At 32.0% G+C, this 139,791-nt stretch overlaps 2 protein-coding genes and 2 long non-coding RNA genes across 11 annotated transcripts; 3 read left to right on the forward strand and 1 right to left on the reverse strand.

Moving 5' to 3' along the window:
* Positions 1-12,119: 12,119 nt before the first annotated feature.
* LOC143065153 (uncharacterized) lies at positions 12,120-43,777 on the forward strand. Of its 2 annotated transcripts, XM_076238542.1 has the most exons (6): positions 12,120-12,277; positions 29,680-29,785; positions 32,269-32,352; positions 39,444-39,612; positions 41,194-41,221; positions 42,516-43,777. In XM_076238542.1, exons 2-5 carry the CDS (start codon positions 29,681-29,683, stop codon positions 41,199-41,201), a joined length of 366 nt encoding a protein of 121 aa, XP_076094657.1. In that variant the 5' UTR covers positions 12,120-12,277; position 29,680; the 3' UTR covers positions 41,202-41,221; positions 42,516-43,777. The 2 variants fall into 2 exon arrangements, with proteins under 2 accessions (XP_076094657.1, XP_076094658.1); XM_076238543.1 differs by lacking the exon at positions 41,194-41,221.
* Positions 43,778-51,791: 8,014 nt separating this feature from the next.
* LOC143062477 (uncharacterized) lies at positions 51,792-54,765 on the forward strand. The gene is made up of 3 exons (XR_012974773.1): positions 51,792-52,002; positions 52,807-52,835; positions 54,394-54,765. It is a non-coding gene; the product is annotated as an uncharacterized LOC143062477 (long non-coding RNA).
* Positions 54,766-60,449: 5,684 nt separating this feature from the next.
* On the forward strand, positions 60,450-93,711 carry LOC143065155 (uncharacterized). 7 transcript variants are annotated; one of them, XM_076238546.1, is made up of 6 exons: positions 60,450-60,526; positions 71,510-72,066; positions 72,615-72,752; positions 80,272-80,410; positions 82,346-82,606; positions 93,495-93,711. In XM_076238546.1, exons 2-6 carry the CDS (start codon positions 71,561-71,563, stop codon positions 93,666-93,668), a joined length of 1,218 nt encoding a protein of 405 aa, XP_076094661.1. In that variant the 5' UTR covers positions 60,450-60,526; positions 71,510-71,560; the 3' UTR covers positions 93,669-93,711. The 7 variants fall into 7 exon arrangements, with proteins under 7 accessions (XP_076094661.1, XP_076094666.1, XP_076094667.1 ...); XM_076238551.1 differs by having other exon boundaries at positions 71,510-71,895; XM_076238547.1 differs by having other exon boundaries at positions 60,504-60,623.
* Positions 93,712-99,519: 5,808 nt separating this feature from the next.
* Positions 99,520-101,035, reverse strand: LOC143062478 (uncharacterized). The gene is made up of 2 exons (XR_012974774.1): positions 100,858-101,035; positions 99,520-99,656 (listed from the first exon to the last, which is right to left on the reverse strand). It is a non-coding gene; the product is annotated as an uncharacterized LOC143062478 (long non-coding RNA).
* Positions 101,036-139,791: the final 38,756 nt, after the last annotated feature.

Here is a 139,791-nt window from a genome sequence, read left to right on the forward strand (position 1 = left end):
AAGGAGGCAATAAAAAAAACATATGGTTATTTCATTCAAAACAATGGTTTCATTATGACTTTATTCCCACTGTTAAACATGATCTGACTAATTATTCATAATTCAATTTCACGTAGTACATCTAATTTACCCCCAACACTCCAAAAGTATGAAATTTTAATAACTGAACGTGTTTTGTAAACAATAAATCTTAATTACCACCGTAGATAGTAGTGAAATGATCTAGTAAATCATTGAATGTTATACAGTTCAGCGTTACCTTATCGACGTTTAGATGTTTTTGAATTGTTTATATGCAATGATCAGTTGTATGTCAATTTTAAACGTCATGAATTAATAAATACAATTTTGAAAATAAGATAATCAGTACATTGTATTTATAAAAAAAACCAACAAAAACGTATCACTATTAATGAATCGGATGCGCATTTCGATAATAAATGTCTCTTCATTTATGCTCGAAGCCAACATATCTGATATCCCAAACCTAATACAAATTTGAAAGTATTTGATTTTTTTTACAAAGAATAACAATGTCTTCTTAAATAATGATTAAATTAAGTAATTCCCAGGAGACGAATTAAACATAAAGATTATATCATTGGTTTTCCTGTTTGAATTGCTTTACACTAGTCTTTGTGTGGCTCTTATATCATGCTGTCTGCTGTGTGCCAATGCTCCGTGCTGAGGGTCTTACTTTGACGTATAATTGTTTACGTTTTGCACAGTGTGACTTCGATGGAGAGTTGTCTCATTGGCACTCATACCACCTCTTTTTATTTCTAAAATCTAAAATCTCAATTGAAGAACACTTTGGAACGATGGTCTGATTTTTGTCAGTTTTTGACTTAATGTGTCGTTTAGGTACTAGTAACCATAACATGGATGACCTTCAGATATATTGATATTATTGCCTACCTTCTGACATCCAGAGTAAACTTTATAATGTCATTCTAAAACACCGACGTGTAGTAGTAAGATAAGACCACTTTCAAATAGCTGACTGATTTGTCTGTTAATACGATCACAAAACAGATATCTAGTACTTATAGTCAGGAATTTACCTTTTATCCAAGAAATGAAGGTATTATTAACCTTCAAATACATTTCTCGATTATGTTCAAAATGTAACATGCAAATATATGCAAAATGCATACATTTATTGAATTACGAGTAAAGTGTGTTTTTAACACATTTATTCTTTTTACATGAATTTTAGAAACGAATGAAAGAATATCTTCAATTATTTGACAAAAAAATGTAATCTATTCGATGCACATTTTGCAACATTTCCAGACTTCCGTGTAACTAGAATATTTTACCATTAAATAGTTCTTTGTACAGTTGCAATTATTATACTCCAGTCTAAGTATTGATGTTTATATTGCGTGCTACAAAAGGTAAAACTCATCGTGAGATAGACAAAATGTGATTTTAGGTAAAATCTTAAAGAAGATATTCAATTAATTAATAATCTGGAATCAGAAATTCAATGAACCTTTTCTTTGCTTTCATTTGTTCGATCCTTTTGACTATTTTGTTATTGATTGTATTTCTAACAGTATAAACGCTACATATGATTGTTTCAATGTTTGTATGCAGATTCACGCATTCTCAATGCATACAAAATTTCATCAAAGAACGAAATATCATCCAATAATTAAAAGACTGCCTTTAAGCGACATGTCAGATTTTTAAGTCAACTTTTCAGATACTTATAAAAGTAGACACATCACGACCGGTGACATGTCGCATATCTAGGACAATAATAATCATAATAAATATTTGGTAATGCTACTACAATATTAATAGGACAAAGCGAACCCACATATTTATAGAAACAAATTATCACATAAAGGTGTGAAAAGCAATGGATTTCAAATGTAGGTGATGTGGCTAAGGCCGTGTTCACATTGACCTAAACTCGGTGTTGTGTAAGTGTAACTCACCCGTTAACTAAACAAAATTACGTTCCCATTGATAAAAGTCAATGTTTACATGTAGTGTAAATCATGTTTTGTCTACATGCAGTCTATACTCGATGTAGGCCTTGTGTAGATTAAGTGTACACAAAACTAGGTATTTAAAACATTAGTTTCACCGTGCATATTTAAGGAAGAAACGATTTTTTAAAATAAAATTGATATTTATAGCAATTATTTATGAAGTTCTTTACAGAAATATTTGTCTCAACTTGATATATTTACTTGTTTTGTTTAGAAATAAAACTTAACGTAGCTTTATTAAGCCCTTATCAAGATTCAAATCAACATCATTGCCAAACAAATAATTCATTTGAAAATTAAGGTCTTTCCGAATCGACTTGACTTACACAGAAATATTTGCCACTGGTCTTTACTCAAACAACGATTCACTCATAAATGCATTACTTAAAAAGTGTGAGGTAAATGTATTGTTTGTCTAGTATCTCGGATCCGTGAAATTACACTTAAAAAGTAATAAAAAACATTACCCCCTTCCTTTGCCAAATACTTCTTGGAGAAGAAATACCATTTGAACAAGCAGAAAAGATAGAAATATGGTGATACCTAATATATCAATCCTTCTTCTTCGTTTGTAAGCACTCTGTTCAGCCTACGTTTTCTAATGCTTAATCGAGACATCTTTAGTATCTTTAAACTACTGCAAATCATCAAAATGGCTTTCATAAAGAAGCAACCACTTAACTTAAAAAAAGGGGGGTATTTTTTTTATTTATCTGAGTCAGAATTTTGCCGCGCAAACGTTTTATTCCGTTTTTTTTTCGATGCTGGTAATCAATTGTTTTCTTCTTCAACATTTAACACTATAATGTATGGGGAAACTCAAACTGGGGTGATCTGGTAGGGGTGATCCGGCTCAGATCACCCCTGTTAGAACAAAAGAGCTGGGGTGTAAAGATGTGAACAAATTTAATGTGAAACCAATGTCCAGTTCATTAAACTAATTGTAAACAAGTTTACTGTACATGGAATTTGGTGTGAACACGGCCTAAGATTAACATAGAAACTATATTTTTTTGTTTTTCGTGTAATTTTGATTGTGACACGGTTTATTCCTTGAATGACAACATCCTGTGAACTACCTACAATTTACCTGTAAAATTATGTTGGCATTCGAGGAACAGGTGCAAAAAGTTATCACAACAAAAGTGCATGCTTTTCAAAACAATCAGTCTAATTAAACAGAAAAAGTATATTCCAGGTAGCTAAATCACATTCATGTTTGTAAAGTTGTGGAAATTCATTTTTTTGGTGTAACATCTTGAACCAATATGTTCTTCTCTAAAATAAAACTTTGGAATTCTTGCATCACTAAGTCTTAGGATTTTGATGCTTTTTCAATAATTCTATAGTTTTGTGTGCTGTAATATCCTCCTATTTTACTTGATGGAATTTCTCGAAACTTTGTATATTCTCATACTTTTGTCATAGCATAAAAAGAAGAAAATTGCCAATAATATATTATTTGTTTGCAGACAGAGAACACAGAAAACAATACACATAACATAAGTCAACATATAAGCAGATTGATAAAAAGCACTATAAATCTTTATATGTCTCGGAATATTGTTGAATTATTTTCTTATCAAAAAGGGATAAAATGTTGCAATTTTATCCAGTTCTCTAATTAATTTTTACATTTAAATACTCATAAAATCATTGCAATAGTTATAAAAACACCTATTGTTCTTATAAACACATCTATTGAAATATTTGATTGGCATTCAAGGAATAGGTAACATATAAAATGTTGGCATTCGAGGAAGACATACTGAAGAGAAGTTAATTAAGTCAGACCAATAGTACTGGTCAATATTAAAATTTGGCCCACTGAATGCTTTCTATTCTCCAAACATTTTCTATTCTCCTCATGGTATTCCACTATAGTTTACTTGTATAATTTGGAGAAAAAAACTATGTATACATAAAGCAATATGTGTTCTCGTTTAAGTTTCTTCGTCACGATGAATTTACCTTTGACAGTCACACCGCTAACGTTACATTTAAATGCGCGATTTTACGTCAGAGTTAATGTTAATCTAAACATATGTCTGTCAGAGATTCGGTCCCAATACTTAAAATCTTTCAATCCTTAATATTTAAGATTTAAGATTTTATATAGATAGATAACATCGGATAATAAAACAGCAACATGATGTTGTTTAATTCGATGTAGGCCTTGTTGTGCCTCTTTGTTACGTTTGTTTGTTGTTATAGTGATTAAGATGATCACACAATGTTGACTGCTGTACCTCTATTTTTGACAGTTTTACCTATTGAAGGACAATCCACCGTTTTCTACAAAAAAATAATTTGCCCCGGAGTTCGATATTTTTGTGATTTTTACTTTTTAAAAGTATATTGTTAACAAAAATTTCGTTACTTCTCCCATTATGAGGTCACATCTCCCAACACAGACTGCCTGAAGAAAGTTTGCACTGAAATATTAAATATTTATAGAGTAAGAGCAACTATTGGTCTCCCCAGAGTCCGAATAATATGTCCGGGTAAGGTGAAATGTCGTCCGAAGATTTGTCACCCTGTAAACTTTCACTATGCTTCTGTGTCTTTAACAAAGCATGGTAAACATTCATATTACATTAACATTTTCTAGTCATGAATATGCATTTAATTTGTCGTTGGAGGTTAAGCAGCCATCCATCATCATTATATCTAAATGGTGTATGTGTCGTTGAGCTAGCACTACTGTCTCATTGACGCACATCCCCTTATATTCATGTCCTACTTAAATTGTACCGTTCAATCAGACTATTACCATGCATATGTTATGATAAAGTCAAAGGCTTTTAAGGTACATAATGTGAATGAGTCTACATAGGACAGCTAAATAGGAAAATTAATAAATTTTCATCAATATCGCAAGCATATAGTAATATTACATGATTAAAATGAAACAACAAACACACCCGCGAAAAGGGTTTGAATGGTACAAAACGGATATACATATAATGGTATAGAAAACAAATAATGACTACTGTGCGTGTTGCAGCAAAAAAACCAAACCCATATGGAAAATGATAAAGTAACACGACTCAAATGAATCAAACTATATGCATTACTATTCACATTTATCATGTCCACACTTGTATATAATGAAGAAATATGTTATCTATATTACACATCTAGTTCAAATTTGGATTATTTATTACCTCGGTATCAATTGATGAAAGTAAAAAACAACAACCTGTTCAGTAGCTGGATAATTGGTTTAAGGAATGTCTTAATGGACCTTTTGATTTTGTTGTCGTTTTCTATCAAACTATCAAAATGCATTTTCAATGGTTAATTCAAGAATGATGTCGTGCCGAATCTTTTACTTTTTCAAGTTTTGCTCGTACAAACGTGATATTTACAATTAGTTATAGTCAATAAAAATAACGAATCTCTTTGATCTATTGGAGACTTGATTGAAATTAATGGAAACACTAATTAATGGTTATTTATCTATTCGATCTAATTGAGACGGAAAACAAGCGGCGTGTACTGGAAACCAAAGTAAGAGGAGAAATGTCAAACAATTAACTTTAAATTTTGTTATTCAATGCTTTACATGTATATCGTTTTTGTACCATTTAATCTTTTTAAAGTGTGTGTTTGTTGTTTCTTTTAAATAAGTTATAGGCTTGTGAATTTGAAAAAAATAATCATTTTTTCCTGTTTAGCTGTCATATGTAGACCCAATCAAATAATGGATTTTAAAAGTCTTTGACTTAATCATTTTGAAAAAAAAAGTCACATATATATGTGAATACATGGCTTTGATAATCTAGGAACATCTTAGTTTCTTTCGTGCAAGGTTTTTTTTAAATGTTGGGAGACTGGTTTTGAGAAAAAGCTATATATTTGTATTTATCAAAGGGTTCTACGTTTAACTTTGATCCTTGGTGCCAACCTTATTTGATTTGGATGGCACAAAAACTTCAATCAAAATCTTAATTCATAATTCTTAGCGATTCATCCGAAAATGTTAACTATATTGGAGTTAATTTTAAACACGAGTTACTTCTGTATCTTATAAACTCACTGGTGAACATTAAATTAATTTTGTTATTGGTTTAGATAGTTTTAGTATTATTATCCACTGAGAAAACCCGGATGAAGCGTATAATTGAAACTCTTTTGTGTAAGACATAATGCTAATTTCTCCTTGTATTGTTGTAGTGTGATTGAAATACCTCACTCCTTGACTTTTGAAAACGATTCATGAAATACACAAACACATAAAAAAACAAACACAAACACATACCACTACGATATATTTATGAGTGATGTATACTTGTTAGTATAGGTGTTCCGGACCATATGAGTATTTGGACCATACGCGTATGGTCATGACCATATGCGTATACTGATATGGTCCGACCATACGCGTATGGTCTGACCATATGAGTATAATACTCGTTTGGTTCTTAACGGGCCGGACCTTATGAGTATTTGGACCATATAGGTATATTTTTTTTTAAATTACATTATAAAAGTTTCAATAATACAAAAACCTTATCTAAAACAAAATGATGGTAACATGATAATGTAATATTTTTATAATACAAATTAATACTACGTAAAAATTAAACATTGATGCCATAGTTAGTTTTCATCGTTAATTACATTCTTACATGTAGGCTTGGGTGACATTCACTTCAATACGGTATCCGATGAAAGTTTTTTTTTTTGCAATTGCAAGTCTTGGTTGTGCACGATCCTTTTCATTTACACTTTTTATTTGCGAGTGAAAAACTAGCCTTTTTGTAGCTCTGCGTACAGTGACACCGAGGTCTTGGGCCGTTCCAATATGTCTACGGTGTTTTTTCAAAAGAAGCTCTAGATCTCAAATATCATAACATGACTGCAATACATCATATTCACAAACCACTTAAATAAACTATGTTACTTTCCAGTTACTTCATAATTGTGTAATGTTATTTAGTTGATTAAGACAGTTTTAAAAGTTATTTTTAAGTCGAAATATTGCCATTCACTCGTAATAACAAATCGATATTGACCATCGGTAATGACCATCGGTAATGACCATAAGTATAAAGTGTGTTTATTATAGTTTGGACAAGTAAGTAAAATTTACTAGATGAAACTTCTAATTTTTACTTAGCTTATCTTTTTATTATAATATGATAATAAAATTACCTATATGATAGCGTCTTTTTGATATGAAGAGTTTAGAAGTATTAAAAGTAAACTGTAACAGAGTGTTAATTACCCCGACCATATGAGTATATACCCATATGGTCATACGCGTATGGTCCAAATACTCATATGATCCGGGACATAGGCATTAGTGTTTCTTTTAATGACTGACTGAAAGAAGTATACTGCTACGTTAATTCATTTTGATCTTCTTTTAGAGTATTTCCCTATAATTACGTTAGTTGCACCTTTGAGAATAAACTAATTCATCAAAAGTTCGAGTTTGTAATCAAATTCATTGACTTCATCTAAACATCTCGAATATTAATACCAAAATAAGTTCTTTCGGTTTTTATTATTGTCACGTCTATACATATTTGTTTTCCTTCTTTATTGTGTGTTAGTCCACTAGGCGTACAATTTGGTATACGATTTTCCCCAAGTTTTAGCGAAAAATGTGGATTCTCGACAAAACCAATTTTGCATTTGCAATTCTGCACTCAAACTCTTGGGAGAGAGAAACAGTACTACATATTTAACAACAAATTTTATGACTTTATGGAATTGGGAAATGATGTAATATATCATTAGATCAAGACTTAATAACTATTTGACAAAACGTTAATACAAACATTGTTACTTGTTGAGTTTATGCATCGTTTTATACTGCAATTAACTTTGAAGACTGTTTAAATATTGACTATATAGTACAGCAAACAGATAATATTTTAATACATTCAGGTAATGGAATCTTAAATTCCCCGTAGAAATAGAATGGTCCTCTGGAATAAAAGATTTAGAAGAATGTTCCATTTTTTTAATTGGCAATGGATGAATTTTATATATGTAATCCATTTCCGTATGCAGAAATAAAAATGTGTTTCAACAAGAAATGTCTTGTTTCTCGAAAATACCGCTGGGTTATTTTATCTGCTAATGATATTTTCTTTTGACCTCCAGAAAATCGGCATGCAATTTCTCATTACCGTATGAATTTCATACAATTACAAGGCATACTTTTAAATATAATCGAGTTTTTTAACTATTGATACCACCCTGTCAACTCATAATGTGAACCTTTTAAGTAAGTGAGCGTAGTGAACGAGCTAAAAAGTCTATATTGTGTCGAGCAGCTGATATCTTATAATATTACATTTGATGAAGATCTGGCAATCAATTTATCGGTTCGTATTTGTGTGTCTTTCGTGACAGAAACAATAGTTTCCATTAAATAAAACTGCTAATACAGCTGTATTTTTATGCTAAGGGCATTATGATTTTCAGTTTGTGCATCTGTTCATCCATCTGTCCGTCCGTCTGTTCGCCGTCAGTCCAGCTTCGGGTTAAAGGTTTTTGGTCAATGTAGGTTTTGATGAAGATGAAGTGCAATCAACTTGAAGCTTAGTACACATGTTTCCTATGACACGATCTTTCGAATTTAAATGCCAAATTAGAGTTATGAACCCATTTGCAAGTTTACTGAATATAGAAAAAGATAGTGCGGGGTAGCATCTGTGTACTATAGAAACATTCTTGTTTTACTACTTTGCAGTGTCACAGACATATTAAATGATGTGGATTTTTATTATGTTAAAAAAAACACGCTATAACCTTCATGAGTTCGGAGCACTTTTCTGAGAATGATAACACATTCCTGTTTTTTAGATATCTTTTGTTTATTCATGCCACGCATTTTTAATGTTTCTAGCTCACTTCAGTTGATAAGGTGTCTGATTCTAGGATGTCGTCAATAGTGTTGTAAAGACCATATGTGTTGTGAAAAACTATAGACCTTTATAAGTTAAGAATAACCTTTGCCACTAGTACTACCGCATCACGTGCATATGGTGCAGGTCTATAATATGTATAAATGAAATGCAAGACATTCCACCCTGTCAAACGAGTGCACCATTTAAAAAAAGATACTAAGTGTACTGTTTCGTTTTTTTCCTGACATTATAAATCTGCTTATTACAAAACAACAGCTTCGTATATGGACATGTCATTGCATGTGAAATAACAGTTAACCTCAGAGTATATGCCCTTTGTTTAACCAATGAATCGGAATTCACGTAATATTTCCTTTCAAATTTAATTTACTTTCTATAATATATGTATGTTCTGATTGCATATCTGGCTTTTTTTATGCTTACTTAATTTAATGTATTACGATTGTTTAAGTTCACATTCAATATTCGCATTTTCAAAGAGAATCAAATGACATAAATGTGTCGAATTTCTGCGGTAAATACTGGCGTTAATATTCATTGTGGTGTTTGCATTTTGTTAATTGGAAATCGATTTAATTTCATGCATATTTTAAACCTTTTATAATGGCATTTTTTTTTTAAATTAAACATCAAAGATCGTGACAAACTGATGAATTAACTGATTGCATGTATCTATGATACTATACGCTGCAAAAGAATATGAAACGCATAACGAATATTAAATAATTTTAGTACATGTATTTTGAACAAGCATTTTACTGGCATTACAAATATTCAATATTCACAACAAATGTCTTTTCATTAAAATATAGCAGTCAATTCCTTGGTGTTTGACGAATCAAAGTCAGTAGTTTTGCCCATTTCGGAATAGTTCTGGCCATATTAATATAAGTACCGTGTTTGACCAATCCGCGCTACCGACGTTCCTTTTCATCTCCTTGGCATTGAGTTTATCAATGTTCTTGGGTAAAATTGCACACCATTCCTGTTGCAATAGCTGTCGCAGATGGTTGAGGGTCTGAAGCGGATCTTTTCGCTGGTATTCACGTTTATACCGTTGGTCCTATAGGAGATCAATCAGTTTCAAGACCGGTGACTTAGAAGGCCATGCCGGTTAGCAAATTGATACACTAATATTCGGTATAAACGAATTCTTCCATCAAAATACTGCATCGAAAATAAACTCATCATAGATAAACGGGACTCCATTTCTGTATGATCCTGACCCACTTGATATAACTGTGTAAGACCTTGTGTAGATTTTTACTCGTATGATGTACATGATCTCGCTAACATGTTTAACCCCGCCACATTCTGTATGTTTGTACCTGTCCTAAGTCAGGAGCCTGTAATTCAGTGGTTGTCGTTTGTTGCTGTGTAATATGTTTGTTTTTCGTTCTTTTTTTATACAAAAATTATAATCTTAGTTTTAGATTTTCTTTTGGATTGTTTACATTTGTCATTTTGAGGGCTTTCAAAGCTGACTATGCGGCATTGAATTTACTCATTGTTGAAGGCCGTATTTTGACCTATAATCGTTCAATTTCAGTGTCATTTGGTCTCCTGAAAATAGATGTCTCATAGACAAACATACCTCATCTTCTGTGTTATATGTACATATTTTAAGAATATCACTTTATTTCAAAACAATTAAACACTTATTTTCTTTATTTCATAGCAATACACTAACTTTAGCAAGATTACAAACTTATTCAATACAAAACCTTTAAAAAGGGTACAAACAGATCCAGTGTGTGAACGAGGAAGGAAGCCAATGTGAGTTTTGGCTAACAGACCCACATTCCTTCATTAATATCATTTGAACGCCACCGGGTGCGAAATTGTGTAGCTCTGTTTAAGACCCATTAGTGACCCTCGTTTTTTTTTAACTCTTTGGTCGGATTGTTATCTCTTTGGCTCATTCCTCGTTTCTAGACTCAGTTTTATTGAACAATTCCCAGTGCAAGATAGTGGTGTTTTTAAAAAAAATGCTGTGCAGTGGATATCTTAAAAGATATTCAATTTTGGAAACAACATTTACCTTTCATTTTACAATACATTCCACTAAGATACCGACAGATAACAGACTATTTCATTGATTCATAGGAATGATTATTGGTACAATTCACGAAAGGTATCTTTGTTTGATTCTAGGTAACACAATCATGCAAAGAATTTCAAAAGAGTTTTGTGAAATATCTTACTCATAAAGTTTGACTCAACTTAGTCTTTTTGTCTTCCTGTAGTTGTTTGGTTTTATTCACTTAAAAGGAAAAACGTATACATCTTTATTCTGTATCAGCAATATTTATTACTGCATGATATCGATCGTGCATGTCCGTTCAATGTTATTTCAAATGTCTAATATTTCAATCATCAGAATATACTATTGAAAATACTACTAGTTTTAGTGAGATTTGATGTGCTTTGAATAAGTACAGAATAATTATTCTTCAACTTTTTCTTTGCATTAAAATAAAGGCGTTGGACCGTTGTTACAAACAAATAAAATGAATGAAAAGAACAACCACAATTTGCCAGTAAAATTTAATTTAGCAAATGACATCGATTTACTAACAATTAGCTATTAATTTCTGCAATTATCACAGCCAAGTAAATTGATTTGACAATTGTTGCTCTCAGTTCAGCACATTAGTGGCAGTAAATAATTAATACAAAAAAATATGTAGCCGTTACAATTTGCTGTTTGATTTTTATAACAGTTTTGAGGGTTGTCAAACACAGAAGCTTATTGTTTCCGACATGTACATCTCAAGGGAGTTGTATGCCTGCAAAACTTACCGTCAATATATTAATGTTTTTACTCTCAGTGTTTGTTTCATGAATGACTTTCAGTTTTTCAAATTTTCATTGGCTAACCAAACAACTATTTTCATATCGATTCATTCTTTTTTGCAAGGTTCTGAAGGGTTGAGATGAATATTTGTAGCCCATCATCAGTATACCTTTTATACTTGAGAACTCTTTAATTGCGTAAGCCTTGATCGTTTTAAACATACATTTTATCTAATAAGACAAATGTTTGCGAAAAAAAAAGAATCAAAATTAATCCTTCATAAAATATCAACTATAACTTTGCATATTGAAATTTACCTTTTTCATCAGTGAAATTAACATAATAGTGATGACGGATTTTATCTTACCAATAGCGAGCCTAATGAATATTAACAATCGTTAATGTTACAATACATTTTCATTTGAAGTCCTGAATAATTAATGTCCCAACAAGCCTATACAAAACTCAGGAGACTACAGTAATCTTCCATTTTATCACAACTCCACAGAAACAGGCACCGGAGACGAAGAAACTTTGAATTTTCTATCTGTGAAAAATTAATTTTGACAAACAGCTAAACTGAGGTAAGGTATTTTTTTTAAATTAATAAATTGAATTTGTTTTATTAGATTGCTGTTGCTTATTGATATTTAATTATGGCTATGTTGATGTAAATTGGAGGTTAATTAAACTTGCATTAAATACCTTAAAGGAACCTGCTCTAATATCCTTCGAGATATATTTAATTGTTTAGATTGTCATTTGAAAACAATAAAATGAAGGTTGTCTGGAAAAAGATCATTTCAACAAAGGAAGAATCGTTTTTCTTCGCTATCGACGACTGTTTTTCAATAGGAAATTAATAGAATTGCATTCTTTTGCATTATGTGTTTCTTGCTCCATCCGTCAGTGGAGTTTACGACAATTGCAAGATTTAAAATTATTCAATATGCAGTTTCAAAATTTGCATGAAATGAATATACAGAAGAGTTATAATGTGGTAAAAAAGACACTATTTTCGTACCAGATAGTTAAATTCGAATAGTATGTATTGAAAAAGTGGTCGGATTGTTTGCGAAAGTGATTTCGTCTTTACACATGCATTTTGTTTTATACATTATGTTCATAGAAGATATTTTATTTTTCATACTGATATCGGATTTATTTGATCATATTGGCGCTGGGAATTTATAATAGTAAAGATAATGACGAAGAAGAGATAAACGCCGCATACATTCTCACGTATGCTTTTATTCAAAGTTTAAACAATTCAAAGTAGTAAAATATTCAAGACTAAAGTCTAGTTTCAAAACCAGTATTTAATTATAAGACACATTGCATCAATTAGTGTCGTTTTTATATGTTGTTTTTTTCCATAGCGAATGGGATGGGATTCCGGGGAAAACCCTTTATACAACATCCGTTTGAAAAGTAAAATCACCAAAATACTGAACTCCATGGAAAATTCAAAACGGAAAATCCCTAATCAAATGGCAAAATCAAATGCACAAACTCATCAAATAAATGGACAACCACTGTCACAATTCTGACTTGGCACAGCAGGCATCTTCTTATGTAGAAAATGATGGACCAAACCCAGAACCATAGCTAGCCACACCTCGTATTTATTAAAAAAAAGTTTTTGAGACTGAAGAACTTTCATGAAAATGTATTATTAACAAGAGATCTAGAAAGTTTTGGGGAACGATGAACGTATTAATTGTTTATAGATATAGGAAGTGTGGTGTGAGTGCCAATGAGACAACTCGCCATCCAAATAACAATTTATAAAAGTAAACCATTATAGGTCAATGTACGTTATCGAAAAATTTTATATTATCAAAACGGGCTGTTGAACAAGTTCCGATCAAACATGTTTGATACATGAAACAAACATGACAAAATTCAAGTTTATTTTCCATATATAAATAAACTCATCATAAACATCAGGATCAGAATTTTGTAATTTAGACGTGCGTTTCGTCCAACTGCACATACACTTTCCCTTGGTTTTTTATGATTAAACTTTGTAAAAGTTGTACATGTGTCTGATCCTTTTTATCTCTTTGCTTTAACTTCGGTAAGTTAACTGTTGATGAAATACTTAATTATATGAAACATCAAGGTTTTTTCTAACTAATAACAAAGAAGATATACCTTTAGTTGGGACAGACTTTCGGAATTTTGGTTTTCAATACTCGTGAATTTCCATCTAACTGGTGAATATGATGTTAACAAAACGCGCAACTGTCGTACCAGTTAATTAACCTGGTATCTTTCATAATTTTCAGCAGCAAACAAAATAGTGATTAAGTTAATCTATTTGTCTATTCATAATATAAGTAAGTGATATCATAACACCAATGAATTCTATAGGTAAGTCTCTGATCTGAATTTTACCCTTTCACTGCTAAAAAAGGCTCTTCCTTTCTTACTACCAAAAATACTCTGAATGTGGGTATTACCATTTTTCTGCCAAAAACTACTCTGACATTCTGTGTTGCTCTTACTATCTTACACAAATCAATTGCTTAAAATACCCTGAATGTTAGTCTTAGTATTTGTCTCATTGGCACTTATACCACATCTTTTACTTATTACTATCTTGCAGCAAAATGTGATTCTGAATGTGGGTCTTACTATCATACTGCCAAAAAGACTATACATATTGCTCTTACTTTACATCTTACTACCCAAAGCGACATTGAAGGTGGGTCTTGCTATTTTACAGCCAAAAACGATTGTAAAAGGAGGTCTTACAGTCCATTCTTTTGATGAGTTTTAGTTTTGATTTTTGTCATTTGCTAAGGGTCTTTCCGATTTTAATTATCCTTGATGTTCGATATTTTAAAAAAAACCCAACTTTTTATTAGTTTCTATTGTTCCGTAGTTTTCCTATTATAGGTGATATAGATCCCTCGGTTTCAGTTTTTCACCTGCTTTGTTTAAGTTAAATCGATTAATGGCTATAAAACAGCGGTATACTACTGTTGTCTTTACCTAGTGCTGAAACGATCTTAAATTAGGGATACTATCTTACTTACAAAAAGACTCCAAATGTTAGTTTTACTATATTACTGCACAGATGGTCTTTCCTGCTTTGCTACCAAAAAGACTCTAACAGTGAATTCCAGTGTTACTGGTAAAACAATGTTGAAAGAGGAAGCTAGTCTACTTGTTAAAGATATGTGTTGCAGTCTTACCGAAAGACACTACAAAGATAGGTGTCACTATTGTTTTGGTAAAACAATCTTAAGATAACTACCTTACTTGTAAATAGACTCGAAAATATGTGAAATTTTCTGTATAACAGTCTAAAGATAGGAGTTATTATCTTTAAAGTCATTACAGTCTTACTCGATTACAGCTGAAAGACTGTAAATATAGGTCCTACTATCTAATTGATGTTAACCTGGGATAACTTCCTCCTTATATCGCCGTTTGAAATAAATAAGAAAGCTTAAGGAAAAATCTAGCTTAATATCAAGAATATCACGTTTTTCATAAGTTTTGTATAACATTTTCATTAAAAAGGAATGAAAGTAATAAACGAACCTAATGTGTCAAATTTAATCTCATTCGTGCTATATGATTGTTCATGATATTAGATTCTACCGGAACACCCTTAGGCAAAGATTTCTGTCAAGGAATGATTACTAAAGTTTGGTGCTTTGACGTCAAGTAGTCAACATTTCCAAGTAAGACTGTAAATGCACAGAAATATATGAATCTTTTGTCATGTTTATCTGTCTTTTTCGGGGGAAGAAATAGATGATTGTCTGTTAATTCACGATTGAAGTATCTGGTAATTGGTAAGTTTAGTAGGATAATGAATTTCAAACCCAAACCAAGTTTTTTTGACTTGCAAGCAGTGTTTACTGTTGTAACTACTTCAATGCCAAGAAAACATTCAAGTTTTGATTTTGTTTCCAATTACTGAATGGAAAGTAATGTATATGATATTGCAATTCACACACACAGTAAACCCCCCAAAAAATATGCTGGTGGAGTTTTAATTCCCCGAGCGTATCACCAGCCCATTCGTCAGCACTTCTGCGCTGACATGAATTATCATTGATATGGTCATATTTATAAATTAACTGTTTACAAAACTTTTAATTTTTTGAAATACTAAGGCTTTTTTTACATAAGAAGTAGATTACCTTAACTGTAGTTTACAAAACTTTTAGGAATTTTGGTTCTCAAAATACTCTTCAACTTCGTACTGTATTTGGTCTTTTTAACTTTTTTGGATTCGAGCGTCATTGATAAGTCTTTTGTAGACGAAACGGGCGTCTGTCGTAAATACAAAATTTAATCCTGGTATATATGATGAGTTAAATGTCTATGATTATTTATATACATGTGCTGTAACAAATGTTGTGTAAGTTGCCAGTATTAAAGTAAACAACGATGGTAGACATAATTATAGGAAGTTGATGCAGGATAAAAAATCTTTCTAAAGGTAAACACATTTTCTGAACTAATCGTGGGCATCTTTTCCTTTTAACACATCTGACCCTTGGTATTCGCATGTATAACTTACGTTCTTGTATTTCGATTTTCTTCGTTATACCTTCTTTTTATTATCGTATAGAATAATGTTATATAGAGTTAATTAAACTTTTGAACCTTGTTACTGCAGAAGGCTTTACTGTGTTTGTTATGTCCTACCTTCCATACATTATTTAAACATATCCTACAATTTTATGTGCGATGATAACCTGATGTGTAGACCCCGATCGATTGTTCTTTCGAGGAGCCAACATCATATGCATCGTCTAGAAGAATTGAAACAAAAAAGGACATATTATGTTGGTGAATTATTTAATGAGATCTATTTTGAAATCTTTGAATGTCATTCAAATTGTGTAACAGTGCAGCAGAAAGTGTAAAATCTTTAAATTGCATTTTGCCACTTTATTCCTGCAGCATGAATTGGTTGTTGCAAAGTTACGTGTGTAAAATATTGATCACGTGAATAGTTGAAAAGATTTTCTTGTCACATAGCAAAAGTGTTGTGAGGAATTGTATGCGTATTTTTTTGTTAACAAAACAATTAATTAATGATTTTCATTCGCGATTCTGCGTTAGAGCCATGTTGATCTGGCCTTTCGATCTTAGTGCGTAAAGATTTCCATAGTTTATGATTGGATTTAACATACATAAATGAAATTCAAAAATAAGAAAGCAATAAATGAGGTTGTTAAGTTTTATATATGCCTTTTTGTGCTTCTTTTTTAAATATTCGTTTGTATTTTAATGTTATTAGGATACTTGTAGTACTTTGTCTATATACCTTTTTATGTTTCTTTTTTTCTTATATGACGTGGCTCTGTACTTATACATCTCGTCATTGTGTTATTATACTATGGTAAATTTGTAAAATTGAGGACGGAAATGGGGAATGTGCAAAAGAGACAACAACCCGACCATAGAGCAGACAACAGCAGAAGGTCACCAACAGGTCTTCAATGCAACGAGAAATTCTCGCACCCGGAGGCGTCCTTCAGAAAGTGTATTATTGTTTTTAATTATTGCTAATATGCTTGGTCTATATGCCATTTTGTGCTTCTTTGTTACATATTTGGATGTTTTTTCAGTGATTAAGATTATAACACGATGTTGACTGCTTTTTTCGACATTTTGACAAATTATGTCTGTTTGCCTTTTTTGCGCATCATTGTCAATATAATGGAATTTGATGCAACTGTCATACAAGTGAGAGATTTATCTAGCTATAAAACCAGGAACAATCCAACATTTCTTACATAAGAAAATGCCTGTACCAAAACAGGAATATGACAGTTCTTATCCATTCGTTTGATGTGTTTCAGCTTTTGATTTTGCTATTTGATAAGGGATTTTTAATTTTGAATTTTTCTCAGAGTTCAGTTTTTTTGTGATTTTACTTTTATTCAGCCATTTGATCAATTCAAAAACAATAAAAAATTTAAACCGAAATCCTTGCCAGTTCTGTAACCATCAAATTCAAAATAAAATCCTATTGCATTTCAAAATAATAAAAGTCTTCTTGATATCGAGACTTCTTTACTCTGCTTATATAACGCTTTGGTTTATTTCCTTTGTAAATTATTTACAGATTAACTATGGTAAAAACATCCGATTTCTACATCCTTTCTGGATCGCGTCACCTGATGCTGATGCTTGATTGTCGACCTGATTGTCTTTAATAATCAACAGAGACTTTATAGTCCTAGTTCACACTAATGCATGGGAGAGTCAATAAAACATATTTGTTTTAATTCCACATTAGGAAATTGATGATTAAATCTCAATTGAACATGCTGATTCTTTATGCTTCACATGGATATCAAGATAACATTGTTATGCTTGTTGTTTTAATGCAGTATTTTATTTTGTTCTGAAGCCTCTGTATAATTATATCCCGTAGTTTGTCTTCTGGGGAAAGCTTTGGAATTTTGAGCTTTTTGTGCATCTTGATTATATTTTGGCAAGTTTTAAACGATGCTCAATTATTTAAAACGAGTAAGTAAAATAGGAAATGAATAAGTAAATGATAATGTACCTGAACACCACTTTAAAAAAAAAACGATGATGGTTGCAATGCATTTAGACACTTATCTATCGATTACAAGTTTTATATTGATCTGGATTATTTCAGGTTTATTGTGTTGACGGGAAACTCTCCCAATATCATAAAGGACGCATATATGCAAATAGTTTTTAATCAAAATATTTTTGCAGATGATTCATTATGTAAACATCATGAAATTTTAATGAATTTTTTAAAAGGCCAGAAATTTATATGTAGTTGTTTGCTTTAAATTCGATGCAGTTAAGCGAAGTATTATAGTATAGAATATTTAAGTTGATTCGTTTTCTGTGTATCTACTGAGTTAATGTAAACATCATGACAGTTTGTATAATGCATGATTGGATCCTTTTGTAGTCGTTATCATCAAACTGAAGCGGATTTCAGGATAATGTCATTGTATTCTGCACAAACCATTGAGTATTGCAACGCGACATATCGAACATGTCTATTTTAAACATTAAAATATCCTCTCATTACAGCTAGCATGATAAAAACATACAATGTCAATAAAGAACACTTCAAATAAATTCATCATAGATACCAGGATTGAAATTTTGTATTTGCGCAAGACGCGCGTTTCCTCTACAATAGACTAATCCAAGACGCTCGAATAACAAAAAAGTTAAAAAGGCAAAAAAAAAGTACGAAGTTGAAGAGAACTGGGGACCAAAATGTTCTAAAATTTTGGCTAAATACAGCTTAAGTAATATATTCTTTAGGTAGAAAATCCGTATCATTTAGCAAGTTTTGTAAACAGATAAATAAAAAGATACCTTAAAATGACGACTTTTTTGTTCAAACACATGTTTAAAGACGTTATTTGTTTGATTTGTGAGGAGCAAATGTTGGTTGTAGATTTTTTTATTGTCATTATACTAGTATGTAAAATATTTATATAAACGGTGATGATGTAAGCCTGTTGTGAATTAAACATTATTGTAAAAGATTGTATAGTGATAGATAGAGATGGTTGTCTATCAATGCATATGTATAAGTACGAAATTAATCTTAAAAAAGAAACGATTCGCTGTAAGGAAGAAAGTAAAATCACAAAAATACTGATTTCCGAGGGAAATTCAAAACAGAAAGTTCCTAATCAAATGGCAGAAATCAAAACCTCAAACACGAATGTATAACAAATGTCACATTCCTTACTTGGTTCAGGCTTTTTCTGATGTCAATAACGGTGGATTAAACCTTGCTTTACAGCTTGCTAAATCTCTCACTTGTTTGACAGTCGCATTAAATTCCATTATACTGACAATAATGCGAGAACAAAACAAACAGACATAAAAGGTAAAACTGTCAAAAAGGGGTTCAACAGTCCACATTTTATTATAATTGTTATCGCTATAAAAACAAACAAACTAATACGTAACATGCAGTACATGGTCGTTTATAGTCATATTCATTATATCTAAAAACAATTTCAAGTTGCACTGTCCCATTTCAGGAACCCCGAACTCTCTTATTGCTTTTCGTTGTTCAGAAAATAAGGTTTCAATACAGTTATGTGATTGGTTCAGGTAAATGTATTCACTTATTTTATAGACAAGGGATGATTAAGAGCTTGGCTTTTTGTATAGACACATGTCTAGTTCTACTCAGACTTATTTTCTTTATTGTCCCTTGGAATCTTCTTTTTAAGTTCGTGCAGTTTTTTTTTATCTACGTATATATCATTTTATCTAGCTTATTCATATCCTGCTCTGTCAGGTTAAAATCATTCTAACATTTGCAGAGAAAAGTCGCTTTATCCATACCATATAATGCCAATCAATTATTTCAATAAATCACACCACTCTAAAACTAACCCAAAAAGTAATTAGGTATTCCCGTAAAGTGATTACCAAGAATCGCAATCAGCCAAAGATGCAATATTCCATTGTGTAATATTAATCTAAGAAAAACTGGGATGGGGTTGTCATTAGGTGTCAGTGGTTCAATCTTTCATCATAAGGAAGTAAAAGCATATCATGGAGTGTTGGGTAAAAGCTTTTAATATAATTAAGTAATCATATAATCTTCATCTTATGTCGTAAACGTCGGGATAAATAAGCATAAAAGTATGAAGATCAATCCCAACACATATGCAAATCGATCTTTATAATATATATTTCTATCGCCTATTTTATACGGGTATCTGTCGACATATTGAACACATTGTTTTTTAAAAGCACCTCAAATATTATGATGCAATGCAACATACAACAGCGCTTGACAGAGAAAAAACAAATGAAAAGTATCAAACATGACAAAATTTCCAATTCTAAATGAAAAGAGTAGAATATCTATTTTGAACAATTGATAATCTTCAATTTCATTAATCGATACCTAAGCAGAAAGGCTTTATGTTTTTTAGAAGGAATATTTTTGGTCATTTGTATTATGCAGATTCGGCTTTATTCATTTTGTGACACCGTTATTTGATGTTGTTTGCTTGTATAGTTTTACGTTCTTGAACTCAGAATACTATATTATTTCTCAAATTCATGCATTCGTTAAATTTAAAAATCAACTATTGGTTATGTCTGCTATCAATGCACCAGCAGTTTGGTTGTACTCACTACGTATATGTGTTTTTTTCTCAGTTTAATGCCTCGTGCATTGCATCTTCACTTAACGATTTGACGCATTTGGTTTGCATTACACAACATTAACAGTTTGTGATTGAAAATGTAGATTAATAGAGTTCAATTTGTGTAAACAATAATGCGTTCCGGTATTGTGAAACATCATATGCCATTATTTCGTTGATGCGTGTACTTGTTACTACTTTTATAGGTTTAAAAAAATTGTCATATAGATACCATAATCAATAATTGTAAACAATATTAACGACAGCTAATATACGAAGTAAATTATTCAAATGAATTTCAAAAATAATTTAATAGTTCCCATGACTGTTTGTGACAAAGAAGCTAATGTGAAAACAAGAAAGTCCGTTTATGTATAGTGTTTTTTTTAAACAGAAAAAGATGTAAATATTTATGAGTCTAACGTAACGAAGCTGATAGAATTACTAGAAAACACTAAATTCATAACAAGTCAATTGAAATATAGCAAATAATTCCATGGAAAATGTAGTTATGACGTGTCATTTTAAACATAAATTAAAATTTGTAGATCATGGAGCTGTTTTTTTTTTTTGGTAAAGATTAATTCTGAAAAAAAAATGAAACGTGTTTAAAAACATTGAATACTTTTATAAAATAGAAAAAAAATGGGAAAGTCGTATTTGTTTGCTTGAAAATAACAATAGAAGAACATATTGTTAATCATTTGTAAAAACTGAATTATCGGAGTATTTACATTAACCCTTAAAACAAACTTTTTCTGGCTTTGTTAAAAAGTAATATACTGAAATAAAATAATTTCGATTTTTTCTTAAATTGAAAGACCTATAAATAATTGAAAAATGCATCACAACTTGCCTATTATATAAACAAAATCCGGAATAATCGTTTGTCATCATTTTTTTTATCTACATGACGAAAAACGAACGTATATTTGTTACATATCATATCATATCATTGCTATTAATAAAATGAGAGACGATACCGACAAACTCATTAATCGACATACCATTCAACCAATCCCTAAAACGACAAAAAAAAAAAACCAATGATAACAAAACACTTATCAGAATACCAAAGATTTAGCATCACAAACCGCATCAACTAAATACTTGAAGTGTACTATGGTACTCTGGATGTGTAAAAAGTTCCTTCAATACAAGTGACATAAGCCAGTCGTGTTATTTGTAGAGAGTAACACTACTCTGATAAGTTGCAATCGGTTACTTCACAAACTTGAAAATCAAGATTGTTGTTACGACAAGAGAAGATTACTGTGGTCAGTTGTGAAACTAATATGCCATAGCGGTGAACCAAGTCATTGCGTCTGCGTACATAAGAAGATATTTATTACAATTTTACAATTTGAAATAGAATTGAGAATGTAAAAGCCAATGGAGGATATGTCAAAAGAGACAAAACATCCGATGTAATAATCCTGATACAGTAACTACCTTTTGTGTCAGAAGTCGGAAATGCCAACTTACAAGTGAGAAATATCAAGTTGTAACTGAGACATGTCAAGTTGGAAGTGAGAAATGTCAAGTTGGAACTAAGATATGTCAAGTTGGAACTGAGATATGTCAACTTAGGAGTGCGAAATTTCATGTCGGAACTGAGATATGTCAGGTTGGAATGGAATCATGTTTAGTCGAAACTAAGAAATATCAAGTTGGATCGAAACAATAACGTAAAATTGAAAATGATAAAAAGTCTGAACTAAGAAAAATAATGATGAAACTCAGGAATTGCAACAAAAGTAAAAATGACACAACAGAGTGTTAATACTGATCGTTCATAGAAAAACCATAGCATCGTATTAGATAGTCCCATCCACTATAATTTTCTCTCTCTCGTGTGTACAACAATACAAGTGATTAGATGTATTATGCAGTCACGGTATAGGTGTTTATTTGTGTCTTTGTTGGCGCTGCTGTTATTTCTTTAAATGAATTGTATATTACACTTATTATGGAGTTTCAGTAAATTGGATTTCTTCTGGTCTCATAATGAAAATATTTGTTGTATTACCATCGTAGAACAGAAAAATATAGGACAGACTGATTGGAGTTGGGTCTAAACATGAAAAAAGTATCACGTGAACATTTATAAAAATATAAAGGAAAAACAAAAGTCAAAAGGAACTGATAACATATATAAAAGATGCAAAGATGCTATTACATGCTAGACAGTTTAATTTATCCGACAAATATACGATTTAAAATATTTATATGATGCTGTGGTATAATATGTTTATTTCATTAAAATCTATATCTGAAATGATATCATGGTTTGAAAACATTTGTCAGGGATTATATAATATGTACTGTACTGGGTATATAGTAATAGAGAATAAATGAGCTTCATGTAGATATCAAACACTGGGATGCCGAATGATTTATGTTAACACTTTCCATCAGATTAATATTTATTCTTTATAATAAAAACAGGAATTCAATATTATGATTGCATTTAAAATCTTACTATTTAAGAACAACAAAAGTGGCCAAGTTTTTTTTCAAATTGGTAACTGAGAAAATGGTCTTTCCCTAAATTAGTTTTGTGAATTAAATACCATTATTAGTTACTTTATATTGAAAACAATAAACAAGTTTTATATACCTAGCAGATTATGTGAACATTTCATACAAACAACTCCTTGCTTACTTAAAAAGGTATATCCCGCAGAAGATTCTGTATCAAAAGCCGACTAGAATGCTTAACACGTTTATACAGGATAATTAAAGTTTCATTCCAAATGGAAGCAGATAATTCATTATATACAAACAATCAGCAAGGCATATAATCGATGATATTTAGTCTTCAACTCGTCAACTAGTTGCAATGTGAGAATTTTTCAGGATTAATTGACCATAAATAAGTTACAATCTAAAACTAATGGTGGGATATTTGAATTTCTTGTGCAATTTATTTATATTCTAATGCATTATGCGATGTTGAGTATTACCATTTACACAACATTCACTATTGTCTGAATTTGACTTACTTGCTTTGCAAATACTAGTAGGCCAATCGCTGGTCTATAAAAACATGAAAACAATTTTTAGTAACAATAAACCAACTTCTCTTGTATACGGGCTTTCCATTTCCAAACTCATTACAAATGTAGGTATTCAAGAGCTTGCTGCTGCTACTCAGAGGTTGTAAAATATCACCAGTGTTTGAGCAGAAAATTGATCAACTAGGGTTATGTCAGAGAACACCTTTTCTTAAAAAAAGTTTTCTTGGAAGATAGAAAAACCTTGTTGATATATATTCCGTATCGACTTCAAAAACAATACACTATGGTCTTAAATGATAAATTTAAGTTAAGCTGGGGTCACAAATTCCCAATTTTTACTACCGTCCTTGACAGGACCATTCCCGATTAAAATTTATTTAAAGTCTGATCAAGATCCTATGAATCTTGGATGGAAATTCAAACGTTAATTAAAATTTGTAAAAAAACATTTAATCACAACAACAATCAGATATTGTTCAGGAAGCGTCGATATTCCACCGTTTCCAAGCGAATTTATCCCGATAATCCCATTCTAAATCCGCTTCTAATCCGATTTGCATCTTTCGCCAGGTAAAATTCGACCGAGTCTGTCACGACTGCGTCCCGATTCTACCGAATGTAATCCGACAGAGATCAGATAGTGACAAGACAGTGAACCGACGCTGACGGAAGTTATCCGTTCGAAAACTGTCGGCATACTCGGGATGATCAGGTACTGTCGGAACGTAATCCTATCACGGTCCGCTCTATCGCATTGCAAACGGCTTTTTCTTGTCTCAGTCGTATTGTATTCTGTAATTGTCGGGAATCTGACGTAGGTATCATTAAAAACGGGACTGTTTCGGAACGGTTTCGGCAAAACCGGTTCGCAATCGACAAGATCTGGATGCAATCTGGACTCAATCGGCAGAAAAACAGCAATGAAAAATTTCTCCAGATCATTCCCGTTCCACAGGAAACCGTCCCGAATACACAGAACATTGTTAGGAATTCGATCCGATACAGCAGAATCTGTCACGACATAGGCACGATTGTAAACCGACTAGACAAAATCGGCTGAGTTTCCCCGAATGTTACCGGACGCACCTAACTGTCGGGGTTCTTTGCTGAACTATTCGGACCCTTCTCGACCAGTAGGAATCTGAACTAAAACGACTACGTTCAGACAATAATATGACATTCCAGATAATTGAGGATACTAATCCGACTTTTTCACTTTTCGTGTCATATCGTTGTCTGATCTCAAACGGGAGCAATAATCGGCAATGTGTGAACCTCGCATTACTGACGTTGGTTTTCATCATAGTTATGTGTTATTGTGTTCTTTATTTGTCTTTATAAATTATTACTTTTACTGTCTTTTTTGGTTATATCCATTTGACGTGGCTAGGTACTGATACAATTGCGCTACGTCTATTTTATTTTATTAACTTTTTTTTTAAATATATACTTGTTTATTCCAAAAAATTCCTAATTTTTGTATTGTTGTCATGATCTGTCTATAAGCCATTTTGTTTTTTCTTTGTTGACATTTTTGTTTGCTTATATATATATATACTGATTAAGATATAATAACACAAAGTTGACTGTTGTATACCTATTTTGAAATGTTTACCTATTATGTATGTTTATTTTATTTTTTTCAAACGTTGTTGTTAATATAATGAAATTGTATACGACTGTCATAGAAGTGAGAGGTTAAGTTAGCTATAAATTCAGGTGTAATTCACCCTTATCTACAAAAGAAAATACCTGTACCAAGTCAGGAATATGACAGTTGCTTTCAATTCGTTTGATTTTATTGAGCTTTTGAATTTGTTTTTTAAATAGGGACTTTCTGTTTTAAATTTTCTCAGAGTTTGGTACTTTTGTGGTTTTACTTTTATACAGAAAAAGTGCGCATATTTATTTTATTTAAAGGGACACTAGCTGTTGAATGCATAAGTGGATGTATGCAATTCGCGTATATGAAAATTAAAGTAAAGTTCGGAGTAATTCAAGGTCTCGAGATTCATGACTTAATATTGTGTTTATTGCAACTAAAACGTTACTACAGCCACAGTCTGAGGCGAATGAGATTGGATAAACAAATACCGTTGTTTGTGTAAACACTTGCACTTGCTTTAAAAAATTCTTTGGAAGCGAAAACTTTATTTCTATTGATGTTCGAATACTGCATAAAGTTGTTAGATTTCCTGTTTAATTAAAGATATAGTCCCTGAACAAATTAAAGCTCCAGTACTTTATGTTAATATAAGTTTTTAAAAGTAGAAATATATTGACGGAAGTATGCTCACAATTAATCCTTTCACAGTCGTTTCCATTATAATAGTACTTGTAATTGAAAAGACAAGTATCTTAACTATTTGGTATATACATTTGTATTAACAGTTAGCAATTAAAATATTTTGTCCACGAGTTCAGTGCATTTTAATCGTCATTACTTACAACACAATTGATTCCAACAAACCTTTAAATAAAGTAACAGGTTGAATAACTTCAAAAATACTAGTCACCCTAATATAGTTTGACACGTAAATGCAATCTTCCTGTTGGATCATTTATCATGCTTGAATTTTGATGATCCCCTCTGTGATAATTAACTTTAATTTCCAAAGCAATAAGCAGAACCAGGCTTTAAATGGTGCATCACAGATGTGTTGTGTCAACGTGGTTATTAGATTAAAATTGGTTATGAAATACTTCACCATGAGGAAGGTACACATTGAAAACTGAAAATGCTGCAAGGTTAATTTGAGTAATTTTCTTAAGAAATAGTTAATCAAATTACTTTAGTTCGCTTATGGGAAAACAAAATAGTTGATTTACTTTGCAGAATTGAGCACAGCAAAAGCAATTTCAGTATAAACACAACACGTTAAGTGAATTGATCCGTTTATATTCATACATCACCGGATTTTATTAGCAAAGATTTTACCAACGCTTCCAAACATGGAATGTTCAATGTTAAACGATGAAATCTTATACCAAAAATTATACGGAAAACTTTATGCTTGCAAGAATTCGCATATTTTGTAACTTCATTTCCATACTACGTAAAGTTTTGTCTTTTATGAACTTTCTTTAGAAAACATTGTTTTCTTCTCATCATATCATTGGCTTATAATGAAGTTGTTTGAAGGCTTCATGTATCATAAAATTGAAGATAAATTTAGGGTCACCAAAAATCTCAAGATGAAGAACCTTCTGAATTTGGGGTATAATTCGAGAGCTCTCGCATGAAATACGGTCTCTAGTTCATAAGTAATACTCGTCTTTATTCTTGAAAAGAAAAAAATCTAAAGATAGTTCATACTCGCTTATACATGTCAAAAAGTTTCACACAATATCCACTCACAGGTAGAGGCAATATATAAAATAATTTGTGAGTCATTTTTTTAAGATTTGACTAGGTCCACCTATTGAAGCAATGTAGGATTGCGACAATTCTATTCATCATGTATGGAATTGTATGTGTATGATATATGGCTATTGCATGAATATTGGGGAATATTGTCCCGAGTAGAATGTTATATTGCACGAGATTGCGAGTGCAATATATGTTCTATTCATGCAATGACCCTTCTATTGTATAGCAATATAATATTTGAAAGTAAAAATTGGTTTAAACTAAAAAAATCGTTGATGACGTTATGAATTTTGAAGATTTATTGCACTAGTGCAATATTGGAATTTATTGCACGCTAACTTTTGGTTACTTCCTGTGGGAAATATTATATTGCTATACAATAATGACAAATACTGAAACAGACATACCAATATTCTACATACGTAATTATTCAGAATATTACAATCATGACAGAAACATTCAAGAGTAAAATTGACTGCTCTTTGTTTATCTAGTATTGAATTGTTTATCTTTCATAAATATTCAATGCGAAATCATTATTATGAGATTTAAAAGCACAACTGGAAGCAATGACTACCACATGAAACAAAAATATTGAAAAATCTTGTTAAAAAGGGGAAACACATGACATATCCTTTTCAACTATCAGACCAAGAGTTGAACTTAATAATTGTGTCAATTTCGAAACATATAATTGTGTACATTATAAGTCTACCTTTACATCATAAAGGATACATCTTTATAGTTGTATCAACTAAGTAAAGCTAAATGGTTTGAAGAAGACTACATAGTCATAAATGTTTGTACTCCATTTTGTATCCCTAGATATTGTTAATTTGAGTTGTTTGTAAGGTTTCTTTTAATTCTAAAACTTCACTGAAATAAAGTCTAACACCTGAATCTTATCGAGAACTCCTTAATTATTCAGGGTTTTTTCTCTATTCTTCAAAGAGATCGAAACATATTTCAATCTTCTACTACTTAATCAGTGCTTAATTGTATTGTCTTACACTTAAATGATATAATTTGATTTGTTCTTTAACAAAATTTATCAGCACCAACCATACCAACTAACTTCGGCTAGACATGTAATAAAAGAGATCATTTCTTATTAATAAACGCAATTCAGAATAGACGCAATCAGAATTAATTTTGAGTATTATAACTTCTTAATCTTTCTGCTCACAAATAAGTATTTTATTTATATTTGTAAAAGTATTTTTGATAAAATTGTCTTTGAACAGTTGTTTCTTTGATTAACGTCAAATAACCGATTTTGATGGCACATTAAGGACGGAACAAATAAATGAGGAGTCAAATCTATAAATATGTAGACTTACGAAATAGAAGGATCAGTTTGACAATTTTAGAAGACATTATACTGACGCATTAAGGTTCACGGTTCTATAATCAGAAAGAACTTTAGGTCGCAATGTCGACTTACGTAGAAGATCTACAAAATGTAGATATCTAAAGGTTCCGAGAGAGGTTATATTTTGTACCCAATAGTTGGATACTTCTGAAGACCCTGTTATGGCATTGAACACAATACAAATGCGAGTCTGCCAAACCCGGTATTTATTTTGCATACAGCTTCAGTTTTATACTGCTACAGGTTTATCTCATTAGTAGAAATTCTGTCTGCATGTCACGTGAAGATGAAAACATATGAACTACAAAATACAAACCAACGCAAACACCCTTAAGTTACTTCTTTTGTTTTGTTTTATTAAAATGCACACTCCTTTATCTTGGGAATTCATATTACTAATCTATACTAAAATTTCAAAGGATAAATTGTAAAAGGAAAAAAAGACTGTGAAGTGTTCATTTGTAGAGTTTGATTTTGTAACCTGAAGGCGTAAAGACCACTTTAATCTTCACCGAGAACTTTAATTAACGTACATTACATGATTGTTGATCTCCAGGTTTGTCATCATCATGCTAATTTTGTGATTTGCGTTTATAGCACGCGTTAAATTTTAATTGTACCAGGAACTTCACAGAAATTGTCTACTTGATGGTCCTTCTATTTTGTACTTTCGGAAACGGACAAGTTTTTATTATAATAAAGGAACTAGAGCAATTTTGAAGCATTGAAATATGAAGGGTCGGTAACGACTTGTTCGACTATAATATGTGAATAAAATATTCCAATCCTTATGATTTCGTGTTTTAATTTCTAACAAAAAGCTGAAATTTGAGAGTTACATGAATCCAGACAATAGCAGATGTTCATGTAAAACCATTTCAAATTCATCCATTTGTTCTCTATCAATCATTGGTCGAGAATTTACTTCAATATTTACCTGATTAATGAAGCAAATATTTCCCTCTTAAATCACAAATTCAGCATGTGTTTATTTACAAACTGATATAGTGTAAAGAGAAAAGGAAGGCGGTATAAAAATAACAATATGATATTTCCCTTATTGTAGAATGGAGATCAACATGATGACTGTTACATACTGTTTGTTGGCCTTTGTAACACTTATATCAACAGTTTGTTCAATACCCATCGACACACAGGAAGCTACCGATATGGTAAGTCACAGGCTTTCATTTTCTTATCTAACAAGACTTTTGGTCTTTTGTGGATAGTTGTCTCATTGGCAATCATACCACATCTTCTTTTTTATATATACTAATATGGTATGTCTCATGCTTTCGTCTTCCTATCTTACACACAGAAAGCTACTGATATGGTAAGGCACATGCTTTCATCTTCATATCTGACACACAGAAAGCTATTGATATGGTAAGTCACAGGCTTTTGTCTTTGTATCTGATACACTGAAAGCTACCGATATGGTAAGGCACATGCTTTCATCTTCATATCTGACACACAGAAAGCTATTGATATGGTAAGTCACAGGCTTTTGTCTTTGTATCTGATACACTGAAAGCTACCGATATGGTAAGGCACATGCTTTCATCCTCATATTTGACACACAGAAAGCTACTGATATGGTAAGTCTCATGCATGTGTCTTCGACTCTGACACACAGAAAGCTACTGATATGGTAAGTCACAGGCTTTCATCTTCCTATCTGACACACAGAAAGCTACTGATATGGTAAGACACAGGCTTTTGTCTTCTTGTCTGACACACAGTAAGATACTGATATGGTAAGTCTCATGCTTTTGTCCTCCTTTCTGATACTCAGTAAGCTACTTATATGGTAAGTGACAGGCTTTCATCTTCCTATCTGACATACAGTAAGATATTGATATGGTAAGTCACAGACTTTTGTCTTTATATCTGACACACAGAAAGCTACTGATATGGTAAGTCACAGACTTTTGTCTTCGTGTCTGACACACAGAAAGCTACTGATATGGTAAGTCACAAGCTTCAATCTTCCTATCGGACACACAGGAAGCTACTATTTGTAAAGTCACAGGCTTTCGTCTTCGTATCTGACACCGAGAGCGCTACTGATATGGTAAGTCTCAGGCTTTAGTCTTTGTATCTGTGTCACAAGACACAGAGGAACCTTCTGATTTGGTTATTTACAGGCTTTCATCTTAGTTTCTGTTTACAGGACACAGGAATCTTCTAATTTGATTGGTCTCAGGCTTTAGTCTTTGTATTTGTTTCACATGACACAGGAACCTTCTGATTTGGTTAATCACAAGCTTTCATTGTCGAATCTGTTTTACTGGACAGAGAAACCTTTTGATTTGGTTAGTTACAGGCCTTTGTCTTCCTACAGAATCTGTGACGTTGTGTGTAAACCTGTTTTGTCCTTATTTAAGAAAAGATCCAACATGTATAAACCTACGAGAATGAATTTTGCTTTTTTTTTAATTTTTAAGAAATCGGATTGCTCAAATTAAAAGACATATAATTTAGATTGTGGGTGTTGATCTTTAGTTTGGAGGTTTTCTCTTAGAGGTTAAAAAAAAACCCGAAACAACATGTTCGTACGTGTCTTTTGATTTCTTGTATAGAGTTGTTTAATTGGCAATCATATCACATCTCCTTTTTTTATATTTAAGAGATAACTGTATTTTATTTGAAGCTTTAAGGACGTCCATGGGTAGTTTTATTGTCGCAAATTTATTTTACCTGGCGTAGCGGAGGCAGGTAAACGGGTATTTTGCGACAGTAAAACTACCGATGGACATCTGCAAAGCTTCAAATCCAATACAGTTTAATATCTCTATTCTAGTGCAAAACAAGTTCATAATTAAATTGCAATCATTATTTCAGTGTTAAAGCTTCATTAAAGTAAATTCCGCGAAAAGATGTTATCTTCTTTGGTCCATACACTAGGTGACGTCATATGTATGCTGCCGGCGTCAAACATAAACACCGGGCGTTTACTGGCTTCTGTGTCGCTTCAGAATGTTATAAAATTTGATAAAAAGAAGATTTTTAGGTGCAACATGTGAGTTTTTTCGCTTAGTATATTAGAAATTACATGTCAATACATTCAGCAATTCAAGATGTCGGCTTCCTTAGTTACAGACAAGGAGATAGAGAATTTTACGCTAACTGTCATCCAATCAGAACCATTGATACAAAATAATTGCATTAGAATTTTGTGTTTATTTGCAAATACATGGTCGTTTTGTCGTAATTTCCATTTGCCGGATTCGTGATGAGTATTCAGATGCAATTGTACTTGCAAGGTGTAACAGCGTTACATATTGATTAACAAGTGGAGTAAAAGAATACCTCCATCATACTTAATATTAAAGAGCGATTTCAGTTTTTTTTTTTGGCAAAATTAAAGCATTGTATATAGCGTAAAGTTTCATTAATAAGTAAGATTATGTTGAATGTATTATTATCATAGAACTCCAGAATAAAGTCTGTTCTTTTCGCCTCAAGAGATGTCTTTCCACTTTTCTTTTTCGTGATGTGTTTGTTTACCTTTTTAGAACATATGATAATTTATAGATGTGTATTTTTATTGAGTGGTGCTGATTGATTAGTTTATCTCAGTCATAGTTATCTTAGAATAAAAATTTAAACGATAAATACATTAGAATTGGAATAACGTGCTTTCATTTTTTAGCATCTAGAAGAAAAAAGGCCGAAATACATGGATACAAGAGATCTTGACTTCTTCAAAGAATTGGTATACGTATCTTTACAAAAAGTGAGTTGATTAAAATCTCTTGAAAATACAGATGTTTGGCTTATACCCTTAAATTGTCTAAGTCTCTGAGTTGCCAAAATCTGAAAAAATTTGACAAACTGAATTTTAAGATTCCGATGGCGTTGTCAATATATTTTTCGATTATGAGTTTGAATGTCCCTCTGGTATCTTTAACCCTTTTTTATCGTAAATAGCCCAAAAACGGTTGATTGTGGTTCTGCTACACGAACGTGGTTGTGTAATAAGACATCCAACACAAACAAACAGTGCATTAGCAAGGGCTTTTTTATTCAGACGAGTCTGGTTTCCCACGCATTTACAATTTACTCCGAATCAGTCAGACGGGACTGTATATTTATACATTCTGCATAGTATACGAGGTTTAATTGAAAATGAGATTATATCCCTTGTCAAAAACCCGTAACTCATTACTAGCCTCTACTGCTATAACAGTTGCTGATCAAAAATAGTTTAGTTAGCTCAGTACAGTGACAACAGTATAATACAAATCATAATCAATCAGCAGAACGGTGAGCTATTCCAGTTCCCTGGATGAACTAGTGCAAATGCAATTAATTCGACGGTATTGTTTTCCCTTGTGCAATAGATATTTATTTAACATATATGTTATTTTATAGACTTACAATAAAGATGTGGTGACACATCTGATAATGCCCATTTACAGATTTGATCGCTTTTTAAAAGTATTTTCAGTTTATTTTTCATATATATCAAAAGAACGTGCTAATTAACAAGCTACTATGCAGTCCTGATGAAGACTCGTTATCCTTTCCGAACAAATTAGTCTCACTATGAATCGACTAGTACTTATCTGCTCTTACTCACAAGTTCCGCGGAGAAGTAGCAATTACAATTTTTAAGTTTACGGTAAAAACCAACTGGTATTCGACCCTAGTAAGACCTCCGACACTCTAATATCTTGCATAAGTGAATCTATACGCTAAGAAACCCAACATTTTTAATTTGATAAATCTAGTTCCTACGAGAAAAAAGTATGATATATATATATATATATATAGGCATTTTATTTGCATGTACTTTATACAAAATTATGGCTACATGAAAATATTGGCAGTGTAATGGAATGAACTCTTATGTGATCCTCTATGGAAAAGTATATAAAAGATCAGATAATTCTTTCAAAGACTATTACCGATGATCAAAATATAAATTTGTTACTTCTGATACCGTTCGAACACCAACTTCAACTATTTGAGTGTCACATGACAATTAATTCAATATTGATTAGAGGAGATGACAGTATGGAAATGTCTTAATGTTTTAGTTTGTGTTTGATTAAATAGTGATATTAATTACATACTTTCGTATTTTTCTTCGTTGTCCCTTGATAACGTTATAGATTGAACTTTACCGAGTAATATCATTGACTAAGAATAAAAACTCATTAATATAATCCCAGATGATAGTAAAGATGACTCGTTTACATGTTTTCAAAACAAAAGAAGAAAATTGATAAAATATTAATTACAATATTTCATTTTATCATGCTAAATGCAGAAATTTGCGGTGCTTTGTTTTTACACTTAATTAAAGTCTACAGGTACGTTAATGGACGAGTCTATAGAAAATTAAACGGACATATACCGCATGGACATGCCTAAGAAGAAGATTGACCAAAAAATAGTTCTTAATTTCTATACTTTTCCAAACATAAGACATTAAATTATTCGGTGAACATAGAAGTTCGAATATATTTAAATGAAATGAACGTCAGATTTCACGTTATCCATGAGATGGCTATCGTACCTGATAATGTAATTCACTTAGTTGTTAATTTTCTAAAACATCCTATAGTCATGATATTTATACTATACAAGCATATATGAAGAACAAAAGATGCCAAATAGTTAGTTCTAGGGATACATTTCATATAGTAATATAATAAAGCCTTACATTTTGATTAATTCTTTGTACAAGTCCCAATGGTAAATATTTCTTTCATTCCTTACTCGTTAAAATTAATGCATAAATAAAAATCAGATTTGGAAATGTGTTACCTGTGTGACGTCAAACGCGAGATTCTACGTCAGAGTTAAAGTTAATTTAACCATGTGTCTTTCAGGGTAAGGATTCTGTCCCAGTTCTTAAAATCTTTCAATCCTTTATGATTGGATTTTACGTAGATAAATATAATCGTATAATAAAAAAGCAAAATCAGGTTGTTTAATTTGATGCATGCCTTTTTGTGCTTCTTTGTTATATTTGTTAGTTTTCATAGTGATAAAGATGATGACACAATGATGACTGCTGTGCCCCTAATTTTTATATTTCTAACTATTGTGTCGGTTTTGTTTATGCATCGTTGTCAATATAAACGAATTTGATGCAACTGTCATACAAGTGAGAAGTTTACCTAGTTATAAAACCAGGTTGAATCCACGATTTTCTACATAAAAAAATGCATGTACCAAGTCAGGAATATGACAGTTGTTATCCGTTCGTTTGATATGTTTGAGTTTTTGATAATGCCATTTGATTAGAGGCTTTCCTTTGTTAATTCTCCTTGGAGTTCAGTAATGTTGTGATTTTACTTTTCATGTACCTAAATTATATGTATATGTATATTGAAATGCTATTTTTTTTATATTTCTATTGTAAACGTTGAACCGTTGGTAACAATTCTGTAAATAAATATTTGATTAGAAATCTATAAAATACCCGTTATCGGATGTTAAACCATATATGATGCACGACTTATTATACATCCCACTTTTGAGATGTTTGTCATCGCCTTCCTCTTTAACTTATTTATATTAAACTTTTACTTAAACAATAGATGCGGAATTCAATTAGAGATGATTAATATGTCGTTTTAGACGTCAATTCGCAAGTCTATTGCTTGTCTTGAAAAAACACATTTGACATTCTTAAGACATTAGATATGACAAAATCGATTGACAAAATATCTTAGCTTTTCTGGTCACGATATTCTAAACATGATTTAATTTGTTTGATTCATGTAAACGGATATGACATTGTCCCTAGAGGTGAAGAAAACATGAGTTGGCGCCGTTCAATAATTTTTACATAAACTAGACATGATTTATCTGTTCCATAATTTGTTTTAGTTTTTTTTTAATGGAGATTTAAAATGTTTTTTTTAATTTATTTTTCGTCGTAAATACATGTAATAGTTCTACCAACTAAAATAAGTCAAATCAGAAAGGCACAAAACTAAAGGGCGTATAAGACCTTTAGGAGAAACGTCTTTTTAAAGGTTTTTGCAACAAAAGCAAATTTACATACGTATTTGAAAATTATCTACTAGTATTCAAAAAAGGGTTTGGTTTATGTTAAATGATATAGATTACAAACAAAAACATTTTGATAAAACAGAATTACAAGTTCAGCAAAAGAAACGAATTGTGTCTACGTGAAATCAGCCAATGCTTTTCCTTTGCTGGAAATATTATTCTTGAGGAATAAGTTTCCTTTTTAAACTTTAAATATGATACTAGTTTTTATTTATTTATTTTGTGTTGGATCGAAGGACGCAATTTACGTTGATTTTGCCCCTTCACTAAATAGGGTCACCAACATACTATGCAGACATTTTTTTATACTAGTTAACTCCATCATAAAACACACACAATACACAACATTCCAAATACAGTTATGAACAGTGTGATCTCTAACATTTATATTAATGATAATATTTTAGCATACATTTCTTATAAGATTAAGATCATTTCGTGAAAAATGATATCAGTTACCTGATTGTTTAAAATAAAATAACTTTCATAGTTTGTGTAAATTACTTTATGTGAGAAAAATCTGTAAATATTCCCGCTGCTGAAATACAGTTTCACAGTGTTGATTATATAAAGTTCGACCGTTTTCCTCTCAATAATTCTGTTAAGTTTAAACAAAGGTGTATCATTTGCATTTTAAAGTAAATAAAATACTGAATATTTTACTTTGAACTTTGAACGAATTAATGATAATAACTATAAAAGTTGATTGATACATGAATGATCAACCTTTTGGAATTAAAGTTATTAATATAATCTAAAAATATGCAAATAATTACAGAATGGAAAACAAAAACCTGCATAAAGCCGTTACAATGGCGTTCTTTATCATTGAAATTGTTTCCTTTTTCGACCTTCGGTATTTTTTTAAACGTTTTAATGAAATTATTGCAACATAATTGATAAAATGGTATTATAAATTTCAACAAATCGGTTGCATAATTTTTCTTTTTAAATAAAAAGCTTTTTTGAATAAATAGATCGTCAATAGATTGTTTTGAAAACGTTTTACTCATAAAATTCAGTTTAAGTCCAATCAAGAGTTATCCACTTCTGAAAATGTAGCAGAATACCTGGTACGCAAATGTATATATCTTTCATATTACACGTTTAATAGCTTTAAAATACTCACCGTAATCCAAATTTCTTACAATTTCGAAGGATCCGTTTTGCTATAAATGTTACAATTAAAACTACAGTTACTGTAGCGCTGATGTAAATTGGTAAGCTAGAGTGTATAAAAGAGACACAATATAAAAGTTAGGGTAAAGCACCTTGGTGATATTCAGCTATCATGGTATTTCAACATTAAGCTTTGCATTAGAATATTTCCATCAGACTGAATGTTTGTGTTAACGTTAGATTGATTGTTGTTTATGTAAAGTCTTTTTTACTGATATAATACAGACATTTTAGAAATCGTTCAACATAAAGCTATTCCGCTTTCTTAGAAATCGCAATTAGGCCAAACCAGCTTAATTTATAGTTCTAAAATTCCATCATTATTTTACCTTGCAGTATTTCTGTCATTCCTTTCGTGTTACTTTAAAAAAAAAAGACTCTAGAAGGCGAAATACATGCATTACTTTTCTACATTGGTTAGAGGTATAGGGGGAGGGTTGAGATCTCACAAACATGTTTAACCCCGCCGCATTTTTGCGCCTGTCCCAAGTCAGGAGCCTCTGGCCTTTGTTAGTCTTGTATTATTTTAATTTTAGTTTCTTGTGTACAATTTGGAAATTAGTATGGCGTTCATTATCACTGAGCTAGTATATATTTGTTTAGGGGCCAGCTGAAGGACGCCTCCGGGTGCGGGAATTTCTCGCTACATTGAAGACCTGTTGGTGACCTTCTGTTGTTGTTTTTTTATTTGGTCGGGTTGTTGTCTCTTTGACACATTCCCCATTTCCATTCTCAATTTTATTAAAAGAGGGGGGACAAGGGGGTCCCAATAACAGCAAAACAGCAAATTGATTTGGCTCATAACAGATAACAAGGAATTAAAATGGACAAAAACAGATAACAGTAAATGAAATATTAAAATAATTCGGTCTTTGACAAATCAGTATTTCTTATTACGGATATAATCCTTTGTAATGCATTCCATTTTTTATGACTATGTTTTTAGTATTAATTTATGTATCTAGAATGTGTTTAAATTACTACTCAATATATTATAAGATTTTTTATACGCTCGTTTACGGAACGTATTATGGTATACTGTTGTCCGTCTGTTGTCAACATGTCGGACATTAACTCAAAAACTCTTTAACCATTTGTATTAAACTTTGGGAAATTGTTTATATCTATTGACGTTCTGTTGTCAACATGTCGGACATTAACTCAAAAACTCTTTAACCATTTGTATTAAACTTTGGGAAATTGTTTATATCTATTGACGTGAGCTCCCTTTTTGGTTTTTTTTTATATAAATTTTAGATGTTAAGTTTCTGGGTAATGGGTTTTTATTCAATAAAATTGGTGTTTTTTTTCAGTTTTCTGATAATATCTCAAAAATGCTTTCACAAAGCAAGGAATTTTGGTGAATTGTTTAAATCTATTAACATGAGGTAACTTTCAATTTTTATAAGTTTTAGATTGTACGTTTCCGAGTTAACGGGTTTTATTAATTAAAAAGGGGTGATTTTCCAGTTTTCAGACATTAACACAAAAATGTTTTTAGCAGTTCTCATGAAACGTTGGTGTATTGTTTATATATATTGACTGAAGCTCCCTTTGTTGCTAATAAAAAAAGTGACCTAAAAGAGTTTGAATATTCTGACTTTTTCTAAATGACCATTTAATGAGTTGTGTGAATTTTTCTTAATAAAACTATGAGGCAAAGTGGTATATAGGGTAGAAAAATCAAAAGCACCAATTATAAGCATGCAATTTATCAAGTACTTCGAACGAATTTTGACACTCTAAAAGCAATTTATTCCACTATTTTCAAAGGCTTATTTGAACAATTTTTTATCAGCTGAGGTTTTTGATTGTACCAAGTGTACTAGTAAGTAGAATACATAGTTTAGTAGGGAAACAATGGCTTGAAACGAAATAAATCTGTGTTTGTAATGAGTTATGTGCAGCTTCGGACCAAGTACATGGTTGGAACTTTCATTGTACAATGCATTTGGTTCTGCTTTGAAAAGAATTACAGAGCTGAGTCTATGTACCATATTATATAAAATGTTAAGTGGTTGTTGGAACCTAGTCCTTAATTGAGATCCTTGTCAGATATTCCTGGCCATATGTTTTCTTTTTTGTCATATTAAGAATTGTTTTAATTTAATATGTTCGTACGAAAAACAAGGAACATTATTCTCATACAAAAAATTAAGATAATTCTAAATACACATTCATAAAAAAATGGAATTTATTACAAAGGATAATCATAAGATATACTTGAATTGTCCTGGACCTCACTTCTGCGATGGGTACATGTTAATGGAATCCTTCTCTGAATACGGGACAAACATATTAGTAGTGGTAGACCCCAATGACCAAAGATCTTCAATTTATACCGAATATTGACTGTCAAAAAAAATGCTAACATTCCAATTTTCAATAACAGTTAACAGCAAATACATTATCACAATAACAGATAACAAAAAAAAAAACTAAAAGCCCAATAACAGCTAACAAAGAATAAGACAATAACAGCTAACAGCAAATATATTCTCAAAATAACAGATAACAAAGAATTAAATTGCCCCATAACAGCATAACAGTTAAACCCCTTGCCCCCCTTAAAAGTGTACTCCTTAAAGAATTTATTTATGTCATTTCTAATTTCAGTTGGAAAAGGAAGGCAAAATCAACAAATACGTGCTAGAGAAGGAATCGATTGAAGACGAAACAGACAACGAAGAGAACACCGGAACTGTTGACAAGAGAAACCGACATTTGCGATTGTGTCTTCGACGAAACGGAAGCAGTTACATTCCATACCCATGCTGGAGACGAGGTATATAAATATGGTCTTTACTTAAACTAAATGCAGTTTATGCTACTTTCATCAATTTTCTGTTAAATGTGACCGAAAAATGATCTCTATGCTCTCAATTCTCAATATGCTTTTTCATTTTAATTAGTATGTTTGAAAGGATTGATTATAAAATATACTTTTATATATTTTTGGTAGCACAATTTTTACCTTAATTGACAAGTTGATATAATAAAAGATAATGTTTACAATACGCATTTTTACCATTCATAAAAACAGTGAAATTCTTCATAGTTTTTAATCTGATGAAAGCGAAACATACTGAGGAAAGTACAGATGCACCAGGATGCTGTTAATTAGTTTTGTTATTGAAGTGGACTAAAATTCTCTCATGTGTGTATCAAATTAAATGATAAAAAATATTGATTACCGCATACTATCACAGTTTAATCACAGTAATAGTAAAAAAAGTACATTTAGATTTTCCTCTCCGGTCATGTTTGTTTGACGTCATTTTATTTATACCTTAGATTTTTAATCAACTAAAAGCTTACTCCATGAAATAAGTCCAACCGAGAGATAATTGTCGAAATTCATCCCGATCTGATACAATCAATACAAGTACATATAAAATACATATAGATGCAATAACAATGATTCTTATCTTAACATCATCTCAATCTACTTATGTCTCCATGAATCCAAATAATTCATTTATCATACGGAGAGGGTACTTTAATAGCATTTTACACTACTCATTCTATTTTGTAAAATATGATATCAAATCAATGGATCAATGGACGTCATACCGGCTTAATTTTCATCATACACGATTACAATTCATCACAATGCTAAAATGAAAAACTCACATTGTTGGACGACTTCCTCATAGTATTGGAATATTCTGCGAATGAAAGGAGATGTAGTCCATTAGTCATAAACCTAAAAACTAAACTTCACATTAAAAGGTCAATTTTAGGTCATAAATCATATGGCAAGTGACTTAGTAATGTATCAAGACGGGCAAATATGCCACCTCAATATACCTCTGGCACTGTATCAAAGCTAGTCTCAAAAAATAAAATCACAAAATTACTGAACTTTGAGGAAACCCTGATCATATGGCAAAATCTAAAATTGAAACACATCAATCGAATGGACAACAACTGTCATATTCCTGACTTGGTACAGGCATTTCCTTATGTAGACAATGATGGATTAAACCTGGTTTTATAGCTAGCTAAACCTTTCTTTTGTATAACAGTTTTATAAAATTCCATTATATTGACAATGATGTGTGAACAAAAGAAACAGACATAATAAGTAAAAACGTCCAAAAAAAAGGGGTACATCAGTCAATGTTATATTATAATATTAATCACTATAAAGACAAACAACCATTTACTATTCTTATCAATGATAAATCAAAACAATAAGAAACGAAACAAAGTATTGATAAAAAAAAATATTTGATGTTGTAAATGATGCAATTTTGTTTTACTAAAAGTGAAAAAAAAACCAATGGAGGAATCGGTCATAGGTCAGAGAGAATACGATCTATATACGACCTACTTTTTACTTATTCATTTTCTTCTAACATAGGTCAATAAGACCTCTACGGATTATTAAGGTAGATATTTGAAAAGAGTAGATTTCCATCATAATGTACATGTCAACTGATAAAGGCTGCTTTCATTGGGAAAATATATGGATGAAAATGTTTTCGTTTAGACTGCAACAAAATTAACTAAGATAAATATTAAAAAACACTTTTAAAAAAGAGCATATGTTGAAATGGTTGTGAGATGCAAATCTACTTTTAATCCCTCTCCACACGTCAGCACAAGTAGACAGAATAATACCATGATCGTTCCTTACTAACAGCTAATAGCACTTAGTAATATCACATTTGTTTATAGTCTTTAGTCTTTCAACTCCTTTTTGCACATTTTGATAAACCCCTAATTGTATGCACTGATAACTTTTATCATTTATATTTGTGTTTAACAAATATATGATACTTTGATCTTAAAGAGATTCAATTGATAAGAGTGTGTACAGGTGTATACATTTGAAAACGTCGATTTTGATTATTGTTGAATGCCACCGGGGATCTATTAGTTGCTAACATTTTCGTCATTTGATGTCAGATAGATTTTTTTTTATCTTATTAGCAATCATATCGTATCCTTTAATTTGTTTATATACTTAATTTTGCGGTGAAATGAAAATCAATTCATTATTCGTTTCTTGGAAAAATGAATAGTAATATTGGCATATTATTCTGATAATTATGTTATAGTCTCATCATGATTAAAGGAGTACATTTGATATTTTAATTGACCTTAATTGGTCGTGTTGACAACTTTATGGCAAGTGTCACTGCATTCAATTGATTTGTAAAGCGATATTAAAAAGATATTTACATGATTTACGTGTGCTTAACACGTGTTTGCCTCATAAATCAGGTACTCTAGGGACCGAAAATCTTTGACGATATAAATATTAAACGTTGAAGAGTATCGGTTGTTGGTTTAAACCGCAGTTTAAGTTAAAGTTTTGGAAGTGTTCGTCTTGTTTGTGGATATTTGTGGATATTTGTCTATCTAATTGTCATAAAAACACTATGATTTCATAATAGCTTATTCTGTTATCCAGCGGTAGACGATGGCTGTTGTCTGCTTTATTTGTTATCGTTTATTCTTGTAGTATATATACTGGTGTAAACTATCGAACGATGACCTGTTTTACCAATTGTTCACATCTCTTTCCTTTTTCTAGATCTCTGGAAAAGCTGTCTTATTGGCAATCATTCTACGTCTGCTTATTTTAATGTAAAAATACATTTGTTATTTTTCTTTTGAAAAAATAAATTTTTTACCATTATAATATCTGATAAATAAAAAAATATTTTATTTTCACAGGTTAAAGTTCACTTGGACTACAGATACTCACGTTCTACATATCGGAGTAATATACAATAGGGAGAAATAGTTTTCTTATTACATTGGATCAGGAATATACATGATAGATTTTTATTTTTAAAGGAACAAATGTTGTTTTACAATTATTTTGTTTTTGCAATTATTTTTAACAATTTTTCTACATGTACATAGTATAATACACACATGATCACCTACAGTGTAAGACACAACAAGGAATTAAATCAGGGTTGTTTGTTTCTGAAATATTTTTATATCGTTCATGAATGAACACTTTAAATAATTGTGAAGGGACAATGCATATTCTAAATTACTTATGTGAAACATATTCCTGTATTTCAACTAAAAGTTTAATTCTAATTTCATAATATTTTAAGCATAAATGTGTGAATAATAATTTTGGTTTTTTATCAGATTTTCTTCATTATCCAAAAAAATCTAAAACAATTAATGTTGTATACATATTTTTGTTTTAGACTCTTAACCTCACTTTCTATAGCGATGTCACTACAGAAAGTAATTAACATTTAAAAACCGTAATTATTATTGTCTATATACGCTTTCATCAGGATTATTCTTGTCTTAAAACAAATGATTGCAGTAAATTGAGTTTTATATGTCAATAAATGACAAATTAATTCTTTGATATGAATTTCATTAGAATTTCATGCTTTATATAATCTTATAACTATTTCTAAATGATACAACCTAAACGCAATAAGTTTTATTGCACGTCGACCAACTAAAATTAATCAATTAAAAAGAGCTAAACGAGTCATTCCATATTGAAAAAAAAAAACATGCATTCACTAATGTGTATTGAAACATATTGTGATGAGTAATATAGTTTTTATATAGAATGTGATGATAAAAGTTATGAAAAAACATATGAATATTTAATAATTGCTATGAATTTATTGACGTGCAATGTAACTTTATGCCAGTTGAGTTTTGCGTAGGACTAAGCATTATATGTTACGCTCGATTACATGATTTGAATCTTGTATATTCTGGTTGTTACGTCATTATAGGTAAAAAAAATATATAAAGAAAACAATCTAATATAAAGAAATTATTAATAGAGGTTAAAATCAATGGTCGTTTCTCTTGCATAAACATATCAGCTTAATACTTTGAAATGTCTGTTTTTTCTGCGGTTTTTACGACAATGTATCTATTTTCATCATCACTAAATGTAAAATTTGTTTGGAAATAAAATCTCTCACATAAAATTCATTCTTTGGTTCATTTGTTGTGTCATTTGTTCGTATCTTTGGGATTTATTGCTGAAGGACATCACTTTGTTGACCAATATAAGTATCAAATTCAGAGATTGAGAATTTTCTACATTTTAGACATTCAATAAACACATTGAAAAAGTTGGTTCTGCTTTGTTTCACATAATTATACAAATTGCCATTGTAGATACAAGTATCTTGTCTTACGGATAGATAAATTGTATCTTCTAAAAATCAATTCTGTTTCAAACAAAACATTCTTTGAAACTTACATTATCAAGATGATTTCTTTCTTCGTTGACAACATACTTGTTATGTTTTGAGGACTTGTTTTCAACAAACAATCGTCATTTTCACTGGAATCAACTGTGCTTCTATTCTTTTCAAGCCGAAAACAGATACTTTTTTTCGAATAAAGAAAAGAATTTAGCAGTATGCTTTGACTTCACTTTGCGCTATATAGATGATGTTCTCTCACCAATTTTTTCAAACATGATGAATATGTTAAAAGCATCTTTCTATCAAACTTGAGATAAAGGATACAGCAAATACAGTGAAGTCTGTATCCTATCTTGACTTACATCTATAAATTGACAATGGGTGTCAGTGGAGAACAAAACTTTACGAAGAAAAGGATGATTTCAGCGTCTAAATATAAACTTTATATTTCTTTGTAGCAGTATTCCAGCAGCGCAGGAATAAAGAGTATATATCTCATATTTGATACAATATTCCAAAAACAAGGTATATAAAAAAGGACATCAACATCAAGTTTTAGAAAATCTGTATTTCTCCTTACCGCTTTATTTCATGATGTAAGTGCGAATTATTTTTTTTATTTTATGTTACTATCATTTATTTCTTCTAAGTTGATTTTCTTTCTTCGTATTCAACCAAAAATATTTGCATTATACAGTAACTTACCTTATAAAATAAATAGCAAACACTTGATAGTATGGCTGAAGCTTTTCATATAATGTAAACATGAAAACTAAGCTTTATCCATGCAGGCATGGACTAAGGCAACTAATGTTGATTTCCATTTTTATTTAATAACTTGTTGTTCATAGTATTTCCTAACATGCTTCCCTCTACAGACGCTATTTCGAGTTTGTAAACCGTTATGAAAAAAGAAAAATCACAAAAACACTGAATCTGAACGAAAATTCAAAACGGAAAGTCTCCAATCAAAGGTTAAAATAAAAATATAAAACACATCAAACGAATGTAACGGAACTGTCATAGTCCTGACTTGGTACAAGCATTTTGAAATAGAATATCTCTTTCACCATTGTTCACAGGTGACAACGGTTTTATGTACTGTTTGTCTGTTGACGTTGTCGGTTCATTTCCCAAATATGAGTGTGAATGTCCTTTTTGTATCTTTTGCATCTTTTTTTTTATGGTTTACTTATATATACTCTACATAGAAGGTCGATTTGGGTATGGGTGAAGGACTTTGTCTGTCAATGAAACATGAGTGTATGTTAAATAGCAGTAAACTTTTTGCCTGAACAAGCCACATACGGCAGATTTTCTTTTATGTACTAAGATCGTATTACTATCTATTTGAGAGTCATCCCAATATATCTAAATAGGCGACTAAGTGTTCATGTAGCGGTGATTTATCGTTCGTTCTTGCCAGGGAAGGAGTTCTCACAAAATCCCAGTACGTCTTTTGAATGTTATTCAGAACAATGTAAGCGACCGTTATGGAAAACTAACAACTACAAAATCCTAATCATAACTAATGTGAGGGTTTTTTTTATCTGCTACACGAATCGTGGTAGAAGTCCTTTCATTTGTAGCATTTAAGTAGCACATATGTAATTGTATGTTTCTTTATATTATGCTTTATTTTTATTAGTTTATCACAGATGACACAATGGAGAACAACCATATGAAACGATTCTATAACAATTTTATGCTACCTATCAGTTAATGATTTACATTTCATTTAGAGCTGTCGTTTGTCTTTTTATTTTGTTTCATTTTCCTTTTCATATTTTTACTGTGTGTTTTTTTTATTATTATTAATAATAATTTTTCTATATACCTATGTATAGATATTTCATTGTAACACAGTCAACCCTGTTCGTCATAGTTTCATATAATTACTAGTCCAAATGTATTACAACGAAACCTTGATGGTTACATTTTGTATACCCACTTCAACCATTGATGTAATGCATATTCAATTTGAGGACAAGTAAAGCCAATTATAGATTAATGAGATAGGACATACAGTTTGGAATTCTAGCGAACAAAAATGTTATTTCGGATAGGAAAAGTAATTTTGTATAGATGCGAGTTAGCCATGGACCCCATAATTCTTGTAGTGATGACCTTTCTTGCCATGCTCGTGTCTATTAAACAAAACATCTCAACTCCAAGTGGACATCTAACACATCTAAACTATTAGTCCTCAGCATGGGGTCTACAACATGAGATGTTTTGATGTCTTTTTTTTATCATTGGGATCAACAAATACTATAAGATATAAAACACCAATTCGTTCTTTGGTGACTCTTCTAGCGACCACCCAGAAAAAGGTTGCAAAATTCAATTAAAATAAAGAAATTAATTAATTTCAATGAACCATGTATGGCACTAATTTCAAATGTTTACATTGAAATAATTTTGCACATATTTAACTACTTCACTGCAAAATACTTTCATAAACTATAAGAACAATTTCATTTCAATGAAATGATAAATGGTACATTTATGACCGGACAATTTGAACAGTGCAATGAAATAAGTTTTTGAACAACATTGTAGTTATTCAATTGATTTAATGTATATTTAGGTTTTGCATTTATTTTATTATTCTAGACTATGTCGTAAATTTAGGCATAAGTGTTTTACACGGATTATGTGTCATAATCTTGAACAAAGGTCTTAAATGCATTTACTCTATTTATTTCGTTATTTGTTCTCTGTGACAGTTTGGACTATAATTTACAAATACGTGTCGGACACTAATTACTCTTTTAATCTATTGTAATTTCTAATTTGTCATCTGTTAATCTGCTTAATCCTTTAATTGATTGTGCTTATATATATATTGTTATTGTTTGTATGCTACTTTACATTTAGTTTGGAGTTTGTTGTTCGGTCTTACCGGACTGCTGAAATAAAAGTTTAAGGAGCGAAATCTTCCTTCTTGATTTACATTTAGCCGGTATACTCTTTACTTAATTTTTTTGCGACAATTCTCTACTTATAAAGATATTTTTCGCTGGAATCTGCTGATAATCAAAGTCCTGTGTCTGTGATTCGCTATGGTGGAGTTGACCAGTGCATAGAAAAAACGTCGCTCAGTCATTTTAATATTCAAATTACAGTATCACATTGCGTCAGCTGAGAATGACAATCATGACACCTTCAAAGCGACAAAGGATTGAGCAAGAACGTATTGACTTCTATTTCAGTATTCCACCAAACAGAAAGTAATACTCTATATATATTGACTATTACACTCTCATGACAAAAAAGTTCCACAGCAATATTAAACATCTACGAAAACATGCTTAACCCCAAACGCCCCAGCCTATTCTTAAAATAACATAGCTGAATAATGATCCCCAGTCAGTATAAGCTCTCTATATATTTAAAGTCTAATGTACGAACAATTTGATTTGAGGAGACAGTCTTAGATATTTGAAAAAAAATTACTCTGATTTTTGCCTTAAACAAAAATTCTGGTCGTGTCTGGATTAAAAACAATAATCTTGTCCACTTTTTTGCTATTAAAAACGAAAATTTCCAACAGAATTATTAAGCATTCAATGAACATGATGAATAAAAACGGGCATATTTTCTGGCAGGAGTTTGCATGTCTGACCGGAATGTCTGTTTCGCCGAACTGATATATTGAATACTTTATTCAAGACTAGACTGCAACCTGCCTGCTTGGTGTGGCCATTATGTCTCCATGTGTCGGCCGTCAATCATAAATTCGTTGTCATTTCAGAATCATTATTAGCCTTTGGTTGATTTGAAACCCCTCACTTCTCTTAATTTTGTTGGGTGAAATATATCCACCAAACATTTGGATAAAAATTGCTTGTTTGTCTTTTTTAACTCGTGACTGTCGTATTTTAAATCTAATCAAAAAGCCCGGCGTATATCTTGTTTACAACAGGTTATGATAAACTTATAACTTACAACTAACCGGCGAGAATTTTCCATGTCTATTTTTAACTGATAAGTCCAATGCACATCAAATTTATTAGAACATACTTTGGATCCATACTGATAGTATCATTTTATGAAAGACAATTAATAGGGAGAATACAGCATCGAAAATATCCAACCCTTACACTTTACAGCAACTTCAAAACATACATGCCCCACGCCAGGAACCGTTTAAAAAGTGCATACTACACTTTATATTTCATGTTTTAGCCCCAAAAAGGTTAAAAAAAAAAAGTTAAAAACTTCGCCCCCCTTTTTCAAAATCCTGGATCTGCCCCTGATTCAACACAAGTTTTAGTACTTAAAGAATTTCTAAATACCGTGAAACAAGTTATTGTTTGCAGAATAACGTATGGACATATTTCAATAGCTTCAGGAAAGTATACTCGAGAAAATTACTTACTTTTTTTGCGATTAAAGTCCAATTTCGATAGACTACTTTCATAAATATTTGTTTAAAGGTTTCATAAATACACTAAGATTATGACACTCTTCCGACATGATGCAAGGTAAGCTGCCTTTCAATCTTGATGTTGCAATAGTCAATCCAGTGTTATGTAATTTTAACATCATAAAAAGTAGACAAGTTTTCACTTTATTTGCATTAACCGATTCATTCCCAGTTGTTGACAAAAGTATACCATTTATACCTAAACAGACAATACTAAGATGGGCATTTGTATTCAGATATAGGAAGATGTGGTATGAGACAACTTTCCATCCAGGTCACAATTTATAAAAGTAAACCAATATAGATCAAGGTGTATTATACATGTATTATAACACCTGTTGCTAAAATTGGTTGATTGGTTCTTTATATGTGATGCATCATTTCAGAAGAGTGCCATAATCTTAATGTATTTATAAAACCCTTCAACAAATATTTAATGACAGTCATGAAAGTAATCTTTTGCAAATTGGACTTTAATCGCCAAATAAATAGGTAATTTCTCTCGAGTATGCTTTCCTGAAGCTATTGGAATCTGTCCATACGGTAATCTGCAAACAATGAATTGTCTCACATTTAAAAAAAAAAAGATGTATATTCTATGTGTAAACAGGCATATCATGAGGTATGATCGCAGCTATTACTGGAAACATGGATAAAAATAGTATTTACAATTAAAAATTAATGATTAATAAGTCTAAGTAAACTCACGAGAAAAAAAATAAATCCATATATATTTTCAATAAATACAATTTATTTGCTTTGGGAATATTTTACTTAGTTGGTCATGCATTTTATAAATATTTAATTACAATGTTGTTCAAATGTGTCAATTACAAATAAATGCGAATGTTTATGAGAAAAATCGAATTGACGGAATATTGTCCTTTCAGTTTTATAGCAAATATGAAATAGTTACAAAATCAATAAAACAAATGTTATGATTAAAATGGTTTACAGAGGAGCAAATTCCATAACACATTACAGTCAATGAAGTACATCGATCACTTTTGTCAAACTAATTTTTGTAAATGAAACTATTGTTTAGTAAAACCGGAATATATTTTGAGGAGAGTTTTACTTTAGTATCATTTTAACTTATAAGATGTTATTGCTCATTCGTATCAGTGAATTGTGAAAATCAAAACCCTACAAGACGGTCTAATCCTTTCTTGTGACCTGAATAGCTTTTATTTTATTTGAGAAATCACCAATTCAAATTGACTATTTGAACTCTTAAAGTACAATGGTTATTATTTCACGCATTTTCAGTGCAACACACACACACACACACACACACACACACACACACACAAATTAATTGAACAATTGTTTTGGTGAGGTTCTTGTTGCTCAGTCTAAGTTTTCTTATGGTTTTGTACTTTTGTTTGACTGTTTGTCTTTTTTTGACCATGGCGTTGTAGGTTTATTTTTGACTTTTTTTGTTATCTTTCGTCATGTTCGTTTCATCTTTGGACCAGCAACGTGAGTCGACCATGATGAATAGAGTGGATTCCAGATTCCAGATTGCAGCTAGTGGATATGTTAGATATCAATAGTTTTTTAGCGTTGCAGAGCCTACACGAGACATTGGCGTCAATCTGACCACCGTATTTATACATCCTGCACAGCCAAATGGAGGCTTGTTTAACATGGGTTTTTATGAAGGATGGGAGAAGTCCAGGTGACAAAATTTCAAAACTCTAGTTAATCCCTTGTGTTTCAGTTATTACAAATAAGTTAATTCTTTAAGCATATCTCAGTTACGGGCTTTTTATACTTTATCTATACATTGTAATGAAATCCAAACTCTATCTCCGATTAACTGTATGAAGAAAGACAACCTAATTTCCTTATAAATACATAATATTCATCCCTCTGTTAATTCTTAAAAGCGTAACGATATTTATCTTTTTGCTCCCTTCAATATGAGAATAGAAATGTTTTTTTTTAAACTATCTAGACTTTCTGGTGAAGGTTATTCCCACAACAAAGTCATACATACTGAAATCGAGATCGTACGGGTTTTATTTTACTTTAAAGATGAGAATGAATGTGGTTATCTGCACTTGTTTTCCATAAAATCAGTATGAAAACAGTACTGAATTTATAGAATTAGTTATTGGAAAGTTTTTGTTTTATGATAAACAGTACTGAAATATTAGAAAGTAAAACATTTACCAAACAAATGGGTAAATTCGGGATATTCCGCACTCCGGCACAGGAAGAAAAAGAAGAAGAAGCTACCCAATATCCTGGATATACCTTAACCATCAGCATATGGTTTACATTGTACATTTCACTTACTTACTGATTTGTATTTCCCCTATCCTAATACTGGTAACCCAGAGGACATTAAACCAATGGATCTAAAATAGTAAAGCTGAAGTCATCGAACTAGAACTTTTCATGGACATCATCATAATTTGGTTAACCGTTATCGAATAACTGAGCCACAAATGACCATTGATATATGCCTCTTGAAGTAATGTCTACCTTAACTTGGTTTTTACATTTTAAAATTTGACTTGTTTCGTTGCTTTCTTCTTTATCATTGTTGTGTTTCTCTGGGTTTCAATTTGTTGGATTTGCTTTTGCTTAATCGAATTATGACTATTTAACAGCGGTAAACTATTGTTGCCTTTGTTTATCTCAACAGTTTTACCTGCAAGGGCCTAACGATGGGTGTCATTAGTGAAACAGGAACTGCTTAATTTTTACCGTATTTGATAGGGTATTCCTACCGTTTCGATAAGAGGGACAATGACGACGTTCTGAAACGAACTGGTGTGGTTATTTGGATAAATGTGTACCTTTCCGGGATTGCTATCTGGGGTTTGTGCTGCTCGTTGTTTAGTTTTTTGTGTAGTGTTGTGTTGACTGTTCGTCGCTTTGTAGCTTTTTTCAAACTGACCCGAATATTGTCTACATAATTAACTATAAGTATCTGAACATTCATGGATTAGTATATCGCCATTATATGGAACAAGAACTACCGATTATCAATATTATCAATAATGATGTCCAGTTTCTATTTAAGATCGTAATGTAAAACAATCGAACTCTAACTGGCTTGGCATCTGCAAATATTATAATAATTTATTTAATCCCAGAACTCATTTCTTAATCTTTTCTTTATAAACTATATTGGTTGTTTCAAGAACTTTCATTTTGTTTTATTTGAAAAGGGTAATCGTCTTAAAAATTCAAATGATCGGTCGCTGAAATATACTATTTTTTTGATCGGTCTTTTATTGTACAATGTTTAAACACAATTTAAACAAAAGTATTTGTTCGATAATGTGCACTTACGTATTTGTTCTTTAGCGCAAGTTTGTGTTTGCCAACAATAATTAATCAATTAACAAATACAAAAATACTTTGGTAAAGTCTATAGTCAATTGAACTCAATTTCTATATAATTGATTACAATTAAAATGTTCAATAATACCAAAGTTCTTTAAACGGTATTACTTTCGACTTGAATAGCATGCATTTTCCTTATTCTATGTTGATATTTTATAAAAGATGTCTAGGATACACTGTGTTATAGTTTTCCTTGTGATTTATGCTACGCGTGCAGGTATGTTAAACTAAATTTCAATAAAACCTATTATGTACAATAAACTTATCATAGATACTCGTGATGAACTACTAAAAAAAGTTAAAACGGCTAAAAAAAAGTTAAAAGTTGAAGAGCATTGACGATTCAAAATTCTGAAAGATCATGAGGGAGAAATCTTCAGTGTTTTAAAATATTCAAATTTAAATAAACAGTTCATTTATAATTTTAACCATATCAAAGATCATTCATAATTGTCAACACAGAAGTGTTGACTGCTGGGCATATGATACCTTCGGAGAGGATCTCCATCATCAAAGGTTTCAAACCAATGGGTGTAAATAAACTCTGCATAGAAATCAGGCTTAAAATTGTGTTCGGAAAACACATTTTTGTCTTAAAAATACCAATCAATGACGCTCGAGGCAAACAAGTTTTAAAAATGCTCAATGAAAGTTCGAGTTTCGAAAGGTTTTGCCAAATACAGAAAAAGTAATCAATTCCTGTGGTAGAAATCTTTAGTATTTTGAAAAAAAATAAATTTCTATAGATATGTGTTTCAATGATTATGACGTTATCCATTATAATTCATGTCAACACAAAAGTATTGGCTCTAGGGTTGGTCATACCCTCGGGGAGGAAATCTCTTCTAGCATAAAAATGGTATAACATTATCATATTAATAATAATGATAATAACAACAATATATCAATAACAACAATAGTTATTGATTAACAATGAGCATACGCACACACAGAGAAAAAAATAGTTTAAAAACATAATTTTAAATAAAACGTGATATTACAAATATACGATTTATTGCAGCTTCAATTTCGACGTCGGCACCTGAAAGAGTAAGTTAACATTTAGAAATACTTTAAAGAATATTTATACGATGAATAAAAATTTTGTTTAAAAAAAGAGATGTTAATTTGTAAAATGTGGTGCAGGTATGATTGTCCATGAGATAACTCTCCACCAGAGACCAAAATGACATCTATGGGTTATCATATGGCCTTCAACACTGACCATAACTCAAATATCGTACAGCAAGCAATACAAGGCACCGATATGACAAATGTAAACCATTCAAACACTAAAATTAGTGTATGTACAAAATAATACAAAATAAATTGGTAAACAACAACAAAAACCAACCATTGAAAAACAGGCAAAAAGACACATGCAGCGTGTACGGGGCGCCGAACGGGACACTTGCGGTTTTGTACTCGAAATTCAATTTTGTACGGACAAAAGTGAGTTTTGTTCAACAAAAATGAGTTCAGTTTATCAAAATTTGTAGTATACTACAAATTTTGATTTTGTATGATCTTTCAATTCATTTTTGTATCACAGACTTGACTTGTTAATTACCTAATTTGAAAATTGGGCGACAAAAGTCAATTTTTTATGCATATTAGTTTAGTTTGGATTCTGGGAACTAATTTGCATACAAAATCGACCTTTGTGACACAAAATTGACTTTTATGAGACAAAATACAAAATTGAATTCGTCACAAAATTGAATTTTATCGTCACACAATTGATGTTTCAAATTGTGTTAGTTTCCATATCAGGTAACAAAAGTCAATTTTGCATTCAAATAAGTTAATATTGGCATACCTTTTTGACAAAATTGACTTTTGTCATGACAAAAATGAATTTTGTCTACAAAAAAGAATTTTGTCATTACAAAACTGAAGTTCTCATAAAACAAGTCTGTATCACATAGTTTTGTAACACAAAAATGATTTTGTCATGACAGAATTAAATTTTGTATACACAAAATTGATTTTGATTACAAAAAGTGCAAGTCCCATTCGGCGCCCCGTAGCGTGTATCGTAATCATACAAGGCACCAAAATGAAAATAAAATGCAAAACAATTCAAACAAGAAAATTAACCACCTTATATATCATCGACACAAACAAATACTTGTTTGATTATCCCTTAGGTATCTTTCGCCTCTTTTTTTCTAATTTTCATATATCAATTATATTTCATGTCAGCATAAAAAAAAACCTGACTACATAGTTGGTGATAGATATCACCTGTGACGAAAAATTCACCAAGCAATGGCATTGCCACAGTGCCTATAATAATTCATATAAGTTGGCGCAATAAGGCTTAGTCGATTACGGAGTTTTAGAGCATTAAAGCTCTAATTTTTTTTCGAAAAATATAACAAAATTTTGTTACATGTGGATTATTTGTAATTCAGTTACGCTCACATTCAGTTCATTACAACAACATAGTACATGTGTCGTTGGATTTCTCGTACAAAACTCAATTTTTTTTTCACATACGTATCCTTTAAATCGAACCTGCATTCGTAACCATTTATTTTATACAACAATCACAAGTTCATTGATTTGGTAATTTTATAATATGATTGATAATATTGCGTTGCAGAAATTTGAGGGAACTATATTTGTATCAAGTGCCTCAATAGGAATTTTAATCGGACTACTTTCTGTAACAAGTGTAATTGTCCTGTTTTGTGTAGTATGTCGGCTATGTAACGGATCAACTAAAGAAAAGGAACCAGTGAAAGAAGTGTTTAAACCTGTACCAGAATGCAATGTTCAAATCAAGGAACCAAAACGATTGAAACAGCTAAAGTGGGAAAAGCCTGAATACATTCCATGATATGAATTGTTTAAAGCATAATGCTTTGGATACTATTGTGTACTAGTATACGATTTATACATTTTATTTTTATTTTTTAGTATTTTTGTTGTAGCTGTAAATACTCCCGTTTTGAAGTTTACAGATAAATAAAATGATATGGAAATATGTACATGTTAGTTTTTTTTTTATAATTGTATTTAGTTATCTAATATGTTTTTTTCTTACTGTTCTTTCTAATTTTAAATGCTTTCAACTTTAGTTTGAAAAGACCACTGCAATAACAATAATATGCTTAATATGCATTTTTCATTAATCATGGGAGAATAAATATAATATACATATTGTTTCAACAAATAAGAGTTCAATGAATTTTTTTTTGTAATATTTTCTCACTCTTACATTTTTTAATTTTGGTGAAAAATGTGTGTTTGGAGAATATACGAACAAATTGGTTGTACTCATTCTGACAAGTGAAAATATTATAGACCATGCGTCAGTGATATTTTCCGCATCGGTTTTATTATGGAGGTTCTATTCTAAAAAGGGAAATCACAAAAATAATTAACTCTGAGGAAAATTTAAAGAGGAAATTAAGTCCCTAATTAAATGGCGAAATCAAATTATGCTCAAACACGTCAAACGAATGGATAACAACTGTCATAATTCTGACTTGGTACAGGCATTTTCTTATACATGTAGGAAATGGTGGATTAAAACCTGGTTGTATAGGTAGCGTTACCTCGCAATTGTATATACCTCCTTCATTCTGTTAACCTTCCGACCTCATGTCCGGAGATTAATAAGAAAGACATTGTATTTAGTTTACACAGAAAAAAAAAAACACTGTAGTATCATCAGAAGTAATCACATCTTATAAAAAAAAAAGAGCAGGACGCACATCTTTCTGCAGAAAAGAAATATTACCTAACGGGTATTTTCATTTCATTGGCTTTTCGTGAGATATCAAATACTGCTCATTTAAAAATGTCTTTTGTATGGTTTAACCTGAAACGATAGCCGACGAATGATAAATAAGGGCAACAGTGGTAATTGTTCTGTACCAAGTCAGGAATATAGCAGATGTTATCAAAAAGTTCGTTTCTATGTGTGTTCGCAGTTTTCTGTGTTGCACTTCGGTGTTCCTGTTGTTCCTTTAAATTCAACTTATACTTCTTCTCTTATATGTGATTTATTTCCATCTCAATCAATTTACGACTTTTGAACACCGGTATACTAAATTAAGTTGCCTTTATGTATATACCGCTGTTCAATAGTCACCAATCGATCAAGCAAAAATCGTTCCGGTTCACAAACCAAAACCGAGGGAACACATCAATTATAATAGAAAAACAACGGAACCAAGGAAACATCAAACATTTATTGAGTCAAAATTCAGTATTTTTTCTGAAAATAAATTTCAAACATCTTCATTTACAGTAGCATTTTTGGATAAAGTTTTTTTTTATGTCCCTTTGGTTATACAGGTCTTTCGATGTACATCCTTGCTTTCAAAGATCTGGCTGGAATCGTTCATGATGACTAGCGTAAATCCAGAAAAGCACTTTGGATGCATTAAAATTATCATGTGTTATGCTTTAATTTTTTATGGTAGTATATATGATTAATTCAAAATAAATTGAGCTACAAGTATTTCAGTTTAAAATTGCCATAAAAGTGCGAGATTTGGCTAGCCGCAAACCCAGGTTCAACCCACCATTTTTTCTTAAAATGTCCCTTTCCAAGTCAGGAAAATGGTAGTTGTTATCTTATAGTTCGTTTCTGTGAGTATTGCATTGTCGTTTGTTTTTGTTGCACTTTGAACAGTGTTTCTGTTGTTTCGTTGTTTTTCCTCTTATATGTGATGTGTTCCCTAGGTTTTAGTTTGTAGCCCGGATTTGTTTTCTCACAATCTCGATTCATAGATGTAGGAAGATGTGGTGTTAGTGCCAATGAGACAAGTCTCCATCCAAATAACAATTTATAAAAGTAAACCATTATAGGTCAATATACGGCCTTCAACACGGAGACTTTGCTTACACCGAAAAACAAGCTATAAAGGGCCCCAAAATTACTAGTGTGAAACCATTTAAACGGGAAAACCAACGGTCTAATCTATATATAAAACGAGAAACGAGAAACACGTATAAATTACATAAACAAACGACAACTACTGTACATCAACTTCCTTACTTTGGACAGGTGCAAACATTTGCAGCGGGATTACATGACTTGCGAACAGGATATACTACTGTTGCCTTTATTTATTGTATACAATTTACATATCATCCGCTGAATGTTAAAAGCTAAATGTATAATCAGTAAAACCATAATGCATTTAAGGGTCACTAGCTGTTAAATTGATATTCATCAATGTTAAAAGATAAATATATAATCAGTAAAACCATAATTCATGTAAGGGACACTATTTGTTAAATTGATATTCATCAATTTGCCTAGAATTCTCTTTTTATGAAAGACTTATGAGACTTATGACATACTAAAACGTATATCCAAATAGAAAAAGGACTCTTCTTCTTCTTCTTCTTCTTCCGAAAACGGGAGTAGACTCCTAGGTAGGAGTGTAAAACTTCCCGGAACTTGTGTGCTATGTACGCATGGACTTAATTTAAAATATATGACAAAGAAAAATCGGTAACAATAACATATATACATTATGTACAGTGGCTTTGTAGTTTAATAAGTTGTTGTGGATCCTTCAAATGTTAGAGTGGATATGCCACTTTTGAAGGATTCCAGGGCGTCAGACATACCTATTGCTTCAGGTAGTGAGTTCCAGTCCGAAATAGTGCGAGAATAAAATGAAAATTTATAGAAATCTTTATTTGTTGATATTTGGCTAAATTTATGTTTCCCCCTAGTACGTCTATTAGATATTGTTAAATTGTCCTTAGGAACTTCAACTAACCCCAATTTATTTTATCTAGCTTTTTTTCCTTCCTATTTCTAAATTTTTCCATTCCAATGATTTAATTAAATTTGAAACTGCTCCAGGTGATCTGTCTTTATAATCATTGAAGACAAACCTGGCTGCCTTACGCTGTACCTGCTCAACCTGCATGAGTGATGTGTTGTTTTTTATACGGATCCCAGACAGGGGAAGAGTATTCGACAACTGGACGGACAAGTGATGTGTACGTAAGGTTTTTAACCTTACGTGTGCAGTTTTTCAAGTTCCTACGAAGAAAACCTAAGGTTTTATTTGCCTTACAGGTAATATTGTTTATATGTGTTCCCCAATCAAGATCATGGCTTATAGTTACTCCTACATATTTACTGTCTTTTACTGCTTCTAAAACATGATTGTGCAATATATAATCAAAAGTGGAAGGTTTACTTTTTTTAGAAATATGAATTACATAACACTTCTCAGGATTAAAATTCATTTGCCAGTCCTCTTCCCATTTTACTTAACTAGATAAATCTTTTTGAAGTAATTGTGCATCAGAACTATTATTTACATTTCTATACAATAAACAGTCATCTGCAAAAAGTCTTGCATTGCAAGTTACATGTTCGGGTAGGTCATTAATAAAGAGTAAAAATAATGTTGGGCCTAAAACTGTTCCCTGAGGCACACCAGAGTCAACAGCTAATTTTGAAGATTTAACGCCATTTAATAGTACTTGCTGTTGCCTGTCAGCTAAAAAGTCATTTATCCAATTTAAATTTTGATTTCTAATACCATAAAATTCTAATTTCTGGGCTAATCTTTGATGGGGGACTTTATCGAAAGCTTTCGAAAAATCTAAAAGTATGACATCTATTTGGTTACCATATCCCAATGATTTTGCAATATCTTGTATGCTGATGATAAGTTGGGTCTCACAAGACCTTTTACTTCTAAACCCATGTTGACTATCATTTAATATGTTATTAATTATAAGATGTTTCCTTATGTTGCTTGTTAAAATGTGTTCTAGAATTTTGCAACATATTGCAGTTAATGAAACTGGTCTATAATTAATAGCGTTATGCTTATCACCTTTTTTAAATATTGGTACAACATTAGCCTGCTTCCAATCATTTGAGATTTTACCAGTATCAATAGATTTTTGGAAAAAGAATGTCAAAAATTATGTAAAAAATATGCTAGCAGATTATCAGGGCCAGTGGCTTTGTGTGGATTTAAGTTTTTAAGTAACTTTAATAAGCCATTATTACTAATAAATATGTCTGGCATTGTGGGGTGAGGACTTGTACCTTTATTTGGCATAGAGGAGGTATCTTCGGTAGTAAAAGCCTTTTTAAATTGTTCATTTAGGATGTTAGCTTGTGTATTCGGCTCACTATATAATAAACCATCCTTTCCTCTTAATGATGACACTCCAGATGTTTCTGTTTTTTTGCTTTTTATAAATTGCCAGAAAGATTTAGGTTTTTCTTCTAACTGGGGGCTAATTATTTCTTGCATGTACGTGCTCTGGGCTCTTCTTACTTCTCTTTGAGCAGTAGCTTTTAACTTTTTATATTTATCTTTATGTTCTTGTTTACCAGTCTTTTTAGCTTTGTTGTAAGCTTTACGTTGTTTTTTTTTACATAAATGGTCTATATCCCTATTTGCCCAAGGGTTGGTGTACTTAGATTTAGTTATTTTGCTTGGTACATTATCATCTATTATTTTATTACTACCTTCTTTGAATTTATTATTTATATTTTAGACTTAAATAATAAATGATAATGTATAAACTCAAAACTATATATCAGCATTACGTATGTATTTTAAGTCTAGACGCCATCTGATTAACCATCGATATGACATTCCGAAGACAAATTTATAAATAGATATGGCGAACTCGTGCAATTGGATTTGTCTCGGTCTGTTTCATTTTTTATATCATAAGTTAAATCAATATCCAAATACTCGTTTTTAACTGTGTAAGAATGAGTTTTTATAGATCGCATAAGACAACCAAATAATTACTCTGGTTTCACTTTCAATGTTGACATTATTTTCCCTTTACTAGCTGAAGAGGCCCGGGCCCGTTTATGAATAACCCATCTCTAGCTAACAGTTCTAATAGACGTTTGATGAATACGGACTTAATGAGGTCTAACTTAGTTTTGCAAAATGTTAGAAATTACATTATGATAATTTCGCAAAAATTGAAACGAAAGTGTCTACAAATTTTATTTCAAAAATGTTAATTAATTCGTTGAAAGCCCGGGTTACTCCTTCCGCATGTTCCACTAGCAAATATGTTTGTGAGTTTTCAGGACGAAAACAAAGTAACAATTACTGTATACGTAAAAGGTAGATTTTTCAAAATAAGTCCAATTTGGTTGCTACTGAAACTGTTGATACTTGAGATAAGGGTAGAAGTTTTGTATCATCGAACCAACAAAGAGTTATTGCAATGAGTCTGCAATGATTCGTTAGTATGCATAGCTCATTCTCTGTTTACCCGGTATCTGAAGCACAGTCTTAATCGGACATGGCATGATTGCGTTTTTATAAACACTACACAGCCTAACGGATGCACAACTGGAGCTACGGCTTACAGACGACCGAGAGAAGTATCATAGCTGATTATGACATTTGATTTTAACAACATGAAAAATGGCGCATTTGTCTCCAGTTCCCAATTAAATGTTTTCGATTATTTTGCCATTAATTGTTAACTTACTTACTAACTAACTCATTTTATTCAGTATAAAATCCAATATAAAAGAATCATCGCTGAAATACTTGGTTGTATATTGTTTTGATTTTTTTTACATAAAAGTCTATACCTTTACAGCTTATGTGACTGTAGGCGACCTCGTGTACATATCAAAACGCACCTACTTACTTTTTATTCGGATGTGCTCGGGTCTTTCTCTTGGCTTATGTATACAGTACAGAAAAATCCGAACAAAGAACCCGCCACTTTCTGAAATTTAACTTCTCATCTCTGTAAGTTTCAACTACCGACCTTGATGATCATCCTGTTATAATTGTTTCATCATCTACTAATCAAACTGACAAAAGACAACATATTCATTAAAAAGAGGTAAACGATTAGCAAATGAACGGAAAGCATGTCATAGGAAACGATCGATGTCAACTACCTTTGCCTATTCGGCCCCGATTTTCAGATTATTTTTGTTAATTTTTGTCGAGCATTCGACTTTTGTCGGAAAAGAGACATAGCGATCTTGCATTCCGTCGTTGTCGTCGTCGTCGGCGGCGGCGTCCACAAATACTTCTGCTTCTGCCTGATAATGGCCACAATCAACGAGCTGATTATTATGACATGACTTAGTAGTCCAAATAATTATGACATCTTGAAAGGCTATTATAATTTTTTTCTTTGACACCTTACTTCGCGTCGAAGAAAAAAAATATAATAGCCTTTCAAGACGTCATAATTATTTGGACTAATGACTTAGGTGCGCATACAGACCCTCTCCCCTAGTCCAAATAATTATGACGTCTTGAAAGGCTTATTATTCAGTTAAGCTGCATTATGCGAGCACCCTAGATTTGTGTTCTACCCAATAAATCCTGAAATACTTGCCATTGTTATTATCTAGCCTGCTACTATGTTATATAACTAATTGAACACTTTAATACTTTTTATTCTGGATTACAAAAAAAATGACCAGAAAAACCTTAAATGATCGTCGATTTATCCAAAAGTATTAAAGTTACACATAGGAAGTAGTGCTTATTAAGAATCCTTGTGTAGTTCATTATGACTTGTGCTTTTAGCTAAGATGTCAAAGAACAATTGTTTGAAATTTTTAATCGCCGAAAATCTCTTAAGACAAGTAGTTTAGATTTTCCAAATGACAAAAGTCGTAGGAATATTGTTTGTCATCAATACGTAGTACAACTACGTCAGTAGTCTATTATATAATAAGTTCAACTGTTCATGCTGTTGGCGGCAATTTCAAATTAGAAAAAGAAATTTTTGTAGCTTTTCAATTTGGAGGCAGGTGTGCAATTAGCGGTGGTCCGAGGTCCGTGACCTTCCACTTTTGCAAGCGGAATTTCGACTAGGATAGTTGGTTTCTAGCTACGCCCGACGTAGTCACCTTACATTTGAAAGAAAATAAGAAATTACTTTGCAAACCTTTTCACCATGTTCACCAAAGTCTCCAATTAAACGAGCTAAAAACTTATTTTTATCATTATTATTCATGACGGCGATGTTCATTTTGTTCAACCGCTAGCTTTAAACAGAAAATCGCCGACAAATATTGTATAAATTTGAGTAAAATCGTATCTGATTGACAAAAACAACATTGTAAACACATAACAATTGCGGCCGTGAAGACAAAATTTTACAAAATCGGATCCGATTCCCGAAGCAGATAAGGGTAATTCCGGGTTTGGCGATCATTTACAAAATAAATCCAAGCAGGTGAAAAAATACATCTGTGCATGGTAAATGAATATAAACACTATTATTGTACACCGAAAGATATATGTACAAGAAAGAAATAGCAGAAAAATATTTTATTCAGAAACTCAAAATTACTTTTTGACAAATTTTAATTTAAAAATCCAATACAACGTGACAGCTGGGAACAGTATATCTAACAATATACATGTTCATGGTCACAGTCTAAATTTTCTTTATAAATGATAAATGATGATAATGCATGTGAGATGCTTTTAAAGTGTAAACATATTACTGCAATTTCAAGGAGTTATTTGTTTTTTCTCAATTTTGAAGGGTCAATTAAAGTAGCTGAAAGTTTCATTCTTTATTTTCACAAATAATGCAACTATATTATATATAGTAAATCATATGATATATAGGTGGCATTCTTTGGGCCACTTTACCCACTCCTGTTTGATAACTTGGAAACGGTCGAGCTCCCCACCCCTAAACCATATGAGGGACATATCCAGGATTTTAGGTTAGGAGGGGCGCAAACTTAAATTTTCGCCGAGCAGAGCGAGGCTAAAAAAAAAAATTGAGGGAAAATTATCGGAATATTCTTTATTAAGCTGAGAACAACCCATACTTTGCAAATTTAAGGGGGGTGCAAGCCCGCAACCCTCCCCCGTCTGAATCCGCCCCTGCAATATTCAAGTATAGGACAATATGATAAATAAAAAATGAAATATAGGGGGAGTCCCTGGAGTTACCCCACCCCTTCCTGTTTGAGAACTTGGAAACGGTCGAGATCCACACCCCTTAACCATATATATTCATGTTTGTGACAATATGAAAAATCAAATGAAATATAGGAAGAGTCGCTAGGGGTCACCCAACCCTCCTGTTTTAGAATTTAAAAATGGTCGAGATCCCCATCCCTAAACCATATATATTCATGTATGGGACAATATAACAAATCAGATGAAAGATAGGGGGAGTCCCTGGCCTGAGGTCACTGTTCATCCTCCTGTTTGAGAACTTGGAAATGGTCAAGATCCTTACCCCTAAACCATATATACTCATGTATGGGACAATATAACAAATTAAATGAAATATAGGGAAGTCCCTGTGGTCATCCCAACCCTCCTGTTTGAGAACTTGGAAACGGTCGAGATCCCCACACCAAAACAATATATATTCATATATGAATCAATATAACTAATTAAATGAAATATAGGGGGAGTCCCTTGGGTCACCCTACCCCTCCTGTTTGAGAACTTGGAAACCAATGAGGTCCCCACCCCTAAACCATATATATTCATGTATGGGACAATATAACAAATAAAATGAAATGTAGGGGAAGTCCCTAGGGTCACCCACCCCCAGTGGCGGATCCAGAAATTTTCATAAGTGGGGCCCACTGACTGACCTAAGAGGGGCCCGCTCCAGTCACGCTTCAGTGATTCCCTATATAAGCAACCAATTTTTTCCCAAAAAGGGGGGGGGGCGGGCCCCCTGCCCCCTAAATCCTCTGCCTACCCCTACCTGTTTGAGAACTTGAAAACCGTTGAGATCCCCACCCCTAAATTATATATATTCATATGTATGGGACAAAATAACAAATCATTTACATTTACTATGGGCAAGTCAGTCAGACCTCACCTTTGATCCCTGTTGTAGTGAACATTTGTCTGATTCGTGTCTCATAACTTTTGTACTATAGAACACAAACTCAGTTTTCTTTCCAGGGAAACCAGTCCATTCATACTATTGCATGTTCATACTAAGTCAAATTGAACTTCTAGCAGTCAAATAAAACCAAGGTTAACTACCAAGTAGAACAACTGCAATCATTGGGAACTTGTACCACTGCAGACTCACCATAAAAAATATACATTGATATATGCATTGCTTTTGAAACCTTGATAACATATAAATCATTTGCCTTATTAAATAAATCATTAGATAAACATGAATGTACTATATATGAATGTTTAATGTTGAGGCAACATTGCAACAGTTTTCATAATTACGGTTGCCTTGGTTTTTGGTTAACTGTCTTCAGCGCTTACAGCGCTTTGATATTTTTTTTCTTTGACGCCTTACTTCGATGCCTTTCAAGGCGTCATAATTATTTGGACTACCCCTCCCCCACTCTGTGGTTATAGACTTTAACCACAGAGTGAATATTCACTCTTCACTCTGTGGTTAAAGTTTTACAAATCATCATAACAAATAGACAAATATGGCTGTATTTACATGTCAAAAACTACTCTGAGTACAGGCTTACCTGTCCAGTAGGAAAAGTTTTATTGCCTGGCATCCACTAGATATTTTAAAGTTAAATGCATTTTGTGTTTCAGAAAGATACAATCTCTTTTGGATTTTGATGGGCATTTTTGTTCCTTAATGCATAAGGTGTGAAAATTAACTAAGTTGTGGATTAACTTTGAGATGCTCCCTCATGTAAAAACTGGTTGTTGACTGTCCTTAATTGACATGAACAATAGGTATCTTCACAACTATAGGTGTGTTAAAGAGTTTATCTGAGTCAATGAGTGGACAGTATCAAAGTAATGCAGGTGTTTGTTTATTTTTACACCGTCTGCAGAAAGGAAAATAAAGTGCCCATCCAAAACCAAGAAAGATTTTAAAAATCTTACACACAAAATGCATTTAACCTTTATATATCTAGTGGATGCTAGGCCTTAAAACTTTCCAAACAGTACAGGTAAGTCTGTACACAGAGTAGTTTTTGAGGTGAATAAATGGCCATATTTGTCCATTTGTTATGATGAACCTTAAACTGTCCTGGATTTCTACTAGTCCGAGATTACTCTGACGTCCAACAGTTGTTTTGCTTGACAAGCTGGGGCCCTGGGACGTCATAGCTTGTCCCATATCAAAAAGTGGATATTTGCTCATCCAAGATAGATGCGCTACTAAGTTCCTTTCTTCTAGGGCCAACTGACGGCCTTTGAATTAAATAAATCTTTTATTCACCATATATATGTGGTTTTTGGCTTGATTCTGACCAATGCTTATATTCTAACTATATGTACATGTATATGCCGCTATTATTGTTGTTGTTACCAATTATCAATGATTATGTAAATCAATTGTATCTGATTTTATGCCTTTTATGGGCCCTGTAATTTGGGAAATAAAAATATTCTATTCTATATTCTATTCTATATAAATCGGGCATCAATCTTTTAGTTTTTCATTTATCTCTTCATTTATGTAAGTTTCACCTACCTGCCAACCTTTATTTTTCCATATTTAAACAGTTTTCACATTGAACCCTCAATTTCTGCATTTCAACTTTCATTTTCAAAGATTCTCACGTGACCACGAGAAAAATGTGATGATTTATGCAAATGACCCTAGGTCAATATAAAATACATAATCTAACACCTTCTTCATTTACGATACAAGTAATCTAAATGTCTGAGAGCTTCTGACTGTTATCATGGTTGTCTACTAAATGCTTAATCCGATCTCCTTTAAAAGAGGTGAAAAATCGTGGTTGGCTGCTACAATGTAAATGTTAAACACTGATCTCCTCTAAAGGAGGTGATAATTGCATAAATATTTACATATTTGCGTGTCGAGGTCACTAAGTTTCGTAACTTGACGTCCATTTGAAAATAAAAGTAAAAATGTCTGAAACAATGGGTCACTGTGAAAACTGTTTAAATATGGAAAAATAAAGATTGGCAGGTAGGTGTAACTTACATAAATGAAGAGATAAATGAAAAACTAACAGATTGATGCCCGATTTATATAATTTCATGGCCTCAGTCAGCCCTTGAATCAACATAGCGCATCTATTTTGGACGGGCAAATATCCGCTTTTAGATGTCCCACAGCCCGAGCTTGTCTGGCAAAACAGCCGTTGGACATCAGAGTAATCTCAGACTAGATTTCTACCAAACTTGGACAAGCTGTTTTATGATCATAGATAATATCATGAATATTAATATCCAGAAGTAAATTTTATAAAAATTCAATCCTGTTTTTCCTTATTTTACTAATAAATGGACCGTATTTCTGCCAGGAAAAATTGCATTCACTCTGTGGTTAAAGTCTGGCAGAACCAGAACTTTTCATAAGGGGGGGGGGGGGGAAGGGCGCTGACTGACCTAAGGGGGAAGGCTCCAGTCATGTTTCATTGATTCCCTATATAAACAACCAAATTTTTCCCACGAAGCTTGTTTATGATCAAAAGCTAGTATCCTAAATAAAATTATGTAAAAATTTGTTCCTGTTTTGCCATATTGTACTTATTAATGGACTTAGTTTTTAAAGCAATTGCTTTTATGCCGTCGCGTATGGCCATCTTTGTGACCCAGATCAGAGACTCCGCCCAGATCAAGCCATAGTATTTTGTTAAACAGGCTCCTGGTCAGTCATTCTTTAACACCTATGTATGTTTTCTAATGCAATACATAGCTTGAAACTTTAAAAAAAAGTTAGTGGATTTATGAAGTTTCAGAATATGTTCTTGTAGATGTATTTTTGTATTTAAAGGGTCAACCGTTTGACTATCAAATAACATAGAAGTCCGAGTGAAAAAAAGTACATTTTTATAAATGCGATTCCGTTTTCCGCCGTTCGTACGATGTTTCAACAAAATATGGATTCATTTCAGTTGTTGATTTAGTATTGAAAATTTAACTGAATTATCTCCTAATAAATACGGTTTTTTATGTTTAATTTGTGTTTCTTTAAGAGGTCAGGTGCTCTTGTTCATTCATAAAATTATCGTTCATTCATACATTTATCGTAAAATCAAAATCACTACACAGGTTAATGCGTAGTGTCAAATTATTACCTGTAATCTAAAAATAGACAAACTTTATTTGCGCAAATAATTTAGCGGAACGAAACCCTTGTTGAAAACACATAACAATAAGTTCGTTTTCCTTTTCTGTCAAAACTCCGTAATATTTATCGATCACCTTACTAATGAAATGGACCCGTCCAAACGTAGGAGATGCCAAGTCGGTCCAGATGAAGAGATATTTACAATTTGGAATTTTCTAGTTTATTTATACATAGATTGAAAAAAAGTACGTCTTTTTAAATATCATGATCAAAACTGGGTTTGCATAACAAATGTCAGATGAAACCATTATCCTCGTCTTTTCAGTGAACAAGTCTACTACGTTTGTTGACACTCGACGTTCCACCGTGTTAGCAATTTTATTTCACATGTTTTCGAAATATTGAAGATCATTTTTCGCAATGTTTCCTGAAAATTGATAAATATCAAAGCAACGTAGAGCTGTTTGTTCTTGTTCGTATAATAAAATTGAGAATGGAAATGGGGAATTTGTCAAAGAGACAACAACCCGACCATAGAACATGTAGAAAAACATACAACAGCAGAATTAAGGTCACCAACGGGTCTTCAATGCAGCGAAAAATTTCCGCACCCGGAGGCGTCCTTCAGCTGGCCCCTATACAATATATATACTAGTTCAGTGATAACGATTTAATGTCATGTTTGTCTGTGATGACCCCCCTTTTCGGGATTGCATGAGAATTGTAGTTATCTCGTACCCACATGCACTTGTTTCTATCCATTGGAAGGTCGACTATCCATATAAAACTATTTATATGGATAATCGACCTTCCTATGGATAGAAACAAGTGCCTGTGCTCGTACCGCATCAGAAGGACACATATCAACTGAGCAATAATGTTTGGAACTTAGTTATAAAAATGATGACAAAGTAACATTATGAAAATATTTTTATTAAGCTGAAATATACATTTATTCTTTACATGTTTATGTCTTGTAAGATATTTTATTTCTTTCCCGTTTTTATACGACCGCAAAAATTTTAATTTTTTGGTCGTATATTGCTATCACGTTGGCGTCGTCGTCCGAATACTTTTAGTTTTCGCACTCTAACTTTAGTAAAAGTGAATAGAAATCAATGAAATTTTAACACAAGGTTTATGACCACAAAAGGAAGGTTTGGATTGATTTTGGGAGTTTTGGTCCCAACATTTTAGGAATTAGGGGCCAAAAAGGGCACAAATAAGCATTTTCTTGGTTTTCGCACTATAACTTTAGTTTAAGTGAATTGAAATCTATGAAAATTTGACACAAGGTTTATGACCACAAAAGAAAGGTTGGGATTGATTTTGGGAGTTTTGGTTCCAACAGTTTAGGAATTAAGGGCCAAAAAAGGGCCCAAATAAGCATTATTCTTGGTTTTCGCACCATAACTTTAGTATAAGTAAATAGAAATCTATGAAATTTAAACACAAGGTTTATGACCTTAAAAGGAAGGTTGGGTTTGATTTTGGGAGTTTTGGTCCTAACAGTTTAGGAATAAGGGGCCCAAAGGGTCCAAAATTGAACTTTGTGTGATTTCATCAAAAATTGAATAATTGGGGTTCTTTGATATGCCGGATCTAACTATGTATGTAGATTCTTAATTTTTGGTCCCGTTTTCAAATTGGTCTAAATTAAGGTCCAAAGGGTCCAAAATTAAACTTAGTTTGATTTTAACAAAAATTGAATCCTTGGGGTTCTTTGATATGCTGAATTTAAAAATGTACTTAGATTTTTAATTATTGGCCTAGTTTTCAAGTTGGTCCAAATGGGGGTTCAAAATTAAACTTTGTTTGATTTCATCAAAAAATGAATAAATGGGTTCTTTGATATGCCAAATCTAACTGTATATGTAGATTCTTAATTTTTGGTCCAGTTTTCAAATTGGTCTACATTAAGGTCCAAAGGGTCCAAAATTAAACTAAGTTTGATTTTAACAAAAATTAAATTCTTGGGCTTATTTGATATGCTTTATCTAAATATGTACTTTGATTTTTGATTATGGGCCCAGTTTTCAAGTTGGTCCAAATCAGGATTCCATATCAAGTATTGTGCAATAGCAAGAAATTTTCAATTGCACAGTATTGCACAATAGCAAGAAATATCTAATTGCACAATATTGTGCAATAGCAATTAATTTTCAATTGGAGTTATCTTTCTTTGTATAGAATAGTAGTTGATAATATATGTTGGAAATTTGCCAGACATGACTATGGTGTCATTTTCTATTTTTATTTGCCAATAACTTTATGTAAATAACTTCATTGGAAATTTGCCAATATAAAATGTTGCTGATGAAGCTTTTTTTCCTTATCTTATCTAAAATGTTTTTAGATAATGTATGTTGGACATTTGCCAGACATGACTATTATGTCATTTTCTATTTTTATTTGCCAATAACTTTATGTAAATAACTTCATTGGAAATTTGCCAATATAAAATGTTGCTGATGAAGTTTTTTTTATTGTTTTATACAATAAACAATGTATATTCACTTTTACTACCAACCAATCTTTACCACTCAGTGATAACAAGCACTTTATTTTACATTTTAATATTTTATGATGTATTTAAAAGAGTAGTTATTGTTGCAAACTCCATTAGAAATTTGAATTGACATCAGGTTTGGAAAAAGGGAAACGGGGATGTGAAAAAAGGGGGGGGGTAAATTTTTCTCATTTCAGATTTAATAAATAAAAAGAAAATTTCTTCAAACATTTTTTTGAGAGGATTAATATTCAACAGCATAGTGAATTGCTCAAAGGCAAAAAAAAACTTTTAAGTTCATTAGACCACATTCATTCTGTGTCAGAAACCTATGCTGTGTCAACTATTTAATTTTAGATTTAAAAAGTTTGAAGAAGAAATCTTTAATTGATTTGTAAAATCTTGACATTTGTTTTGTGTAAAAAAAAAACCATGTAATGTCAAAAATTTGATCACAATCCAAATTCAGAGCTGTATCACGCTTGAATGTTTTGTCCATACTTGCCCCAACTGTTCAGGGTTCGACCTCTGCAGTCGTATAAAGCTGCACCCTGCGGAGCACCTGGTTTAACATTTGCTTCTGGAAAGTTGAAATGTTTTAACTTAATCATTTGTGTTAATGGTTAAATATAAATTAATAATGAAAATTGTTAAAATTAAATCAATAAAGGAAATTATTGCCAAGGAAGTTACAAACACTACCAGAGGATAATCCATGATGATTTCTTTTTGAGTTATATGTTTCAGCACATGAATATTTGACCCCAACTTTAGCCTGGTAAACGTGTTGTCTCCTTGTGAAATATAAAACATATTAAAAATGACTTTCTGCTAAAGTCTTTTATTTATATAAAGTTAAAACCTTCTTACTTTTAACTAGACAACACTCATGTCAGGTTTAATTCTTGTATATATGTGGATGAAAAATAAAAGTCCCCAAACATTAACATGGCAGCAATTGCTTTTACAGCCTTTAAGGCTTTGATTCTTTCAGTTTACATTGCATAGAGTCTGCAGTTCCAGGTTTTAAAACGGTTATTAGATTCATAAACTATCCTGGATTTTTACCAAACTTGGACAGAAGCTTCTTACAATCAAAAGATATTATCAAGAGGAATCTTTCTCTAGATTTTTTTCCTCATTTTTGTTGAGCCTGAGATTAACAGTAAAATTAGGCAAGACACAGGGTTCCGCGGAACCCTTACAAATTTTAATATAAATATGCAATCTCAGAAGTTATTATTTTTTTTATCCCCCCAAAACAGTCAGGGGACTTACTGAAATAAGTGATTTTTAAATCACTTATTTGAGGAGCAAATTCGAGGTTTTGTCACAAATTGGAATTTTGTAGTTTTTTCAAAATTTTAAACACATAGGTTTAAATAATAGTAAAATTTAAAAAAAATAAACTTTTTGCTTCTTTTACATGTTTTAAGTACATGTAGCAAGGTTTATGACTTTGATGCTGAAAATTCTATTTTAGTTGAAAAAATGCTATAATAATGGCTTTACATAATGAACAGATACTTTTTTAAAAGATTTTTCCCAGCAGTGGGGGTATTTTTCCTGTGAAGTTCAAGGTTTCATCTTTCAGATTATGTAATAAAATTCTACTGTTCGCGATACAAATTTCACTGTTTGGGGGTGTTGAAATTAGTGGGGGTTATTAAAAGAATGATACTTAAAGAAGTGATTTTTGGGAAGGAAATTGAGGTCTGATACTTAAACAAGTGATTTTTATGTCATTATCCTAGATTCAGTGCAAGGTCATCACCTGAAATGACCTGGTCATCCTAGACAACACAGATGTTGGTTCTGATAAGTTTAGAAACATAATTAGTCCCTGGGTCATTAGTATTCTATATTTAAAGCTAAAATAAAATTAAATAACTTCTTCAAGTAATTAATTTGTACTACTTAAATAGGTGATTATTAAAGAAAGACAACTCTAACTTCCAACCTTTATGGAAATAATGTTACTTGAATCAGTGATTTAGAAAATCACTTATTTGGTAAGTCCCCTGACTGCAAAAGAATATGTGGATTTCTAATAAGCATTTTAAAATATATTATATCTACTAATTTGCAATCCTAAGTGGTAAATAGACCTATAATTTACAAACTGATTAGATAATTTTGTGTTAATAAAGAACTGTTAGATGTGTAAATTAAAAAAAGATATATCTACAATGTATACATTTTAAAGTAATTTATGGTTAATTTACAGGGTTTTAAGTTAAAACTGTCTTATGGATGGACTTAGCTAAAATAAAAGATTATGGAATACAGTGAAAAAACGTCCAGTAGTCAAGATACCTATAGTGATGAAGGCAACATACCTCCACAGAAACGAAAAAGAAGGAAAGCTGAAACTGGTAGTAGAGTTAAAAGGAAAAGAAGAGCTGTTAGACATGATATTGATACTCCCTTTATTACAACCTCACCTGGCCAAGCTGATTTTTTGATACCATGCTCAACTTCAGATTGGAATAGTTGCCATCTTGAATCATTGAGAATATATTTTGAAAATGCACCTAAACCAATTTCAGTACTTTTAGATAAAGTATACCAGAATACAGGAATGTTTGGTCCTCTGAATGAAGAACAATCGAGGTGTGTAAAAAAACAACAGGATAGTATGTTATTTTCCACCAGTCTATCTGATGTGATGACTTATGCTTCTGAGTATTATCATTATTCAAATAAACATTGTGATTCTAGAAGTTATGAAGAAATCATTACAGAACTTGATAGAGTTAGTCTTCTCCAAAAACAAGGTCAAAGGTATATATATATATATATCTGTATATAGTCATTTCTTTAAGGTATAGTATTAATTTTATTGTGTTAAAATGGTATCAGGTCTCGAAACTTGAAATTTGGAAAATTCCTGATTATTTATCATTTTTGAAACAACTTGTCCATAAAGGCGAAGACTAATTTATAATGTTTGGGCTAATTGAAATTTTTTGACATCAAATAAGAAATAGTAATAAGTGATGTTATATCTATTTATAACAAGTTTTCACCAACATTACAAAATTCATGATAATTTCAATGTCACTGTAGAAATGGGGGAAAATACAAAAAGATTCTACAACTGCATCGAGTGTGATATGATGTTTCTCCACTCAAGAATCATCAAACTAAGAAATAGAGAAATACATATAAACAGAACTCAACTGCATAATCATGATAATGACCATGATCATGATGATTATGATATTGTTTTATATTCCACTTTTACTTTAAATATCATACATGTATACAATTAAGAAATTTTGGTAAATATATATATGAAATATTGATTGCTTATTTTTTACTCTTTTCAGTCTTGATCAAGTAGTATACTTGTTAAATCATATAATGATGATGATACAAAAAATGAGATCATCATTAAAGACATTGCCCAAATCTGGTTTTAAGGACTTGTTTAAGATATTTATTCAGTTAAGTGGTCTGTTTGCAAGGTATGTATAATTAAGTGTAGACTGATTCATCTGTCATCTGTCAAAAAAGATTTCAAGGAGTCACATCTTAATCATAATTATTCATTAAAAAAAGACAAGTAGTCAGAAATCTTAGAATAAAGATTCAGTTCTACAGAATATTTTTTTATTCCAACTAAAGACATATAAATTTCAGACATGGTACAGTACACACAGAAAGGATGTAATCTCATACTCCCTACACTGTGTAAAAACTTGGTGTCACACCAGGAAATTCCAGCAACACTCTCCAAATCTTGGGAGGATATTGGGAGAAACTTGGAGTAAACAACTCCTTAATTGTTTATTACCTTTGTGTGGTTTCTCCAAACACCATGATTTTTATTGCTATGTTTACCTTTGAAGTGTGCCAGTAGTTGATGACTACAATAAACATTTCTTGTGTTTCCTGTCATTAAATGACAGTCACAAAAATGATGAAAAGTATGAGATTTGTTAAATTTAATCAGAGATATATTATAATCTGATTTTATTAAAGAATCCGGCACAATTTTATTTATTAAAAATATATTCAGCATTTGTTCTGACAGTGTTGGTTTTTCATACCTAAGAAACATTCACTATTAAAACAAACAAAACATCACCTGTAAGTGGAGTATACTTTGATAATAGAAAATAAAGACATAATTATATTTTAATTGAATTTATTCATTTTTTTTTATATAAATTTAAATAATAAATGAAGATTATTTAAATATAATATGTATGGAATTTATCTAAATTATTTTATTTTATTCATTTTTAGCTCACCTGGTCCGTCGTCGTTAACTTTTACAAAAATCTTCTCCTCTGAAACTAATGGGCCAAATTAAACCAAACTTGGCCACAATCATCATTGGGGTATCTAGTTTAAAAAATGTGTGGCGTGACCTGGCCAACCAACCAAGATGGCCGCCATGGCTAAAAATAGAACCTAGGGGTAAAATGCAGTTTTTGGCTTATAACTCAAAAACCAAAGCATTTAGAGCAAATCTGACAGGGGTAAAATTGTTTATCAGGTCAAGATCTATCTGCCCTCAAATTTTCAGATGAATCCGACAACCTGTTATTGGGTTGCTGCCCCTGAACTGGTAATTTTAGGTAATTTTTATGCAGTTAAGCTGCATTATGCGAGCACTCTAGATTTGTGTTCTACCCAATAAATCCTGAAATACTTGCCATTGTTATTATCTAGCTTGTTACTATATTATATATAACTAATTGAACACTTTTTTAATACTTTTTATTCTGGATTACAAAAAAAATGACCAGAAAAACCTTAAATGATCGTCGATTTATCCAAAAGTTTTAAAGTTACACATAGGAAGTAGTGCTTATTAAAAATCCTTGTGTAGTTCATTATGACTTGTGCTTTTAGCTAAGATGTCAAAGAACAATTGTATGAAATATTTAATCGCCGAAAATCTCTGAAGACAAGCAGTTTAGATTTCCTAAATGACAAAAGTCGTAGGAATATTGTTTGTCATCAATACGTAGTACAATTACGTCAGTAGTCTTATATAATTTAACTGTTCATGCTGTTGGCGGCAATTTCAAATTAGAAAAAGAAATTTTCGTAGCTTTTCAATTTGGAGGCAGGTGTACAAATTAGCAGTGATCGAGACCTTCCACTTTTGCAAGCGGAATTTCGACTAGGATAGTTGGTTTCTAGCTACGCCCGACGTAGTCGCCTTACATTTGAAAGAAAATAAGAAATTACTTTGCAAACCTTTTCACCATGTTCACCAAAGTCTCCAATTAAACGAGCTAAAAACTTATTTTTATCATTATTATTCATGACGGCGATGTTCATTTTGTTCAACCACTAGCTTTATACAGAAAATCGCCGACAAATATTGTATAAATTCGAGTAAAATCGTATCTGGTTGACAAAAACAACATTGTAAACACATAACAATGGCGGCCGTGAAGACAAAATTTTACTAAATCGGATCCGATTCCGGAAGCGGATAAGGGTAATTCCGGGTTTGACGATCATTTACAAAATAAATCCAAGCAGGTGAAAAAATACATCTATGCATGGTAAATGAATATAAACACTAGTATTGTAAACCAAAAGATATATGTAAAAGAAAGAAAAAGCAAAATATTTTATTCAGAAACTAAAAATTACTTTTTGATAAATTTTAATTTAAAAATCCAATACAACGTGACAGCTGGGAACAGTATATCTAACAATATACATGTTCATGGTCACAGTCTAAATTTTCTTTATAAATGATAAATGATGATAATGCATGTGAGATGCTTTTAAAGTGTAAACATATTACTGCAATTTCGAGGGGTTATTTGTTTTTTCTCAATTTTGAAGGGTCAATTAAAGTAGCTGAAAGTTTCATTCTTTATTTTCACAAATAATGCAACTATATTATATATACCTTAATGTAAGTAAATCATATGATATATAGGTGGCATTCTTTGGGCCACTCTACCCCCTCCTGTTTGGTAACTTGGAAACGGTCGAGCTCCCCACCCCGAAACCATATGAGGGGCAGATCCAGGATTTTAGGTTAGGAGGGGCGCAAACTTAAATTTTCGCCGAGCAGAGCGAGGCTAAAAAAAAATTGAGGTAAAATTATGGGAATTTTCTTTATTAAGCTGAGAACAACCCATGCTTTGCAAATTTAAGGGGGTGCAAGCCCGCAACCCTCCCCGTCTGAATCCGCCCCTGCATATATTCAAGTATAGGACAATATAATAAAGAAAAAAAATAAAATATAGGGGAGTCCCTGGAGTTACCCCACCCCTTCCTGTTTGAGAACTTGGAAACGGTCGAGATCCACACCCCTTAACCATATATATTCATGTTTGTGACAATATGAAAAATCAAATGAAATATAGGAAGAGTCGCTAGGGGTCACCCCACCCCTCCTGTTTTAGAATTTAAATGGTTGAGATCCCCATCCCTAAACCATATATATTCATGTATGGGACAATATAACAAATCAGATGAAAGATAGGGGAGTCCCTGAGGTCACTGTTCACCCTCCTGTTTGAGAACTTGGAAATGGTCAAGATCCTTACCCCTAAACCATATATACTCGTGTATGGGACAATATAACAAATCAAATGAAATATAAGGGAAGTCCCTGTGGTCATCCCAACCCTCCTGTTTGAGAACTTGGAAACGGTCGAGATCCCCACACCAAAACAATATATATTCATGTATGGATCAATATAACTAATTAAATGAAATATAGGGGGAGTCCCTTGGGTCACCCTACCCTTCCTGTTTGAGAACTTGGAAACCAATGAGATCCCCCACCCTAAACCATATATATTCATGTATGGGACAATATAACAAATAAAATGAAATGTAGAGGAAGTCCCTAGGGTCACCTTACCCCCAGTGGCGGATCCAGAAATTTTCATAAGTGGGGCCCACTGACTGACCTAAGAGGGGCCCGCTCCAGTGATTCCCTATATAAGCAACCAAATTTTTTCTCAAAAAGGGGGGGGGCCGGGCCCCCTGCCCCCTAAATCCTCTGTCTACCCCTACCTGTTTGAGAACTTGAAAACCGTTGAGATCCCCACCCCTAAATTATATATATTCATATGTATGGGACAAAATAACAAATCATTTACATTTACTACATGTACTATGGGCAAGTCAGTCAGACCTCATCTTGGATCCCTGTTGTAGTGAACATTTGTCTGATTCGTGTCTTATAACTTTTGTACTATAGAAAACAAACTCAGTTTTCTTTCCAGGGAAACCAGTCCATTCATACTATAACATATTCATACTACGTCAAATTGAACTTCTAGCAGTCAAATAAAACCAAGGTTAACTACCAAGTAGAACAACTGCAATCATTGGGAACTTGTACCACTGCAGACTCACCATAAAAAATATAAATTGATATATGCATTGCTTTTGAAACCTTGATAACATATAAATTATTTGCCTTAATAAATAAATCATTAGATAAACATGAATGTACTATATATGAATGTTTAATGTTGAGGCAACATTGCCACAGTTTTCATAATTACGGTTGCCTTGGTTTTTGGTTAACTGCCTTCAGCGCTTACAGCGCTTTGATTGCTGTTTTTGGCTATTATCTTGAATATTATTATAGATAGAGATAAACTGTAAACAGCAATAATGTTCAGCAAAGTAAGATTTACAAATAAGTCAACATGACCAAAATGGTCAGTTGACCCTTTAGGAGTTATTGACCTTTATAGTCAATTTTTAACCATTTTTCGTAAATCTTAGTAATCTTTTACAAAAATCTTCTCCTCTGAAACTACTGGGCCAAATTAATCCAAACTTGGCCACAATCATCTTTGGGATATCTTTTTTAAAAAATGTGTGGCGTGACCCGGCCAACCAACCAAGATGGCCGCCATGGCTAAAAATAGAACGTAGGGGTAAAATGCAGTTTTTGGCTTATAACTCAAAAACCAAAGCATTTAGAGCAAATCTGACATGCGATAAAAGTGTTTATCAGGTCAAGATCTATCTGTTCTGAAATTTTCAGATGAATCGAACAACCTGTTGTTGGGTTGCTGCCCCTGAATTGGTAATTTTAAGGAAATTTTGCTGTTTTTGGTTATTATCTTGAATATTATTATAGATAGAGATAAACTGTAACAGCAATAATGTTCAGCAAAGTAAGATTTACAAATAAGTCGGCATGACCAAAATGGTCAGTTGACCCCTGAAGAAGTTATTGCCCTTTATAGTCAGTTCTTAACCATTTTTTCGTAAATCTTAGTAATCTTTTACAAAAATCTTCTTCTCTGAAACTACTGGGCCAAATTAAACTAAACTTGGCCACAGTCATCATTGGGGTAACTTGTTTAAAAAATGTGTGGCGTGACCTGGCCAATCAACCAAAATGGCTGCCACGGCTAATAATAGAACATAGGGGTAAAATGCAGTTTTTGGCTTATAACTCAAAAACCGAAACATAAAGAGAAAATCTGACAGGGTTTAATTGTTTATCAGGTCAAGATCTATCTGCCCTGATGTTTTCACATGGATCGGACAACCCGTTGTTTGGTTACTGTCCTGAATTGGTAATTTTAAGGAAATTTTGCCGTTTTTTGTTATTATCTTGAATATTATTATAGATAGAGATAAACTGTATACAGCAATAACGTTCAGCAAAATAAGATCTACAAATAAGTTTACATGACCAAAATAGTCAATTGACCCCTTAAGGAGTTATTGCCCTTTATAGTTAATTTTTAACATTTTTCATAAATTTTTGTTAATTTTTAGAAAATATTTTCCACTGTAATTACTGGGCCAAGTTCATTATAGATAGAGATAATTGTAGCAACAAGAATGTTCAGTAAAGTAAGATCTACAAACACATCACTCTCACCAAAACACAATTATGTCATGAATTTATCTGTGTCCATTGTTTAATATGCACAAGACCAAGGTGAGCGACACAGGCTCTTTAGAGCCTCTAGTTTTTGTATCATTACTATTATTTTTTAAACCATGTATATATATTAATATCTAATAATATTTTTAAATTTGCAAACTACATTTCACATCAAATAATAACAGTTCGTTAAAATATTAATATCTATATGTTTAAACTGACTATAAATACAACTTATTGTAAATATCAAGTTGCCATTCTTAATTATGAGATTATGAAAGAATGTAAATAATTTTCCCATCTAAAAATACTTTTTGTATATAATTTTTAAAAATAATTTTATTAACCTTTTTTATAGCTTTCAGAAATAGAAACTAAAAAGGAAATGATTGAAATTCAATAGTTTATTAAATTAATTCTAATTATATGTCACTGTCAGACCATTCAGTCGTGCTTTGTTGATTTTTAATACTTTTACCTGCAATCAACAGGTCATAAAACCTCCCAGATGGGAGTAATGACTTGGTGTTTTTTTGGGAGGGAAATCTGTGTTTCACAGTGTGACACTGTGTTACACCAGAATCAGTGTTGGGAGTATGAGATTACATCCTCTCTGTGTGTACTGTATGTGTATCAGTCTCAGATTATGATAAGAGTTTTCATCCATCCATTTGGAACTTTGTATATACTCTCTCTCCAACAAACTTTAACATTGGTATTGGTACACTAACAGCATTCAGGATTTATTAATAGATTTACTACTCAAGAGTAGGAATATTGTGTTTGTCCAGGGTGACATGTTTGCCTTAGAATGGAACTGTGATAGCAAAAAATTAAAAAAACTGACCATGCAGCCAACCAATCAATTTGACCTTTGTTAATAACTTACCTTCTCGTCTTACATTTTTGATACATATATATATATATATATATAATCTGAGACATATATATATATATAATTTAATTTTGGATGTAACACGTCTTCTGATTGGCTGACGTTATTTTGTTATGAGCCCATAGACATAATTTAGTCATGTGACCGTGACGTCATCAACGTTTTTTCATGGTTTTTTACGGTTTAAAATGGAATTTAGAAGTAAATTATAAGAAATGACTGTAATATTTTTTCTGTCTATTCGAAAGAACATAAAAAATGTGGTGCACACTTAAATAACCCGCTACGCGCGTTATTCAGTGTGCACCAAATTTTTTATGTTATTTCTTCATAGACAGAAAAAATATTACAGTCATTCCTTAAATATATATACAAACCAAGCCTAATCAGATAAGACGTTACTTTTGTAAGGGTTACGTCCCTTTAATGCATTGTTACAGACTTATTATCGTGACATTACGTTACCGTTAGTTACATTCATCCATGATCATCACAAAGATGTGAAACAGGTTGGAGAAAAATATAGAGAATAAAAGGACTTCAAGCGCATTTTGAAATTTAATTTTATATATATATATATATATATATATATATATATATATAGTGTTTTTCCAACAAACAAGGTACATAATTTATTTGTTTCATTATGAATCACATTTTTAAACTTTAAAATGATATAATAATTTTACCCTAACATACCTAAAAATGTGAACAAAAAATGCATAATTTTAGAGAACAATTGTCACTTATAGGTCTAGTTGTAACATGTACATGTTCCTTTGAAGTTTCAACCAAAGAGGAAGATTTCTTAGATTGGTTATTGTTTACAACTTTACAAGGCAGACTTCTTACATGGGCTCAGAAAAAAAGAATGAATAAATTATAGACTATTATTCATTTACATATACATGTTTATAGTGTCACTGAATATTTAAAAGTTTGTAATACTGTGAACTTCGTCTCTTTTCATTTGGCCATGATGTTATTTGTACTTCTCTGTCCAATGATTGCCATTTGCCACTGTCATGACTGTACATAAAGTAAGTAATAATAATCTATCAAGTAATCGTATGATTGCCAAAACATTTTACATAGACTATGTACTAAGATTAAAAGACCATTTCAAATATGCTTGTGGGAAAACTTTCATTGTTTAAGAAATAGGAGTATGTTTTTTTCTACCATGTATCCATTCATGTGGAATTATAATTTTTTGAAGTTTGATTATTCATTTTTTCAGTGATGGCAAACTTTGGACAGCAGACAGAATAATTCTGAGAGATCATGAAGTGATATCAGAAGCAGATGTTGCAATAACTTCAGTGGGAACAGATCAAGAGGAATTTGATGATATAAGTGCACTTGTTTCTATTGTTGAGGTAATTAGGTCATGTAGGTGTTTTTAAAGGGGTATTAGCTACTAGAAATGAAAAAAAAATATAATATGATTTTTATTTTTGTTACTGTCATACTGTAATCGTAGTAATCATTAATGAATGTGGAATAGTGAAGCAATCATTCCTTTTAAATCTATTTGGTTTTATTTTGTAAAAATAAGCTAAGAAAATAATCACTGATGATATGTACACTTGCAAGTGAATCATTCGACCTTCATTGAATTCTTACCACTCAGGTGAAATTTAATTTAACCCCTTATCTTGAGATGAGTTAAACATGTGTTCAGATATTGAAAGGAAAAGAAAGTCAACATTGAAAGTGAAAAAAGGATGAATTCTTAATTGATGGATGATTTTAATCATTTGGTATTTATTTTAAACTTCTTTTGTACATTTGTGAATTGATATTTGCTAAAGAGCACGTTGTTTATTTACAACATGCTATTTTGGGAAATTTTGTATGATTTTAGATAATTATGATCAGGGCTAGGGCTTATGTTTGGCCCTTAAGGTGGCTCGTGGGTACAAAAATTTCAGCAAAAAATTGAACCTTTATTTTTTCATTACAAATTTTATTTATTACACTATTAGTTATTACTTTATGATATGGTAAAAAATCAACTCAAAAAATCGATTCGGTTTGGCCCCAGATGACTTTAAAAATGTTTATATCATTGAAAAAGCTCCAAATTATCTCCCATTGGTGCAAAAATGCCATTTTTAACCGGATTTTTGTGTCAAAAATGTCGGTTATTGATTTGGGGATGTACGGCGGGCGGCAACCAAATGTTGTCCGTGCATTTACTCATGAAGCTTTCAACCAAACCTTTTAAAATTTTAATATGTTGTTACTGACAACAAAATGGAGGTCAAGTTCAATAATGATGATTTTGACTTTTACCGTTCAGGAGTTACGGTTCTTGAAAGTTTAAAAAATGTTGTGTCCGTGCATTTACTCATGAACCGTTCAACCAAACCTTTTAAAATTTTAATATGTTGTTACTGACAACATAACGGAGGTCAAGTTCAATAATGACGATTTTTACTTTTACCGTTCAGGAGTTACGGTTCTTGAAAGTTTAAAAAATGTCGTGTCCGTGCATTTACTCATGAACCAGTCAACCAAACCTTTTAAAATTTTAATATGTTGTTACTGACAACAAAATGGAGGTCAAGTTTAATAATGACGATTTTGACTTTTACCGTTTAGGAGTTACGGTTCTTGAAAGTTTAAAAAATGTTGTGTCCGTGCATTTACTCATGAACCGTTCAACCAAACCTTTTAAAATTTTAATTAATATGTTGATACTGATGACAAAATGGAGGTCAAATTTGATATTGACGATTTTCACTTACTTCGTTCATCAGTTATGGTTCTTGTGATATTGCCAGGACACAAATAAATGTTAATAAATCCGGTTTGCTGTCGTTGTGACAGCCTCTTGTTTGGCATTAAATTTGAAATATCTTTTTTAAATCATCGGTGACCTATATTTTTTATTATTGTTTTCATATAAGCTGTACATAAACTAAATAATTGTAAAATTTAAGCGATTTCTGTAATTAGGTTTTTTTTTTATTTCGATATCACCCCTATTTCCCCTATTAGTTCAACAGAAAAAAAGGACATTAACAAAAATGTATGCTTCTTCCGGAGGCAGATTGTGAGCTTAAATGAACAGTGACCCCATTTTTTTATTTCATTTTTCTTTTAAGTATATGATAAAGTTCATTTATAAAAAAATATAGCGAAATCCTATATTAGAAAAAAAAAATGATTTATACCAAGGAGCCCCCTTAATTGTGTAACAGGTTCGTTTTAGAGTTTCAAACAGTATATTTGTGGGAAATAAAAGACCATTTTTGAAATCATCTTTATGATAATAACAATAACTGAAATATGTTTTATAATTGCAGATAGACAACCATGACAACTTAATTTCCATAAACATTAAACAACAAGAAATAAAATCACTGTCTAAGTTAGCTTCAGATTCTTCTGACAGTCTCGTTAGTGAAGGACCTGTTCTAGATATGCCACCAATCTGTAATTGGATCAGCAGTAATGTTCTTGGTCAGCATGGGGGAGAGTTATTAATCCATTTTGATAAGTTTGCAGGGATTTTAACACAGAAAGAATTTTTCTACCGCCCTGGCATGATTTTATTTGGAACAAAGGTAAATGATGTAGTAATAATTTTAGATAAATGGATAGAATGTTCTTCTTCATGCAAATTAGGTGAAAACAGTGTTCCAGCTAGGCCGTTTTCAGAGGGCGCGGCGCCCGCCCTTTTCCGAGTGGCGCCCTGTGCCCTTTTTACAGTTTCCAGGGCGCCCTGCCTTTTTAACCGGATTTTTGTGACAAAAATGTCGGTTATTGATTTGGGGATGCTCGGCGGGCGGCCGGGCGGTCGGGCGGTCGGGCAGTCGGGCAGTCGGGCGGCCGGGTGGTCGGGCGGGCGGCAATCAAATGTTGTCCGTGCATTAACTCATGAACCGTTCAGCCAAAGCTTTTAAAATTTTAATATGTTGTTACTGACATCTAAATGAAGGTCAAGTTCAATAATGGCGATTTTGACTTTTACGGTTCAGGAGTTATGGTTCTTGAAAGATTGAAAAATGGAGTTTTCAGTCCTGTCCGTGTATTTACGCATGAACTGTTCTACCAAAGCTTCCCAAATTTTAATATGTTGTTACTGATGACAAAATGGAGGTCAAGTTAAATAATGACGATTTTGACTTTTACCGTTCAGGAGTTATGGTTCTTGAAAGATTGAAAAATGGAGTTTCCATTTGTGTCCGTGCATTTATGCATGAACTGTTCTACCAAAGCTTCCCAAATTTTAATATGTTGTAACTGATGACAAAATAGAAGTCAAGTTAAATAATGACGATTTTGACCTTTACCGTTCAGGAGTTATGGTTCTTGAAAGATTGAAAAATGGTGTTTCCAGTTGTGTCCGTGCATTTTCTCATGAACCATTCAACCAAAGCTTTTGAAATTTTTATATGTTGTTACTGATGACAAAATAGAGGTCAAGTTCAATAATGACGATTCTGACTTTTACCGTTCAGGCGTTATGGTTCTTGAAAGATTGTAAAATGGCGTTTCCATTCACGTTGTTGCATTTACTCATGAACCATTCAATCTAAGCTTTTCAAATTTTAATATGTTGATACTGATGACAAAATGGAGGTCAAATTTGATATTGACGATTTTCACTTTCACCACTCATCAGTAATGGTTCTTGTGATATTGCCAGGACACAAATAAATATTAATAAATCCGGTTTGCTGTCGTTGTGACAGCCTCTTGTTTGAAGATCGATTGCATATTAATTTGCGTATTGATATGATACGCTAATTACTAAATTTTACCTGGGGAAAAGATTATGACTTTGTTTACCACCCCAAGCTAATCAATGGTTACAACTGGTGTCATAATCTGTTGTTATAGGTAATCCGTTTATCGGATGGGTCATTAATGATCATCAACATTAATTCGTTCAAATAGAATCGGTCAGTCGGCAATTATCTTTGAAGAAATGTGCATACAACAACTTGGGCACAATTTGCGATGTTTACCGTAGTTTCATGGAAGAAACGTAATGACAGAAAGTTGGAAAACCATTATAAACTTGTTGAAGACATTGTTTTACTTGTTTTCTGTAAAATAGACAGAAAATTCAGACGTATTTGTCATTGACTGCCTTCATTTTTGATACGAAAATAACAAAATCGGCCGCCATATTGTGATCATATTTACATCATATTTACGTACTGTTTATAATCCTCCAAAGAAGGAGCACACCCGAATAAAGAAAGATAACTCAATCTGATTTTTTTCCTAGCATTGAGTTACCCATTTACATATTCTAAAATGTGTCTCCATACTTCTTGCTTAAGAATATATATGTTTAGGTATTTATTTTGAGTTATGGGAAAAGTTAAAGAGGGTCTTAGTAGCAGTGTTGGTAGGGTGCCTTGGTCATCTTTTTCTGTATTCTTTATTTTTGATACTATTTTTCACTGTTGCTTTATATCCTAAAATTGTGAATTTACTGAGCACAGCTGTTTTGTGCTGTATTGCCATCAAGCACAGCAGGGGTAGAAAGGTGAAACTGGTAAAATGTGGTAGACCATAGAAACAGTATGAAACAGATCTCCTTTCAAAACATACTGCATATAAAGTTCAACTGTGCCAAGCAATGATAAAAAAACTTGTGTGACAAGCTGCTTGACAAGTTTTTCAGCCTTAAAAGTAGAAAGATAGAGTTCTATATGGGCTAAAGATGTTGTTCTTGTATAACCTGTGATTCAACGAATAAACACAAATGTTTGATTAACATCTTTTATTAAAATATGCCCTTTTCATATTATCATATCGCGCGTTAAATGCCCTTTTTCAGGATTGGCACCCTGCCCTTTTGAAAACCTAGCTGGAACACTGGAAAACAATACTCATGTATATGATTTCTGTATCTGTAAATCTATAAAGGGATGCATATGTCCTCAATTGTAGTTTCAAAATGAAATTTCAAGTAATGCTTGACCTTATCTGTTGATGTTTATACACCATATATTTATCATGGATCATAGATCACAGGTTTAGTTCAATATTTGTACCACATCAGGATAACAAGCTGGCTGACATAGATGTATGGAGTAAACAATTTATAGAAAGGCTTTGGAGGTAGAAGACCTGGAAGTTTCAGTCTGTCATATGTCCATGGTTTAGTGATTCTTTTAAAAACTGTATATTGTTAAAAGGGTCAGTGTGAACTTTTTTCATAAGGTCATCAGTTAACAGGGACTAAACTTAACACTTGCCCAGCCGCCCAAGGCGACCAGATTTTCCATTTCTACCCTTTCCCTGCGATATCAACGAAAACTGTTCCCTAAAGGAAACTAAAGCGTGATAGAGAGGATTTCTAAAAACCAGTAGGTTCATTTTAATAACCCAAACCAAGTCGGACAACTATGTTATCAATACGAAGTCACGATATGGCATATACCTCCTTCTCTCAGCACATTATCTTAACTCCTGTTAAATCATTTACGATTATTTCATTATTGTTTAGTGTTTTCTTCCAAACTGTTCAATAAGTATCGCAATAGGGATGCCTTCCAGTTAACCTGGGAGTTATTAGAAGCCTGTATTAGACAGCAACTTGTCCCTGAATCGCTATTTACAAAATATTTAATGAAAAAATGAAACACAAAATCTAGTAAATAGATATCCCGATATCTAGTTTGATATCCAATCTTTAATAAAAACTTATTTAATAATATATTTTGATTAACACTATTAGAGGATGGCTTGGATTTGAAAGAGCATTTAATGATCAAAGAAACAGCCATATTGTCTAAAGGTCAACAGGAAGTTGAAATTGAACTTAATGAACATGATGGAGACAATTTTGGTAGGAAATAACCTAAAATAGGTATTGTCAAATCTTAGGATATATTTCTGGTGGCAATAATTCAAATACTATAAAAGTACCACACACAACTTTTTCAAGACTCAAAACCTACAAGTAGGATTACACAAAATGGCTTTATTAGTATATAGAATGTACACTTAAGTTTTATTTTATTAGTATAACAATTGGTTGGGCTCCTAAAATTTCAACTGGGCCCTGAAAAAAATATTTTAGGGGCCCAGGTGGCCCCCAGAGGAAAACAGTTAAGTTTAGTCCCTGAGTTAACTTTTACAATATTTTTTCTCTAAAACTAATGATCCAAATTTAACCAGATTTGACCACAATCATTATTGTGATATATGTTGTTTATTATAATATGTTAGATAAAGAACCAGACAACCAACATGATTAAAATAGAACATATGGTTAAAATGCAAGTGGTGTCCATTATCTAGATAAAAATTGTAGACAGACAAAATCTATTAGAGGCGAAGCCATGTGTTGAGAAATATGAAATATACCTTTTGTCTTATAAAATCAAAACTCTCAGACAACTTCTTAGTGAAGTTTTTTACTATTATTATACCTCCACTTTAAAAAAGGGTGGGTACACTGTTTTACCTCTGTCTGTCTGTCCGTCAGTCAGTTAATCCATCAGTACGTCAGTCTGCCTGTCCCATGAATATTTTTCGTCACATTTTTCTCAGGAACTACAATACACTGATTTCTTAAATTTGGTTTCAAGGTTTATACAAGTCAGCTATACCGTGTGATGTGTTTTCAGGTTCATCACTTGACAACTTCCTGTTTACCAATTTTTTTGCAAACACTTGTATGATTTTACGTTTGATAGCCAAGTTGAAAATTTTCGTCACATTTTTCTCAGGAACTACAATACAAGGATTTCTGAAATTTAGTTTCAGAGTTTATATCAGTCAGCTTTACCCTGTGATGTGTTTTCAGATTCATCACTCAACAACTTCCTGTTTACCGAACACTTGCATATTTTTACACTATTGAAATTATCCACTTGCGGCGGGGATATCATCAGTGAGCAGTAGCTCTCAGTTTCACTTGTTTTTTTTTTTGTTGGAAAGTTTTCTATAGCTTGCTATAGCTACTTTCCATAGGCGTCGGCCTTAACTTCTGATGAGACAGACTATCGCAATGTTTTGCTCCACGATAATGTAGTACTAGTGTTCGAATTCTGATTCTTGGATATTTTGAGTTGCTAATCTTTTGAAAAGATTACAGCTTGAAAAAAAAAGGAATAAATGTTCACCGACAATTCAGATGAGTTAACATCATTTTGAAAATAAATATCACAAACACTACTTTGCGGATCGGCTGAAGAGAAAATCAAAAGAAATCTACGCGAGACGGCGTTTCATTCATGAATATTTCATGAATGAACATTTTCCTGCACTATTTTTTACTATGTGCGATATTTACAACTGTTTATTATTGAATAAGTAAAAGCCCGAGTGTATCGAAAGATTCCGGTATGCGACAACAAGTAGATATTTGACCAAGTTGTCAGATAATTGACAAGTGATAATGGTTTGATTTTTTTAACAATACACAGGTGATAGAATATAAAATAATCGATAATTATATGGCTTGTGTCTCACGCCAAGGACGAGTAAAGGTAAATACTGGCTTTAATAGAAAAGTACAATGTTTTTGTCAAACTGACATCGATCTGAAAGTTTTGATGCCAAAAATCATTTGAAAACTTTATTGCGTTATTTAAATATCTAGCTGTTTCACATTCTAATGTGGATATAAGGACCTTCACTCGTTCAGCATGCTCAAGTGGATCAAACTGACAACAGAAAAACATTGTCTTAATGACAATTATCATAGCATCCGTATAATTTAAAAACAACCGAGTCATCATCTACTTCTAAACTTAGAATATTATAGTTCAGTGTATCAAGACCGAGGTCAAGCTAAAGACAAGTGCTGTAGAAATTATTAAAATGATCTAATAACATTTGTCCATGTACTAGCACAATGACTTTCTTAGTACTTAACAATGCAGTGGCAGATCCAGAACTTTTTATCCTCACACTTTATTCCTTTTTTTTTTTTTTTTTCAATAGTCAGGCTTTTACAATCCCTTTACATCACCACCTGACTATGGTGTTAAGGGGTTTCATATATACAACAAAAAAATGACTACATTTTTTTTTCTTCTACTGTGAATATATATTATTTGAATATCAACATTATAATAAAAAGGGGAAAAGAAACACACACACACACTCTCGCAATTGCATTAACAAAACATATATATCAACTTGTGTATTGCAAAGAAAAATGTTATCCTTGTAAAGATCTGCTCTTTATAAATTAAGTTTCATTTTTTTTTTATTTTATATGATTTGAATCAAAAGTAATTATTACTAATCAGTAAAAATGTAATCTACTGGGGGCCAGAATGTTTTAAAATAAGGTGTGGTACCATTTTTCTTTGCTATATAATGTTTATTTTCCTGATATTTTCTTATTTTTGCTAATAGTTCTATAATACTTGGTTTCTTTTCATACAACTTACATTTGTATATATAATTCTTTGCAATAATAATGATCAAATTCAACAGTAAACTCTCATTTTGAAGACCAAGAAAAATGTGCTTCTTAGATAATGTAAAGTTCACAAAATATCTTTTCAATTTTTGTGAAAAAGATTGCCATATAAAATGTGTTATTGGACATTCATAGAATAAATGCTCCATGGTTTCATCAGAAATCTTACAAAAAGTACAAAGCTTTGAATCTTTAAGTTTAACTTTATACAAGAATGTATTTGTTGCAATTATTCTGTGTTAAAATTTGTATTGAAAAGTCCCTAAATAAGTGTCTTTACATGATTTTCTTAAAATAATATAATATTCTGACCAATCTGCAATTTCATTACCTAGTAATTGCTCCCATTGTAAGAACTTTTCTGTTGGCAGTTGCACATTTCTGTCAACAAGATCTTTGTTTACAAACTTTGCCTTTTTGTTACACAATAATCTTTCCAAAAAATTATCAATACAGTTAAAAGTTTCAAAATTTACATGAGCAATGTTTTCTTTAATATGTTCTCTCATATACTTTGGAATCTTTGCAATGAGACCATAATACTTTAAAAAATTATTTGTTTGAAGTCTTGGTCCTATCTGATCAAAATTGCAAAAGTCCTTAGTCTCTAAGTTAAGGTCAAACAAAGACTGCACTCCCCTTCTCTGCCACTGAATAAAGTACGGAAAATCTACTAGAGGTGCAAAATTTAGAATATCTAATGACAAAATATCTTGAACAGAGATATTGGTAGTAGGCCTTGCTACATGAAAGCTAAAAAATACATCCTTCCAAAAAGGATTACTAAGACTATCAGAGATTTCTCTGAGTTTCTCCTTTTCAAAATGCAATACTCTTTCTCCACCATACTGTTCAAGGCTTTTTAATAACAATGATTGCCAACTACCATACAATTTGGATGAAAACCTCTTTATCCAGCCAATCTTAAGGTATATATTAAAATAATGGATATTAATCATATTTAAACCTCCTTGTAGAATATCTCCAATTAAAGTACTTCGTCTAATTGATCAGGTTTTCCATTCCATATGAATTGAAAGAATAAAGTATTCAATTCATTTAATTTTGACTCTGGCAAGTTGGGTAGTGCAGTCAACAGGTGGATTAATTTTGGAAGTGCCAAAATCTTAATAACAGTAATCTTTCCCATTAGGGTTAATTTTCTATGATGCCAACTCTTAAGAATGCCTGACACTTCCTTTATCTTTTTGGAGAAATTAATTTCTGGCATACTGTCAAGATCTCAAGAGAATTCAATTCCCAAAAGCTTAAAATTTGAAGAGCACCACTGAAGTTTTAAATCAGGACAGAGAATCAGATCTGAATACTTTTTATTCCCAACCCACACAGCTTTAGTTTTAGAAGAACTAATTTTTAACCCAGATACTTTTTGGAAAGAAGTCAAAACAATTTAAAGTCTCTCTCAAAGAGGTTTCAGTTCCATCTAAAACAAGGAAAATGTCATCAGCATATTGACTCAAAAGGGATTCATTTTCATGAACAAAAGTTCCCTTTATTTTGGGGTTTGACCTTATTTTCATAGAAAGTAACTCAACGCCTATAATAAAAAGGTAAGGGGAGAGGGGGTCACCTTGTCTACAGCTTCTCTCCAAATTAAAGAAGCTTGAAAGATGGCCATTATTTATAACACAACTTGATGCTTTCAAATAAAATACTTCAAACCATCTGCATATAGATGGTCCAAAATTGAAACTCTTCAATACTTTTTTCAAAAAAGACCATTCAATAGAGTCAAAAGCCTTTTCAAAATCTACTAGTAGTAAAAGACCAGTTTTGTTATGTTTTTCTAAATAGTGCATCAAATCATACAATAAATGCGTATTCTCACCCATAAATCTGTCCTTTATAAAGCCTTTCTGACAGTCACTGATAATAGATGGTAAAACAGGTTTTATTCTATTAGCAATCACAGCAGAAGCAATCTTGGTGTCAGTATTCATAAGGCTAATTGGGCGCCAATTAGCTAAATAACGTCTATCTTTATCTTCTTTTGGAATACATGTAATGACACTTTGATACTGAAATTTAGAAAATTTCCCATTTTCATAGCCAAAATATAACGATCTAAAAAGAAAAGGTTCAATATCTCGCCAAAAGACTTTGTAAAATTCTACAGTATACCCATCTGAGCCTGGACTCTTTCCATTTGACATACATTTTAGTGATTCTGCACATTTTTTAAAAGAAATATTACCCTCACACTTTATTCCTGGGGCAGTATGATTCTTTAAGATTGACCTATAATTAACAATGTGTCGTAACACAGAGGCAATGATTACTAGTATATCAAATGAATGGCTTAAAACAAAAATCTCAAATGTCATTGCTTCAATGGTAATTACACAGCAGCAACTAAAATGTGTTACAGGGTTATAAGCACCTCAGATCAACATTGTATGAATCTAGTGTGTATAAACGTTTTATTCCTGAGGTCATACTCTATTTTTATGCCACCACCGTATTGAGTTTTATCCTTGTTTTTTTCTGTAAGTATGTACGTCCCTTACTTGTACGTATGTCCATGCATCCCAAAATTGATTTCTGTTCTCTTACTTTAGTTTGCATGAACCAAATTTTATGAAACTTATACGCAATTCTTATATTAAACACAAAACACAAGTCAAGTTTGAATTTTGTTGGCGTCACTTTTACCATTCTAGATGTAATGGGGTGAAATTTTCAGTATACCCTATCAAGTATATTTACCCTTATATATAAGTTTGACTTGTAGCTTTCTTCGGTTATACATTTATCAGGTGAACATAAAAACGGTCTTTAGATTTAGAAGTATAGATATGTATATACAAATGTATATAAAACAGGAATGTGTCCATAGTACACAAGTGAGTACAAAAGTTCAGGGTCGGATCCGATACCAATACCAATAGTACATGTATATTCACCTATTACCTATTACCTTATCTGTACATTTCTCATCTGACAGGTGCACCACCAAACGGTGTATTTCGAATTTTGCTATATATACACGGGTCATAATTGCTGGGTTGACATAATGAATAAATTCAATCATTGTCAAATTGTTCCCTATGGTAGTATTTTAATCAGTAAGACTTTCTAAGATGACAATACGAATACTAAAATTTTTAAAATAAGGCGTATAGGTACAGTTTTCAATTTGTTAGCGGGCATGACATATAACAGCGAATCAAAGAATTCAACTTTATTTATAACTAAATGAATAAATATAGGACAATGCTGCATGTTGATTAAAAAATTAAAAAAATACTTCAGGGCCTTTTGTTTTCCAAATAATTAATATGACCAATAATTGATAAGTTCCAGGTCGACAGGTTCAAACAGAAAGATTTTGAAAGCAGAGGAAACTGCATCTTATAATGGGCATGACTTTATCATATGACAATCCCAATACTAAAATAAGGCTTACGCATAGTTATATACATTAGTTCAGTCACGGACCCCCAATATCAGGGGTGTGTTCTAAGTTTCAAATTGATTGGACTTCAACTTCATCAAAAACTATATCGACCAAAAACTGAAGGGGACAGACAGATGAACTGATGGACGGATGAACGGACGCACAGACCAGAAAACATAATGCCCATAAATGGGGCATAAAAAGTGATTTTTGGAAATTGCTGCGAGACAATGGTTTAGTTTGAAAAATCAAAACTGTGATTAGATACATATTTGAAATAATACACGTTTATAACCTATTTGAAATAATGCACATTTACAGTTGCAAACTTTCCAGAGGTGCTATCCAGCACTTTGATTTTTTTTTATTGTCTAGAAAAGTATAAGTGATAGATAGAAAGTGTAAAATTGCTGAAAATGTTGGTTAACTTTTTATAATCCTTCATAGGAACTAGTTAGTGCCCATAATGACAATTTTTATGGCCCCCCAACAAAGTTTTTTGCGCCATATAGTTTTACTTTTGTCTGAAGTTCCGTAATACCGAAATTCCATAATTCCCTCATTCCGCAAAAAACCATTATATGAAGTTTTTTTCTAAACGCCTTCAGATATTGGGCTGATTTTTGGTATGTGAGTTAACCATGATGAGTTACAGATCAAGTTTTAAGTTTTGTTCCGCTCTGCTAATTTTTGCCGAAATCACAGGCTTTGGACTTTAATAAACTGATGAAAATCACAGTTATACAGATTATTTTTCTAAACTCTTTCAGATATGAGGCTGATGTTTGCTATGTGAGTTAACCATGATGAGTTACAGATCAAGTTTAAGTTTCGTTCCGCTCCCCTAATTTTTTATGAAATTACGGGATTGGACTTTGATAAATTGTTGAAAATCACAGTTATACAGACTTTTTTTCTAAACTCTTTCAGATATTGGGCTAATTTTTGGTATGTGAGTTACTCATGATGAGTTACAGATCAAGTATAGGATTTGTTTCGCTCCACTAATTTTTGCCAAAATTAAGGGTTTACAACTTTGAAAATTGTTGAAAATCACAGTTATACAGACTTTTTTTACACCTCCAGATTTTGAGCTGATTTTCGAAATGTGAGACTACCATCATGTTTGTGTCCACATGTGTTATTGAAATTGCAGATTGTTCAACTTTTTGAGACGGGGCCATTCGTGTCGCTTTGACACATCTAGTTACTAATTATTTTACTATTTTGACTTTAATATTTTAAACTATAAAAGATAGATAGAAACTTAAAAAGCAAACTTAGTCAGCAAGACAGTTTCTACAAGTAAGTCTAAAGAGCTGAAATTATAGACTGTTCACTTACATGAGTCATTGCCCTTGAATTATCCTTTTTACTAAAACAAATATCAGTACTGTGGATTCATTATTATTCGTTTGATACCAATTTTCGTGAATTTCGTGGGTACCGGGAAACCACTTATTTAAATATTCAACGAATTGCAAATTTTCTAAAGGAATATATGCATACTTTGTCAAAACCACGAATTTAAATACCACGATATGCAAGTAATATCTAAATTATTACTATTTTATTATTAATTTTTTTAAAGTAATATTTACCTTATGTCTATTTTATCATTACTTTTTTGCAGGTAGTATTTACTTTACTAGTTTGCAGTAAAAAGCATTGGATGGAAATTACAGATACAGATTCTGTTAAAAAGGGGACAAGTTTCATTTCCTATTCAGAGCCAAAAGATTTGTTAATTAAGAAAGACCGTGATGAATTGGTGGAATCTATTGCTAGATTGAACAATATTTGTTAATTTTTTTCATATTTATATATTATATAAAGAATTTATGCAAGTTTGTTAATTTTTATATCACTTGATCATAGGTAATGCAATCTTTTGCAATACCTTACCATAAGTATTCCATTGGGCCAGAGTTTTTGGGATACGATTGCTTTCAAGCAATCTGTAGACTTATACCAGTGGCTCAGAGCATTGCCCTCACGTCAATCGTTTTGTTCTAAACATTAAGGAGCATCTCAGATTCTTATGATTGTCTTGCTTTAAGAGGTAAAAACAAACAAAGGGATTGAACTTAAACAACTTTACTGTAATGTTTTTTTTCATAATCTTCATGTTTAATATCTCTCTTGACTTATATGCGTGTTTTTAACAACACGGAAAATCAGAATTAAGCAGTATTTATATTTAGTGTTTTTATAAATTTAGAAACACGTCAGAGGGAATTCCCCAGTTTTAATAAAAATGCGAGAGTTCTCTGAATTCCAATAAATCTATTTCTGTCATATAAGAACTGAAGTGGAGTTTCTCTTATATGTCACCATTATAAAACTGATATTTGATATTGTGATTCCATAAAGAATTAGAGAACCATCTTGGTCGTTTAATTAATATTTAATATACGTTCTTACTCCAGGGTTTGTTTAGGTAATTAATGTGCATGGCTTCAAGGGGTATTAGATTGAATATTTTATAGAGGTAAACTGTAAACAGCAATAATGTTTGGCAAAGTAAGTCAACATGAATAAAATGGTCAATTGACCCCTTAGGAGTTATTATCCTTTATAGTAAATGTTTAACATTTTTTTGTAATCTGACATAAATCTTCTTCTCTGAAACTACTTAGACAAATTTAAGCAAACTTGGTCACAATCATTATTAGGGTATCAATTTTAACAAATGTGTCCAATGACCCTGCCTGCCAACCAACATGCCCAACATAGCTAAAGAAAGGAACATAGGAGTAAAATGCAGTTTTTGGCTTATATCTTTGAATTTAAAGTATTTATAGCATTTTTATAACTGGGTAATTGTTCTTAATTCTGCTGAAACAACTGAGACAAATTTAACTAATTTAGCCACAATAAGGATTAGGTATCGATTTTTAAAAATGTGTCCAATGACCCTGCCTGCAAACCAACATGGCAGACGGTTTAAAATAGAATGTAGGTGAAAAATGCAGTTTTTGGTGGAAGAAAACTTCGTCTTCTGAAGGCCAATGGTGCCGACTTAAAAATCATTAATTCTCCGTATGCCGCATTCGTTTCTGTGTATTACAATTTCTTAACAACTTTAAGCATCTGAATCATTTAATTTGTAAATTAGGATTGAAAGACAATTACTATATCGTAAATATGTACCCTTTTATTTATGTAAATTAGATTTCATCTCATCTACATGAACGTATTTGTTTACTTGTAACCGGATGTTTTTATTGTAGATATTTGTGGTACGCATGCGTGAATTGGGTATCGGGACAACTCGCCCTGTTTACATGTTCGCACTTGGTCTGTTCGTCCTGAGTTCTTTCGCCCGTATAACCCTGTGTTCATTCTCTTTACTCTTATCAAGGACGTTTTATGAATTTGTTGCATTTATTAAAAATTTTAATATTAAGGGTATTGTTAAAAAAAAACTCTAAAAAAAGAGACCCCCCCCCCCCCCATTATGAGTGGTGTTCTTTAAATGAAGGACTGTCCCTAAAACAAGGTGTCATTTTACTGTTGAAAAATAAGAAAGAACATTTTTAAGATTTTTAACTCAAAAGTGGGAAAATTCATTATATTTGGAACAACTTTTCTAAATGAGGGTTCAAATTAATAAAGAAGATATAAGTTAAGAAATATCACAAACTTCTTTTGACATGTTTTGGCCATTTAATACTTGATAAATGCATAGTTCTTGGGGAAAAGTTTCATCAAATAATATGAATATAAAGGTGCTCATTTTTTACAGTGGATTGTAATGTTGTTCCCAACCTTGTTTAAGGTCTATCTTTGTTCATAATTCAAAATTGGAAATTTCAACAAGCATCTAATATTCTTACACAAGAAAATAAACCCTGGTCTGCTAGCTACATGTTCATCTTTTCTACCGATTTAATAACTAGAATCATGCAAACAGACTTAAGAAAATGGCATGTAAGTTCATCATACAAATTTGGCACTTTTTTCTAGACAATCCAGATCATGCACTTAGCTAAAAATTGTAACCTTTAAAATTGTTGCGCACTAAAAAAAACCCACTTTCTAAAGTTGGCAGGTATGTAACAAGTCTTAGTATTTTTATGCCCCATTTATGGGCATTATGTTTTCTTGTCTGTCCGTCTGTCCTGCTTCCGGTTAAAGTTTATTGCCGAGGTAGTTTTTGATGAAGTTGAAATCCAATCAACTTGAAACGTGGTACACATGTGTTCCTTATGATATGATCTCTCCAATTTTGCTGCCAAATTAAAGATTTCACTTTATTTTCACAATCGGTCTGCTAGCTACATATTCATCTTTTCTACCGATTTAATAACTAGAATCATGCAAACAGACTTAAGAAAATGGCATGTAAGTTCATCATACAAATTTGGCACTTTTTTCTAGACAATCCAGATCATGCACTTAGCTAAAAATTGTAACCTTTAAAATTGTTGCGCACTAAAAAAAACCCACTTTCTAAAGTTGGCAGGTATGTAACAAGTCTTAGTATTTTTATGCCCCATTTATGGGCATTATGTTTTCTTGTCTGTCCGTCTGTCCTGCTTCCGGTTAAAGTTTATTGCCGAGGTAGTTTTTGATGAAGTTGAAATCCAATCAACTTGAAACGTGGTACACATGTGTTCCTTATGATATGATCTCTCCAATTTTGCTGCCAAATTAAAGATTTCACTTTATTTTCACAATCGGTCTGCTAGCTACATATTCATCTTTTCTACCGATTTAATAACTAGAATCATGCAAACAGACTTAAGAAAATGGCATGTAAGTTCATCATACAAATTTGGCACTATTAATAGACAATCCAGATCATGCACTTAGCTAAAAATTGTAACCTTTAAAATTGTTGTCGCGCACTAAAAAAAAACCCACTTTCAAAGGTTGGCAGGTATGTAACAAGTCTTAGTATTTTTATGTCCCATTTATGGGCATTATGTTTTCTTGTCTGTCCGTCTGTCCTGCTTCCGGTTAAAGTTTATTGCCGAGGTAGTTTTTGATGAAGTTGAAATCCAATCAACTTGAAACTTAGTACACATGTGTTCCTCATGATATGATCTCTCTAATTTTGCTGCCAAATTAAAGATTTTACCTAATTTTCACAGTCAACTGAACATAGAAAATGATTGTACGGATGGGAAATCCATGTGCTTATGACACATTCTTGTTTGAAGAAAAAAACATACGTCATAATAATAATGAAACAAAGCAGGCTGGGTTATTGGGGCTGCTTTTATGGTAATTCAAGTTACCTTATATTTACCTTCTTCCACCTCAGAGCTATCAGCTCTTTGATTGATTAATATTTCTGTAACTAAAGCAAAATTAAAACGGTTGCATTATTTCATGCATCAATTTTATTTTTATGCGACTGCAAACAAAAAATTTGGGATCATATAGTATAATTCGTCTTCCTCTCTGAAATTGTACTACAAGGTTCCATACAACAAAGGTAAGGATGGTATTGAGTGTTCAGGTAATTGTTCCAAGGAGAGGGGGTATCCATTTTTTTTTAAAGCATAACATTTGTTAGATCTTTGACCACATTTATTTTGTATCAGAAACCTATTTTGTCAAAAATTTGATCACACTAAAAATTATGATAGTATCAAGCTTCACTATTGTATCCAAATTTGCCCCATCTGTTTAGGGTTCAACTTCTGCTGTCGTATCAGGCTGCGGTCAGCGATGCATTTTATTTAGACAATAACTTAGATACTCTAATCAGTGTTCATGAAACTTTTGTGACTGGTTTTATTTATATCTATAAAATAAGCTCCCTTGTGTTTTGTTTTTTTTTATATAAATTTCAGAAATGACGTTGAGGAGTTGTGGAACTTTGTTTGTTAAAAAATTAAAGGGTGTAGCTGCTCTTTATTGGGAAATGTTTGTTTTATAGTCGTTGTTCATGTTTTACATTGGTGTTAGTTTGTCGTCCCCTCCCTATGAGTTAGATTATCCCTTTGGTATATTCCTCCTGGTGTTAGTTTGTCGTCCCCTCCCTATGAGTTAGATTATCCCTTTGGTATATTCCTCCTGGTGTTAGTTTGTCGTCCCCTCCCTATGAGTTAGATTATCCCTTTGGTATATTCCTCCTGGTGTTAGTTTGTCGTCCCCTCCCTATGAGTTAGATTATCCCTTTGACCAGTATATTCCTCCTGGTGTTAGTTTGTCGTCCCCTCCCTATGAGTTATCCCTTTGGTATATTCCTCCTGTTTTTCGTTAGAATTTTAATCAGCTTTCTTTTCTTATTTGAAGGTAAATTCGTGAAAAAGATACTGTTCTCTTGTATTTTAAGACACAGCAGATTGATTAGAATATAGGAATATAATTATATCTTTTTTTGTCTTTGGACTGGCATTAGAATTCTCCCCAACGTGGTGTGCCTGTTTATGTTGCTGTATAGAAATGAAGCCACATTTTGTTGGAATGAGACGTTTAAATGTAAAACAAAAAGTGCAATGCCTCTCTGCACAATAATGAACATTTATACTACCTCTACATGGTGGTCTTTCGCAAGGCAACATTTCTGTCACTAGCCAGTATGCCCTCATTTTTCAGGGAAGTCATCTGGAAGCTTTACATATTAATAACTGATTGAATGTTCCAACCTAGAAGTGCATTAAATATTTGCCACTAAATGTTAAGCGAGCAGGGATCAAGCATACATTCTGTTTTAGACTAAAATAAGCATAATTGATCAGCAAGACAAAAACTTCATTTAAGACTAAAGAAAGAAATTGACTGACGACTCCTTATTGCAATTGTTTATGGCCGATTTTCCATTTTCTATTGACTTTTACCTCAGAAATTCTGACACTACTCGGCAAAATTTAACCACACTTGGTCACAATCATAATTGGATTATCTACTCTAAAAAATGGAACCACTGACTCCTCTTGCCTACTAAGATGGCTAACATGAAAAAAGAACAGGAGAAAATCTGACCGGGGGGGGGGGGGGCAATGTCGAAGTGGCCGTTGTGGATTATGCACTAAGACCGGGGGCGAGCGGCACATGTTATTTAGAGGCTTAAGTTATTTTGACCGGTTTTTATTATTGAAGAATAAAGGCAACAGTAGTTTACCGCTGTTCAAAAGTAATACATCGAATAAGCTAGAACAAATATCGGTCAGAAACCATAACCAAGGGAAACACATCAATTATCATAGGAAAACAATGGAATAACAGAAACACAACTGCTACAAAACAAACGCCAACATTCATAGAAACGGACTGTTTGAAAACAACTGCCGTACTTCTGAACAGAACACGTTAAGAAATAATTCGGGAGGTGATCCTAGTGTTATGGCTAGCCATATTTTCCGCTTATATGGCAATGTTGTGAATACCGCTAAGATGACAACATTACGTGGCAGAAATACTGTAAAAAAAAACGAAAGAGCACTCATGACAGATATACACGAATAATTGATATACCTTACAGTATATTATAAGATGTAAACCGGCACAGAATAACAACGGACACCTTCCACACACTGTACATCACAATAAAACTATGCATCATACGAATGTATGAATACCGAGACACGTCTGATTGCAATGTGAAGCCACACTCGCCAAAGCAGTCATAATCGGGAATAGGTCACGTTCGGTACTAAGCAGACTAGACGACGGAGATGAATGAAGTTTAAATAAAAATCTTTTATATAGCAAACACAATTTTATTTACAATATAGTTCCCAATAAGGACAAATTATCGACCATACACCGTAGTTGTTTAGACGTCAGGATGTTGTAGATGACATCATTGTAGTAGTAGTTGTAGTGGTAGTCACTTCTACAAGAAAATATGTTATTAATTTTATGTTGTTTTTTTTAATTAATTCTCTTTCTTATTGTAACGGTGATTATAATACATCTGTACATTTTCCATTACGTTTTTTCTGTAGTGAACGTTTGTATTTATAATTGCACTAAAACGTAAAGAGTGCAATATGTTTCATTTCTGTAAGTATTAAACTCATCAAAGATACCATGATTGAAATTTTGTATTTGCGCCCTATGCTCGTTTTGTCTGTTTCTGGAGTAAAACTGTAAAGGACAATAAATACCATTGGCTTTGATGTTTTAACCATACTGGCAAAGGTTTAAGGGTTTTTACAGGGGATGTTCGAATATCGTTTTGAAGGTTGGTTCCCTGCAAACCTTGCACAACCTACCACTTTTAATCCAAAATGTATATACCAAGTCAGAACTATGATAGTTGGTTAATAATTGGTTCTCAAGGATCATTGGAAAGTGTTTTCTACAGAATCAAGTCAAATCATGATAAAAGGCATTGAATGCAGTGACGTTAAGTACATACTTTGTGAATGTTCATCCTTGTTATTCGTAGCCTATGTATGATTTCGTTGTTGTTTTACATTTTGAACACCGTGATTTTTTCCCACTTTTAATAAAAAGCATATGAATCGAATTGCATCAAGATTTTCCTAGAAAACAATGTTGAATAGATACTTTCCTTCTTCAGGCTGTGAATAAGGCTTTTCTACCTCAGGCATAGATTACCTTAGCTGAATTTGGCAAAACTTTTAGGAATTTTGGTGCTCAATGCTCTTCAACTTCGTACTTTATTTGGCCTTTTTAACTTTTTTGTATTCGAGCGTCACTGATGAGTCTTTTGTAGACGTAACGCACGTCTGGCGTATATACAAAATTTAGTCCTGGTATCTATGACGAGTTTATTTACATTCTTTAAAAAAAGAAGTTTATAGCTCGTATGAAAAAGCTTATATATTTTCAAATAAAAAACACTGCAGAAAATTTGATTTTGCTTTCTAACCCTGCCAGAGTTGTGTCCATGCCGATGGAAATTCCAAAAGAGGTTTTAACGTTAAACGTTAGATAATTTTACTCTCCAATTATTGACTAAATCGTATCAAAAACATACATGAACTACATAGTGTAATTGAACCGCTTCCAAATGATTTTGCGTCGACAACTACTTAAATGTCATCTGCCGTGTTAGTTATATTCACCATAAGAGAAATATCAACACGGCCAAATGGTTATCAAAGTATCACAAATGTTAAGCAGATAATTTTTTTGACGATCTTCCACATGATTCCGTAGGAAGTTCATGCCAATCATCGACCGTGTGTGTATTCGACTGATGGCTACTTGACGAAACAACTTTTCTCTTTCGAAGCAAGAACATTTAATGCATATCCCTCATAAACACTGGTATTAATGGGGACCCGTAGTTTGCAAAGGATTCGTTTAAATTTGTCAGCGATTGTGTAAATATTACTTCCATGGTCATTTAAAACATGTAATTAGACATTTACAAACGTGTTACTAGTATTAGATTACTTATAATAATTATTAATCATTACTTGGACATCGAGAACACATGCATTTCCACCCTTTACATCGTCCTCTTTTACAGCCTGTGGCATAGCAACAGCCATTGCAACCACAATTATTCTTCCATCTCCTAGCACACATAGGTTTACTGCAAGTTTTCATTTCTTTCTGGGGAGTTGAAACTTGAATGCCTGTGTCATCGGTCAAATACACATTTATAGCAGTTTGATGCAAAATGGTGATAATAATGTTAATTCCGGAAATTATTGAATCAATGAATGCATGTATATGAATATTGGATAAAAATCTGAACTTTTAATTGACTGACAACAATCAAGCAACATTTGAAAATTTAGATTTTAAATTCTAATAAATGTTATATCTCAAAAAGTTATGCCTCCATGACATTGCATTTTATTCATCAAATTTATAGATTAACTTGCACATGTGACAATAGTTCGATTAGATTTTTGAAGAATTCTGTATTTTCATTCTTTTTTCATCATTTGCAACACATTTACAAATATACTTACAAAGGAAAAAAACAAAAAACAAAACCAATAAAATACTTTTCCGCATGTCTTTCAATTCTACTCAATATCTTCTTAAAATAACACCAGGAGTTCTATCTAAAATGAACCATTCAAAATAATTTTTTAGTTAAAAGGTTTGTATTAATATGATGTATGGAACAGTTTTATTTATAAAATTCTGATTGCTTGATATTAATGAATGTGACCACAAATTTTTATTAAATTTTAGCAATCTACATGTTCCCTTCTAAATATCCAATATTTAAAATCCAGGAGATATCAATTTTTGTGTAACTTGAGCATTATTAACCTCTATAATAATTTAAAGAGAAATGAAAAATAGCAAAAAGTACAATCACAAAAATACTGAACTCCGAGGAAAATTCAAAATGGAAAGTCCCTAATCAAATTGCAAAATCAAAAGATAAAACACATCAAACAAATGGACTACAACTGTCATATTTCTGACTTGGTACAGGCATTTTCTTATGTAAAAAAATGGTGGATTGAACCTGGTTTGATAGCGCTAAACCTCTCACTTGTATGACATGTAGTCGCATCAAATTCCATTATATTGACAACGATGGGCGATCAAAACACCTACGCTCCATGTTGAAGACCGTACCTTGACCTATAATTATTTCTTTTAATAAATTGTGACTTGCATGGGAGTTGTCTCATTGGCACTCATACACATTTTCCTGTATCTATTAATAGGTAAAATTGTCAAAATAGGGGTACAGCAGTCACAATCTCAATCAGAATGAAAACAAACAAATATTTGATAAAAAGGCATATATCGAATTTAGCAACTACGTTCATTGCTTACTTATTTTTGTATTTTATTTATGTATGTTAAAATCAACCCATAAGGGAGTAAAATATTTTAAGTCCTTTTACCGAACGGCCAGATTAGCATCAGCTGTTGTGTAAAATCGCGCGTTTGATTTCAGAATTTAAACGTCACATAGGTAGAGATATACAATAATTTTTCGTTCAAATTTGGTATGCAAAAATTGAAAAAGAACAACAATATCATGGTGGGATTTTTAAAGTACAGAGCCACGTCATATGTATCAAAGAAACACAAAACGTCACACGCACAAAACACACTAGCAAAAATGACATTAAATTTGACGGGATGCAAAAGTACCGATCCATGTCAAATGGATATCGACAAATACAGACCAAACAGTACAAGTTATATTAATAAAGACAAATACAAGAACAATATAACATGATATTAAGATTATAAACAACTTCCCTACGCATTATCTATACACCAAGACCTTCATGTATTATTTGTAGCAAACGGATATTTAAAATGACAGGTAAAAGATTAATTGACTACACAAAGAAAAAAAAAACCAAAAGACCAACTACAAAAAAAAACATAGAAAACTAAAGACCTAGACCCCTTAGAAACTATGGTTTGACCTCCAGTACTCCGGAAGAACAAACAGATCCTTCTAAAAATTCGGCATCCGTCATGTTGGTCATGTGTACATAAACACAATACCTGTGGCAAGTCAAATTCAGTAAGTCACATTTGGGGGAAGAGAAGACCGGTTTATGGTTAATACTTTGGAACATATCCGTCGTCATCTATGAAACAAATATTCAATAACGGTTAACCAACTCGTGATGGTGGCCGCAAAATTTTAAAAAGGATGATTTAAACTGTACTACGTGAAACTCTTGTTTTACTAGTTCCATTGTAAGCAACAACCCTCTACCAAGAAAAAACCATATAGGAAATACCGGCCTTGGAATAAGGAAGCAACTGTGAGTTGTATACCTTATATTCAGGAGGGCCTTTTCAATAGCTACTGAAATGTTGCTAGAAATGAAAAGTTCACAATTTGGAAGCTGACATTATCTCTTTTGTTTTTGTTCTTAAACGAACCTTATTGTCAATTTCTACATGTAAATCAAGATATGAGGCAGACTTAAATGTATCTGATATGTCCTTTATTTCAAGTTCGTTGGGATAGATGCGATAAAGATTATCACCAATCTTGGAATTATTTAGTAAAAAGGCATCATCTGTATAGCGGAACATGAAGTTGCGGTTCATCTAGGTTCAGCTATGCTCTAAAAAAATGTTGATGCTAACTTATTTTCATTCTTCCTAAGAAGCTCTTATATTGAATCAGCCTCATTCAAATAAAGTAACGAGTCGGCAAGGACAGTAGCACAACTGTTTACCATTGGAGTAACGATTGCTGGTTGAAAAAGAATTCTTGACAATAAAAAAACCAAGCATTTGAGTTGGTTTTTTTTTTTTTTTTTTTTTTATTTAATAAGAGTGATATTTTACAAAGAAAGATGTATTCCTTCTTTTGACAAGTTATTTGTATAAACATTTGCACGTTGACCATCTTATTGTATAAAACAAAGCAGAACCAACTCGTTTAATTTGATGTTAAGTTTGGAATGGGAAATACGTGTATAACGCAAAGACATGTCAATTTATTTAATACTATTGCAAGAGGAAAGAGTATTAAACGGTTTGTAACAGATCTTAGAATTGTTTAGTACTAACCTTTGAATTATATAGTTTAACAATTACTTTGAAGCCCGGCGTATAACATTGAAGTCAACGATTAAAAAAGATGTCTCGTGGAGCACGTGGAAGACTCCTCTTCATACCGTTGTTTGTAAGGTCACTTACATATAAAATTATGTAATACATGTATCCAATACAGCGGGGAAAGGCTAAGATCTTCATATTTTATTGAAATTCCAAACGAATATAGAACAGACCTATGACTATACAGGTTTTTTTTTCTTGGTAAGAGTCCTAGGTGTATATACTAAGTTTCTAAGTTTAAAATGATTAACACTTTAGATAGCATTTGCATACCTTTAAGATTTTTTGGTGAGGAAAACTAGCCGGGTCCGAAAAAATAAATGTAACCTGTAATATATAATAATGGTGTAAATTGAACATTAAATTTTCTATCTCTCGTTGTATGCAATGTTTAATATAACGTTCTACAGTAAACTTTATAGAAAAATTACTTTCGTGGCCTGAATTGAATGGCCACTGATGTCGATATCCTATAACAATCGCGTTCCTAATTCTAGGTCTGTTTGATTTAATAATTTAGGTTAAAAAAATAGTGAATCATCGTTTTTATCTGTTTTTAGTGGATTCAATCGGCATAATAAACATAATGGTTCACCTTTGTTTCACTTGCATTGTTAACGTTATTTTCATTTTAATAACTGAACACGAATAATAATGCATAAAAAATTTCTAGCTTGAGTTTAATTGAATGTCACATATAAATATGGAATCAATGAGGTCAAGTTGTTCACTTGGAAGTTCAAAAATTATCAGCGATGATTCTTAGATTATTTTGACAAAATTGAACTAAACTGGCTGCTTATGTTTTCCTACAATGATGGAATATTTTATATATCAACAAAATATAATTCAGGTAAACCACATTCGAAAATGTGAATATGGAAATTTAATTGCGATTCGATATTTTCAAAGTATTACTCATGCTCATAGGGTTATAAGACGCCGTATTAATAAAATTGAATTATCATTCAAAAGTGTGTGCAGGATCTAGGAATTGACTATTTTCAAATAAATTGTTTTATGTTTCCTAATGTTTATAAATATTTATATGCAACTATTGTTTTTGTGAGACCAAATTTCAATAAAAGTTTGGCAAACATTGCTACTTCTTGAAGTAGATAATAGCTGCTCTTAAAAACGTGTATTCATCATTAAATAATTTTCCGGTTTGTGGAAGTAATTTTATGAATTGTTTACTGTGATAGCATTCTCAGGGTTATTAGTTTTGTTTTCATTTGTAATGCTTTTCTGTTGTTTTTTTTTTGTTCTTATTTTTTCTTCGGTGTTTCCACAGATTTAACCCTGATAGTCGTTGTTTAAAAAGTAGACGCTTAAACCATTTGTTCTGATTTCAAAAATAAAATGCTTCGTGTGTTTTCTGTTAAATTATATTTGTCTTACCAGTCAAGAGATTCAAATCCACGCAATAAATTTGACAGAAACACATATTTTATACAGATTTATTTCTTAAAAAAAGTGGAGTATTTCATTAAATATCAATTTGAAACAGATGTTGCTTCTAAAAATAACTGAAGCATAATTTAAAACATATTCTTTATTTTATTTTATTTAACACATAAACTTAAATCCTCATTATTTAAGCAAGTCCATGTTCTTTTTCCGTGCGAATAAATGCACAAGAATTGTCATTATGCAAAGTAAATTTAATATTAATGTTAAACAGGAAACCCTTCAAATTACTACTGGCTATTTATAATATTGTTAAAGTAAACATATAACAAATTAATTTTGATTCAATGATGACTTAAATGCCCTCTGGTATTTTACAACAAGAAAATCCTCCTTAAGTAAGCAGTTGTGGTGAAATCCGAATTCAAATAAGTTAAACATGTTAAATGATAGCTTGGTAAAGGATATATAATGATTTACGTCAGAGGTATTTTTCGTTTCTTCCCCAAGAGTACTTATATCCCAGAAGCCTACACTCATATGTTTGCCTGCAATTTTATTGAAACCGTCATTTTCTGTGAATTTACGGTTTGTCAAATGTTTAAACAAATCGAAAAAAAAAGGATTTCTATGTACCCCAAACATAATATATGTTCTTAAATTGTTAACATTCTATTTTTGTGAATTATACTCAAACCACATCTTCAAATTCATAAGCATGATTTGGCACAACTTTTTTAATGAGTAGTTTCCAATGCTACTCAATTAAGTTATTTATATGGCTGTTCAATCGTCATGATACATGTACGAGCATCACAAATAAGTCAGCAGTCGAAACATGGATTTTACATACTTGATTAACAAGATAAGAATCGTCAAACTCAATGTGATATTGGTTTCATTGGGTACCATAGTTTATTAATTCAATTTTAACACTTTTACACATTTTTAAAACCACACCATATCCCTATATTTGATGCGTAATACTGATTTGTAAAGAGTAGGAGGAAATGAGGTTATTATATTAATAGTACCTGAGATTTTATAACGATTTCTCTTAAACTATATTCTAGATAATGTGGTAAGGTTGGTCTGACTTCGCTTGATCTGACTGAGGTTGAGCAAATAAATTGAAATGTCATCAAAATCCCTTTAGAACCTTCAGTAATATCCGCGTATGCGAGCTTCAGAAAAAGAAAAACAACGTTCAAGGATCATTTTGACTTGTTTCGTAACGGCTACGAATACATCTTTTTTTTTGAAAAAGAAAAGATCATATGTTGAATGTTTCACGCACCTGATAGAGATACTTAGAAATGCTTAGCGTTTAAATTCTGGATTGTTATCAAGTAAGGAAAATCAATCCTTGCTCCTTGAAAACAGAGCATAAACATGAGCATTTTTCATTGTAACTTTGCGAAATAAAAATCGAACATAAGAGAGCGGTTCGTTTGATTTGATTTGAATTACAATGTACTAATGTGTGTTTATATAGTAATTATATGTTATAAGATAGTACAAGCTTTTTCTCCTAATTCATAATACTTTGATAGTACTATTTGCCAGCGTAATTTAACCTCAACTCTAGCAACAACATATAACGAGTACAACAATCTTGTTGTTTGATACCTTATGATCTAAACATATTTTTATAAATAGTTACAAATCTGCCCTCTTATATTTTAAAAATAACATTATATTTCTATTTCAACATAATCATAGTAAAATCAATCCTATCATAAAATATTCATTGCATAGATGTTTTAAATCATTTCGTCATGCCTCTTCCTGTAAAAATATGCGTGTTTATATATTTTATATTCTAATGCATATTGTTTAGGATAAATTATTATCATATAATAATATCAAATATTTCCAATTCAGCTCTCCTTTTCAATTTAAAATTTTGTTTCAAATAAAAAAGTAATAAATTTGTAAACGTGAACTACTAGTAGTTCTAGGAACAAGAGATTGTAAATGGAAGAATCAATTTCAGCTTATGAAGGGATAAACGATGATATCTTTTTCTGTTCAATTTTCTTAGCTTGTAGATCTTATAAAATAAAATAGCAATACTACTGCTGTTCAAAGGAAAATCAAAAAGACAGATAGATTTCAAATAGTTAGTGTAGAGGACACGATAATCTGGCGTACTTAATTATAATCCTGGTACCTTTGATAACTATTTACACCACTGGGTCGATGCCACTGCTCGTGGACGTTTCGTGCTCGAGGGTATCACCAGCCCAGTAGTCAGCACTTCGATGTTGACATGATTATCAATTATATGGTCTTTATTTAATAATTTCCTGTTACAGAACTTTGAATTTTTCGAAAAACTTAGGATTTTCTTATCCCTGGAATAGATAACCTTATCCGTATTTGGCACAACTTTTTGGAATTGTAGGTCCTCAATGCTCTTCAATTTTGTACTTGTTTGGCCTTATAACTATTTTGATCTGAACGTCACTGATGAGTCTTATGTAGACGAAACGTGCGTCTGGTGTACTAAATTATAATCCTGGAACCTTTGAAAACTATTTCTTTCGTACATTACACACCAGTTGATCTTACTGGTGTCACTATATAGTGGACCAGGAAGTGAATACTGTTTTGGGTTTCCTGATGAACAACTTTTAAGGGTTTTTTCTTTGTTGTGTTTTGTGATCTGTTGTTTTTAATTTCTTTTTAATTAGTTTTCGTAAACATTCTTTATTCGACTTTCTTATCTGTAGATTGTTGTATTGTTTTACGTGGCGAAAGATACCAGAGGGACAGTCACACTCATAGATCGAAAAAAACTGACAATGCCATGGCTAAAAACGAAAAAGATAAAACGACAAATAATAGTAAACAAGACACAACATAGAAAACTAAAGACCAAGCAACACGAACCCCACCAAAAACTGGGGTGATCTCAGCTGCTACGGAAGGGTAAGTAGATCCTGCTCCATTTGTGACACCCGTCGTGTTGCTTATGTTATTATAAACCCGGTAAATAGTCTTATTCGGTAGACCAATCTTAGTACTGGGGAAATAAAAGAGATTATATGATTTGATAATTAATTGATAATATGATAACATAGAGACAGAATGATTTGCAGTAGACTCCGGGGTAAGACAAGGATTAATCATCTCTCCTCTCTTATTCCTAGTTGCAATCGATTGGGTAATGAGAAAAACCACAAATGACGAGAAAAGAGGAATAACATGGTCTATGTTTACAACACTGGAAGACCTGGATTTTGCAGATGATATTGCCTTATTATCATCTCGGCATGATCATATGCAAGAAAAGACCAACAGACTCAGCCATTTCGCAAGCCAAACCGGATTCCAACTCAACACACAGAAAACAGAGGAAATGAGATTAAACACCTCATCTCAAAGAAAACTAGAGGTTGATGGAAATGAAATTCAAAAAGTTGATAAATTTATTTATTTGGGCACAGTCATCAGCACTAAAGATTCTACACAAAAGGACATCAACAGATTGGCAAAAGCAAGAACATCATTTCAAAAACTAAGGAACATCTGGAGATCAAAGCAATACAGCCGAAAAACAAAAATCAAATTATACAATAGCAAAGTAAAACCTGTTCTTTTGTATGGAAGTGAATGTTGGAGAGTTACGAAAGCAGATATGAGGGCGCTTTCTTCATTTCATAACAGCTGCCTCCGACAAAATTGCAGAATATTTTGGCCTAATACCATCTCGAACACCAACCTACCAAAAATGACAGAGTCGTCATGTATAATCGACGAGATAACACAGAAGCGCTTCCGGTGGCTTGGACATGTTTTGAGAAAGGAAAACTCAAGCATAACAAAAACAGCCCTTAGATGGACACCACAGGGAAAGAGACCAAGAGGACGTCCCAAAACAACATGGCGGAGGACAATAGAGAATGAATTAAAAGACCTAAAGATGACATGGGGAGAGGCAGAAACAATGGCAAAGAACAGAACAGAGTGGCGAGGACTTGTGTTGACCTTATGCTCAGATCGGAGCGAAGAGGATAAGTAAGTACGTAATGATAACATAAATTAGCAATGAACAAAACTATTCAAAATACATTCAAAGTTCTCAATCTTTGAATACTCATTTAAGCATCGTAGAGGATATAAAATGAAACATATACATACATTTGTTTCGTCGTCATAAATCTCCTCACAAAAACTATGGCTAGAATGACGAGTAGACTGATTGTAACTATACCAATAACTATTCCTATTATTACATCTGAGTTGACTACAGACTGAGTTTCTGCAAAAACAAAATATGAATTAAAACCTAATATTTAAGATATTTATAAATGTATAAATTAACTGTTTACAAAAAGTATTGAAATAATACTAAGGCTTTTCTACCTCAGGATAAGATTACCTTAGCTTTATTTGGCAAAACTTTAAGGAATTTTAGTCCTCAATGCGCTTCAACTTCGTACTTTATTTGGCCTTTTTATTATACATTTTTTTATTACAGCGTCTCTGATGAGTCTTTTATAGACGAAACGCGCGTCTGGCGTAAATGCAAAAAATAATATTGTGTAGATGATGAGTTTATTTGCGACACAAAAATGTTACATAACCCAAATATCTGATGACAGAAAAACAATAGCAGTTGGATAAAATATTTTTTCACAAACATATAACCTATTCGACTTTTGTTTGTTTTTTGAAAATCTTCCAGTAAACAGTATGAGCAATGAGCAATTAAAGGTAATGATATGTTAGTGCGAAGTTATGTACAATTAAAGACTAGTAAACAATAAGCAGAATCAATATATGGCACAAAGAAGTAACTTAGGAATTAAACGTAAATAAAGAAAATTGACCATGAAAGATTCAGACACCGCCATAAATTGGTTGAGTGCTATGGAAAATCTAAGTCACGGACCGAGACTAATAATAATTAATTTTGCCGCTCTTGTTACATCTCAAAACGTAATGTTTCCCGGCTTTGTATTTAGAATTAGCAACTAGTAGAGTAGGAAGCGGTCATACATATGAAGTACCAAAGTTCACTTCCTTTTAGGCGTTGTTCCTTATGCCCAATTAATGGTTGTGTTGCATATTTGTTCGTAACGTGTTTTCTGTTTGTCGTGATGTTGTCAATTCTTCTTTTTACTGATTGACCTGTTAATTGTTTTTTACATTCTCAATTTAGTTGTGGTTTTACTGTTGAACTCGTGTATAGAAATTGTTGAAAACTTTTGGCAAATTCTGCTAAGCAATTATAAATAGGACATGCACTTTCTTAAGTAAAGCGAAAAATACGAAAATAATATTAACAATAAGTCAGACACAAATTGACAACTCCATGGCTAAGCATGCCAAGAAATTGCCTCCGTTGAAATTCTGCAAACACCCCATACATGTAGAGCAAATTACATGGATGATTAATATTGACCATTCGGTATATGGCCGAGTTCTAAGCGACACGTACATGAAGGTCATAAATTAATTTCTTGAATGAAATCAAATCTTTAGCTACTAATGACTGCCGTAGGAGGTCGACCGGAATTTTTAGCGAGGATTTCTTGGCATTGAGTAACAGATAGAAAACTCAGGGTTAGAATTCATAGAACAGAAAAGGGGCAGTGGCAAATATTTCATGTATATTTTGAACACAGAGAGAATTTACCCGCACCCTTTGCCAAAAAAACCCTTTCTTTTTCTTATTTGTGCCTTCGGACTTTATGTTTTGAATTGTAGTTTCACTTTCCATATTCGGTATTTATTCAAATGTAAGCTCCAAATGGTAAAACTCACGTGATGCAGGAATATAGTATCTTGGAGTTGGGCTATTTCTTTCTTTTCGGGCGGGGGCTCCAAGCAAACAACATGCATGTGTAAAACGGCACTGTAGATTTTCGTATTAAATAAAGAAAGTTGCCGGTCCGGTAAATGAATAAATTGGTTAGAAAGCAAGGTTTTAATTTAAATTAGATTCCTAAGCTTAATTCGAGGGTTGAAAATAGAGAGTACAAATAAAAGGGGGGAGGTGTCCACAGGGAATATGTGTATCTTATGAACTCTACATGTATATTTGAAAGGTTTATTTTTTTTATTTAATTAAAAAAGAAAAAAAAAACAAATGTAAGACAAATTGTGAATGGTCTTTCTTCCTTTCTCCCCTGCCAAGAAATTGCCTCCGTTGAAATTCTGCAAACATTCCATAGAGCAAATTACATGGATGATTAATATTGACCATTCGGTATATGGCCGTGTTCTAAGCGACACGTACATGAAGGTCATAAATTAATTTCTTGAATGAAATCAAATCTTTAGCTACTAATGACTGCCGTAGGGGGTCGACCGGAATTTTAAGCGAGGATTTCTTAGCATGGAAAAAGAACAAAAAGAAGTAAAAGCAAACCACGTCTACAAAACGCAATATGTAAAACTAAAGACATAGCAATTGAAACAAAAACGCCGTCTAAAACTTGTTTCTATTTTCTTTGTATTACATGTACATTTCTAAGACATTCTACGCATGTTTAAAATGACTTACCTGAACAAACTGGTGTCGGTTTTGGGTTCCACGAGGAACTATTTTCCACAGAGAAACTACATTTAAAGGTAGTAGGTTCAGTTGGTTCTCTGTCTGTGTAACAACCTACTATGGTCACAGTGCTTCCTAAATGAGTATTCCTACTACTTTTTTTAGCATCTGGTATGTCTAGAAACCCACATGATTGAACTGTTGAAAATATATTATATCAACACATATATAAAAAACGTATTTATACTGTTAAAAACTAATTAAATTCTGCTTTATTTAAATATATGTTTTGCTGTTTCGTTGCCATTTGACCATATGGATTTTTTGCCTAGTAGGTTATTCGTTGTTTCTGTAGTTTTGCTAATTTCATAATAGTTTGTCCTATTTTTTTGCTGATGGATTTCCGATTTTCTCAATGTTTTAACATTAAATGTATCAATTTGGATAAGTTCCGTTAGAAAGTACTTATATTTTCTGCATATCAATAATTCTTTGATGTTTTCCCTAAACTTTTCTGATCTCGCTACAACAATATACGATTAAATGGCATATTTTAGGGGAAAATACACCCAGTAGAAAAAATTGGAATTTGGTAATTCAGGAATTTGTAAAAGAATATTAATTTGGTAACACGAATATACATTATTCTCTCATTCTTCTTAAACCATACAGAACTACAAAATTGTGGGCAAACAATAGTTTTTAAATGCAGTGTCCTAATGTTGAGTATAAATGCATAACTATCATTCCAATTTTTTGGACGAAAGAAATGTATCTCTTTGTATATAAATATCAAGTCGAGATGTAATTTCAATTATAATACATACCAGGCTTCATAAAGCTACGTATTTCGCTCATTCTTTCAGACATATATAGTGTAGATTTTGCAGCATCTTGATTTAGAGTCGAGGCAAAATCAAAATTACATGCTTCATTGTCCTCACAAAACATCGTTCCTGGTACTTTAACTTCAACTGAACAGGATGCAGCGTTCATTGTCGGTTCTATGTTAACTTGCATAACGGAATGAACTGAGTTGTTAACAGCCCCTGCAATATCGCACAAATAATAATTTTAAGAATAAACGTCTATTTTTAACTAAACAATCGTTACAAATATCGTCACTTTCGAAAATGAAAATGGAACATCATATACGTAGTGCATCAGAAGCGCTTTTCTGGATTTGCATTCATCCGAAACGCTCGAATTTAATATTTGAAATCCAACCAATTTATAAGGAGAATATAGAAACAACTTAAAATAAGACATTAGGAAGTTGAACATGCCCGTTTCTATCTTCATAACTATGAAGAAGGGAAACTTATATTAATGATATTCGATCCATCATTATTTTTGTCGAAATGACAGTGCTGTTTAAAAGAAATTATATTGGTGAATTGTCTTATAATACAAATCTGCGACATCAAACATTCTGAAACAATACATTCTCTTATAACGGATACAAAAAGTATGAAATGAGCAGTCCTTCATGTTTGCAAGTGCATGGGACATTATGCATTGTAAAATTACCACAAACAATCAAAACTAAAAATAATTTTTTAAATAAAACTGAGAATGGAAATGGGGAATGTGTCAAAGAGACAACAACCCGCCCAAATAAAAAAAAAACAACAGCAGAGGGTCACCAACAGGTCTTCAATGTAGCGAGAAATTCCCGCACCCGGAGGCGTCCTTCAGCTGGCCCCTAAACAAATATATACTAGTCCAGTAATAATGAACGCCATACTAATTTCCAAATTGTACACAAGAAACTAAAATTACAATAATACAAGACTAACAAAGGCCAGAGGCTCCTGACTTGGGACAGGCGCAAAAATGCGGCGGGGTTAAACATGTTTGTGAGATCTCAACCCTCCCCCTATACCTCTAACCAATGTAGTAAAGTAAACGCCTAACAATACGCACATTAAAATTCAGTTCAAGAGAAATCCGAGTCTGATGTCAGAAGATGTAACCAAAGAAAATAAACAAAATGACAATAATACATAAATAACAACAGACTACTAGCAGTTAACTGACATGCCAGCTCCAGACTTCAACTAAACTGACTGAAAGATTATGATTTCATCATATGAACATCAGGCACAATCCTTCCCGTTAAGGGTTTAGTATCATACCATCATAACATATATGAGAAGAACATAACCCGTGTCATGCCAACAACTGTTTTTAGAATAAATGTGTTTAGTTCCGATGCAAAGACCTTATCAGTGACTCAATATTAACGCCAAAATATGCAATCTTTAATGACTTGACAACAGTATCGTAATTATATCCCTTCTTAATAAGTCTATTCAAAGGTTTTGTAAGTTTCTGAGGTGAATACTGACACCTTTGTGCTTTATAAAGAATATTACCATAAAAAATTGGATGTGAAATACCTGAACGTATTAGAAGTCTGCATGTAGAGCTATATTTACGAATGATGTCTTTATACCGATGATAAAATTTAGTAAATGTTTTGACTAGTTTGTGATATCGAAAACCCTGGTGTTATAATTTTTCAGTAATACATAAATTTCTCTCGTTAAAATCTAAAACATTGTTACTTACACGAGCGAATCGTACAAGTTGAGATATATAAACACCGTAAGATGGTGACAAGGGAACGTCACCATCTAAAAACGGATAACTAACGATAGGAAATGAAAAATCATCCCTTTTATCATAAATTTTAGTATTCAGCTTTCCATTAGTGATATAGATATCAAGATCGAGAAAAGGGCAGTGGCCATTGTTAGTATTAGCTTTATTTAAAGTAAGTTCAACAGGATAAATTTCATTAATATACATACTGAAGTCGTCATTATTGAGAGCCAAAATATCATCCAAATATCTAAAAGTATTATTAAATTTGTTTATCAGATGTTGTTTCGATTGGTCTTTGCTTATTTTTGTCATAAATTGTAACTCATAACAATACAAAAACAGGTCCGCAATAAGTGGTGCACAGTTAGTCCCCATTGGAATTCCGATAATCTGACGATATACGGAATCCCCAAAGCGAACAAAAATGTTATCTAGTAAAAATTCAAGGTCATATATAGTATCAAAGCATGTCCAATTAACATAGTTTTTTTGTTTATTGCTACTAAAAAATGACCTAAAAGAGTTTGAACATATATATTCACATTCTGATTTTTTGAATGCCCATTTAATTAGGTGTGTGAATTTTTTCTTAATGAGAATGTGAGGCAATGTGGTATACAGGGTAGAAAAATCAAAACTTTGAACAGATTCAAAATCACCAATATAAGCATGCAATTTATCAAGTACTTCCAACGAGTTCTTGACACTCCAAAAGTAATTTATTCCACTATTTTCGAAGGCCTTATTTAAACAATTTATTATCAGGTTTTTAATTGTACCAAGTGTGCTGGTAAGAAGAATAGACAGTTTAGTAGTTGAACAATGGCTTGAAGACGAAATAAATCTATATTTGTAAGGGGTTTTGTGTAGCTTCGGAAGCCAATACATAGTTGGGACTTTCATTGTATTTGGCTCTGCTTGTAAAGCGGTGCCTAAAAGTTTATGTTTGTTACAGATTTCGTTTTCTGAAAATGGAGTAAGTTGGAATGTTGGTGAATTGGTGATTTCCTTTTTCAGAACCTCAATGTAAAATTTACGTCAAACAATAATAATATTATTAGCAGCTTTATCTGCCGGGACAAAAACAAATTCCTTGGCTAGTTCTTTTAGTTTATGTTTGATACGAGAAATAGGTTTATTGTTGTTATTGTTTATAGTAAAATGTTCTTTAAAATGTTGAATACGTATATCAACTATCTTCATTACTGAATTAAAAAAAGAGTCCAAAGATTTTTTGTCAGCTTTTTCCCGTTTTATCCATTTCATACAGTAAGTATGGAGTGAGTCGTGGATGATATTACGACACTCATTCCAATTAATAATTGACGGGGGACGATATTTAGGTCCTTTACTGAGGAATGATTTTAACTCTCGGTCTTGAACGATGTTAAGATCTCCTGTTATAACATGGGAAATGGGTCCATAAATATATTCGGAATTACTGCAATTACATGAAGTAGGTGTATTTTCACTGATATTAACATCTTTACACAATTGACTATAATTAAACACAAATTTCCGGGTAGATTTCTTGTAAATATAACAAATAAGAGGTAGCTCAGTATTGTCAAAATATCCAGGAATTTGTTCTTTAACAGAATGGTCGTTAAATATACCGGCAATATTTACAAAATCAAAGCCTTATTGACATACTTAATTTTAATAAAATGTTTTTTATGATCTTCAGGGCGATCAATTTTGGGAAATAATTTAGAATAACAATATGCCATAATAATTTGAACAATTTCATACTTAGGACTGCTATATGAAATTGTGTTGCAATCCTCCAAAATTTTATTTAACTTATTAACCGGTAACGAACAGAGTTTTAAATGTATACAATTCGACAAAAAGCGTCATACTACCAATTCAATGAATAAACTTTAGAGGCAAGATTGCATGTTTTGTGAAAACTGATGACAGGATCGACAATCGCACTTTCATAACATGAATGTGCAGCAAAAATAAAGTTGATGCCGCAAGTAAGTCAAGCTCGCCATTTATTACTCATTTGATTTGAATTGAAATTTCAGATTACCTTTATAAATAAACTCATCATAGATACCAGGACTAAATTAAGTATATACGCCAGACGCGCGTTTCGTCTACAAAAGACTCAACAGTGACGCCCGAATCCAAAAAAAAAGTTAAAAAGACGAAATAAAGTACGAAGTTGAAGAGCATTGAATAAATTGAAGAGCATAAATAAATATTGATATCTGTTCTGTTTCATATTTGTTCGAAAAAAGTCCCGAAGGTTCTACAAGGCTAAACATGAATTTTGCAAAAGCTCTAATACAAATTATAGGGATGAATGTTACAAAAACTACGCTTCGACCTACACTAAGGTTAGAACTTACATTTATACTGAAACATCTGATAAGTGACTAAGGTGCTGGCACCATTCGAAGCACCACTAAGATCGTCATCCGGATTTCCGTTGAAATTACCAAGTAAACCATCCACATAGCCCTTACAAACATTAGAGTATAAGCAATCAAATATTACATCTTAGCATGCATGACTTCTGTATTGATTACTTACTACAATTATGTACCCTATATGAAAGCACAAAATTGTCTGCAGTTGAACTTTCTTCTTTTATAATGCAAGATTGACGCTATTCTGTGTTTATCTTTAAGCCATTGTCATTTTTCCTGTGTAATGTTTTTTAAAATTGTGTTTTATCTTAGCTTACATGTATGCTGATAAAGGAAATTGTTCATTTATTACATAGCTTTTATCTGAATTTTGTATAACATCTTTTTTTCACTTTTGATTATTAAATCAAGTGCTAAACAGAATTCATCAAAGTTCCAATATGCATATAGCTTAGCCTATTGCATTAGCTTTTTTAAATAGTTCTTCTTTGTGGTACCTTAAGAGTCTCTGGAATCATAACCAGTGCTGTCATAATATGATCTTTTGCTGCAACTTGGATTCCCATTCCGTTTTTTAGTATAATAGGGAAATTACCATGTTCTTCAGGATAAAAACGATTGGTATTCATAACAGAAAATTCTGTAAATAAATGAATAGGATAAATTCAGAAAAGTCAGTCAATTCGAAAACTTTGGATCCCCCCCCCCAAAAAAAAAAAAATGATTGAAACATTCACCAAATCATATAAATGTTTCTTGACGAGAAAGAAAATAATTGGCGTTGTTGTTCTGATTTCCTTCTACCAAGAATGACCATTGTGTTTCAGATTTCATATTTTTTTGGGTCAATAAATCATTTTAAATATTGAAGGCCTTTTTCGGTGTCTGTGATTTGCACGATTTCATATTGGTTTAATTTCCCACTTATGGTTTTGTTGTCACCTAATAAACTTATTCTAGAAACCTTTGTTGAGCAAATGTGAATGATATCATATGTTTTAAACTAAATTATCCAGAAGCATAATCTTAATGTTTACTAAACAAAGAACTTTAATATTTGTATTAGGGATTAATTTAAAGTCGTTCTTTATTATACATACACCTTATACATTTGAATATATAGGCAATAAGTGAAAAAACTTCAGAGTAAAAAGTTACATATACTGGTTACAGTAGGAAATATATAGTCAATACATTGAAATAATTGTTGTGTAGTTTGTCATATTAATACTAAACACAAGAACTTTGAACGAAACCTGAGATTTGAACATATTTTGATGGCTCGTAAAATTATCGACTTGCGAAACAATCTTTTCGAATTCCATTCTTTCTATACAACTTAAAGGTCAAGTCTCATTTAAGACCAAACAGTAAAGTGTTGGTACGTCTTGCTAGGTCATAAGCACATGCATCAGTGACAAGTAAAACTGCGATTTACTGATCACTGATGATACCCCTGCCAAAATATTTCGATTAACAAGAGGTTAACAACTGAAAACTCATCACAAGGTTAAAATGACTTATATAAACCAGGAAACCAAATTTCAGAAATTCTTTTATATTTGTTCTTCGTTAAAATAGACGAAAATTTACAACTTGACTATGTTGTTAAAATGATACAAGTGTTCGGTAAACAGGAAGTTGTAGAGTTATGAATCTGAAAACGCATCAAACGTTAACCTTGTTCCTGAGGAAAATGCGACGAAAATGTTGATGGGACGGACAGTGACGGATTGATGGATAGATGGACTGACGGATGGATAGATGGACTGGCGAACAGACAAGTAAAACAGTATAAGCTACATTTTTAAAGCGGGGGTATAAAAGCATGCAAAGAATCTGGCTATTAACCCTCCATATATACTGTTAACGTCTACTATCGGCCTATATTTGCGCCTGCGTGTTAATATTTGTCTCGCAGATAAAACCGACTCACATCTGCCTAATAATGAGATTTAACTTATTTAAAGATGAGACTGTTTATAAAAATGTCAAGCACAGCATATTGACTCAAAACAGTTGAAAGAACAATTCAAATTCGAAATTAAAGAGAATGAAAAACAAACTGTTGACATTGATTAATTGATGGCATGATCACGTCCGACACTCGGCTAACCGAGAGATTGGTCGGTTAATCTATATTGAGTATGCGGCTATATCGGCGGTTGGTCTGTTAATCGGGTTGGCTAAAGTCTGTTAATCGGGTGTTATCGAGAAAATCATAGAAAGTTCAGCATGTTTCATTGTATAACTTTTAAAATATATGTTTATCATAAAAATTATTCATGTCTAACAAAACAATTCAATGTACTGAATCCAGTGGTGTAATTATTATTTTTCTAGCTTCGATGCGCGATCTATAAAATGAAAAGGCGGGTTACTCATCAATAAATTTATACACATTTTACACACACAAAATGTACACAAAATGACACGTTGGTTGAGTTTACTTGCATACAATATTTTGAACATCGAAATAAGACCGGCATTATGTTTGTTAACCATATTGATATCATTGTGTGAAAAATCTACACGAAAATTTGTATTTTGGTGACATAAATCAATATTCTTTTAAAACCTGGTCTGTTAATGGGTCGGATGTATAAAACCCGGTCTGTTAATTGGTCTGTTAAGAGTTACGAATGGTAATAAAAGTATAATTTTATTGCAATATGGGGTGTTATCGGAACAAATGCGTAGGCTCAAGACGAGCGGCTAAAATATACGGAAACCAAACATGAGCAATGAAACATAAAATATACGGAAACAAAATATGAACAATGAACAAATTAGACAATGGAAATTGAAAATTGATAAAAATGGTTTCAAAAAGTGTAATATGAAAGTAATATTGATTTCATCTAAAAATGGTCGCATATATCATGTGGATTCTGTGTAATTGTCATGAATGACACCAATTTGTCATCTACATTGGTAACCAGTATATAAACGTCGTAATGTAACTAAACATAAGTATGTAAAATATATTGGGATGCTAAAATATAAAGAATAGAGAAAGAAAAATGAGTAAGATAAATAAAATGTAGAGAAAAGTGACATAACAATTTAAAGAATACAGGAATAAACAACACCCCCATCCGGACCCTCATGGTATACACGAGAATCTGGATGGAGACGCAGAATATAGAATAATAGATAAGTACAGTAGAGAGTGATGCATTGCTAAAAAAAGAGAGAAAAAAATATAATTGTTTAAGAATACTATAGTGTTATTAACTGGCTGTTTCTGTATTAGCACTGGTATATACCAGTGCTAATACAGAAACAGCCAGTTCATAACACTTTTATTAAATGATTATTATAGTATTAATGAATGGGTGTTTTTATAATGGTCCTGTTATATGTCCAAGGTCTGTAATAATGGTCCAGGAAGTCTGTTATGGCCCGAGGCAACGCCGAGGCCATTATAACTGGCCTAGGACATATAACAGGGCCATCATAAAAACACCTATTTCTTAATACATTTATTAACCAACTGAACAAAAGTGTATGTGTTGCTGCCAACTTGATGTACTCTACTCTTTTAATGACAGTTTAGTTTGGAGAAAAAAAATGTTTGTACTTCATCATCATAAAGCTTATAATATATCAAATATCCAAGATATTAAGTTGACAGAAGTTATGTGTTGAAAAACAGGATGAACAGTGATCCCTATATTTGAAAATCGGCGGCCATGTTAAATTTATTATATTTGATATTTACACTGTTTTTCTGTAATGGCCCTCTTTTTCTGTTATACCCGGTTTTTCTGTAATGGCCCTGTTTTTCTGTAATGGCCCTGTATTAATGCCCAGTTTCTCTGTATTAAGCCCAGTTAGGGTTTATAATAAACAGTCATTTTTGGCAATAATGTACTTAGTTGGTTAATAAAAGAAAATTAAAAACCGTTATCAATACAGGGCTGATACGGCGCTTTTTTCTGTATTGGCCCTGTTTAAAAAAAAAAAAAACGTAATCAATACAGGGCCAATAAAGTTTGTTTCATGCTATTTTCTGTATTGGCCCTATTCGAACAGCAATATAAAATCTAGAAGTTAACATGCAGTTCTCCTCTGCACTTATGTAGAAAGTAACTAAACGGAATAAAATGATTTAAACCTTAAGATAACCAAATGTAGCTGCATTCGCTCCTTTCCATTTACCTCTTTAGAATGATTTGTAAACGACAAATGATTAAGTAATAGAAGAAAAGAACCAATTGGATGATGCTGACGAATTATTAAGGTTTAACGTCCACTGACAAATGTCATGTGCATATGAGAACGACAACACGTTTTATCGCACCGCGGATAAATTATCACGTTGTGATTGGTTTAAGGGCATACGATACAGTTTTGAACCTGTATTTACAAGTTGATGAAAATTTGCATATAGGCTATTTTTTATCTGATTAAATCAAATATGTCATAAAAAATATACCTTCATGTGCTACTTTTTGAGTAAAATGAGGTCGAAATTTTGTATATTTGCTCAAAATTCAGATTTGTGTCCGTATTTTCTTTTTCGAAAGAACTTTTTTGCTTTAAAAGATAAACACAAATTGTTTTTTGTTAAATAATCGGTAATTTCTGTATTTTATAAGTATCATTGAAAATTGTGCAATTTTTATTCCGAAATAACTCTATATCAAATGTTCATGAATAGAGGAAAAAACGTCATTTTTTGCTGCATGTTTATCAAAATTAAAAAAATTCTGCTATTTACAGTTTTATAAAATTTGGGTCACATAATCTCCTTGCAAAATGAAACAAATTGCTGTTTTAAAAAATAGGGGTCCATGCACTCGTTTTCAAATTAAATCAGTTTGAATGATAAAAATCAGTCGATAAATGCATCTTTTCCCGATATGTCATAGTTTGACGTAGCGAAAATAACAATTTACGTTAGCAACGTCATTACCTTCCCTGTAACTGTATCGTATGCCCTTAACGCCGTCAAGTGGTGACCCCTATGAGACCATAGAGGTTAGTAAATTTCATAGGGGGTTCATGACGTGTTAATGGTGACGTCATTTATTATTATCGGACCACAGATGAATTATCACGTTGTGATTTGTTAAATGCCGTCACGTGGTGACCCCTATGAGACCGTATGGGGTTAGTAAGTTTCATATGGGGTTCATGACGCGTTAATGGCGACGTCATCTATTAATGTTGTTGTGTTTCATTGTTTATTTTTCAACAAAACGCCGCAGAAAAAGTCCAGCGTGCGATAAATTCGTTATACGGTTAACTACTGACCCCCTATGAACCCATAGAGGGTGAATAAAATGCATAGGGGACTCGACCTCCGGCCTCAACCCCTATGGATTTTTCTAACCCTCTATGGATCCGTAGGGGGTCAGTAGCTAATCATATAACTTATAATATGTACCCTGTGTTGTATTAGAAAGACACATCCAGTCGGATTTGAAAACGTGCTACTTTGAACAGACACAAAAATTAAGGCTAATTGAAAATGTTAATTATAAATTCATGCATATTCCAGCGGCCAATCCATATCACGTTATATTGAAGTGACACACCCTTCAATAAAATGCAAAGACAGTCAAAATAAAAATGCTTTTACTAGAAGGATACTGTTGCACCGTATTGTCATTTTTTTTTACTCAAGAAGATCTCATTTTCACTAAAACGTGGTATTATTCACGTTATATTACAATTATGAAATATTTACTAATGTCAATTTATTTTTTAGAACCATAGTACTATTTTGTGTCCTTTAAATGATATCTTAAATTGTTTGTTTCGCCTTTTATTAAAAAAAATTCTATGCGTATAAGCATAAATACTACATACTTGCGCGACGCCTTTTAGTTTTACTGAAAACTGAACAGACTATGAAATGTTTTTACAGGTGGAAAATGTTCTATGATAGATATCATTTTGTCAGACACTTTTCTTTTTTTGATTTGGTTCTTATAATATGCCAAAAATCTGTATATTTAATAGAGTTTAACATTAAATTGTGCGTTTTACTCTTAACAGACGTATAACCAACCCTATTAACAGACCAATCGCCCATATAGCCGCATACTCAATATAGATTAACCGACCAATCTCTCGGTTAGCCGAGTGTCGGCCGTGATGATACATCAATGAATTATGTTTCCTACATCGAAGAACCATACATTTACCATATTAAACGTATCTTTTAATGATTCAAAACTTAAAATGCTGAACGAAAATTTAAAATTTCACGTGGATACGATATTTTATTTGACATTATAAAAGAAGTTTTGAATAAAATTGAACATTTAATATACGTTGTTGCTTCTCATAAAAATGTTCCCAAGAACACGTCAACTAAAATATTTTGTATTAATTCAACATTTGTAAACCTAAATATCCTTATAACTGAATGTTATGTTACACAAAGATTAGTTGTTAACCGAGTGATGTAATACGATTATGTTGAATATTGTAGTTGTCACCCCATATAAATCAGATTAAGAACCAGGAAAAATCAGGTTACATAATAGTGCATGTGACAATAACTAAAACGAAAAAAGTAGGTTTATCCTCTTACATGCTGAAAATTTAAAACTTTTATTAAGTGTAATGTATTAAAAACTAACTCCCAAAATCCTGCCATATGGTTGACCTAGTATTGAAGTAGAAGTATTTATTGTTTACAACAACTTCTAGATGACTTTTCTGTCGTCCTAGTAGTGGTGGCCTCAGTCTTATTTCCACAATATCAAATACACCGACTTCTACAGCAAGATTAGTTAGGGTAAAACTGTTATTCAACATGCCTACAACAATACAACACATTGTTTAAGAAAGATTTTTGAATAACAATGTGGTATAATCATCGGAAATTTAAAAAAGGCAAGTATATAAGGATGTAGTACTGTAAAAATACTCTTTGTTCTTAAAATATAATGATTAAAAGTTTTATAAATTTGAAATTACATAGCTTTTTTTTCTATTAGTCTTCATCAAAAGATCAGAAAAAAAAAATTAAAAAAAAATAAATATATAAAACGCTGTCGTACACAAACAAGTTCTATATACTTATGGTAATTATTTCACTTATAATACTGTCATCTCTCTGTCTTGGTTAAAAATTCAAATATCACTTGTCCCAATTGACAATTCATGAGCTAACTACTTACCATCTATATGTACAACATTGTCTGAAAATCTTCCCTGAACTTTAACCTTTTCTAATTCTGGACCTTGAATTGTCATCAAAATAAAGTCACCTTCTGCACAGATTCGACGAGAAGAACTGTCGAACGTTCTCACATGTCCTTGGCCAAAATTATTCCTGTATTAGAAAAAGGAAAAGATTTCGAAATATTTATACATTTGTTAAGGTTTGATTCCTTCGGTGGCCTGTGACTAAAAGTGGGACATTTAAAGACGTATCGTATCCGTATCTGATACGTTGACGTATATGAACGTATATATTAGGGGTTATTGCGTATAATTGATTATTTATGTGTTTAGAAAGTTCATGTTTATATGTTTTTTTTTTGTTTTTTTTGTTTGTTTGTTAGATGTCTTTTGGTCATTAGAACACTTTTTTATTACACGATAGTTTTTAATCAATTTATGTTTACTCGTTTATAACTTAACACTCGATATTTTAACCTTGAATCATCACTTTTCAGACATTAATTTAAATAAAAACCCTGAAAATGCTAATGATTGAGTTAAAAACTGTGATAAAAATTGCGAGAACAGGGAAAAGAGAGGGAACAAAAGGGGAAAGGATGATGACAATTTTTGTTCTCTTTCACTTTTAATGTTTGAAAAAAACTATTGCCTACTAAATGTATTATTATTGGTATCAGTCATCAATCCGATTCTGCTGATGTTGAATGAATGGTTCAGTCCCCATTTATCAGCAAACTTAAAGTGCGCGTATAAATATTTTTAACGTTAAAAGCTATCAAAGGTACCAGGATTATAATTGAATACACCAAACGCGCGTTTCGTCTACATAAGACTCATCAGTGAAGCTCAGATCAAAATAGTTATAAAGCCATATATTTAGCATTGAAGCACATCCTTAATATCAAAAAAAAAAAAAAAATAAAAATACAAATCGTTGATATGTTTTTAAGGTCTTTCCTCTACGCGAGGAAAGACCTTATTGTTTTTCTCATGTTTTTTTTTTACTTCCAGCATTTTTTTGACATGGCCTCCCCCGTTTCTATTGGAGTTATCAAGACCAAATATGGATCATCGGTAGATCTCATCATGAAGTATTACCAGATGAGGCTGTGTGGGATTTCATCATCCCCTGTAGAAGTTATCTCCCTTTTATTGGTTTTTTCGACATGCCCCCCCCTCGTTGTTTTTAAAGATATCATGACCTTATATGGACAATAGGTAGATCTCATCATGATATATTACCATTTGAGGCTGCGTTAGATTTCATCATCCCCTTTGAGAGTTATGTCCTCTTGAAGCAATTTCTTTTATTTGCATTTTTCTTTAAAGGTATTAGAGATAGAATCGATTTGAAAATGGCAGCATGTACAAGAACAGATGGCAATGTTTATAAACGTAAACAATTCATTTGTTACTAAGCCTTATAAGGAGTTATTTCCTTTTAAAAATTATAAATAATTTTTGAAAAATTATATTTAGAGAACCAGAAGTCATAGAGACTTGGAACCTTCACCAATAATCTTTAATTCAACTGACCTTTAAAATGCACCCAAGGTCAAAGGTCACCGAGTGCATACATACAGCGTATAAATTGTTCTTCTTGACGAGCTCTACATTTTATACAAAAAGCCCAAAAATGTCCAACCGTCTGTTTAAAAGTTACAACGGAATGATTCTAAAAAGTATAGTATTGTGTGTAAACTATTTAAAGGCAACAGATATCAACCTACTATAAACTGCAAAGATGATCAGTAATTCAAGACCTTCAATTTGAGGTCAATGTCAGGTCATGATGAAATTTCACCTTGACCATAACAGTATACAATGACCTTGACATTGTGATATTTGAAAGGTCAAGTGGTCCTGAGTTGAATGGTGATAGTCCCATGTCTCTACGACATCCGGTTCTTAAGTTTGGTATTGCATCATATATTTGATGATTAATTGTGACCTTGGTGAACTTTGAAATTGTCCCAATTCTTTTTCTATAATATTGTCCTTCAACTGTAGATCATTTATCATTTAACAGATTTGAGATATCTTTTGTCGTTTTAGGGAGAATGTAGTTTGAAGTTTTGCGAGCGGAGGCATGTATTTCTAAATCAACAAGAGCTTATCACTTAAAATGTTTTAGAGTTGAAGAGGTTAACATAGTTATATGTTTGACCAAATACCAAAAACATTCCATTGAAAAAAACACCAAAAAATCAATTTGAAATTTTCAAGTTTTGCATTGACTTTGTAAGTTTCATAACTTCTATTTATATAGTAGATATTGCATCATTATTTGCACTTTGTCAAATGGAGTCACCTGATATATCAAATTGAAGGTCTTAATAAACTCTAGTTAAAAATGAAAATTTTAAACCCCCTTTTCATTCCAGGGGGACGGGTTGGGTCATTAAGTGCAAACATTCAAATTTCTCAGATGGTAAGGTTGTCGCATATCAAATGAAAGAACATAAAGCGTACATTTCAAATTACAAATTGACGTCTCCCAAAAATGGGCTGGATGGGGTCATTGAGTGTAAAAAAATAATTTTCTTTTAAGATAGGGTTGTTGTATATCAAATGAAAGGTCATGATGTGTACATTTGAAATATCAAATTCCCGACCTCCAAAATTTAGTTGGATAGGGTTATTAAGTGCAAAAATCAAACTTTCTAGAACATGGCGTTGTCGCATATCAAATGAAAGCTCATCTACTCTATGTTACATATATCATAATTCCGATCTCAAAAATGTAGGCGGATGAGATCATTAAGTGTTAAAAGCGAAACGTTTCAGAAGGTATGCTTGTCGTATATCAAACGAAAGGTTGTACACAGTACAATACGAAAACATCACTTTTACAGGAAAGATCTTTCAATTGTTTTACAAACAATTGAGATACTAGTTAAAGTCTTTTTTTCTTCTGTTTTTTTTTTCGTCCAGCATTTTTTTTACATGGCTCCCCCCGTTTCTATTGGAGTTATCAAGAACAAATATGGACCATCGGTAGACCTCATCATGAAGTATTACCAGATGAGGCTCTGTAGGATTTCATCATCCCCTTTAGTAGTAATTTCCCTTTTATTGTTTTTATTTCGACATGGCCCCTCTCGTTGTTTTTGAAGATATCATGACCTTATTTAGATAATAAGTAGATCTCATCATGATGTGTTACCACGTGAGGCTGCTAAAGATTTCATCATTCCCTATGAGAGTTATGTCCCTTGAATCAATTTCTTTCTTTTGCATTTTTCTCAAAAAGTATTAAAGATGAAATCGATTTGAAAACGGCAACATGTACAAGACCGGATGGCAATGTTAATAAACATATACAATCATTTTGTTGTTAACCCTTATAAGGAGTTATTGCCCTTGAAAAAATATACACAATTTTTGAAAAATTGTATCTCGAAAACGGGAAGTCGTAAAGACTTGGGACCTACACCAATAATCTTAAGTTCATGTGACCTTCAATTTGTACCTAAGGTCAAAGGTCACCGAGTGCACAAAAAAATACGCTGCAATTTCAAGCTTGCAGATTAGGAAAACGATAAGCGTTTGATGCATACTTACAACGTATAAAATGTTTCTCTCGACGAGCTCTACATTTCCTACACTGAGCTCAAAAGTGTCCGACTGTCTGTACAAAAGTTACGACGGTATGATTCTTAAAAGTATAAAATTGTGTGTATATCTTTTTAATGGTAACAGATATCAACCTACTATAAACTACAAAAATTATCCGTAGTGTAAGACCTTCAATTTGAGGTCAATGTCAGGTCATGATGAAATTTAATCTTGACCTTCAAAGTGTATTATGACCTTGACCTTGTGAAATTTGAAAGGTCAAGTGGTCCTGAGTTAAATAGTGGTAGTCCCATGTTTCTACGACTTCCGGCTCTCAAGTTTGGTATTGCATCATATATTTGATGATTAATTGTGACCTTGGTGAACTTTGAAATTGTCCCAATTCTTTTTCTATAATGTTGTTCTTCAACTGTAGATCATTTATCATTTAACAGATTTGAGATATCTATTGTCGTTTTAGAAATAATGCAGTTTGAAGTTTTGCTAGCGGAGGCATGTATTTCTGAATCAACACACTAGTAATCCGAATTTAACTTGATCGGACAAAAACGTGTTAACGCTATTTAAATGAGATTGATCGTTATTTGATAAAGATTGACAAAAATTAAAAATTATATTTAATTCATTTCAATTCATATTAATTCATTTTAACGCCAGTCAAATAGATTTCTCTGCAGTCGATCAATTGAAATCAAGTTAGTGGTTAGTTGCGTCAAACTAATAGGCCACGCCCCTGTTAAGCTATTTCAAACATGCATTAATTCGTTTTAAACATGGATGAGACCCGGGCTTTTTACAGGTAAATCACTCAAGCAAAACGACCTCGATGTATCTATCGTAAGTGACGTGTGGTCCTTTGCAACTATTTACGAAACTTTATGTATTCCTGTATATTTACCGTTTCTCTTTTTTTCTATTTACTATGTTGTACTCGTAAATCAAATGTAGACACGGAAAACTACACAGAAATTATTTATTGTGTACATAATTTAAATCGATGTGTCTTATATTTCCGGGAAGCAACATATATTCATTCTCTTGCTGTATATTGGTATTTGAAAAAGCTTGTAATGAAAAACAAGATATTGTTGAATAATAAAATTGACGAAGATAATGTCCAGTTCGGAAAAAGAAATCAAATAAAAACTCTACGATGTCCAATTAAACAAACAGAATTTAGAAAAATAACACTTTTACGATTCTTCCAATCACGACAAAAATATCTATCTTTCTCCGATGAAAATCATTACTATTTATATTAGAACAAGTCAAAAGTTGCCGGAGCTTGATTTATGATGCATACGAAACTTTAATAAATAATTATCCGGTTTGCATTTTTCAAAATAACTATTATATCCGATAAAAATCGAAAAATAAATTATCGGTAAAAAATACCGATTTTTCTATGAGACAAAAATTATCCTTATTGGAGTCAAATTTGTAATAAAGGACAAACCATATCATCATGGTTTTTTTTATGCAGCACAAGTAAGCATAGTTCGTCTGTTCTCGCTTCAAACCAAGCCATCATAAATACACCAGAGATTACTAAAATGAAAGTCTTCTCGCTCATTGAGATTTTTTTGTTGGTATTAAGCTTCAATTCGACCATTGAATTTTTCAGAATTACGAAAAATATGTTATAATCCTTGACCTTCCCGAAGCTTATAATTCGTTCAGTCGATTGTATGAAAGTTTTTTTTTAAAGAAACCGGTCTTTTACTGCAAAAAAAAGAAGATAAAAGCGATCTTTGTTTGAAGTAACGAATGTCATTCTTGAAAAAAAGAAAGTTTTCGTTTTTTAGGTCGTCCTGATGCAAACGTAAAAGTTGAAATAAAAATTACACTCCGAGATTACACTTAAGACATTTCGCTAGCACACATGGGACTAGATTTATTAATCGTTCATTTGCAAGTCAAAAATAATAATTATGCAAAACTAATGATAAAACTTTCCAATTTAAAATTGAGAAAAATCCGACAGGAAACCAAAGTACAAAGGTACGGCATTTATTTAAAAACAATCTCCATCCAACTTCAAAATGTGAGGTAAATCGATTAGCTTACGCTAGCCAAGCAACCAACAGACATAATAAATCTTGCCCCCCGATGAAGACTATCTATAGACACGGAATAAAAGATAAGGAAATAATAGCATGTTAGATTGGTTACAAACACATTTATGCAAACATGAATCAGCTGTTTCTTTACTGAACTGGTCAGTGGTAATACAAAACCAGGGTTTCAAAAAGATGAAGAAAAAGAAAAAGACATTTAAACATGTAAAAAATTTATTTAAAAGCAAATCAGATATAGTGTTTAACTGAAATTGAAAAAAAAAGAATCATAATAGTGTATAATATGTAAAAATTTATATCAGAAAGCTAACAGCAAAATGAAAGGAAAATATGTGTTGCTTAAGAACATTGACCTGGGCCGTAACAGCCTCATGTTTGAAATTTTAAAACAAAGTTGAAACAAAGGCTTGTCTTCATATCAAATTGTTTCCACGGCGAATGTCTTGCAAAAAGCAAACTCCCATTACTCCGGTGTCGCCCTTGCATAATTTTGCGTGATCCATGCATGTTTCTGAATTACTTGTCTTTTGTGCATTTACTTTCCTACTAAATGGCTATAGTATAAGTATTAATTTTCATTTGTAAATGTCTGGTTTCGCAATGATGCATGTCCACCAATATCCAGACATTGTGCGAAAAATATAGTTTAGAAGATATGATTCTATGCTGAATACAGAAAACATATAGTCGTTTCTTCATGAAGAATTGAACTCTAACATTACAGAATACCAAACTGGCTCTCCTTTTTGAGTATTTCCATCTGGTGTCTTACATTTAAGGGTTTAACTTGTATTAAGTCGTGTCAACTTACTGTCAAGACAGACGCCTTTATAGAAAATAATGGAATATGGAGTAAAAATCCACGGGACCTTATCGAACACAAAGTCAGAGCTTAACAAGAATACAAATTATCAATGGTCAGCGTTTTATTCCTGTTCATCTTTATAGTCGCTAGAGAGTCTTCAACAATGAAAGAATCACTTGTTTACCAGAAGAACAACACGACAATAGCAAGAAAGGATCTGAGAGTACTTAAGTTTCTGACAGCTAGTTCACACTGTTACGTTTGAAGTCTTCCTGTCCGTCATCCCGCAATCGTTATTTTTGAAGACCATAAGTGAATGAATAATTTGATTTTCTGTCTCAGGACCTGCGCATATATAAAATACTTGCCACTGAACATTGAACCAAGTAAAATCAATACACATCGTTTCATATATAAAAATCAATCTACAAATGATAAAGTATTTCTTTGTTGGTTAGACTCCCTTTTTGGGAAGTTGAACACTGTGCGGGACAAATTTCTACTCATGGGAAACTATATTTTCCCATGGGAATATTAGATTTTTATTTTATTTTTTTTCAGAATTTGTAAAAGTGCTATGAAATATCGAAATGGATTGACAATCACTAGTAACCAATGACTGGAAAAATTTAACAGGCATTTCAATAAATTAAAAGTATTTCTATCATACTTTTACACTCAATAGTCTTTTTTTTTTTTTTTTATCGTTGAATGATTGATAGAAATTCTACCGTTCAGCGGCTGATTTTACAATTTGAATCTTTCACCTTTGTTTTCGGTCAATATCATCGTGCATTTCATGTAATAGTGTTCGCTGAACTGTCAAGTTTCTGAAACATTCCTTTTGAATTTCAGAATTTAATTTAAGAATTAAAATTATAATTCTGTTTTAATCTATATGCATGGGGAATGACGAATCGTGTTTTAGATTGTTTTCTAATTATAACCTTATAATTTCGTGAATTTACATCATTATCATTATGAATGTACTTATTCTTTTTCATCTACGTAACTCGATATGCGTGTTTTTCGCCACTAGAAAGATGTGCACTTACATTTTATGTTCAAATTTCCTAATCATGCTTATGCAATGTTGTAACTCGTCTACACAAGAATCTTTTATTTCAATTCATTTTTGGCAAACACCTTTTGAAGTCTTTTCTAGATCTTTTATAACCTCTCGGGTAATTATCAAAGAAAATCCAGAGTTTTGCATTTACAAGGACGCGTACGGATGATCTTTGTGATATATTCACTTGTACTTTACCCGTAGGCGGTCTTCGTGTACTGTCATTTATGGTTTAAAGGAATACGAATACTTTATTTCTCATAAAACTTCAATTGCTAGTTATCAAGAACATACATAAGCATAACTATAAGGTAAAATTATTACATGCATGTGTAAACGATACAATTAAATAAATTTGGAGGACTGACTTTCACATTTATAACTTTTACATAGTTTTCTAATATTACAATATTTGATGAGTTTAACTGTTGAACAGCTTTAAAGATATAAGGGTTTGACTAACAGTAGTTCCTTAAACATTTCCTTCTTTTTCTATAGTTTAAATGTTTTACAATTCATAATGTAATGGTAGTCGTCATTAATGTTGTTTGTGTCACAGAGACGGCATATTCTGTCTTCTCTGTGTAAATCCTGACACCTTCTAGACTCAATCGGCAACTACCACATCTATATCTGCGTAATATATGAATTTAGAAAGGTAAAAAGGAATAGTAGTTTTCAAATTGATAAATCTTTTTGAAAATACGACAACATTATGTTTTATGCGATTCTACAATAAAAGCAAAGAATTCTTCTTGAAACTGGTCTTTGGGTTTTTGTTTAATACATTTTGACACCCATTTATCACAAACTATGCAGACGGACGGATAACTAATATACATCCTTGCTGTGCATTATAATTTAAAATAGTTGTAATTTGCAATTTGTTTTAAATTTGTATTTTTTCCTCACTAGATAGGTGAAAGTATGTATAAAATTTAATGTAAATTGCGAAAATACATTACGAGCATTAATCTATACTTTTAAGTTAGAATTTAGAGTCTCAACTTTTTTCAAAATCTCTGTAATATTACCCATGTATTATTTATGTTTATGTCAAAGGCGTTTGATTGGATAATAGTTAAAGGTAGGCGTGGTTTTTGGTAACTTTCCTCCAATCAACTGGCCTATTCGACAAACCTGTGTGCGCTAATGCGTGTAAACTGGGTATTGTAACGGTACCTGTCTTACATCAGAATCTATCGTGCGTGACCAATGTTTATTGTATATAATTTCTTGTCATGTGGTCAAATTATCTGAAAAAGTTCCAAAGGTTACAACTTTTTGAAAGATTTTTTTCGGCAGAAACCAATAGCACTATTTGACGAAGACGAAGACGAAATAAAGGATTAAATTTTAACGTCCAGTGACATATATTATAATGATGTCGAAACAGAACTTGAAATTGACAATAGGTTTTCATAGAACTGTCGCTTTTCCAAAGAATTCACGCTTAGTTGCTATTTCACAACTTCGGGGGCCGTGTCAATGAAAGTATCCTAGGATATGTCCTAAGATAGGTCTTAGGACATTATTTAGGATGGTCTTAGGACGTGTCTGGGACATGTCTTAGAATGTAAAACAAAGCTGTCTTAGGACAGTCATAACTACGATGGTCCTAGGACCATCCTAACACATTTATTTAATTGAAAATATATGTAGAGATTTGTATGACATAGATTGAATTGTATTTTATAACCTATATACATAAAGAGAGGGAGGATGACTCTTATATAGAAAACAATTAACGCAAAATAAAAGTTTTTTTTACGGAACACTAATAAATACGTTATTAAATACTACAGAAGATATAAATGAATTTAATACGAAAACAAAAGTAAATGGTCACAAAACATTGTGATATTCGTGCTGTAATTTTAGTACATAAACTAGTTTTATCCTTAGGTCCACTCGATTACATTACATGTATCGAATCAGGGTTAGGTAAAAAAAGAAATAAACTTTTTCCCATATTTGAATTATTTAAAATATGTTGCTTATGATGGTAGTATTGTTTAGGCTTCAAAAAAGGCTGCACGAAATAATTTGATATAATACAATTAAATCTTTCACACACATTAAACAATATTTTTTTTAATTAATTTTATCAAAAATGCGGCGGGGTTAAACATGTTTATGAGATATCACCCCCCCCCCCCCCACACACACACACACCCCTAATACCTCTAGCCAATGTAGAAACGTGAATTCATAACAATACGCACATTAAGATTCAGTTCAAGAGAAGTCTGAGTCTGATGTCAGAAGATGCATATACGGACCCTGGATCAGATATGATCTGGCGGTTTTTGTCTTTTTTTCAAAATACATATTTTTAATTGTGACTATCTTTAGTTCCGAATCTTTCTATCATCTATATAATTGATTTAGTTTAAATGAAAATAAGGAACTTGGAATTAAAACACTGTTGAAGAGAAACTACATATTCGGGTTAGATTCACCTCAGTTTGTTAATTCAAGTTTGACATCTAACATCTTAATCCGTAATCCACATTTACCTGACGACCTTAAATTGTTTATTGTTTTTTTATCAAATATAGGTTACCGTACGGCCTTCAACAATGAGCAATGTCAAATCCGCATGGTCAGCTATAAAACTGAGGCCCCGATATGACAATGTAAAACAATTCAAACAAGAAAACTAACCGCCTTATTTTTATAACAAAAAAAAATGAACGAAAAATAAATAATTTTTTTATGTAACACATAAACAAACGACAACTACTGAATTGCAGGCTCATGAATTGGGACAGGCACATACATAAATAATGTTGCAGGGTTAAAATTGTTAGCGGGCTCCCTATTCTCCCCCTAGTCTCGGTCAGTGGTATAAAAGTACATGTACAACATAAAAACGAACTATAAGAATCAGTTTAAATAGGCTTAACTCATCAGATGGACAAAAACATGGAGGGGTAGAGTGTAATATTTGTAACTGGTCGTTAAGCAACCATGAATAATTTAATCTATTCTTTATATTTTCATCTCTTTATTCTGTAATTTAAAGTGCTTATCCCATTATCATCTTTATTTCTGTAAACTCCATTTATTTACTTTCATAGCCTCATATATGTACATGTACATGGTATTTGTTACAGGAACAATTTTGACATAAAAAAATTACAAAGTTAGTGTCAATATTTTCAGGACACGATAAATGACTTGAATTTAGCTAGAAGGTTTTTTTTCTAAGAAAATCCAGTTTTTAACACACTTATGCTTAATACTCACACTCTCAGCCCACTTGTGAACTTTTGCATTTAACCGATTTGAGCTCATGTTATTTAATCTACACCACAAACGAATAATACTTTTCCACTGTTTATATCAAAAAAAGGTGGTATTCCTTAGTCTCTAGTAACTGCAGCATTTGGTGCATATTTTCGTACTCCGAGAAAAAAATCTACAAGCCCTATTATGTATAGAGTTAATACAGGAATATGTTTTTTTGACCCCATATACCTGCTCCATATTCTATTATAGGACAAACCAATCTTTCATACAATTTTACAAATACAACGAAACAAACACCACCTAAAACAATCGTTTTTCAAAAATCATCAACTTCGAATTACATTAAAGTTTGACTAAAAACCCCAAAAAAAGTATCATAAAGTCAAAATAATTAACCTATAAAAAAATACACACAAAAAAGAAAGAAATACAAAGTTTTGTTTTAAATCCTACAAAAACAAACAATTATATAACACGGCAAACAAAAAGGTGGAAGCCGTGTATTTGTTATGTTTCTTTATTTCTGCATGGATCAGCGATTTTATAACCTGGTTAATTACTGGCACGTGTCATCGGACAAAACCTTTGATGACAGAAAAAATCAAAATTACGACTTAACTACAATTTCTAATGATTAAAAAAATCAGATACATTATCTTCATGAAAAACAGCGTCCGATGGTATCTTTTTTACATTCATAGCACCATCCCATCATGGGCTTAGTGCAGTTTCTTGAGCTTAGTGCACCAAGGCGGCCTAGGTGGTGTTTAGACGCTCCCCAATATACCGTCGTATATTACAAAATTGAGAATGGAAATGGGGAATGTATAAAAGAGACAAAAACCCGACTATAGAGCAGACAAAAGAGGACGGCCTATATTACGGGTCTTCAATGTAGCGAGAAACTCATGCGTATACATACATGCATTATTGTATGCACATGCTTGGACTTATAGATGCATATATATACGTGTACAAGTCCAAGATTGTGTTATAAAGTATTTCTTATAAAAATACAGGAACATTTTAATGCTAATCCAAACGCACGGGGGTCAATATCTGCAAATCTTCCGGTAATTACAAGTTATCATTTAAAAAAAAGTGAAATTATAGTGTATTTTAACAAAAATAAAATTATGGATGAATAGATAAATTTATTTTAAGGATTCCAATCCCTTAAAAACGAGGCACCATCATATATACTTATAAAAGAATGTAGGACAGAAAGTCACAGGACAAAAAGTCACAGACAAAAAGTCACGGACAAAAAGTCACAGGACAAAAAGTCACAATTCATTTTTTCTGATTATTTTCTTTGAATACAAAACGCTTATTTCTACAAAAACATTTTTGTATTTTTCTTGAAGTATTGTATATTACCAACTTTGTAAGCAAAATTTATCAAAAAAATATCAAAGATGATTAAAATTATTGTTAAGAAAACAAAATGTCAAAGTAGATTGGCACTTAAATGGCTTTATGGTGCCAAGAAATATGTCTTTTGCATGATTAAAATTAAATAAATCTTCATTATTCAAGTAAAATGATAAATATCATCAACTTTGATAGGAATATATGTATTAAAAAGTAAATATTTCTAGATATTTCTCTTATATATTAAAACAATTGTCAAAAAAATATTTGTGACTTTTTGTCCTGTGACTTTTTGTCCTATCAAATTTGTGACTTTATGTCCTGACTTTTTGTCCTGTGACTTTCTGTCCGTTTACCCTTATAAAACAGCTCAAATTCTAATCACTGAAGAGACATGTATTTTCGAAATGCGCATCTGGTGCAAGAAAATTGGTACCGTTAATTTTATTCTATATTAACCAGTGACACGTGTCCTAATTTTTAAGAAAAGGGATAGAAAAAGTATGAAACAAAAATAACCGGTTTTTCAAAACTATATTTTCAAAATGCACTGCATAATTTAAACCGTTTTAAGGTGTTTCATTTTATTTTATGTTTGTGCGTATACGAAAAAATGATATTCTTGACTTACAAGTATTATATTTCTTGTAAAATTGATAGATGAGCGGTTTTCACAAATACCGAACATAAGAATATAGCGTAAACGTCAATTAATGGACAAGCAACCCAACGAGAAAAATATAATTTCAGAGGCATCTACATGTACATGTATAACTAGTTTTGAGTTAGAGAAATCATTCAACATGTGCAATGCCATCCATACGATTCATTTCAGATTTGTGGGTTTTTTCGATTTACGAATAAGTCAATAAGATACAAAAAAGAAATTGAAGCAAAAAAGAAAAGATACATGAAATAACGAATTAACATAAGTTTACAAATATATACCTAGGTGCATTTACTAAAACAACATTTTTTCTTTCTTCATATTATTGTAATTTTATGTTTATGTACCCGATATAGAGCTCTTCTGAAATTAAAAATCACTTGAATGGGTATTTCTGGTGTATATACATGTATAACACGTGATATCTACATGTACAATATACGGAAATGACACGTCTGGGTATTGTAAAGTTACTGAAGGTAGATTACTGGCAGGTGTATATCCCCGGGCGAAAAAAATACTGATTTGTGAAAACGGTTAGGTGTAATTTGTCATATTGTAAACGTTTGAATAGCGCTCATCTCTTCTGTTTTATAATATTAATTGCGCCAATAAATGGAACTTGACACATTCCCCATTTCCATTCTCAATTTTATTAATTGTGTCATATTTACCTCGAAACTGTTGCGCAAACTATTAACCTATTTACACGTACATGTAACATTATAATACTTACTTCAACTGTTAAATAACTTTATAATTACTAAAATTCGAAATTATGTACTTCTCCTTCCGTATGCCATGTTTTTTGTGTCAATTCTATCTTTCCATCAGGTCCATTATGCACTTTTTTGTCAGTCTTAGTGCACTAAGGAGGCCCTTTCAGTTTGCGAATTCTGAACCTACATGTAAATACCGAAAAGGACCTCCTCAGTGCTCTAAGAAGAAACATTTGAAAACAAGTCTATAATATTTGCACAATTAAATGAGTGTTTTATTGGCGCAAATGAATGTTGCAGTTTTTATGATAAAGTGATACAAAAAAAAAATCGCGTAATTAACTTGTGGCGCAAATTTATTCTTTTTTAGCCAAACTGGATATCGGCCTTCAAAACATTGTGTATACACAAACAAAGCAATATTTATCTTTTACGCAGTCTAGCCGGAGAATAAAAGTTTTTGCAATTTGTGTAGGATTTTAATTTTAGAATGCAATGAACAAGTGAGAAGATCGTTAGAAACCTTAAGTGAATCGGAAAATGAGCTATGCACGATGAAAGGGAAAAGTTTGGTGCGTCGATAAAAATTTCATTGATGCACTTGATAATTGTAAAATTTCAAGTCTTTAAATAACATCCATTTGTAGAACTGATTTCGATCCTTCAAATATATGTAGAATAATAATAAAAAAATATATTATTAAGTCTCTTTCATATAAATACTGTAGATTTGTTTTTGATCATCGATTGCAAACATAACGTTCAGTGAGAAATATTTCATGTACTCGTACAGAGAACAAATCAACTTCTTTCAGAATACATTTGATTGGTTATTGAAGTAAATGATTTGCGACAGAATAAGTGAAACTTGGCCAGCAGCTTACCTCTAAAATAAAGAAATATAAAAAAAGTAGAGTAAATTCTGTATTTTACTCATACTGCACTCAAGCACTTTTTACAGTCAATACCGAAAATATGAAATACATCGATTTAAATTATGTACACAATAAATAATTTCTGTGTAGTTTTCCGTGTCTACATTTACATACGAGTACAATATAGTAAACTGTATAATTTGTGTATGTATTTCATCCTATGAGCTGTATATTTTCTTACGGAATAAAGAATTATTATAGTAAAACAGAAAAAAAGAGAAACGGTAAATATACAGGAATACATAAAGTTTTGTAAATAGTTGCAAAGGACCACACGTAACTTACATGCCACGAGTTTTCATAGAACTTTGCAATTTTTGAAACGCATGTATATATGCGATAAAGATCTAGTGCATTTGAGAAAATCAAAATCATGTTATATATCTAACTATTTTATTTTCAACAGATTCACAAGTTTTGCATTTTTAAACCACTTGTGCATATATATTTTAATGTTTTTATTTTAATTCCTTATATATGAACATGTCACGTGTATTATTCGGGCGCCCTATTATTCATTCGCTTGTTTAAATTGTGAAACATGCGACTTTACTAAGACTGTACGCATTTAAAGTTTGAAACAAAAAACTGCAATTGGCGCAAATTGATTTTGCCCAAACGATAGATACATCGAGGTCGTTTTGCTTGAGTGATTTACCTGTAAAAAGCCCGGGTCTCATCCATGTTTATAACGAATTAATGCATGTTTGAAATAGCTTAACAGGGGCGTGGCCTATTAGTTTGACGCAACTAACCACTAACTTGATTTCAATTGATCGACTGCAGAGAAATCTATTTGACAGGCGTTAAAATGAATTGATATGAATTGAAATGAATTAAATATAATTTTTAATTTTTGTCAATCTTTATCAAACAACGATCAATCTCATTTAAATAGCGTTAACACGTTTTTGTCCGATCAAGTTAAATTCGGGTTACTA

The sequence above is a fragment of the Mytilus galloprovincialis genome, chromosome 2, assembly GCF_965363235.1.
Source record: "Mytilus galloprovincialis chromosome 2, xbMytGall1.hap1.1, whole genome shotgun sequence".
Classification (NCBI taxonomy): Eukaryota; Metazoa; Mollusca; class Bivalvia; order Mytilida; family Mytilidae; genus Mytilus; species Mytilus galloprovincialis.

Coding starts and splice junctions, on each gene's coding strand:
- LOC143065153 (XM_076238542.1), top strand. CDS start 29,681: ATGGAGATCAACATGATGACTGTTACATACTGTTTGTTGGCCTTTGTA. Junction 29,786..32,268: donor CACAGGAAGCTACCGATATG/GTAAGTCACAGG, acceptor TTCATTTTTTAG/CATCTAGAAGAAAAAAGGCC. Junction 32,353..39,443: donor TATACGTATCTTTACAAAAA/GTGAGTTGATTA, acceptor TTCTAATTTCAG/TTGGAAAAGGAAGGCAAAAT.
- LOC143065155 (XM_076238546.1), top strand. CDS start 71,561: ATGGAATACAGTGAAAAAACGTCCAGTAGTCAAGATACCTATAGTGAT. Junction 72,753..80,271: donor TTAAGTGGTCTGTTTGCAAG/GTATGTATAATT, acceptor TCATTTTTTCAG/TGATGGCAAACTTTGGACAG. Junction 80,411..82,345: donor CACTTGTTTCTATTGTTGAG/GTAATTAGGTCA, acceptor TTATAATTGCAG/ATAGACAACCATGACAACTT.